Source organism: Corvus hawaiiensis, chromosome 18 (assembly GCF_020740725.1).
Source record: "Corvus hawaiiensis isolate bCorHaw1 chromosome 18, bCorHaw1.pri.cur, whole genome shotgun sequence".
Classification (NCBI taxonomy): Eukaryota; Metazoa; Chordata; class Aves; order Passeriformes; family Corvidae; genus Corvus; species Corvus hawaiiensis.
Window position 1 is genome coordinate 6,988,857 of NC_063230.1, and position 142,118 is coordinate 7,130,974.

Sequence of the window (142,118 nt, forward strand, 5' to 3'; positions counted from 1 at the left end):
ATGATGATATCAAATACAGGATGAGACCCATTGCACAGAAGCTCAGGATTTGCAGCCTTGTCCTGCAGAGCTTGTGCTCATTCTTACACATCAGTGCTCAACTCCAAATGCCCAGTTACAGGTTGGACAGAGAACTTGATTTACGGGGTTGTGGGATCCTACCTGTAAACATCTTCCTTCCTCAATTGCATTCAGTGTTCACTGCTCATTAACTTCCTGCCTCCTCTCATCCCCACACCATGTTTCCAAAAGAACTCGTTTTCATGACTGCCTTGCTAGTTGGGCGCTGGGCTGACAGAGCAGAATAAAGAAAGTTTCTCATTACAAGGCGCCAAATGCAGAGTGACAATGCAGGGATCCCGCACTGCTCCACTAATGAGCTGCAGGTCTGACAGAGAGAGCGGGCATGGAGGGGACAGGACAGGGCTGGGGTTTGTTCACAAAGAATCATAATTCTGTTGAAGTCAATGCTAGCAGGGGAGCTCTACGAGTGGCAGCCACGGAGCCTGTGTTCCACTCACCTGCTTAATCCTTGTCCAACCTGCTGACGCTGCCAGAAAGACAAGGTGCCATCTGTCCGTGGGGTTTTTTATGTGAACATGAGCTTGGTGAGTTTCCTGTCATTTCATACAGCAACTCCAAATCTGTGGAACGAAAACTTCCAGTCACTTCCAAACTGAATATTTCAATGTTTAATGTGTACGAACACCCTGTATGATGGTACCTGTGTTCTGCATTCCAGTATCTGACACCCATTTCTGCATTCCACCTCAACACCCATGGCAATGAATCTTCTTGAAACTGGAACATGATGTACTGAGGGGTGTGTTGTATTTCTTGATGTTGCTCTGGCAAATGAGCTATCACCCTAATAATATTGATATTATTCTTTTTTTTTTTTTTTTTTTTCTGGTGTCTTCTGCTTTTCTTCTTTTACTTAGATCTTAGCATGACACCGAAGACCTGGGTGTGCAAATGCCACTTAATATCAAAAGTGAGGCTATACTGTATCCATTTAGTATCCAGAAACTCAGGAACGTGGATACAGAAGCAAAATAAGGTGCTGGACAGGATGGGATTCCTACTAGACCACAGCTGAGCGTAGCAGTGAGGAGACTCAGAAAGCTATTTTTCATATATTAATAACAGTACAGGACAATTGCAGAGTTTTTTAAATGCTCTTTTCCCAACTCCTTGAAAATGTAACCCGAGGAGAAGTAGTTGTATGGCACAGGTGATGCAGTGCTGAAGAAACAATGAATCCCTTGCTGCACAGACTCCTGAGCAGAACACCAGGTTTCATAAGGATGGCCAGATGCAGCACATTCAGCTTCACAGCAGTTTCCAGGCTCTCAGTGGCCATGATTCATCCTCTCATGGCACCGCTGGTGCTGTCATGCAATGTAGGTTAGCAGAGCTCACCAAAGTCGATGGAGATAGGCTGGTGGGGAGTGGCACAACCATTTGGGAAATCAGGCATAACATATACTAGAAAGTGTTTTAAACTTGGAGTTGTCTAAAGCCATTGAGCTTTTGCAGCACTTTCTCTGTAGGGCACTACAGTTTCTAGAGTGGAAAAATAAGGGATTGACTCTTCCCTTATTATATGAGTAACTGACTCATGTTCCTGTTTACACCTTCACACAGAGAGTGATCAGAATTACCAGTTCAGGTGGCTGATACTTTACAGCCAAAGCAAGGGTATAAAAAGAATAATAAAGAACAAGGCCCTGAAATTGCCAGTTTACCTTGTCAATTGTGCAGATTTGGCCACACATATCTTCTGTGTATGGCAGCTTTGCACTTGGAAAAATTGCTTCTCCATAAAAGAGTTTCACTCTGCAAGTATAGGCAAGTAAGTGGCAGTGTGTTGGTGTGAGAGGGAGAGGGATGCAGCAGGACACCATTTTGGGGTTGATCTGACAGTGGCAACAAAATGGGAGTCACTTGTACAGTGCTCTATCAATCCATGAGATAGATATTCACTAGGAACAAGATTGGACCTGAAGGAATATTTTAAAGAAATGAAATTAGATGAAATTTCCCAGCAATTGTATACACCCCAAATACCACCTGCTGGAACTGGATCTCGTGGATTTATCATTGCTGCTTTAGAAACATACATGGCTGTGCTCCAGCTGCTTGACATGCAAAAACTGGCACAGGGGTGTACTGTAAGTGTGGGAAGAGGATTTATTTCACCAGCAGGTTCCTGCAGGATTTGTGCACAACACACAGTGTCTGCTGATCAGAGCATTCACTAGCAGAGTGCATGCAGCGAGAATGAAATGCATCTTACAGCCATCCCTTTATATTAAAGTTGTAACACACTGTGTTTGGATGCAAGCCCAGGCACAGTTCTGTGTAAGATCTTGTTTACCCTTTCATTGTGAGCATTCCTGAAAACTGCTGCTTTCTCACTTACCACTCGTTTTCAGTTTTACATGAGGATGGTGAGGCAGGTTTCTGAAAACACGGTGGTCAATCAGTGACCTCACAGTGTGCTGTAATGGCCAAGAGCCCTGTGGAGAATACAAACACAATTAACCGTATGAAGTGACATATAAAAGAGGAACCTGCATGTAGGTATACAGCAAGGGAGTTGGCAAGCTGTAAAATAGGGACTTGGGAAAAGTCATGAAAAGGGACAAATTCCTTATTTTCTTGCTCACATCTTTTTATCAAGAAGCAGAGTGGTGTGGTAAGGATGCAGGATAGCACGGGGGCCTGAAAAATGATGGCAGGAGCTTCCAGGCTGCTCCCAGGCCCCAATGCAGAATGCCTTGCCAGGGTAGCAGTGCAACAGGGCAGCTCAGCACAGCAAAGCACAGCAGTAGCACAGCACGGCACAGCTCAGCGTTAGCACGGCACAGCATTAGCACAGCACAGCCCAGCCCAGCTCAGCGTTAGCCCAGCACAGCACAGCCCAGCCCAGCTCAGCGTTAGCCCAGCCCAGCACAGCACAGCACAGCTCAGCGTTAACCCAGCACAGCCCAGCACAGCACAGCCCAGCCCGGCACAGCACAGCCCAGCCCAGCTCAGCGTTAGCCCAGCCCAGCACAGCACAGCTCAGCGTTAGCCCAGCACAGCACAGCCCAGCACAGCTCAGCGTTAACCCAGCACAGCCCAGCACAGCACAGCCCAGCCCGGCACAGCACAGCCCAGCCCGGCTCAGCGTTAGCCCAGCCCGGCTCAGCGTTAGCCCAGCCCGGCTCAGCGTTAGCCCAGCCCAGCCCAGCACAGCGTTAGCCCAGCCCAGCTCAGCGTTAGCCCAGCCCAGCTCAGCGTTAGCCCAGCCCAGCACAGCGTTAGCATTAGCACAGCCCAGCCCAGCATTAGCCCAGCACGGCCCAGCTCAGCGTTAGCCCAGCCCGGCACAGCACAGCCCAGCACAGCGTTAGCCCAGCCCAGCCCAGCACAGCGTTAGCCCAGCACAGCCCAGCATTAGCATTAGCACAGCCCAGCATAGCACAGCACAGCTCAGCGTTAGCCCAGCACGGCCCAGCTCAGCGTTAGCCCAGCACAGCACAGCAATCTTCTGACATCTTGTGGCTTGGCCGCAGAGCACAGTCATCCCTTCCCCCACATCCCCAGGCACGGGTGTCAGCTGGAGCTGACCTTGGCATTAACTGCAGCCACTGGAGATCCTTATATATCCCTGCATTCCTCTCACAAATACAGGGCCACTGCTTTTCCCTCCTGGGCAAGAATGAAGGCATTCAGGTGAGCCTGTTTTCCCCAGTGCTTGTGCACGAGGTTTACCCAGATTTACACCAAAGAGGCACCTAAATTGGCACTGAACACAGATGAAGTCTGCTTAAACTGGATCCCAGATTCTGCATCTGTCATTAACTGATGGAACAAAACCCAGATCCAAACATCCCGAATTTGGTATAATCTCCCCCAGCCCCACCAGCTCATTGATGCGATCAGGGACTGCTGATCAGAAATGCTCCATTCTTTTGGTAGCAATGACCCAGCTTCAATGCTAGTCATGCATGGTCTCTAGAGGGAAGGATAGGAATTTTAAGTATTTAATAAGGTGTGTTTATTTTTAGACACTGATTTCATTTTTTAAAAAGCGTGGATATCGAGAATGTTAAATTTATACACATGCCAAAATCCACACAATGCAGTCCTAGCCTCTATCATCTAAAAATAGAGCTGGCACTGGAAATATTAATGGTAAAGTCTTTTGTCTCCTCTAAGGAGCTGAGACTGACTCTGGTATTTGCCAAAGTTACTCAGTTTCAGAACTGGCAAAATGATGAATACACTGAATTCTGTAAGCAGAGAAATCAAGTAATTTCCCTGATGAATCTCCCCTGGGTTACTCATTGCACCAGGCTCTTGCTCCGGGCTTGATTTCCAGTGGGAGGGCAGAGGACAGCCAGAGCTGGGGCTGGAGCTTTTGAACACCATGGCTGGGACAGGTGAGAGCTCAGGCTGAAGTTGTAGACGTGCTGAGTGATGAGGAAGGAGGAGGAAATGAGCTTCTCAGCTGTTTTTTGCAAGTGTATTTCACACATTTTATTCTACAGATTGGCAAAATATGGTGCCAAGGAAAAGACACACAGCCAGTATTGACCATTCGTTCTCTGGCAGCCCTGTGTGGAGGAGTTACTTCCCCACCCTGCTCCCGTCCCTCGTCTAGGATGTATGGTTCAAAGAGGGAAGGAAATTACATGGAAAAAGGAAAGAGGGCTCACACTGATGTGGAGCCCTGGGGGGAAACCTGTGGCCAACATTAGGACTAGAGAAAAATTATCAGCACTTTCCAAGAAGCTTAGCAGGAAATGCATGGAGAAAGTCATATGGTCAGTTCACAAGAATTCATCCCCATTCCCATTCTCCTCCCATTCTTTTACAGTTTGGAAGTTAACCTCTGAAGGAGACCATAGGGCAGAGAGGCAGCAGAAGGAGACAGAGCAGTGCGGCTGGGAAGCACTTTGAGAAGCTGAAATTTCCTTTTCCTTCATGTCTGTGGGATTTCCAGCACATCTGCATCATAGGGAGGTAGGTACACTGCTTTGGATACCACTGGAACCTCCACTTCACCATTTGGATACACACATCTCCAGCAAGGGCTGTTATGGGAAGGTCAAGGAGGTAAAAAAGCTTACAGCTGGCCGGTTTGAGTTTGAAAAAGTATGGAATGAAGGAAGTGGCACTAACACATGAGAGGTTTCTCCCAATACTCACTATTTTTCAATGTACTTAAAGCTTATAATTTAAGAAAGATCTAAAGGAGTAAACTTTCACACACTTCATACAATGACTTTGAATGTGTCACAGTCTTGGCTGAAAATAGAAATGGAGCTAATGGGCAGATGCTGTGTTCTGTGATGAAACTTGCACTAAGGTTTTATAAGATAAATTGCCCCTGACTTCATGTTACCCACATGACAATTGTGGTTACTACAGCAGTGACAGCAGGACAGACAGACCATGTCCAGTTCAGCTCTATCAGGCCCTTTGTAAAAGGCTGCTGCAAGTAGACTATTGGCTATTTGTGGCTTGTGGCTCCTCTCTCAAGAGAAGTTATAAACTGGAAGCGATACTGAGTGTTATACAAGGGGGAAACAATGCACAAAAATTGAAGGAATGAAAAGAAATTTTAAAAAAACCTGCTAAAAATACGTAATTATATAAAAGTGTGTGTGTATTCACACACCCACATGCAGAGCCACACATATGTGAAAGCATGTTTCCTTGAAATTTCAAGAGAAATTACGGTTTTGAAAATATATATTCCATGTTCTGTTGTTGCAAACCAAAGTCATCTGTTTATCTTGACAGCTAAAGAGGGTGAAGGCAGCTGCAATTTGAGCTTCCCTTCACTGGCCAGCTGGTAGCTTAAAGCCAGCAAACAGGAAGGGGGAGGTGACTTATCCCCACTGGTTGGTCTTAGAAGTGGTCACTGTACAGGATAGCTTTAGAATTCCAAGGGTTATGATTCTCCTAGGAACTGCTGGGCTAATACTGTTTTGTATTTTCTTAAGGCCATATGGTGTCTGGAAGCTCAGCATCGGGTGACCTCCAGCACCATACACTGGCTCAGGGCCACCAGTACAGAAACAAATGCATCACTTAGTTTTTCCATACTTGCCATTTGTTTCTCTCAGTTGTCTTTGAATCACTATAACTGTCAAGATGCTGTAAGTGGTATTCACTTACAAACACCAGGAGTATGGGATCATTGCTAGAAACCAGAAACATCAAGCAGGTCAGGTCCAACTCCTCAGCATCTTTAGAGGATGCCCTAGTCTTGACGTGTATCTGGGAGAGAGAAATGTTACCTTGCTTTGGCAGCTGCCTGTGCAGAGCTGGCACAATGGCGTGGAGAAGGGGCTTATCTGAATGGGCAACAAGAAGAAAGAGAAGGAAGGAGGGGTGTGATTTATATCCATTTCATTATTTTCAGTGACAAAATGCTGCATATAAGCTGGTTACAGCTGGATTTCTTGGGTGAGCCCAAAGCCCAGTGTGTGTGAGGCTCGCGGATTACCCTGTGCGATACCTGGGGCTGGGAGTCCTCACATCAGTGCACTTTAACAGCAACACACAGCCTGTTTGTCACCACTCTGAATCGGCTGTAGTGATTTCTTTATTCATGCTTTTTCTGCACACAGGTTTTATGATTTCCGAACCACAATGTAAAAGCTGTTCAGCTCTTAACAAGCCATGTGGAAAAGCAATGTTGAATATATAAGCATGCAGCGTGTCTGGAAGGATTGCCGTATTTTCCTCTGAAGAATTTGTTTAGGTTACATAAAAGAAATAGACAGGAACCCTTGGGTTTTCATTTGGTGGTTCTCCCTCTGTTCTGCTTGGCTTCTCAGCATTCAATAGATCCCAAGGTCAGGCTGTTATTTGTTGCTAGGCCAAAGTGGCAACCTCCCACCCTAACAATGCTGCTATCTTCATATCATCTGAGCTATGGGGGCCACATTGTGATGCTTTGGCAGTGTTGCTAGGGAGGTTGCTAGGTTAGACTGATGTCACTATGTGGGTTATAAATTGCCTTTACCCTGCTGGCCTTAACTTGGCCCCTAACACAATGATCTAGTAGATGGCATTGAAGTGTTCAGAAGAGACATTGGGAGCAACATCTTCGGATCCTGAACTTGGCAGCAAACACATGTTGGAGCCATTCAGTAAAGGAACCCACTTGTAATCTAGAGAAGAAAATAAACAATTTATGAAATGCATTCCTTCCTGTCCAGAAATTAAGACAACTAATGAGAAACACCCAGTTTCTACCCACATGCATGTGCTAAACCCAAGGCTTTCCCTTAATGCAGGCTGTGTGCCCTCTACATGCCCCACTGTTAAGAAGAGGAAAGAAGTTTTATGATGACAAAAGTGAGAGCTGAGGAAACGAGGTAGGTGAAGTGAGAATTTCCCAGCTTTGAGTCACAATTGCAACTCTACTAAAATGTGCCACCAATGCCTTTATTACCACAAAAGTGCCATTCCACATAGTCGGGTTATTTACATGTTCCTAGTTTGTGACCTCAAGGGATGTTTTAATCTCGCTTGTTACAGAAAATAACAATAGCTGAAGAATAATTTTAATTGAGTTTTCAACATATTAGCATATCAAATTAAAAAATTCTATGTTCTGCAGAATATGGGGGAGGTGTGTGCGCACATGTGTGCTTATGTGTGCATTTCATTTGTTTTGAAAAGGAATAAATAAAATTAGATAAACATGCATGCCATTCAGAGCTGTTCTGGTTTAATAAGTAAATACATAATTAGACAGGCTTTTCTTTATGCATGATGTCTTGATATGCAGGGCTTTAGCTGCACACCTCTCATCAGCCTTAATGAAATTTATGTGGCTAAATCCCCATGCATTGTGTTGAACGTACACCTTAGTATATTTGTAATTAATTTTTAAAGACTGCAGACCAGAAGACAGCTCCTACAGTGCCGTATGAATCCATAGGGTGTATACATATTTATAAATGTTTTAAAAATGCATATTATATTTCACCCACAGAGCATAACATCTCTGCTGGCTGGAAACATGTATTAAAGAAGGTAACAAAAATCCAGAGGAAATGTCTTTGAAAAATAGTTAATACACATGGACTACAGCTGCCTTTTAAAGATTAATTTCTTGGCCATTTACAATGTGTTTTTTATTATCAAAAGCCAATGGACCATATTACAGAAAATCTTGCTTTGTAAATTCCTTTTGCGCTTCTTGGGCCTGTTCTGTTCCACAGAATTTGGTCCTTTCCTTGGCAGACTGACACTGTTGTTCACTCTGAACTGGGCCTGGGGTGTCCCAGGTTAGTGCATGTTCTGCTTGGTGTCACCAGAGGAAGCAGCACTCCTTGTGCATGTACTGGAACTGTTAAAGGGAGGGAAAAGATGCAGATCTGAGTCTTTGTTTAAAATGTGGTTTGCAAGGCTGCAAACATAACTTTGCAGAGTCATACACATGAGTGTAGATATTTGCATGCATTAAATATGTGGAAGAGTTTAGAGAGCTGGAATCATACTTTTAAAAATGTGGTCTTATTGAAGCTGCACTAGTTCTAACTGGATTATTATAATTTCTTTCAGTTGTTGATTTCCTATAGCATTTGAAAATGAACTAAAGGCTGTATTAAAAACACTTACTGCTCATTCTCTGTCTTCTTTTTCCTTCTCCTAGCCTTCCCCTTTCTTTCTCTCAAGACTTCCAGAGTTTAGCTTCGTGCCATGTACTCCTCCTTTTCAATATGAGACTGGACAGAATGTAAAAGCACACACCTCTGTGTACGCAGCAAATCCTGGCCTGTCTCTGTTTCAGCCTCTAAGCAGCAACATTTCCAATACACAAAGAATTCAGGCTCTACGCTTCCTCAGATCCAAAATCAGACCTTTTCAGGTTCCTCTTAGACCCGTAAAAAACAAGGGTGGCAGTGGGGGTTGAGAATGAAGCCAGTAACTGTTCAATCCTGCCAAGTACTGGCCCAGGGAAGAGAAAAGGAACGGCAGGCTCACAGCTGTACTAAGGACGAGGAATTGCTCTTACCCCTTAGCAAGCCATGAGAGGATGGACAATCTGCTGGGGTGGATCACAGACATGGGCAAGTGCCTTTCCCAGAGCAGAGGCTTGTCTTCTGTGACCTTGGGCAAATCATTTAACCTCTCTCCATATCACTGTTCTGTTTCTGAAATGAAAATAAACGGCAGTAATGCACTAGGAAAGCTAAATGTGCTGGTGGTTATGAGGTGCTCAGATGAGGATGAAGGTGAAGTAAATACTTTAGACAGATTTAAAAAACCCTTCCTCAACTTCTGTGAAACTTTCAAACATTAAACTCAACTTCTTGGTATGACAGACAGGATGTATCCCTTGCTAAACAGGATGGCTTGCATTTTATCATTGCAATGTAAGTAGATGAGGTTTTTCCAGGGCACTTTTGTTCTTACTCATCTGGTAGCACTTAGAGTGACATTTCCATATTTGCAGCACTGGTGTGCAGGGCACCCCAAGGTGCCTATTTCAGTAGAGGATTCCCTCCCTGACTGGACCCATTCGTTTAGGTCTTTGTCTGGTCATACAGTGTCTGCATTATCATTGAAGTATTCATTTCTTGGAAAGTGTTAAAATCTGATATGTAAATGTTGATTTTTTTTTTTTTAAATGTGCTCCTGGGGCTTCTTCATCTCTGCCAGAATTAAGTGCAAAGAGAATTTTTACAGCCGACTTGTAAATTCCTGACAAGAGGAGTTTATAATAGAAGTGTTGACATAACCTTACCTATAGTGACAACTGAAACTAGTTTGTTAGGGAAGAAGCAAATAATTTTCTTGCAGGAAGGCAGGAGATGGGCATAGAAGGTGAGGCAGCTAAATTTTTTTTCCCTGAGGATCCCCAGAGGCTATTGTGTGAGACAGCATGTGAAATGAAGCTGAAGCAAGTCGCATAGCAGGCAGAAGAAACATTCTGGAATTTGCTCATTTTCATGAAGGAGAAGGTGCAGTTATCCTCTTATAATTTTTTTTACAAGCTATGTTTCTCCCCTCAGAGATAATCATGAAGGTCTTATAGCAAGTCAGTGCTTGCTTTTAGCCTTACAGCTCTCTCTTACTTCTTTCTTTCTCCCTGAACACCTAAGGCAGTCAGGAATGAACTTTGGTGCCTCAACTCCATGCCTTCAACAGGAGCAGAAACCAGCCCTTTGTTTGCAATCTGTCTGTCTCTTACAAGTAATAATTTTTTTTAAAGCCTCTAAATCTTATTTCCTTGAATCACCTGCAAGAATTCAAAACTTGAGAACTTAACCACCCAGCAATAGATGGACAAGCCTTTGTGCAGCCAGGCTGAGCCACAATAAACATTGCTGTAACTTAAATGAGAACCAAACCTACTGATAGAAAGAAGTGATTTTAACTTAAACCTGAAGCCAAAGGAACGTATGTAGAGTTGATTCTTAGTGCCTTTGTTTCCCCAAAGTCAGCTGAGGTTTTTTTAATACCTGTCACTTCTCTCCTGTGGACGAGGGGAAGAGAAGTTTTTCAATTCTTCTTGCAGATATAAAATCTGGCTGGATTCAGAAATAAAAGTGCCTCTCATACACTTTCCCACACTCTTCTGCTGGCTCCAACTCTCCCTGAATCTTTGGGATTAACTTCTAAATGGCATCCTATTTCCCAAAAGGTTTAACAAAGCCTTTCTTACACCTTTGCTGTGATGTTTATGTGTGCCCATTGGCAAGTGGCAGCAAGATTTACTGTGAGCTAGCACACTTCAGAGCCTGCGTGCTGGGAAGAAAAGGCAAGGCCTGACTTCCTCCCGGCTCAGCCTCTGCCCTACCCTGGCATGTTTGGCAAAATCCTGAAGAAACTTTCCTGGAAAGGTGAAAGGTCAAGGGACAGAGTATTCAGCATAGAGTAAATAAAATAAGCAGTTGAAAGCAGAGAAAAGGACAGCTCCAAAATAGGAAAGCCAGAACTAAACCCTCTCAGTACTTCCTAATTATCCTGGCACAGTTGTGGCCCACGTAATGTGCCAAGTGCAGGAGCTATTGATGAGGGCAGGGGGGACTGAGCAGCACTGCTGAATGCATTCTGTGAGTGCTGATGGATTTTTAAACCTCCTTTTCACTGCAGTGTGGTTGGAAGGGCAACATGAGCTGGTCTGGCAGGATGGCAGCCACAGGAGAAGATTAACCAGTAAGAGACCAGTTTGCACAAAATGTAAAGAAAAGCAAAGACTGCAGATCCCATATTTGCCTTCTCCCTTCCCATTAAAACAAGATTTTTGCCCCTCCCTGTATTCTTTCTTTTTAATACATGTTGAAATACAACCCCTAGCTCTTAGGCACTGCCAGAAAACCTGGCGGAAATACTGCATTCGGAGCCATAGCCATGCGTTGGAGGATGTGGAAAACTATCACTTTTTCCCCTGCAAACCAAACACTCATCGGGGGAGCAAAGCGCCAGCGAATGTCTCTGCTTTTTTCCCCTAAAGTTCAGGATTTTCTGTCAGGATCTCCGCTCTGGATGCCCCTGTGTGTGTGAAAGGCGAGCTGGCCAGTCCTTGAACCACGCTGGAGCGAGATCTTTGCCCCGGGAGAGCTTCTCCTGGCGCTTGTTTAGGAGTGCCCTCTGCTGGGTTCCGCAGGGGCCGGGCCGCGCTGGGGCCGTGGCACTCGGTGGCCACAGGGCGAGCTCGGTGTGCGGCCCCGGTGCCCGTGAGCGCTCAGCACCGCTGTGCCCTGGGCAGGGCTGGAACGGAGATGGCGTTTGGCATTTCAAACTGCAGTGATGCTTCCCGGCCTGCATTCAAGGCTAAGGGCTGCGTCTGGGTGATATTCATATACATTTAGCCCCCGGTCCCTGGCTCTCACAAAAGGATATGGCGTGTAGTGTAGATTTATACCAAAAATGAAATGAACAAGGGGCAGAGGCTATTGGAGATAAGTAGGTATTAGGACTGTGTTTTCCATCTCATGTTCCTAAATGAGGGTAGTGACACAAAGCATTGTCAGCAACGAATTGGCAACATCCAGCACTGCTGTGTTTTGATCTGTGCTTATGGGACTATTGGGACTGATTTCTCCAAATAGTCTTTTAAATTTTGAAAGGATCTGCCTCTATAGACAGCTGCTGTGCTGTCTGTATCAGGATACAGAGCTGATATTGTCACTGTTACCCAGAAGTATTTTCCTTTTTCTATTTTCCTTATTTTTTTACATTTCCCTAAAACTGTGTTCCATACCAAGCTGATGTGACAGCAGGGTGTGGAGGAAAAGCTTAGGTGGCAGTTCTGTGTTGGTCAGGAGGTAATGAGGCATCCCCTTGCTAGAGGCTTTCCAGAATAGACTCAGACTCAAAAATTGTTCACTGAGGAAAATGTAGATATTTGAGCCTAACTCAGAGCAGGATGGGCAACCACGCATCCTCTTCCAGATCTTTGTTAAGAGGCATAAGAACTTTTTATGGCAAAGGCTTTCATCTTCTGTCCAGACACTCACTTTCATGAAACATGTGGGATCTTAATAGCTTTGAAACATTTTCCTAGAAACTGGCCATCCAGTTGAAATATTACTGGGACAAGGAACAGACAGACAAAAATGACTGTACCGTCCTCATTTTTCTTGGAAGCCAAATACTGAGGGCTTGTTGCAGGTTTGATTTAAATAAGGACAGGAACTCTGCAGTCTTGTGGCTGTCATATGCATTGGCATGTTGTACCTGTTGGTGACAGGGAGGAGGGAGTCTGAAACGTTCCTGGCATTTCCTGGTAATTCTGTGTTAAATTCTTTCATGGGAGTTTTCATAAGCTTCAGTTTATGGTAAGACCAGCACACTCTGAGTCTTCTTCTTCAGCCTTTTTTCCTTTCCCACAAATCAAAGCCATTGGGAAGGAAGTGATGGGAATACTGACCTGGAGAACAGAGTGGCAATGGAGGCCTGGGAAGGCATGCAGGTGATGTCATGGGTGCGTGAAGAGATGGAATTAGGAAAAAGATGGGAAGGAAGAAGGAGGATGAAGGACTGCTAAAGAAATTAATAGAAACAATTGTTTGTGGAATGGGCATTTGACTGGAAGGATCAGGCACCAAGGTCTGTAGATAAGGTAGCTCTGACAACTGAGCAGTTCTGTCAGAGGCCGTGCTCGTTGGTTATCCAGAGGAAAAGACAAAGCCTGAGTTCTGCCCTGATTTGATCACTGATCCCTTTTTGGTTCTTGGCAAGCTACTTCAGCCTCTCCACATCACTTCTTTGTGTAAAATGAAGACAGTGCAGCTACACAGATAGGAATGAGAGCAGAGACCTTTCCAGAGTGATGACAAATCATGGAACCATAAGGCTGGCAGAGACCCTAAGAGATTATCTAGTCAGACAGTCATCATTTTTTTTAATCAAAGGACTGCCTTGGAATTTTTTAAAAAAAGCTGTTCCATTGCACAGTGCCAGCAATGGTTTGAATATTAATAGTAACCAAAAATTGTATTTTACTCTCTAAATTGAAGGAAGGCTCACGTTGAGCAAAAGTTTTCAAAAAAGCAATTAAAACCAGATCCACTTATACTTTAAAATAGGCACAAGTCCCTTTGTTCTGATTAGTTTTATCCTGACATCACTCATTTTCATAGATGCTTATAAATGTTTTCTTTGCTAGTTAGTCCAGCTTTGTTGAAGTGTAGCGGAACCAGTGCACAAACTGCAAGTGTCCCACTCAGTGTTGCTCTCAGGCTGCAGGAACTCTGCTGCAGTGAGGTTACTTGGAGATCTCCCAGCAGCACTGCCAACTCCATCCTGATTCCAAGCATTGCTCCCCTTATTAATCACCAAAAATATCCTGATGTTAGCATAATTTTTTTTTCTCCATTTATTTGTAAGGTCATAAAAGTTCCTCCATCTGACCGAACTTGAAGTGCAAATATCAGTAGCAATTATCACTCTATACTTGAAATCATGCTGTTACTGGGAGGAACAGTCAGAACAAAGCCATGTTAAGTCAGGAATGTCATTACACAAGAAAATACCAATCAAAAATCACACCTTTTCATAATTAACTCCTGTGTGCCTAAGGAGAGGATTGCATCCATCTCCATCCCTTTGCTCAGTCTGTTGAAATGTGCAGAGTAACACACCAGCACAGCTGCTCTGCAGGCAGCAGAGCGTTAATCCAGCTCAGTAATGAGGATGCTATGTGGTCATCTTCTTCACATTATGTGATTCATATCCTGTACATCCAGGAAGCACTGAGCACTTTATTAGAGCTGATGAATGTACTTTAACCGCTCAAACACAGTATATTCACAAGTGTGTGTGGTACTGTGGTTTCACTGTGCTGGAGAGAACTGAGCAAGATAAAGGAGTAAATAGACACTATCATTGCAAATAAACAGTTTGTGCAATCCTAGGTGCTGGTAAAAGGTCTGTCTTTAAAACAAGAAATGACCACAACTTTCTTTTGAATAGGAAAAGACTGGATCCTCCTGTGGGAAAATAAAAAGTTCTGTGAATATCAGTTTGTCAAGTAAGCAAGTAGTTAACCAAGTTACCAAGTCGTTGGTAGTGTTCAAGGTTCTAATCTGTATTTTAGTCCTCCTGAAATTTTAACTTGGTAGTCTGGGAATGACCAAAAGAAGACTGAAAAAAGTGTCACTTTCTGAGTTCCAGAGCATAAAAAAAACCTGAACTGTTAGTTCATTTTCATCCTGAGCTTCTTCCTGACATGCTTCTGTCTTTCACAGCTGGAAGGACCATACTTCTTCTGAAACATGACTCCTAAGGATGTTCAATTTATGACGCAAAGGGAGAGTATTCCCTGTGGCAGTTTATATCACAAATGTAAGATACTCCTCCTCTGGAAACATAGAACAAGAGTCCTTGTGCTTTCAGCGTTACAGGATTGGGTCTTATTGACCAGTAGGATACTGCAGTTCCTGGAATAACTGCAGTGATTTAAGTTTGCTGTAGCAAAAGGGAACAACAAGTCTTAAGTGACAAATAAGTTCCTGTAATTCAGAAAATGTGGTTTTATCAGAGAGTAATAGAAATTGAGAGAAGTTACTGAAACTGTGGCACACGTATGTATGTATATGCTCTATCTGAACATTTCCCCCATGAGCACAGTGGAATACACATCCTCTGTGGAAACCACTCATCCTTTCACCTGGGCATGTCCCCATGTAAACTGTAAGATCCAAAACCCTGAAGAAGGAAATGAGATGCGAATTGTCTCTCATTTCTATGCTGCACATGAAAATTGGGGGTGATTTTTCCTCTTCACAAGCCAGCTGCCAGGAGGGAGGGCTGGCTGGACAGGAAAATCCTGAGTTAGTGGGAAGCTGAGTGATCCTTATGTCCTACATGCCAGAATTCTGAACCCCATCAGGTTACACAGAAAAATCACCTTCTGACTATACTTTCATGATCAGTGTGCTTTTCTCCTTGAAATGTACACTTGATCCCCCACCCTCCCCTCTAATTTTATATCACAGAGAGGAAAGCAATAATGTTTTGTCCATACAAACCAGCAACCAATTCCTTCTTGAAAGCTTCAATTAAGGATCGAGTGTCCTAAGTGCTTCTTAAATCCACTGCCCTAGCTCAAAAAAAAAATATTTACACCAAGATTCATGGATATAATTTATCTGTAAAAAAAGTATTGAAAACCTAAACGTGCCAAATGCGCATGTAAGCCAAGCCTCCCTTTGTGTGCTCCCAGAGGGTTCCCCCCCACCACACGTGCACACTCACCCCCTTGCCGTAAGAGATCCATTTTATAGATTCAAGGACAGCTCTCTCCAAGAGAAGAAGGGACGTTGCCAAGATACCAGATGCGGTTCCATTCAAGACCACTCATAGGAGCAATTCAAGATGAAATCAAATTAGATGTGTTGGTTATACATAGCGCAGCCTGCTTGGGATACTAAATGACAGAGTTTGCCAATAATTAAGTGAAATCTCAGAGATGATGAGTCCCCAGAGCTCTCTAGGTTATGTTGGTCTAATTCTAAGTGTCATCATTATAGCAGCAGAGCAAAATACTCTGCATAGTCTACGGAGCTGGAATTTTGCTGTGGATATTAGCTTTTCATAGCCAGTGCTACGGGGCAGTGCTGAGCTTCATTACATGTCTTCTGCTATTACACTTCCTTAACCTTTCCCTGATATAAAGCTCCTGAAACCTGGCTCCCACTTAATAATTGATAGTTAGCACTTACTATCCACAGCAGTATTCATATTCAAAGCACTTTACAAAGAGTTCATTAATTTCTCTGAACCCCCTCCCCCTTGAGGTGTCCACCACAATTACCCTAATTTTGCAGAAAGGGAAACTGAGGCAGGAAGGTTGTGCCTTATCCTGGGGCTGGAGGACAGTGTGACAGCCAGCACTAGGGCTCAGGATCTTCCCTATGAGAGAGCTGGCTGAACTTCTGATGGTAGGAAGGAGGTTGTTCTCAAATTTGATGTGGGAACGGAGGTGCAAGGAGGCTTCCTCCAGCCCTGGAGAACCTCCGCAGGGAACTGCTGAGCTTTCCCATTGCCTGCAGGCAGTGAGGAGCCAGAGTAGCCTGCTGCTGGGTGCTGTAGCCTTCAAGAAATCCTCTGCAGGTCTGCCTGGGTGGATCCTGCCCTGAGAGGAAGCTGGAAGTCTATGGACAGGTGAAAAAATTGCCACCTCTGAGTATTGTGGCAAGGAGGCTTGAGCTTCCTTGGCAGGCCTCACTGGAGGAACTCCATCCTTACAGCTGGGCTGAACAGGCCTGCCTAGGGACCACGGGGAACACGCTTTGTATAAAGATTCAGAACATGAGACAGGCCAGGATCAGACCCAAGTGTTTCCAAAACATGCTCCCAAGATGACCATCTTCCACAGCCCTCTCACAGCAGCACTGAGCCCTGATAGAATCAGTTTACCAGGACTTTTAGTGTCTTAATGGTGCCCATTTCATTGTTAGCCTCTGCTCTGCTTCCAGAAAACTGAACATCACAGGCATGTTCAGAAGAGGAATGACTATTTCCAGCTTTGCAAGCATTCACTTCCAATCACTGGATTTGAAATCATGTGGCACTGAATTTGTGATTTAGGAAGGTCACTGGCTGAACAGAAACCCTCCTGAAGAACAGGACCTGATTTAAAAAGAAATGACCTAAATATTAAACATAAAGAAGGTAATGGAGGGCAGATATGAAAAAGTCAGTCTGAAGCTAAGACTTTCAGGAAGGGCTTGCTTCAAATTTAACACTTGCTATGTACAAAGGAAGGCAAAAGTCCTGGGGACTGTGGCATCAATGTTGCTATAGCCACTAGCAGCACACAGGAAGACAAAATCTGCACCCTGTTAGCCCCTGGCTATAGTAATAAACGTGGCAGGGGTAGCACACTGGGTACCACCCAGTGCTGTGGTACCTCCCTTGGCCCCACTCAGCCCCAGCTGCAGGCACTTCTCTGCTGTCCCTGCTGCCTGCTGCCTGCTGCCCTGGCCACCCTCCCACTGGCAGCTCACTGCTGCCCCAGGAGCTCTGCAGAGCTCAGCCTGCCCTCGGCTCTGCACCCTGCTCCAGACAGAGGGACATTGCAAGGGGACCTGGGTTCATCCACAGTGGAAAACAGTATCCTCAAGATGATTAGGAGAAAGTTATAAAATTTATAGAAGGTTCTGATAAAGATCTTGGATAAATATGTTCATATTGCTAAAAGATTCATACCTAAGAGGTTTTTAATTAAAGACTGGGGCACTCAGAGCTATCTTACCAAAGAGGTAATAAAATTATTGACTAAATCACTAGCAAAGGCAACTGAAGCAAGGAGTTTAAATGATTTCCAGAGACTGTTGTCCAAGTGAAGGTTACAGTGAGAGAGCCAGCAGTGCAATTAAACCAAATGAGGTCAAGTATGTAGGGCCTTAAGGCCTCTGCCTGCTCCTCAGATTTCTTTTGTTCTTATAATTCAATTATAAAGACCCCCCCTCAAGAATCATTTAACTGTCTCATAAACCAGTTTGTAAACTTTTTTATTTTTCTGTAAATTGTCTCCTAAAAAGTGGCTTTCAGTATTTCAGGCAGCATGGAGTGTACACGGGTTTCACAGTGCCTTTTGTTCTCATTTGAGTATCACATGCCCCTGGTTCTTCATACAGGCCAGGGCTCTCCCAAAGCATCCTCAGCCCATGCAAAGCATCTGTCGCTGGAGGTGGTCATGGATAAAAACAATGTGATGAGGAGCTGGAACAACTGTGATCATTCTGTCTCTCATTCCCTCTTGCTCCATCCTCTTCCCCTCCACCACAAGCTTTTCTTTATCCTGTTTCTGTGTGAATCAGAAAGAAGATAAGTTGTGTGTGTGCCTAATTTCCTGCCCACTAGGTCACGTATCCCAACCCTTAACATCATAAATGAGCAGGGAATTCTTCTGGCCAGCAGATGCCTATATAGATCCATTATCATAGAATTAAACACCTTTAAGGCATAGGGACTTTTCTTTTTACACTTTATTTCAATTATTTTTTGTTAGAAATATAATTGTAGAATAGGGTTACATGGAAGTTGGGGAGCATCCAAATGCAAAACTTTTGCAGAGTGCAATTCTGCTATTGACAGTGTCAGTGTCCCCTGACCAGAAGGGAAGCTCACATAGCTTGGAGATCTCATGGGACTGTGTCTCATAGTGCAATTTTTCCTGTTTAAAGAGGCAAAACTCAGTTATTTACTCCTTTCAAGTAAGAGAGCATTTGAAGTATGAAACCATTCCTGATTCACCTATAGGAAGAGGATAGAAGTCCTAAAGTGATTACAAATTCTTCTAAGCAATTTAAGCACAAAACTTCTGTTCAGATCATGGCTTTAGAGGGTCAAGAGTCTTGGGTTTCTGTTTGCATCATGAGGGGCTTTCATGCCTTTGTAAATCAAGCCCAGGGTAGCTGTCTTTACATGAGCCACAAGTGAGAGCCTAAACTTCATACTTGCAAGTGTTTCCTTGTAAAAATTCATATCCACAAGTGGCAGCATTCTTTCTCTCCTGTGAAATTCCAAGTGGCAGATCTCTATTTGGAGATTAATTGAATGCTAGAAGTGACTGTTGTGGCAGGGAGAGAAATATTTATTCCTCCTTTCTATTTCTATTTAATTACAGCTAAAACAGTTTGGTTGAGACATTGGAAGTACTGGTCAAAGGACTGACAGGTCTGCTTTCTCAGGAGGGTCCTGCAGAGGTGGAGTGATCTGTTCCCTCACTGCACCTCAGCAGGAGTTGGGCAGCTCAGTGGTCTGAAATCCGTCAGGCTTTGCTCCATGAGTCCTCACAGATTGGCCAGCCTCTGTTCCCAAAACTGTACCAAAGTGGGGTTTAGTGGGTGACTGCTCATCTCCTGGAGAGAGGAATACTGGCCCTGTTAGCAGCAATATTCAAATGACCACTGGTGTTAGAGATGAACTCAGAACTCACTCTGTGACTGATCTCTCTTACAAGGTTAACATCTTCTTTCTCAGTTCATTAAAATCTTATGCCTCCTTCCCCAAAGGAAAGAAATGTCAATATATGAGAGAGGAAGATAAGTTAATGCTACATTCAGGTTGCAGAGCTAGAGATTTTGGAAGTGCTGAGGTAAGATGCCTGTGCCAGTGCTAACTCAGCCACATTGCACACAGAATGTACAGCAGCCTTGTTCCACTGGTCACGTGCATAGATTAATGCAATTACCTTTATCAAAATATATCCCAAAGTATTGCTTATTGCTAACCTGTCAAATTATAGGTGGGGTCAATGACTGTACCATGGTGGCATCTGTATGTGGTCAGGTAGCTCAATGCCCAGGACAACAGTTCCCTTCAGTCATGGGACATAGATTTACTGAGTAGGAGTCTGGAGTAGCTGCAAACCCAGTGGCACTTCCTGGATGGCAAAGGAGATTTTAGCTGAGAAAACGCTTTTATTACTGTAAAAAATTAATGCAAAATGTCAAATATTTCACACCCAAGCCGATACTGGCAAAATGCCAGAAATATTCAGGTTTCGCTTGGGGTGTGAATATAGTTGATCATCTGTAATTCAAAGCCTTTTATTTCAAAGGAAAGAGACAGTGTGTTGCAATAGATTTTGTAGTGATAAATATCAACTGTGCCACTTCTCTCCCAAAAGGGATTTCCCACAGTTCTATAATAATATACAGTTCAAAAGGCTATACTGAGATTTATAGAGCTATACATTCAAAAATTGGCATCCAAGGCGCTTTGCTCAGCTAAAGTAGATTTGACTTGCAGCCTTCACAGTTCTGTACAACTCAGAAAGCAGCCACAGGTCCAAGGTGCCAGCAAGCCTGCATGATTGGTGAGTGTGTGGTGGTTGGGTCACTCAAATCTGTACAGGCACTTAATCTAGAGAGTCCTCAATTGTGTGACCAGATACTCTGGAAGCTTTTAAATGTACTTGGCCAGCACATCTGGTCAGGTTGGAGTAAATGGACAGAAATTAATTCAAATCAAGAGAGTTAGAGCAACTGATGCCAGCAGTGAATTTAGCCCTCTCCATGCATGTATTATTATTATAAACTGCTCTATTTTTCTTCTTTTCTACTCTCTTCCTGTTTATTCTATTATCTATTCTATTCTATTTAAAGCCTCACCCACATTCTAATCCACTTGCATAGCAATAGTTTTTGCTTGTGAATGCCCACTGAATTCCCCAAAACACTTTCTCTAAAGACATAGGAAAAATAGAGAAAATTACAAAGAAAAACAACTTTATAGGCTTTCCTGAATTCTCAGCTTCATATAACAAATATACATTGACCCATTAGTTTTCTGCGTATCTTCCATTGTTTAAAGATTTACTCTCACAGATAAATGCAGTATCTGTCTACACCATTTTCAGACTTCCCATCTAATTTTAGCTGTGTGCCCTGAAGGACTTTGAGGTGCGGGAATGTGGGAGCCATGTGGAAATGTTAGATTTGTTAAATGGATGGGCAATAACTTTCAATAGCAAATATGTGAATTCAAGCATCTGTAAACAAAAGCACCTAGATTTTCAGCCTGTAGATTTTCAGACATTGGAAGAACACATAGAAGAGCAACTGAAATTTTGTTATTGAAGAACTTCACAAGAATTTTATACTTAAAAGACAAGATATAAAAGAGGACTGCATAACATCTGACCCAAGAGCTTGTGTTGCCTGCCAAGAACTTTCTTTGACCCATCATGATGCTTTAGCAAACAAACCTCTCTGGGCTGCCTTCTTAACATAGCCCACAGCTGGAATGGCGCCGAGCCTGCTCAGCACTGGCACACATGGAGATTTGGTAACCCTCAGCCATTTAATCAGCTGAAAATCAAGAATGATTTTTCCTCTTGGTCAGTAGCTGCATGGCATAAAGAGTTGTCATCGATCCCAGACTGAATGTGTCTGCAAAAGGCACATATGGAAATAGGGGGTGGCTGCTCTGCTCAACTGAGCACTTGTGAGACTCGGGCCAGATTGCTGGATCTCATCTGGACTCTACAGTCTGAAAAGAGCAAAAGGGGGAGGCAGAGAGAGAGAGGGAGACCTAAGTGCTAAGAAACTGAGAAAACATGACCTGCAAGGAAAGGCTGAAAGAACAGTCTTCATTAAATTTAGAAAAGTAGTGAGGGAAGCTGCAAGACTCCAAAAATGTAAATGGTGTTTCTATTTTATATTTGTATTTTAAAATCCTCACTCCTTAGGTACACTAACACAGGATAAGATATAGTGGGCTAATTTATAGCAAAGGGTACTACATTAAATAGCGGGGCTTCATTTCTGAATGTGTGAATATTTCCTGAGGATAAACACAATCTCCTGTTTCCAAATATATATCCTTATCTCCTGAAACTGGTAAGGTCTTGGTTTCTAACATTATGAATTAAGCCTTTCATGAAAACTCCAAAGCAATGAGACAATTGATGTTCAAAGTTGTGATTATAAAAAGACATTTTAGAAACACGTGTCACCCTCAAACCCACAGTAAGCAATGCTTTATCTGCAGTTGGCAGAAAAATGAGATTATCTGATTATTTAATGAGAGTGTCAGTGTTGTGCCATTCTACCTCTCACATATCTATTGGCTGATCTGTGCCCCATGAGAATCACAATGATACCTGTTTCCAAAACACAAATGGCACCACTTGAAAGATACACACTGATATTGGGAATAATGTGTAAAATGGTTATTGCCATAAAATCCAGCTTATCCCCACTACTCAGCAGCAAACTTTGTAAAAATACTTTCAAAAGTCTGTCATTCTGCTCTACTTTCACAGTGACTCTGAACATTTGAAGTTGGTAATTGAAATAAAAATGAAATTTCTTACAAAATTTACTTTACAAAAAAAGTTTGGGACTTTTATTCAATCTTTATTAAAAGCCATCCAGACAAATACCAAGAACCTAGCATTGCAGGATAAATCATATTGGGCACAGATGAGAAATGTGCAAAGATTAAAACTAATTTGCCACTGTTCCAGGCACTGAGGATGAATCCTGGTCTGACTGAACTTGCAAGTAACAGGCCCCTGGATTTCAATGAGATAATAATTTGATCCATGCGATTGCCTCTGTCTCATTCTTTGATATTGCTGTAATTGCCTCTTCTTCTTTAATCCAAAACAACTGAGATAGAAAGGAAAAGCCACATATGTTTTTATAAGAAAAGGGCAATACATAACATTAAAAAAATGTTTCATCAAAGGTGCAACCATTTTAAATGCAAAACAGAGGCTAAAGAGGTGACAAATTCAAGTTCTTAGTGTTTTTGTTTAAGATCTTTCAAGTATTCCTTTGCCAAGGATACTTGTTTAATTTTTTTAATGTATTCAGTTAGTCATATTCAGTTCTCTTTTATGTCCACTTCTCATGAATCACTTGATAGATGGACTTCTACAAGCACATCCCTTTGGGGAAAGTAAATTTTCAATGATAATAGGAACTTAAGACATGCCATCCTGGATCAGAGCAAAGGTCTATCTAGTCCATACTCCGGATCTGTCAGTAGCCAAGAGCAGTATATTTAACAGTAATAACTTTGATCTTTCAGTGAATATTAAGTTGGTGACTAAGCAGAAAAGGAAAAGAGCAGAACATTCCAAAATTCAGGAGAAAGAGCAAGTGAGCCCATTTCTGGCTGTGCCTTGAAGGCCTGTGTCTCACAGGGAGCAGGCCCCAGGCTGGCCAGGCACAGCACAGGGCAAATGTGGGGTTGTGTCCCAGTGGGATCCACTTGTTTTGTTCTCCTGCCCAGCCAGGGACAATGGCTTGGGGAGCTGGCCAGTTGTTCTGCAAAATGGAAATGTGTCATTAAACTCTAGCAACAGGAACGAAACGTGGAGGGGAAAGAAATGGCTAGAGGGGGAACAATGCAGGGTGGACACCAGGAGGCCAGGGCAGAAGCAGTTTAGTGCTGGCATGGGGAGTAGTTCTACCAAAAGGAATGGTTTGGGTTTAGGAACTTGAACTTGCACACAGTACCAATATTTGCAATGTCTAAAACCTGTTCTCTCATTTCCAGAGTCAGAGCTCCACTTGTTCCAGTGAGACTGTAGTTAAAAGTTCTCAAGATTTAGCTCATCTTTAATTGTTGCTGTCTCAATTAAACTGCATCTGTGATAATAACAGCCCCCCTGGAGTCCCAACAGAAACTTAAACACACTGTAAATTAAATAATTGTGTAAACTATGAAGTTTATACCTACTGGTTATTGCATTAAAAACTATATATAGAGCACATGCTTTTTATAAACTTTCTACTTTAGGAAATCTTATAAAAAAGGTTTTTAGCCTGCCAAAAATCTGCAAGGATCACTGATAATTTGTGGATCAGCATAAGGTTCATTAAATCTATGCACTTCATTATCTGATTAATTCAGAGGCAGGTTTGTAATCAGTGATGAAATGTTTAAGATTCTACAGCTCTGGCCTCCACAACCTCCTGCAGCTCATTAGAAAAGCTAATCAGATAGAATTTTCCACCATGCTGTTTACTGTAGCCCTAATGGAAGGCAATCACTTTAAAATTACACACTTAGCAGGTAATTTCTAAAAGCCATAAGCCATGGAAGCTCTGTTCTCCCTGGGCTCTTTGTCTTTCTTTAGTAGGGTAAGGTAAGCAATGGAGAATTCTGTTAAGAGTTTGGAGAGCTATTTTTGCAATATCGAATACAATGTAAATGCTGCTGAAAAATTATTTTGGTCTTCGCCATGTTTCTTGTCACCTGGGAGCCCTTTCAGAGATCATGTTTGATGAGCTTGATTTAAAACTTAGATGGTTTCCTACTTTGTCATTTGATTATTTGAAGCATTAAGAACTTTCTTCATATCTTCTTACTTTGAGATGGATACCATTAATAAAAAAATAACAACTTCTTGATCCTGGGGTTTCACAGATCAGTTATAGACACTGTTGTGCTGGAGCTTTCTGAAGTCGCTAGTATGATCTGAAGGAAAATGATAACAATGTATAGTGATAAAGAACTAGAAATTAAGGTGACTTAAAACATAAAGTATTCTTAAATTTTTAATAATTGAATCTCTGGGAATTATGAGAAGAGACAGCAGAAGTTGACAGTCATCTCTTGCTCTGGCAATACTTCTGCCACTGCTCTGTTTTTCTGAAGGGGCATTGGGGAATGCAGATGGAACAGTCAACACCTGAGAAACACTGCTATTCCACCTGTTATAGAAAAGATCCTTTAAATAAAGCAAGTGTGAAAAATCATGGACTGGGAGCCAGATCCAAGGTGGCAGAACAATTCCTCTGACTCACTCCACTGCTTTCTTCATCATGTGGACAGAAGTCCACTTGTGGTTTGACTGTTGTATGTGTTACTCTCTTGTTTTAACACGTGAAAGGATGGGCTCCCTGTGACTGGACAGGCACCCATGGAGACAGAGGCTGGAGGTATTTGCACATAGCCAGAATTGAACCCATTACAGAATGGGAAATGCCATTTGGACCGGGGACGTGCTTTTGGTCATGTGGGGGAAATACGTGACATAAGGATTTATTTTCTTTAGTGATTTTTTGTAAGAAGATCTAATCTAAACTTTCCCTGCCAAACGATGTTTATCACATCTCTACCTCCAGGCAATAAGGAGTAAAGGCATATCCACTGAACACCATGAAGAAGACAAATAACTAATACAAATTAATCCCTTTGCTAACCAGCATGCTCTAAATTTGCCAGCTTGAAGGGCTGGATCCTTACTTTGGGGATCTGTCTTCTTGTCACTGTCCTGACTCTATGAATAAGCAGCAAGTTGCTAATGCCAGCTCTAAGTCCCGCTTCTGCATGGATGTGACAGCTTAACAGTTGTGCCTGGGTCACAGGAATGAAATGTGCTGTGTGGGAAAGGTCAGGGGTAAAAGTCATAGCAAAGTATATCCCCTTCAGTGGATGACACTGCTGCTTTTTCTTGGTTAGAACAATATTGGAGGTTTGAAATACTGGAATTATAAAACTAGACTTGGGTTAATGTTATGTTATTCCACAGGGTCTGCTCCATCAAACTGAGCTAAGAGTAGAGGAGAGCACCCATCGTGCATCCAACCTGTGTCAGCTTTGCTGTGAAAGAGCATTTCTTGCAGTGAGGCAAGCACGAGTGTGTGGGCTCCAGTTCCTGGGATTACCTTGTGACCACCCTGTGGATTGTTGTGTGTGTGTCTGGCGGAGCCACTCAGCCTGGTCATTTTGCAGACCTGTGTTCTCAAGGGGCTAAACATATTAGTAGAAACAGGGGGAAGTATCAAAGTATTTGAAGGACTGGAAACTCTCTAGAGTTTATATGCTGTAAGAAGAGCTGCAGTGTATCACATTGATGAAGAGCATGTGTTTTGCTTTAAAAGTTTCTTTTTAAAATTCCCTGAAGGCGACGCTGGGGCCGTGGAGGAGAGAAGGGACATTCGGGGCACGGCCGGACTCGAGGGACGCGGGGGGCTCGTTCCCCGGGCTCTGCTGCCACCTAATGGTGTCCCCACAGCCCCGAGTCAGCCTCGGAAACTGCTCCCTGCGTGTGCTCTGGGAGCGACTGTTCCTTTTCCCCTTCTTGATAAACAGGGACTATCTCTGACACATCCTCAGGGAATACCAAGGAGCAGTTTTATGCCAGTAGTAAGGTGAAGTTTCCTGTATTCTGTACCTCGCTGTAAAACCACCTAAGGCTCACAAATTGAAAACATTTTAAAAGCACCTTCTAAATTACTGATAGGTCTTTGGGTACTCGTACAGGCAGGCCAGAAGCCAAACCAGTGCACGATGACACTGGCTCACAAGTGTCCCCACATCTGGGAGGGACAGACTGGCTTCTCCCCACAAATTAGTAGAACCCACACTAGATCTTATCACTTTATATCTGCAAAATCCCCTTCTCATCAAAGAGATTAATTCATGAGTTAACTGTGAAACTAAACACAGTGCAAGGGCAAGATAACTCTAGTAAGGTTTTATTAGTTTATACTTCACTAAATAGTGGGTTTAAAAGTAAATTATGAAAAAATACAAGAAGTATGTTGCTTTAAGTAAGCCTGTATCACAAGAAAGCCATCTCCAACATCCATGTTTACAAGAACCAAACACTAAACACATTTGTATCTCAAAACAAACAATGAGATAGATACAAAAACCAACAATGCTTTAAAAACCAGTAAACCTTCCACTGGTCTAAACAAATAATCATATTAAATAATGTTATTTAATTCAAATATTTGAATGTTCACTTATTTTAAAATACTCCACATATAATTTAGCTGTGAGCCACCCTTTACCCCAGTCCTTTGGAAGATCTTCTGGCATTAACTGTCCTTGTTATCAGCTGATATACAAAACGTTCACTGATGATGTAACTGATGGAGTAACAAATCCCACTGGTGCTGGGTTTCACTCCTGCTGCTCTTGGTTAATGTGTCATTTCACATCTTGAGGTCACACTTCCACTTTTGCTCATTGCTGAGGGTTGGGTTGCAAGCTTTAGAACACAGACCAGTAGACCTCTGCATGTACCTTTCCTTAGGGTACACAGCACGTAAATAATTGCTGCTTGGCATCCAAGTGACCTCTGTTCAAACAGGGTGATGCTCCTAAGTGTTAAACATTTTGGAGCTCTTTGGAAGTCTCTCCCTACTAGGATGGTGTGTTGCCTCTAACATGAATTTCCTTTTTATACTAGACTTTGAAGTAGAATTTGGTAGGTCTGACTATTTAAAATCCAAGTCTTCAATCACTGCTTGAGTCTCTGAGCTGACTCTCTGGCTATAGAAACCACATTTGGTATGTACACAGCCAGCACAAGTGGAGGCTCCCTGCCAACAACTATACTTCTTGCAAATTGTTTGACTAGAATGAGATTTCTTGGATAAGGTACTGACACATGATTAAAAGGAATCTCTGTATCTCCTGGTCTATCAGCCAACACAGTGACACAGATTCCTCTGTCAAGACCATCCCTTTTTCCTCCATTGCTCATGCTTCTGCTGCAAAATCTCACTTCATGATCTGCATTCTGCAAGAGCTCACTTGGCTATGGAGGCTAGGTTGTTACCATGTCATCCTTTGAAACTTCTATCACATTAGAGGGATGTGCCATCTGTCAGCTCTCCCTCAAATCAACCATCCTCATCCAAGTCTCAAAATCTCTAAGCCACTTCTCCAGTAGTTAGAGGAAGCTCTGCTTCAGGGTGCTCCTTAGGTCCATCAAAAGGGTCATAGCCATGTGGAGCTAAGAACACTCTAAATTTTGTAGCCTCTTGTCTTGGAGACTCTAGAATTAAGGAACACTTGTTTCTTACTGATTCCTGTGTCTCAGTGGCCTCATCTGAAAGAAGCCAAGACCTAATTGCCTTGAAAGTGGTCTGGTGTCATTACCTGGATCTTTCTTCCAGTTGCTGGGCAGTAGAAGCAGTTTAGTGTCCTTGTGCTTGTGCTGCTTTGCCTCCTGCCATGCTTCCAGAGAGCTTCCCTCCCTCCAAGCCAGTTATTTTGAAGAACACTCCATAGTCCCTCCAGGCCCTTTAGGGCATTCTGGGGGTGATAGTCCCTGACTGTCACAGCTGCTCAGGTTTTTTTTCAGAGAGAAATGGTCTTTTTCACTGTGATATTCAGAGTTTCTAGTACCATGGGACCTGTCTCTGGTTCAGGCTGATAGAAGCTAACGAAGCATGAATAGAAAGCAGCATAAAATTCACAGTATTATTGTTGTAATACTTTGTAAATTTGACACCCTCTCTGTCTCTAGACCAGTGTCCAGAATCAAAGGGGGACTTAATGCATTTAGATTTTTATAAAGTTAGGAAACACTGCGTTCAAGGGGAAAGGCATCTGTATAGGACAGAATCACTTTAATACCATTCATGACACACAAAATGCAGGAGGAAGACAATGAGTTTATAATTCTATAATGGATACTTACCAGACAGAACAAATGTCAGATGACAATCATCATACATAATTGATTGCTTTAAAATGCTTGTCATTAGAGATCTAAGACACTGAAGAGACAAGAAAACCTACATAAAAACTTAAAATTGTTGGCCAGAAATAAGGATGGAGGATTGTCAACAGAACAATAAATTATGTCTTTTTTTTTTTAACCATTTTAGATTTAACAACTCCAATGGAGAAGCATATAATTATTTAAGGCATTAATTATTTTTTCATCTTATCTTTTTACCTTTTACCTTGCTCCTAGAGATTAATTTTGCCCTTGTGGATTACAGGTCCCTTTGATGTATTTTCAAGGTATTGGAACCCATTTGAAATCTGAATTCTGTCTATATTCTGGAAACCATCATATCCAAGGAATCCTGAATGTCTGGAGTGTCCAGCTGGACCAGAACAGAGGTCTACCTATCCCACCCCTTTCTCCTTGTCCATGGCAGTAGAGGATGCTTTATTTAGGGACCACCATGCAAGCCAACAGTCTGTCACCTCACACTTCCAAGCATCCATAATTATGACCAGGCATCAACTGGAGATGTTAGATGGTTATCCCATGCCTATTCTCTTTTTTAATCCATGTATAGACCTGTTACCCAGTTTGACTAGTTTCTTTTTGAACCTGCTGACAGTTGCCTTTGCTACAGCCTGTGGTAGGGAGTTCCAAACATTAATTACCTGCTGTGAAAAAAGGCCCTGTCTTTGGGCTGTTTGTAATGCCTGATCAGCCTCTGTGTGTGTACCTTTGTTCCAGGCTGACAAATAACAGCTTCATACTCACCTTAGCCACTGCCTTTATGATTTCATAAGCCTTGATCATATTTTCTCAGCCTCCTCTCCTGCAGGTGGAAGAGCCCCAGCCACTTTAGTCTCTCTTAGTATGTCACTGTTGCACTCTCTTGATCACCACATCTGCCCTTCTCTTTACCTTCCCTAGTTCTGTTGTGCTGTTCTTGTGGTGTAGTGACCTGTTCCTCTTATAAGCACAATGGGGAGGTACCAAGTTTTCATACAGCACCCAAATTTTTCTTATTCTTTTCTCTTCCTTTCAGTTTTCATGAGGTTTTTTTGTTTTCTTTCAGATGGCCATTCCATAACAGTAAAGTAGCCAGGAGAATCTTTTCTAAAGTTTTCAATGGTTGGGCTCTTGTGGCTCACTTGTTCACAAAGTCTGTTTGCACAATTTCTTTTTTAGAAGTGGAACAGTTATGTTGCTTAAAACAGTGGAAATGTGATAGAAAGTTCTCTGTGGCAGAGGGCAGGCATAAGTATAGTGTCCAGTCTTTTGAAGATATGACAGGATAAGCACTAAAACCCACATTCTGGACACTCTTAACTGTCAAGTAAAATAATGGATACGACCTAGAAACCGCACCAAAAGGCAAGTTTAAAAATGCAGAACCATCTTCCAAGCAATGTAACGAATGGCCTGGGTTTTGCTGCTGACAGAAGAGTATGAGGTATAATTGATGAAATTCTGTCTCTGAAGAAATTCCTGCTGCTTCTCCAGGATTGTGTAACAGTGTGTCCTGACTAAGTAACTGGCATCCAGGTGAGATCTAGCACTGGGAGTACAACTGCACAGTCCTTGGTCATCCACAAGACGCACGAGTGTTGGCACCATCAGATCTGCTCTGGATCGAGCCTGACCCAGGCACTGGAAGGATCCAGGGTACTGGCAGCAGGTGTGTGAAATGTGCCCAGTTCTGTGTAAACTTCTCAAACACTCTGCTGTAATAAACCATTTCAACATTAAGTGTCAATTTGTGAGAACAGCTACACTCAACACCAATTTCTTAAGAGCTGGCTGGGCTGTTGTTAGTTATAGTGTGGGTGGTATTTTTGTCTTGTTAAAGGAAATGTGGATTATCTTATAATTATCCCAGCTAGTTCTGACACTCTCTTACAAGCTCTAAATTCATGGATTAAAACTACAGATGGTAATTTCAGAATTCCCTGTGGTGCTTCTAGTACTCTCTGGTGTTTGGTGCCTCTGTGTCTCAATGCAGTATAGATGAGGGCTCAAATAATTGTATTTTGGGGAAAAAAATCTTTAGAGAATCTGCGAAGATATGTGGTAAATATTGGAAAATTATGCAGTCAAATAAAGATGAGCTGAAGATATAAATAGAGTTTTGGCAAGTAAAGAAATCAGGATAGTATCTGAAGCAGCTTGTTTTTCATATTTGTAGACATCTGGATAATCAGTTGTAAGAATTCTTCTTCCAAGTTACCATGGTATCAGATTTAGGTATTTCTACATTTCACAATCATAGAATCTGAACTAGCTCTTTTATCAGATGTCAGCAGTTTTAAATCTTCATCACCAGCACCCCACTTCAGCAGCACATCAAGAATCCTCAGACAGTCTCTGCAGCTTCTGGTTTCACACAACCTGTGCGTGCCTGGCGCGTGTGTAACCTCTCCACCCAGTCAGCACAGGCTCGCTTCGCATCTCTCCACTGCTTCCCCAGGAGGGTCTGCCTCTTTCAGTTTCCGCTGGTTCCATTTTCCTGGAGTAAAATGAATGCAAAGATCTTTACATATCTAACAGAATAAAGTTATTGTGATCATCAAATATATTTAATACCTATTTACAAACTATTTCATAATATGCATATGAAGTAGGTGACGATAAAGGTGATTCCTGTAGGTGCTGTATAGCTTATTTCATTAACAAATGTTGATTGAGTTTTGTAGCAATAAGCACTGTATTAATGCAAATACTCATTAGCAAATAGCTTATTCAAGGACCAATTTTAAGAGTATAATCCTGTGCCTCGTAATTAAAAATTACTGTTGCATTCTTACAAGTTTTTGAAAGCCTGCTGTAATAACCACAACATTTCCTTTTCAGGTTGTCTGAGTCTGTAAAGTTTATTTTAGAGCTCAGAACTTCTTTTGGTGACTTGTTCTGTAGAACAAGTGTTAGATCAAGAGAGAACATGAACTGACACAAGTGTGGGGGAAAGGGGAATTGAGGCCACACATGCAGCAGTCCTGGAGTAATTCCTGAGTACACTGGGCCAATGGAGAATGTTTTAGGGAGCAAGTCAGGTACCTGAACACAGACGTCTGGTGGCATTTTAGATGTGATGTAGTAACTTATGTCCCATGCCATATCTGCCAGCCCTGTGTCTTGGATACCTGAGGATTCCTGATGCTGGATTCTGTGGTGAGACTATGAACAGCTCCTCAGCTGGGGAGGATCAGAGCTTGGCAGCAGCTACGCTAAGAGCTCCCATTAAAGGGCTAAAAAGCACGCGGCAAATGACAATCTTGACTAGTAGTGACAGTGGATTTTCTCCTCGTCCACAGCACTTTTCTCTCGGAGATCGCGGCAGGACGCTGGAAGCAGGGGGCGAGGCTGGACTGGGCTGGTTAAGGTGAGGTAAGGCCAAGGGTGGTTTCATCAGACACCAGCGGAGCTGAGGATGGTTCTGTGGTCAGATGCCTCTTCTGAAAACGCCCTCCCCTCTCCCTTCGGAGTATTTGAAGAAACTAAGAAACAGAGGTTATGAAGGGCTCTGAAGAGGATATGGGCCTGTTTGGAAAACCTGTAACTACAAGTGGTTGTCTCTTTCCCGGCGAAGAAGATGGTACCGAATTTGGGGGATGCACAGTAAATACAAAAAGGCACAGCAATACTTATAAATCAGTGACTGGGGATTGAAAAGGCACTCGGAGAAAAGGCACCACCGAAACCTCAGGGTGGCCGGGACCCGAGTCGGGCCGGGCCGAGCAGGGCCGGGCCGGGCCGGGCCGAGCCGAGCCGGGCCGGGCCGAGCCGGGCCGGGCCGAGCCGGGCCGGGCCGGGCCGAGCCGAGCCGAGCCGAGCCGGGCCGAGCCGAGCCGAGCCGAGCCGAGCCGAGCCGAGCCGAGCCGAGCCGAGCCGAGCGCAAGCCCCGCCCCGCCCGCGCACCGCCCCAGGAAGCGCAGGGTTTAGCGGCCGGCCCGCGCCGCGATGCATTGTGGGGCGCAGCAGCAGAGCCAAGATGGCGGCCAGCAGGAGGCTGATGAAGGTAACAGCGCCGGGCAGGGCCGCCGGGCGGGCGGGCCTGGCTCCCGCGGCTGCCCCTCCGCCCCGGCCTCCTCCGGCAGCGCGGGGCCGCCTCCGCCGCCGCGCTCCGGTGGGGCGGCCTCCTCCGTGCCCCTCGGCGGCGCCCCGCGCCCGAGCGGCCGGAGCGGGAGCAGCCGGCACTTGGGCCGCGGCCGTGAGGGGCCGCGCCGCCCCCCCGCCACCGCCGCCCCGCGCTCTGGCAGCGCCCCGCGGGCCCGGCTGCCGCCCGGGGCTGGGCGGGGGCGCTGGGCGGGCGCCGCGGGCCGCCCCGACCCCCTCGCTCGGGGGGCTCCAGGGTGACTAAGCAAAGAGGAAGGGACGGGGGGAAGGAAACGCCGCCGCCCGGGGCCGGGGCATCCCCGGGGCGGCGGGACGGCTCGGCGGCCCTGCCGGGGAGGGCTCGTAGGGAAAGCGCCCTCTCCTCCTTTCCTCCCTGCGGGGGGGTTCGCCGCTCCCCCGCGCTCGCCCCGGTGAGGAACCGTCCCCAGACGCCCAGGGATGAAATAATTTCGTTTTCGTTGTTTCGGAGAGTAACCTCTTCCTTGTATGAGTAAGAGGTTTATCACACAGAAACATGGACCTGGGTTCAGAAGTTTCTTCATTCGCTGCGGACGTGGTAATGTTTTTGTCTTCGCTCTTATTTGTTCTGAACCGTGGATGATACTTGGAAATGGAAACTCGGCCCCAGTTGGGCTTTAACCAAGAGCACGTATAGTTTAGGTTTAAATACTACTCGGGATTATGTTTCTCGTTATTTTCCTTGAGAAGGAAGGCACTTCTTAGAAGGAAAATGGTAACCATTGCCCCCAAAGCGCACAAATGTATTTTATGTGCTGTATTTAGTTGCTAATTAATGTCACAAACTGTAAGCAGTGAGCTCTGCCTAGAACATGTGTACATAGTGACATAAAATTTATTCATTTGTAAAATGCTGTGGCAGAACCCAACAGGTTTTGCATGCAAAGTGCCTGTGAGGAAATCAATGAACTTTACAGGCCAGTCCTGGGAAATGGAGGGGAAAGACCCTGTAACTGTTGAGCAATGTTTCAGCCTTATTAAAAAACCTGCCCCTGTGGGGTGCAGAGTAACACTGCACTGGGATTTGACAGATACTTGGGTGATTCTGTTAAACTTAATCCTTTAATACCAGTTTTACAGCTGGCCTCAAGGATGTGGACCCCCAGCAGGGCTGGGATTTCACCAGGACATGTTTGTGGCACATCCTGAAGTTGCATTTCCTTAATGGTGCAGATATATAAATAACCATTATAACTTAGATATTTTGGAAGAAACAAATAGCTCAGCAGTGCTTCTGTAAGGCTCATTTTGTTGGTTTAAATCTTCTATGGAGCATTTAAAAATTAAATAGTAGATACACTGTGTGCCGTGTCATTCATATCTATTAAAAATCAGTAGGCATAAACCTTTCATTGTCCTTAAGGATCCTGATGAGATGGAATTCATTTTTTATTTCATTTTTGATAGCTGCTGTATTTTGTCAGGGCTTTAGTATTGTAATCACTATGTCTGTTGCTTTATATTCAAATAGGTTTCCCTTAGTTTCAGATATAAAATTAAATGGCTGTTTACTATTTTTGTAAGGCAGCTTTTCTGCCTATTCTGGAAAAATGCAGTAATTGTTCAAAAGCACGTTACTACTACTCTGGTTGGAATAATATATATATTCAAATTTTTTTAAATTTAAAATAGAAAATAAAAATCTGAAAGGCAAGAAAAATTGTTCTTAATATTTTCAGTGCCTCTTGCTTTTCAGTCCCTCTCCTTATTTTCACTGTACTTCTGAAGCATTAGTTAGTACTTCAGTCTCCCACTAAAATACAATAAAAAGAAGTTTTGATAATGTAACCTTATTTTCTAGAAAATTGGTGTGGCAGTTGTTTCTGGGAGGGAGTGGTGTGGGAATGAAGGAGACATTGATAACTTACTGCTTATATTTTCACTTTTGTTTTTATTGCTTAATATCTGTTGGTTGTTCATGTTGTGTGTGGTTTTTATGCAGTTCAAGAGCTGTGGGATGCTCTGTCACATAGCTTGCAGAGGCTGTTAAATAAGCAGCTCCCTTCCTGCTCTGGGGAGTCAAGGCAGCCCAAATGGCTCTGGTTTTGCCATTCATCTCCGTAGGAACAAAGTAGAGCTCTCGTAGGGATGATGTCATCGGGATTGCTGCAGCATGATGTGAAGGTCCAAACTCACATGTGTATCAACCTGATATCACTGTTGAAGTCCCAAATTCACAGGTCCACTTTGATTTAAAGTCTTTCACTGTTGAAGTTTTGCAGTTGGGAAGAGTCTTTGGGGTGTCTTTGTCAGGGTCTTGGAATGATGAGTGATTATAACGAAAGAAAATAGGGTTTTTCACTGTGTCACTCAATTACCTTTAAAATAATTTAGGATAAGCACTAACTGTCTTTTCTTTGAGCTAAATAAGCAAGCTTGTCTTTGATAAATTAGACTAAACCTTCAACCTTTTATAGTTATATAAAATTAAGCAATTCCTGTTTCCTTAAGGTCTTGCCAACATTTTGAAGTACTGCATTTTTTCTGGACTCAAGTCATGCATCGTAGTTATTCATATTAATCACCATGGCTCAAAGAGACTGGATGTAGTACATCCATAATAACACAGTCTGCCTGTAGGAAACTGGGAGTCGTTTCCACTGTCCAGGTGGGAATGGATGCCCTTTTCCAGCTGGGGAAGCCATTTGCATCTTCAGTTCACAAACCTCTGTGTGAAACAAGCATTACAAATTTTGCCATTGTACTTGTACCGTTCAATTTTAAACATGAATTCACGTTATAAAGAGATCAAGATGGGTTTGTTTTCTGAGGGTGTGCTTGAACAAATCACGCTCCCTAGGCCAAAGACCTTTTTTATGGCCTCTTTCTGACGAGCTTTATCCCATCAAATAGTGCCATCTAAATGAAGTCTTCTCCACTGATTCACAGCAGCTCTGTGGAGGTGTGCCGGTCCAGGAGCACACCTAGCTTAGCAAAAATGTGAAACATGGCTAATGACTCATATTCCAGATCTGAGGTGGAGGTTTGATCTGTCAGCCACCATTACACCTCTTCAAAGAGCCCCAGTTGAATCCTGACTCCTCATGAAACGTGAGCAGTGGGAATAAAGCCCACAAGCTTTGTCAAGGATGCGGTGTTGTGGACAGTGTCTCAGGGTTAAAACAGGCAAATATGGAGTGATTAGATTTAGGAGAGGATCTAAGGCTTCTCTTTGAAGGGCAGTACTGGGCTTCATGGCCCTTTCTTGTAGAAAGGAAATTGTCTCCAGACATGTATGATGGGGAACGTGGATCTCCTGGAGTCATGCCAGAGACTTCAAGGAAAGACTTTGCACAGTTGCCACCTACTGATGTAAAAGAAGCCGTTCTCCATGCTAGATCCATAGCTAAATGCTGTAGGGAGTTGCAGAGGTTAGGCTGTTCTGGTGCTGGACACTCAGAGTACTTGCAGGGGTAGTAACGTGTGGTGCTGAGCTGCATGTCCCACAGAGTGCCTGGGTGCTGTTGGAGAAGGCTGTGCTGCTGCAGGTGTGGAGCTGTGTCCTTCCATGGTGGCTGCCTGGGATGGAGCTCAGGTGTCTGTAAGATCCATGCTTTGGGTTCCTGGTTTTTAGATGTTCAAAAGTATCTCTAGCGTTAGAAATTGAAAACAGATTTAAAGAATAAATAACACTTTACATACGAAGTGAGATACGTAGACAATTATTTTAATTTTATTGTTTTTACTCTGCTTCCGTAGTTGCATAGTCAAACATTTATGCAACTGTTTAACTCCATGATAAAACACAAACATGGGACCACACCCAGGTAGGTGGCCTGCAATCTCCAGGATGCTGCGGTCCTGTAAACACTGTAGTGCTCCCAAATAAAGGGGTTTGGAACAACTCTGATACTTGAAAAATAATTCTAAATTGATCTAAACGTCAGGGAAATATGGTTTTGAGCAACGTATGATTGTCCTTAGGCAGAAGTGAGAATATCGATGCATTTTCCCTTTTTGAAACTGAGAACTGACAAAAGGATTTTTAATCAAATGAAAATACTTTGCCAAAAAGTAGAATTGCTCAGTCAATAAGACATGTGAATATATGCGCTGTAATGTTGCAGAGGAAACTTACTGCTGATTTTTATAAGAAATTCTATTTGTCTTTTTGGTTGGATTTGTGATGGAATTTTTTTTTGTGTGGTAGAATCAGATTTTAAGGTGTTTTATTAATGCTTCTCTGTACTGTAAATCCAGAAAGTGAAACTGGCCAGTTCCTGATCAGTGTTTTGGAGCTGTTTGACTTACAGGCATATTTTAGAGACTGTATTCATGAACAGGTAAATATAAGTTGTAATAATGGTTTAGAGTTATTTCAGGAGACTTTTGTTTTTATTTGTGAATTTAATAGCATTCTGGGCTTGATGAAGAACTTACTAAAGTCAGTATGAGCTCTTACACTTATTCCTGTGTTCTGGGATTGCACTCTTACAAATATTTGCCTTCACTGCATTTTCCTGTCTGGCTTGGGTTTTTAGAGAAGTCCCAAAACTTGAATGATGCACAGACAAAACAGTTGCAGGGTTTTTAAAAGACTTAGCTACATTTTAAGCTGATGCTGCTTTTCTTTCTGCTTTCAAACATTTGATTTTTTTATTTGAGCGGCACAAATGATTACACAGTATTGAAAATGACAATTTTAAACCTTTAAAGATTGTATATGGAAGTAGTATGTACTTTTATGACTACTTTCAGCATTATATACTTGAAGATCAGGTACCACCTCTGAAACAACGTTTTCTCCATTTGATGTGCTGTGTATAACACTTTGTCTGAACATTTCCAAATTACAAATATCATCTCTCAAGAGACCCCATGAACTAAGATATTTCAGTTTTTCAACTGGGGAAACCAATGCAGCAAGGTCACATGCAAGGTTGATAAAAGAGTGGGGAATGAAGACTGATTGAAATTCTTACTGCAGTCATCTAACCTTTAGTTATGCTCCTCCTGTGCTCCTTTAATTATGTTACTTGACAAAATTAAGGGGTGGAGGACAAGAAAAGGAATTAATCTATTTACTGTCTGCCTAGACTCGTAAGTATTACTTTGAAATAAATATCTGGAGTTTATCTTTTTACCTCATAAAGTAGTTTTTGTCTCTTTGGAGGTGCTCAAGCCCATGTTAAACGTATTGTTAGCTTTTAATCTGTGCTGCTTGAAAGTATTTAGTAGCTCATTCACTTTTTTAACAGTACTTTTATACTGCAGTTGTGTCTGTCTCCCTATAGCCCTGAGGCAGTTAGATCTTTATTATGGGTTTTGGGAGTTGCCAGAAGAAAAAACCAAAACAACCTCCCCTCACACTCTTAAATTGTGAATGGTGAAGCTCTTACCGCTCCTGAAGGCACGGCTTGTGTAGTGTTACATTGCAGTTGTGGGGACAGTAGTGGCTAAAAAGCTGTTTGTAAAGAGCTCCACCATGGAGTTGATTCATTTGGAGTGACATATGAAGTCTGAAACACTCCTCCTAGTATGAGAAAAGTAATTTCTACTATAAATTGCAATCTGTCTAAGCCCGTAGTTGAGGTGGGTGCCCAGCTAAGGTGGCTTGATTGTCCCTGACCTCTGCAGTCCTGGCTGCGTGTGAGGCGCGGAACTGCCGGGTTTATCCCTGGCTGTCCCTCACTCAGCTGTCAGCTCCTCCCGCAGGAGAAGGGCAGAGTACAGGCCTGACACACTCCAGTAATTTACCACGGGTTTGATTTTGGAAGTGGTTTCCTGCAAAGGCCTCACATGTCAGTTTAAAGAGGAAGATGGCCTGAATAATTTTTGTCTAGTTTTTTAGTGCCTCTGTACTGTTTATTTCCCTCTCTCATGTGGTGGACTTGAGGAAAAGTGGGAAAAAATTTGCATATTTATTTTAAACTTTTCATTGTATAGAAAGTTTTACAATTTTATAATTGTTTCTGTATGGGATTCTTGCACTTCTTAATTCAGCATCCAGTTTTTTAACCTGAATCTAACTATTAAATGTAGGTGTTTAATTTTCCAGAAATGTGAAGCCACGCTTTTCTAATTTGTTTTATTAGCTTAATAACATACCTGAATTATGGAGTCATAGTCCTTCCTTTTTTTGCATCTGGACAATTGCTCTCTGGGCCAGCAGCAGTATAATGCTATTGTCTGAACCTGGGACAAAAGCTCCTGCATGGAAGCTGCAGTCGCACTGGGCATAATGGGGGAGATTTCTGTCATATGCATAATGTTTTTAATATAGTAACTGGCAAATAGTCTAAACCCATTTTCCTTGCCTTGTTTTAGAGTGAAGGCACTTGGGATGATGCACGTTTATTCATGCTTAAATACCCACTGCTTAATTAGCTTATTTTGTTCCCAATGTTTGATGTGTTACATCTAGTGTGGAATGGAATTTATTCCTTTACATGCTGTGGAGTAGTGGTTTGCCAGGACTTCACAGTTCTGTATGTGATGGGAGTGAGCAGCAAAACTCAGTTCAGAGGAAGTTACTCTTCTGACCCTGTCGGGGCAGAGTCAGCCCAGGGATCCGCCTGGCTCTCCCTGAGCTGCTGCTTTGTGCAGGAGCATTCAGAGTAGGGCACTGTGGGGATTTGCACTTTGAGTGATGATAAAGCACCTTTTAGAGCTGCGATCATAAAGGTTATTTTCTTTTGAATATTTTGGTTTGCTCTCTATCCCTATAAATATGCTTCATGGGATTATTTTTGGGGGGTTTATGTTTTCCTCCTTTAAGGAAATAGTATAATCCTCTTAGCTCTTTAAAAAATACGCCCAAACTGTCTGTGACATTGCATAAATTGAGCAGCAGTGGAATTTGGGGATTAATCCATGGGTCTAGACTAAGTAGTCAGTGTTAGTGTCATGAAGATAGTGTTAGGCATCAGTTCAGTATCCAAGCCTCCAAGGTTAAACTTCCGTGTTCAGAGTATGCTCTTTAGCAGGTGCAGTGGGTAGGAATAGAAACGTTCATTTTCTGATATGTGGCTCTCGTGATTTTTGTTTCATGTGCATTTGGAATTCTCATTTTCCCTTTGGGTTTGAATTTTGTCATGATGCTGAATTCATGCAAGACGTTACTGCAGGTATTAAATCTGCCAGTCAAATGCAGAAAGGTTTCATCCAAGATGAACATAGAGCTGTTGTGGAAAACAAACTGTGGACAGTACAGCACTTATAGCAGGAAAACTGATCTTTCTTGGTTTTTCAGTGTGTAGTGCCTTTGCTTGTAATCGGTGGGTTTATCTTAATTATATCTAGCCTAATTTTGCAAGATGCCTGCACCCAGTGCAGAGCTGAGTGCTGTCAGAGCACACCAGTGCTGCTGTATAAGCAACATTTTTCCTAACCTATGCAGCCACCAGGCATGTGCTGCAGTTTTGAAAGCACTGGGAAACTTTTATGTTTTGCTGTGGATGACTTTTGAATTCATATTTGGTTAAATTCTCTTTAAAGATAAAATGGCAGAGTTCAACAGCAAAGGACTGTAATCGTTGTGGGGGAAATAAAAGTGGAATCTTGAGGTGTTTCTTTTTAGGTCCTATGAAATACTTTAGGAAACAGTCCCTACAGTAGGGCTTAAACATCATTTTAAATATAAAAATGCTGAAATACTTATTTTGGTGATACTTGGTTCGCTAATTGATTAAAAATAGTTTGCTGGTGCAGAAAGGTAACCTTGCTCAAGACTGACACAGCTTTAAAGAGAGGAATCTTAATGTGTACTGTAAGCTTTGAGGTACTAAACAGGGAGAAAGCTGAATCTTTCCAAGTTACTGCTCTAAACAAGGCTTGTTTGGCTGAGATTGATATTTTTCTGGGTTTGGATCAATTTAAGCTGTTCATGCAGGAATTTATTAATTTTCAGTTGAAATAATTGGCCTGTTCAGTGGTTTTATCCCTGTTTAAAACTATTACGAAATAGTTCTTCCAAATCACTGTTCTCCTTCAGACAAGTCCTAAGAGGCATTTTATTTCCGCACCTCACAGTATTATCAATACTCTGTGACTAAAGGCACTGATTTATATTTGGGATAGAAAAACATTTTTAAATGTATTTTTTTTAATACTTCTGCTTCATTGTGTCTATAATGATGTTAATAACAAGACATTTTTGTGTTTTCCTCACATATCAGAAAGTGTTTCAGTACCTTATCTCAGGGAATTTTACCTTTTACAGGTGCAAAATTTTCTCTTCTATTTGTATGGGTTGCCACCACTAATTAAAGAAACCCACATTGACCTTTAAGCATTTTGAAAAATAAGTGTGAGCATCTTTCTTAAGACAGTTAATAACTTACACTTAACACTTTGCTTTGCTTTTCAGGAGCTTGAAGAAATCCGCAAATGTGGAATGAAAAACTTCCGTAATATCCAGGTTGATGAAGCTAATTTATTGACCTGGCAAGGGCTTATTGTTCCTGTGAGTACAGACTACTCCTTATGAGCTTTAAAATAAAATGAGGATCATTTGTATCTCATAAATCCACAGCTCAGTAGTGCTGCTGGTGACCATGAAATAATTCGTTATTGTAGGCCTGGGCTGACACATGGCTGGAGCTCAGTGATGGCACTGAGCTGCTGGGAGAGGTGTTGGAAGGGGGAAGCAAGTGAAGTTTGGTTTTACATTAAGCCTAAAGTACAAAATCTACATGATCGTAGAAAAAAGAAAGGAAATATGAAATACTTTTGCTCCTTAATATGTGTTTTCTTAATTTACTAGATTTATTACTAGGATAAAATTGAGTGTTGGGGAAAATTCGATGCAAGGAAAAGGTTAGGATTTTCAGAAGTGAGCTCTTTAAAAGAAAGTAGTATCTTTATTTAGGCATTAGTTAGTGCCAAAATAAACCTATTTCACTTAATGTTTTTAAAAGCACTACAATCTTCTAATAGAGTGTTTAATCAAAGTAGATAACCATTTTTATTAGTCAAATAGAGAGGGATTTGTTACTAAGGGTAGAGCAAGAAACGCGATGTGTTGGTTTCTTGGTTGAAAGTCATTTGGATTTTCACCTCTTGTATTTCCCACATGGCTGGCTTGGTTCTAAGAGCTATTTTTAATCTGCAGCAATAGGGGATGGGCCATGGGGGCAGCAGTTGTGGTTTTCTGTGAGTGCTACCAAAGAGCCTCCCCAACCAGTGCAAGTCTGTCTTTTTATTATATGAGTAAGACTATGAGGCATCTCTGTAGCAGTGCCCGTGCCTCGTTAGTCAGAGGCTGCTCTGGAGTTCACATGGCACAGGCTGAGGTAATGGCTGGGCTTTTGCACTTTGAATGCTGTGGAATACATTACGTTTACTGTTTACTTATGTGCCTGCAAGTGATTCCTTGGAGTGGCTGACACCACTCCTGCAAACAAAGCAAGCGGGATCTGACACTGAAATTTGACAGAGCTGAGGAACAGCTTGCTTTAATCAGCCACTTTGTGGTTCGTGTGTAACAGTTTAGTGCTTTGATAATACTTTGAAGCAGTATAAGGTTGGTAAATATGATTAATAAAGCAAAACACAAAAATACCTGTTTGTTCCTGTTAAGATTAGGAATGTGTGGTGTGCAGCACCTCTTTTTAAGTTTCTGTTCGACAGAGGATGAGTGTGGTGTTTGTTTTGCAAAGCTTTGCAGCATCACAAGTGTTTAAATGTTGGTGCAGTGAACTGTGCTCCAGACCTGCCTTTTGGTTTGTAATATGCCCTGTTACGGGGCAAATAGCCTCAAATTCACTGCTAGTAAAGTTAAGGGAGAATTTTGTTATGAAATTACACTTCCTATAGTAATTTAGAATGTGTTGTTTGTGTTCAAAGAGTAGTATAAGTTTTTATTCTGAGGATATGCAAAAGGTGTTTTAGCGTTACTGTCTCTTTAGCTTTGGTACCAGAGCTGATCGCTTAAAAATGCAATACATGAGCTCATTGAAATTTTAATTTTTTTTCTCTGTGTTTCTGCTTCACATGCTGTTTCCATTTCAGCAAATGTTCTTGCTTAGGGCTTAAAGACACACACTTCAGCAGGACTAACCAGTTACTGATTATTAAATGCTATAACTAGGCATTTCTTGGTCAGCTGCTTAATGGAGGTGTGAAAGATAATGGCTACTATTTTTAATAGTGTTCATACAGAATTACTATGAAAGATAATGTAAAGGTGAACTGTAAAGCTTTAAAAGCTCTTGTTGGTAACATATTTTGTTCTTCAGAACGAATGTTAGTTTTTAAGGGTGCTCACTCAATTGAGAAGCAAATTGAAGATATCTGGTCAACTTCTTTTCCTGTTCTAAATTGTAGAATGAAGTAGTTTGTGTCCTGTGGGTGGCCAAGGTACCCTATTTGTTTGATTTCAACATCAAAATAAATGATCTAGCCCAGGCTCCTTGTTCTCGTAAGAGGTACCATTGGTGTACTATGAATTTTGTTTCACTTAATCAAAACTGCTGTCTATGGACAAACTTTTGCAGAGCAGAAATGTTCCAGGTGAATGCAAGTTGTGTTTCAGAATTTTAAATTCTGTTTCTCTTTGTCAGTGTCAAAACAAATACAACAAATAATTGGAAATTAGTTGCTTGCATACTCTACTTACATCTTTAGCTCAATGTGTTGGTGAGGTACAGTGAAGAAAATGGATGTTTTTAAGGCAGGTGACTTCCTGTGTCAGTTCACTGAACATCCTCACAAATTACAGCACGTGATGGAGGCAAGAACAATTGAGCTGTAGGCGAAGAGGGCGGTGACTACCTAAGCTGTCACCACCACCACCACAAGTTATTAGTTCAACTTCCAAAGCTTTTAGGATTGCTTGGGTAAAAAGTGATTTTAAAACTGCTGTAGTTGCTTCTCCCCCTGGCAGAAACTGTGCTGTGTTTCTTACAAACACACAACCACATGGTTGAGCCTAAAATTCACCACATGGATGAGCCTAAAATTAAATGTTTTCTGTTGACAAATATTTTAATAGAACGCTCCCCACCCTCAAGTATTGGTAAATTCTGGAGTGGAATTGATTGCAGGGAATGGTCTGGTTGCTAATGAAGAATGTGTGTGATTATACTTTACACCAACTGGAAACTCTCATCCTTTGATTCATGTTCCCAGAGTGTTTGGAAAGGCTTCATTCCATAGTTAATGTTTTCAGTGCAGAACAGTATTTTCATAGGCTTTAAATGTAGCAATGGTTTATTTTTGTTCTGCCTCTTTTGTGCAGTATCTGAAGCATCAGTATCAATAGTCTAACAGGGTTTTCTAAGTGAAATTCTGGGCATTGTTTTTTCTGTTTTAGCATGAAGAACTGCTTTGCTCACTTCACAGTTCTCTCATCCTGCTCCTTCAAAACTGATCTGATAAGAGTGGGTGCTAAAACTGCATACAAATTCAGAATGTTCTCATCAGCAAACACAGTGAATATCTATCTTTAGTACCAATGAATGCTCAGCAGATTTTTGTGTAGTCAGCACAAAAACGTTCTTGAAACATTTAGGGAGAACTGACAAATCAAATTGCTTTGCTGTTTGTGCCACCATGTTGTGAGACACACAAAATAACTGTTCAGAAACCCATTTCCCTTGTCAGGCTTGCTGTTTGTGTCTTGGAATGGGTTTACTATGTTTTTTGAAACACGAATCTGGGAATAAAACTACTTACTAGAGAGGGCCTTGGGTTGGAAGTAAATGGAGTTGGATGCTTTCTTACCAATAGAAATGTCAGCCAGCTGTAGGATAATGGCAGCCTGCTTTTTCCAGGGTGGATGCAAATGTGCAGGTTGCATTGCCTCTCACATAGGTTTTGATGTTTCCTGACACATAAACCTGGCAGTAGTGTTGGTGGAAAGTGCCTTTCAAAGAGGTCATTCAAGAGATCAGAGAAATCCAAGTCTGTTTTTCCCTTGAGTCCATTAGCATGTGCCACACTGACATTCTGCCTTCTTGTTGCAGGACAATCCTCCATATGATAAAGGAGCCTTCAGAATTGAAATCAACTTCCCAGCAGAATATCCATTCAAACCTCCTAAGATTACATTTAAAACAAAGATCTATCACCCTAACATTGATGAAAAGGGGCAGGTTTGTCTGCCAGTAATTAGTGCTGAAAACTGGAAGCCAGCAACCAAAACTGACCAAGGTAGGACTCCGTGTGGAAAAAGAACTGGGTACTGAGAAACTTTGTAGTGTGTTTTGAATTTAAAGCTAATAATGTTTCACTTGTCAGCTTCTCAGTGCTCTGAGGGTATATTCATTGTAAGGCTTGTGTCATGAATCACATGTGGTGAGCACAGAGTACAGCTCTTGTGGGATCTCATTTTGTTACTGGACTGTGAGGTACTGGCACTGAAGTGGCATTTCCAGCTCCAGGAAACCACAAGACTCTTCATGACTGAGGAGTTCATTAAGGAAGTGTCCTCGGCATACTTTAAAATTCTGCTGATAGTTGGTGGGGGCTTACTCTGTGTTTCTTTTTAATCAGTGACTTTAGAATCCAGAGGTGTTCAATAAATCTCTGCATGTTTGAAAGAAAGGGTGTAAAACCTCAAGGCTTTGTATATTTTAAAATCTGCCACGTGGTTCAGTGATTTGAGCATAGGGGTTGAAATATCAAGGGAGTCATAAACAAAATCTGAAATAATAACACAGATTAACTTGTAGTTCTTAAAAGGTCATTGCTCTCAGGCTTGCTGTGTAGAGTGTCTTTGATAAGAATTTAAATACAGTAAGGAAAAAAGTTTCATCAGGTTCTGTGGCAGACTTGAGTGTAATATAAGTAGGGTTTTTTCCTCTTGTTGCTTGCATTAGTTGTTGGGGTGAGAATTTTGTGTTGTCTGGCAGCTACTGAGTAGTTGGGTATTAAGCTTTTATTATTTTAAATATAGAAAGCAAACTGCCTATTTTTTAAGAGTATTCATTCAAATGAGTAGCAGTTTAGGGCAGTGCTAGAGCTTCAGTGACACCAGGAGAAAATATTTCTCTCTTCCAGGCTTTTCTTTAAGGTTATTTTCACATGATCTGTGTTCCTGATGAGAAACAGTCCTGTACTTAAGATTTCTTTTTTCTGTGTACTCCTGCATGCTAATGAAAGTACTTCCAGTTGTGTGATCTTGCCCAAAGACAAAACAGGAAAATTCCTGTTGTTGTTTTAGAAGAGATGAAGCAGCCAAATGTTGGTGAAAATGGAGGTGGCAGCAAAATGAACCTCTGAAATAGGACGGCCAAGATCTTAAACTTGTTGTAGATTTATTCCTGATGATACAGGACAAAGATCCTTGGGAGAGAGGAGATGGAAAGAATGTGTGGAAGGTTTCTGTTAGCACCTGAGCAGCCATCTTGGCCCTATCAGCCTTTTCTAGTTAACTTAAAGGAATTCTGTGTCTCTACCCAGCTTGAAAAACAAGCTGTCATTAGCTGGAACTGCTGAAGCAATTGTTTGCATGCAGAAAATAGTCAGTGTCTCCCTGAGAAGTAGCAATTCCATTTTTATCCAAGAGAGTGAATAAAAGCTGTGCTAAAACCAGAATTTGGAACCAATCCTGGGTATCAGAATATTGCAAATCTCTCATGGTCTGTTCTGTTGTGGTCTTTTGTTTGTCTTAACTCTTTCTTCAATAAGTTGTTTTAGTGTCAACATCTGTTGTTACTACATGGTTCTATGAACCTGTGACAATGTTACTACAACCCTGCTTAAATGTCTATTCCTTCTTCTTCAAATTTCTTCTGCATTGAAAAATCACTCAGCTTTTCTCAATGAAATAATGTGACATTATTAGTACAGCATCAAAGTGATTGGTTTTGTTCATGCAGGTGTCAAAAAAGTGAAGAGATTAGGTTCATAATAAATCATTAACTCACCTTTCACATACTAAATGTGCATCTTACTGCTGTACTTTTTATTAATTTATGCTTAATATTAAAAACAACTGTTATGGCAGGATAGTTTCCAAATGCTGTGGATACTGAGGCAGCTCCTGTTCTGCCAGGTCTGTTTTTTCTGGCTTGTTACTGTTATGAAGGTTATCGAACACACATTTCCTCTGTAGTGTTTTGCATGCTTTGCTCAGTGAGAAGGGATTGCCACTCCGTGTTTCTGCTGGTTTCATAAGCAGTCAGCAATGGGATGGCAGTTGTCAGGCCAGGACTGGTGAGTTACTGTGAAGGAAGCTGGTATCAATTCTACATTCCTTAGATAGTTTGTTGCAGTTTAAACTTGGATCTGTGGTAAGATATGTTCCTGTTTAGCAGTTTAGAAACGAACGTCAGGTTTGAGTGTGGCTTTGAGTATTTGTTTTGAGGTTTGTTCATGGGTGGAGAAGACTGAGATCGATGCCCCAAACAAAGCCACTCTGGTGTTCCAGCATCTGCTGGAGTGATCAGCATTGTAAGAACTTGCATTCCTGCCCAGGAACACTGACACCTGTGGGTGGCTGGGCAGTGGGACCCCGATCCCTGTGAGCTTCCAATGGCTGTGAGGCATGTGTGTGAGGAAAATGTAGCAGTAAATGGCACTGTGGGGTGTGAGGTTCGCTGTGTAAATGTCAGGTGCAGTTCCATTTCCTGAAGAATGATTTTTCTTCGGAAGGTGACAGGGACATTGGTGACATTGCTGTGAGCACCTTGCCACTCTCACCCCTTTGTTTGTCCAGTGCATCTCTACTGGTGGCTGCCTTGGGCAGTTGAGAGTAAAGGGAAGACTTGCCTGCTATTCACAGGAGAAGGAAGAACCATAGGAAAATAAAGCTGGAAAAAAGGGTTTCCAGAAGAGGCTCAGTCACAGCTGCATCACTGTGACAGGTGTTGGGAAATGCTTCATGGTGCACATTCCATCTTTACCCAATCCCTTCAGTGAACTTGTCTGAGAACTTCAATTCTTCCTCAGCCATAGGAGAGGATTTTAGATGGGATGCCAGTTACATGGGAAATCATTTGTAGTGCCCTTTGGTCTCTATTCATGTTGCTTTTGTTTACAAATACGATTTTCTGGTGTTCATTCATGGTCATTGAACTAAATCTTGGCATATCACTGCAGCTTACTCACACCCTGCACTTGAAAAGGCCCGAGATTTATGGGGATGTATTTAAATGCAGTTAAAGCTCTTTTCTTACAGGGAATTTTACTTACATTTTGATTTTGAAAAATTAACCATCTTAGTCTCTGACGGTATTTGTACTTCTTTTGACAGTAATCCAGTCCCTCATAGCACTGGTGAATGATCCACAGCCCGAGCACCCCCTCCGGGCTGACCTAGCTGAAGAATACTCTAAGGACCGTAAAAAATTCTGTAAGAACGCTGAAGAGTTTACAAAGAAATATGGTGAAAAGCGACCAGTGGACTAAAATCTGACACAAGTGCTGTCAGCAACCTATGATAGAAGATCGGAGCAGTGCATTTGAGACACCCCGTAAAGCAGGACTCTATGGAAAATTGACAAGTGCCACCTTTCGGTGTGAACTTGTGGCTGTTACTAACTTTCTACAGTTTTCTTAATCAAAAGTGGGCTAGGTAACCTGTAAAGAAAGGATTAAAATTTAAGATGTTCTAGTTCTGCTTTCTTTGTTTAAAAATCACTGCTTCAATATACTTTAAAGTATGCTGTTTTCTTTTTCTTGTCAGAATTTATCAAAAATATCTTAGACTTATATTCTGCCCTTAAATTGAAAAGGTTGTGGCTGTCATTTCTTATTTTTCCTTGCAGTTCCCACTATCTTGAGTTCATTCATTGAATTTTAACTCCCTCCTCAAAGTGATGTCTTAGGAAAAATATCCCAGTTCTGGCAGAAAATGACTGAGTGTTTGGCAGTTTCGTTTACTTTTCTTTCTAAATGTTGCACTGTGCTTTGTGGGACTTGTTGCAAGTTCCCCTGAACTTCAGTTTGTAACATAATAAACAAAACCCAACCCCACAAAACCAATCAGAAATAATGTCTGGGTCTGATGTAAATCTGGCCAATGTCTATTAAATGGGGAAACCCAAGTTTTTGTGTGCGTCATTGAATTAGAATATGGCTTATGTTCTGCTTTTGGAAAACTTTGGGAAAAAAATCTGTAGCAAACAAGTAGTGGAATGTGATTGCAAACTTCCTTCACTTCTATCTTTAATACCTATGCAGAGTAGTGGGAAATGTGCACAGAACAACATTGCAACCAGTCCAGGAGAGTTCCAGAAATTGGGGACCAAGGGGTACCAAAGTGACAAACTGTCTTTTAAAATCATTATTTTGGAAATGTTAATTTTGAATTCAAGAATTAAATCTGGCAGCACTGCTGTCCTCTCTGAACGTTTTCCCTCAGAATGCATCAGGAGCATCACTGTTTGTGGGATGGCCCTTGAGCCGTTCCCAGCCCCGGCGCCGCTGCGAGGCCAGGCCTGAGCAATAAGGTGGGACAGAGTGTGCTTGGCTGCTGCTGCTGTGTTCCAACACACGGGCAGGGGATTTAGTGAATGTTCAGTGTCAGTCGAGCTTCATCGGGCAGAGCTGTTCTCCGGCTGCCCCGGGGCACTCCTGCGCATGCTGAAGGAAGGGAGCCCTTTCTGTTCAGAGCTGAGCATCCTTTGCCGTGTCTCTGCTGCCTCTGCTGCCTTTCCTCCCCAGCCCAGAGTGTGATCGTAGCTCCACAGACAAACTGCCACACAGTCAACCTGCTGTCTCCCCCTCTCCAGCTGGGGTCTGCTACTGAGTGAATGGATTATTTCCAGAGCTCCATCGGTATCTGGGAGCACATATCATTTTGATGTGCAGGAAGCTGAGTCAAAAAACTCCTGACACCTGGGTGGTTGCCTGTACTCCTAAATTCAGTTTTAATACAGCCTCTGCCTTTGCAACCTTTCAGAACTAGTGTGTCAAGCAGTAGGTCTCTCTTGGTTTTAATGTCTTGTGTATTTGCTATTTCCTCATTCATCCCTCTCCTCTGGCTTTCACTTCTGATTTAGTGTAAACAATGACAGCCCAGTACCTCACCTCTGTTGAAAGTAAATTTTTTTATAAGTTAGGGAGCTAAGAAATTTTATGTTTAAGTGTTCTTAGACAGATTCTTTGGCAGGTAAATAAAGTTAAACCACATTCACCTTATTTACAGAAACTTGCATTTCCTAAGTGTTTTCAGGCTTATGAGAGCACTATTACCAAATTTTCACATCTCTGTGTCTTCATTTGCAGAAAGTTGGTACTGATTTTGTTTAGTTCACGCTCACTCGGATTCATAATAAAATAATGCCAAATTATCTGTCAAACTGAAGTGTGTAACTTCTGCATCACCTGAGTCACTGTACCTTTGATCATGTCTGTTGGCATGGAAACTTACCATTCTCTAAATTTTATTTGAAACAAAACTGTAGCACTAGTTTGCTGCCCTCGTTGCTACTCGATAGTTACTCTGTGGTTGTAAAGCCTCTCAGGTCAAAGACTGCGTCTGTCTGCCTTGCTGTGAGCGGATGCCTGGGAAGGGACGGAAGGGCTGTGTGATTCCAGGAGCTCCGGCCGAGCCATGCAGCGCCGCACCAGCTGCTCCCATTCCAGCTGCAGAGGTCACACGGAAGACAGATCTCGCTATCAGTTCTCTTGGTGTGTTCTTCATAGTCCAATTGCTAAACTGTGAGACGTGTAAACAAAGTGCTGGCGTGTGTCTGGGGCAGCCTCTGAACAAAGGGATCCAGCACCTGTGTGGCTGAAGGCTGAGGAGAAGAAATCCAAGTGTGAAGTCCTATGATAACTCAGGAAATCAAGCTCTTGTTCTCTCTGGTTCCCTAAGCCATGCTGAATTCTAAACGTGCAGTTGAACATCCACAATAAAAGCAGCGCACTGGTGAAACCACACCCAGGAGTACTGGTATAGGCTTTCTGCAAGTCCATTCTGCTACCCTAATAAAAATTGCTCTCAAAGGCTTTGTGGCATGGTTTTATTTTCACAGAGGTCTGGGAGTTAACTGGGATTGTAGTAGTGGTTTAATTTGAACTGGGTTGTCTTTAAAGCTTTCACAGAACCACTGAGGCATTTCCTTGTCTCCCCGATATTTTACACAATTGAAAGGTTCCCTGTTGAGTAGTCTTTTAGTAGTTCTTTATTCATTTCTCTGATTAAACGGAAATTTGGGGTTTAATGCTCTTCACTTAAAAATACATAATTTACAAAATCCATTGTTTGTTCATAGCACAGCACTTGGGTATGGCTGCCCTCAGGTCTTCCATGCTCAGCTGCCAGGAAATGCATCCAGAATTCCACAGGTGTGTAACGTCCTAATGGGCGCGATCAGAGCCAATTCAGCGCTTCGAACTTGGGTAATTTAAGTGTTTATAATAAGGTTTAAAAGTATCCATAAGAATGTGGTGACGATTCCGTAAGCGATGGAGCTCTGCTTTCCGGCACCGGCTGCAGAGTGGCCCGGCGGGCACGGGGTGGCGCTGGCGGGTGCGAGCGTTCCGGGCGCGGGTCTGTCCCGGTGCCCCCCGGCAGCAGCGCCGGCAGCGGCTCTGGGGCCGAGGCATCCCCAGGGGTAACGCCTTGCCCTGCTCTGACTCGGCTCCGGCTCAGACATCTAAGTCATTTTCTATAATATAGGAAAGAATCGGGAAAAATTTTCTACATCATCCTTGATGTTTTTCCTATTTGTACAGGACAAAAACTTCCTCAGACGTTATAGGAAAGGTCAGACAGTTCCTATTAATGATAGAAAGGGAGGCCTTTCCAGCAGTGTGGGAGCAGACAGGTGAGTGGGTTCAGTTCACTCACCAGATGAAACCAAACCCAAAAGCCTCCTGAAGCTTTGCAATAGAAAAGGCCTGAGTTTATTTTTCATTTAAAAGGATGATCATACTGACATTTTAATATTAAAAATCATGGTTAACAAAACTGATTATATTAAATAGATCACTCGTGCAGAGAATGAGTATAAACAATGTAAAATAATTCTTCTCCTGTGAAAGTCCTACAGGAATTACAGGGCTGTATTTAAGAATGTATCAGCATTACTGGGGCTTGTTGGAGTTCGAATGCTCCGGTGATGGGAATAAAAGGGACGAATACAGGGACCGTCTCCCCTCGCAGCCATGCTTATGGCTGGCAGAGCTCGTGCTTGTCCTGAGGGGCAGTGGGTGGTTCAGGACCAGTTGCTGCTGCTCTCATACACAGCAGTTACTGAAATAGCAGATGGGTCAACAGTTGCTGCTCCTGCAAAGTCATCCAGAAAAGTCTCTCCAACAGGGCTGTGGCTGATGTTACTTTCCTAGGGAGGCTTAATGCCAAGAGGCAACGTAACCAGGCAGAGACACAATTCCTGCCAGCTGAGGCAGCTCCTGGGAGGTGGCTGCAGACCCCACTGGGCCCCGTGTGACCCGACTGCTCCAACCAGAGGAGGGCTCTGAGGGTGACATGTCCCTGCACCCCTCACCATCGGTGAGCAGGTATGAGTTGGGGGGCAGGGACTGGCTGCTTTCAGAAAACCAAATGCTGAGGGTGTCCAGGCCCCTGTGGGTGACCTAAAATGAGTAACTGCTCCAAAGCAGCACCCGCTCCCCAGCACGTTTCTTGCTTTGCCATTAGGTCTGAAAGGAAAAATGATCAGACCCTTCAGGGTGCTGTGCTGCAGTGTCTCACAGCCAAGTGTCTCCGTGCTGCTCCTTTGCTGGCAGGAGCTGAGCCCTGAGAGCGTGTGCTCCACTGGCGCGGTGTGATGGGGATGTCACAGAAGGAGTTTGGCACATTTAGAGCTGACAACATGGCCTTAAAACTGGCAGCTGGGGCTCTGGGCCACTACCTGGAGCTGCTCACAGGGTGGTGGTGTCCATTCCCAGGCTGTTCACAGCTCCTGTGAGCTGTACCAGGGCTGTGACACTGGTTAACAGTGATCTGGACATTAGCAACTGCCTGTTTTCAGTGGATTGGATGGATGGATGGATGGATGGATGGATGGATGGATGGATGGATGGATGGATGGATGTCTGCTCATTTATTTAAAGATCTTTGAATGAACACAGCTGAATGTTCCTGCTTTTGTAATGGCTCTGCAGCTCTGGCTTAATTAATGTCTGGAGTTCATGGAGGCGTTCCCAGGACTGTGAGAAATCATCTGGTCCTTCCCCACAGCCGCCGACGGGTGGGACACTGGGGTACCCCGGGTGCACCATCAGCTCAATTGTCACTGTCCTGCCCTGCGGTGCCTTGGCCGTGAGCTCCAGGATAGCGCTGTCGATGGCACTCCGGATGCTGCTGACAGACATGTTCCTGCCCATGGTGCTCAGGCCTATGTAAATGTCTGGCCACCTGGAGCCAGAGGGGGGAACACTGGTGTTAATGCTAAAGAGGTAGGGAGAGAATTGTGTTACATCCAGTGGATTAGGAATCAAAATTTACCTAAAATGTAAGATAGAAAAGGGGGAGGAGGTTTTTAAAACTTTTAACTATAAACAAAAGTAAAACTTTTCCTGATTGAAACCAGAATCCTGTTTCAAGCAGCAGTTCTGCAGGGACAGCAAGGCCCAGCACAGCCCCAGCACTGCTGCTGGGACAGTATGGACATGCACCATGTCACAGCACATGGGGTGTTTGGCATCTGTGAGCTTAGAGGTGCATTTCATTTTCCCAAAAGGGAAGAGCAGCACTAAACTGAGAAATGCCACACTATCAAAGCAACCGATGCCTGAATAATAACTCTCAGCTAACTAGAAACAAAAGTGACTGAAATAAAATAGCAACCACCCAGCTAAAGGAGCCTTCTGCCAGAATGTATCAAAGAGCCATAATAACTGGACAAAATGTTACTCCTAGAGCACACCACCAACACGCTGTTTCTTAGTAGCTTCACACAATTCTTTGCTCCAGTCGGGCTGCAAGTGTCAGTTCTAAGTGCCTGGATGAGTCCAGGAGAGCTGAGCCAGTGCATGTGAGGGCAGAATGAGAACATTTTTGGAAGAAATCGAGGCTGGAGCCTTTACCTGAATGATCACAGAAGAGCCCAGCTCGACTCTTCTTGAGAAGGGAGAAATGCCAGCCTGCTGCTGGTGTTCAGAAGAACTGATACAAAAAAAAAAAAAAAAAAAAAAAAAAAAAATTCCCAGAAAATAACGCTTCCAGGGGACTGAGGAAGTAATGATATCTGCTCCCAAGGAGAGGTGACTGCAGGGTCTCTAGTGAAAGGCCTTTAATCCATAAAACACTGCATAAGCTTTTAAGAGAAGGATTTTACTGGGGGAAGGGCTGAGCTTTTTGGGTTTGGCCCCTGAGATGCAGGACACTGACAAGGCTGTTTGCTTAGAGCAGGGATCACCAGCTGTGGTACTGCCAACTCTCAGAGCTCCTTGCTTCCCCTTAACACATACTTGCTTTGAGTTAATATCTTTCCTGCTACTTAAAACCCTTTCTCTACTATGACTGGAAGATGAAAATTTAGTTCTTGAAAACTTTCCCTAGAAATACTTTTAAAATTCCAGTGTTGATGCAGCATTTCTCCTGACATTCCAGATGCCAGGCTGATGCAGCTTCACTAGAAAGGCTGAGAAGCATATCCTGGAAAGAACATTCCCTTTCAAGTGGAAAATGACTCATCTCCTTCAAACAAAACTTCCTAAGCCTTTGTGCCCCCTCGGCACTTTTGTGCTCCTGCTGAACCTCTCTTTAAGTCCTAAGAGGAAAGAGAAAGGTGGTGTTCCATTTTTGAAAGATACTATCAGGAACTGATACAATCTTAATGTTTTACTACAAAAAAGGATGAGTAACACCTGTCTTACCTTATTCCATGCTTTGTAAACACATCCACTGTGTTAAAAGAATCTTCTTCTACTCCCAGGTAAAAGTCCATCAGAGATGGTGGAATCCAGTCACAGTTATGCAGGCCTGGCTCTATTGGGACACGTGTGTACTTAATCCCATATTCCTCTAACACCTCTGCAAATACTTGCCTGACCTCTGTAAGTAAAACCAGAGACAGCAGTCAGGAGTTGGATAACCAGCTTCTTGTGTCCCCTGCAAGCTGTTAGCAGAGAGGCTTCTTTCTTTCCTGTGTTTAAGAAAATAAAATTGCATTTGGTTTATCTTCTGCTGAAATTCATCTGTATGGGAGTCACCTTCTGTACAGGAAACATTTCTCCCTGAACTTCTGCTGTAGGTGCCTTGTCATTCTTCCTTTCGGCACTGAGCCTTTAGTCTAGCCCCCCTTCTAAATGAGTGACTCTGGTCTTAGAGTGCACCAGAAGTGACTGCACTGTCAGGAACAAGTTCTTCATCAAGTCCCTGTACAGCCGGAGCAGTGTTATCCAGAGGCAGTTAGTATTGGAGTGGGGAAACCTGGATTCTTTTCTCACTCCATTTCCCATCTGCATACCACAATTACTTTATTTTCAAAACAACGACAAAAGATCCTTGATCGTCTCTAAAGGTGGGAACTGCAGGCAGGGACTGGGGTCAGAACACAACAGACAGGATGGGGTTCTTATAGCATCTGAAAGAGCCACCAGCTATTGCAAGCTCCAACATTCCAGTTTAAACTGGCCAGTCTGCTGCTGGCTTTGGTCTTCCTCCTTCAGTCTGGGTGAGAACATGGAATAAGAATGCTGAGGAGAATTATTGTTCCTTGAAGGAAAAGGTGGAACCTGGGCCATTTGTGCCATTAATGCCCTGGTGTTGGCTATGGGAAGACCCAGGGCTCCAAGCAGCGAGTTTGGGTCTGGGCAGGACTGTGGGGTCAGGTGGGAACATTCAAACTGCCAGCAGGTGTCTCATGGTGGAGTTTATTGCCCATACATGGAGCTGTGGCAGGGGGAGTCCCCTCTGAGCCCACCCTCTCACCTGCTTGGTGCTGGGAGGATTTCCTTCTTACCTGGGAGAACATGGACGTGCTGGTGCCCATCCATGTGAGGAGGTAGGTGACCTGTCAGCTCATGGAACAGCTCCACCTGGGCCTTTAGCTCCTGCTTCACCTGTGCAGCAGAAAAGGGTCAAAGCAAGCCCTGGCAGAGGCTGAGAGCAGGTGAGTGATGGGGCTGCTGGGACCTCACTGGGCAGGAGTTGGGCCCTGGCTCTGCGAAGCACCAGGTGCTGTGGTTGTACAGGGATGTGCAGCATTGCTGGGCTGCCCAGAGCCTCCCCTGGGCACGAGGCTCTTTGTGGTACTGCTTATGGGGATGGTGCTGATACTGGGATGTTCTAGATACATAGGATATTTGAACACCCATTTCTGTTTAAAACTAATGCAGTTTTGACCACCTGGACATGTTCATCCTTGCTCATGGGGCAAAACCAGCCATCTCCCTAGAGAATCAAAACCTATCACAAGCCGATGAAAAGCCTGGTGCCTACTTAAGACTTTTCTGTAATTTGCTCTTTACTGATCTCTAGGTTCCTTGCAAATACCTGCTCCAATGCCCCTTTTGCCTCCTCAGATAAATAGTTAACAGTGTATGCAGGCACTGAATCAGGGAGGAATGTGTTCTCAAAGGCTGCAGAGCCTTTGGCAGAATGAGGCCCAGGACCTAAAAGCCAGCTCAAGCTGCACAGGCAGGATTCATCTCTAAGCCTACTCACAGCTGGGACCTGGGAAAGGTCCTCAGCTGTTCTGTGCTGGGATAAATGCAGGCTGATTTGTATCAGGAAGGCAAGTTGTACAGCTGTATGTGGCTTTCACCTACCTCTGACATATTCAGGAGACCTTTTGATAGAGCTGTTCTGAATCCCATTTTTCCATGGAAGAATCCATCTTGGTTGAGCAAAGAAGAGTTTGTCTTGAGCACCTCACATACAGGGGAGCCCTCGGAGAGGTTGGCATGCAGGCCTATTGGGATGTTGTGTCTGTAACAGAATTAAATATCTGCTAAGCTTTGCACCTCCTTTACTGTGATCAAAGAGGGGGAGATTTAAGTGTAAGAACTAGACGGATCTTAGAGGTGTTGCTGTACTCACTGGAGTACACCTTTGTATCTCTGCTTTGCTAGAAAGGATAGCAGAGTGACCCCAGCCAGAGCAGGACATCTCCAGGTAACCACCCTGTGCACTCTGCCAGGGCCAGCCTGTGAGTGCCCCCAAAACTTGCTCCCACTCTGGCTCACAGCACAAGGTATCTTGGGCTAATTGCTGTGACTCCAGTAACTGCAGTCACTGGTAGCTAATTGAAAAATCCAGACCTTGCAGCCTTTCCTAAAGCACTTCCTTAGCCCTTGCTAGGTTTCCCCTTGAGTTGTACACCCTGTTAAAGATGATACATTTGTGAGACATCTGAGTTTTACCTGATGACTCCTAAAGCTGCCCTTAAGTAGAATCCAGTCATTTATATATAAACAGTGCCCAAGGAAGCTGTTATGGCAACAGCACAGGCTATAGGTGTAAATACTGTCTGAGTTTAAGGGTTTCCTGGTCCAAGGGGCTGCAGCTGGAATTGCCTGCAGTGGCCAGGCTTCTGTCTACTGAAGCAATCACTCCGTGAGTGACAAGACTGAGCTGTACAGAGCAGCATCTCCCTGGCACAGCTGAAGGATTGGTGATTGATTAACCAGTTGCACTCTGTAACATTAAAAAAAAAAAAAAAAAGGAACCATGGAGCTGGTGTGGCTGCAGAGCTCCCCTCAGCCACAGGGCTTAGCAGGGTGCTGGTGTTTCCTTCTTGGTCTGTGCTGTGGATTCCCCTATGAGAACAGGACTTGTGCATGCTTGGATTTGTGCTGGGTTTCATTAGCATTTCTGGAAATCCTCAGAATCAGTAGCCAAAATGATGCTTTGAAACTTTTTCCAAGACAACCCGTGGCCTCTGGCTGACCCAGTCAGTGGATGACAGGACTGCAATATTCTGTCTGTGCTGCCCAGTCTGAGCCATGGTGCAGAGTGAATTTCAAGGCAACAAGTCTGTGATGCTTTAAATTCTTCTTGGAACTTTTGCAAGGAGCTCCTAGAACTAGGTGTGGTCTGTCCCTGGTACAGCCCTTGTACCACAAGGAGAAAACAAAAACAATCTCCATCTAGGCAAAGTGTGGAAAACTGAGATCTTCCCATTCCGTCTGACATCTGAGGCTGACTAATGAAGCACCAACTCACTGGAGACAGGACTGTGGATGGATTAGACCAAGTCAGAGTCATTTAGCTCCTTCAGGTCCTAAGGCTTTGGCCCTTGCAGGACTGAAAGTCCTTTTTTCCTGGCTCTTCCATGTCTTGATCCAGGTAGATGGTGCAGACAGTTGCTAGATACTACTTCTCAAAGATATAAACATTAGGAGCCAAGTTGTATGCACAGCTCTGTGGAACAAAATGAGTCCAGTGTGTGATTAAGCAGCTCAAATGTTTGTTTAACAGAGCAAAACAGCTTTTGGAGAAAGGTCCTCTCTGGCTTTTCTGATCTGGTGATTTCTGTACAGCAGGGCCTGGTTGTTTCACTGATGTTAAATGTTCATTGTAGCTGGGGCCTGAGCACACCAACTCCTGGCTAACACAAGAAGTGGAAGGTGTGTCACTGGGAGTGACAGGCTGCAGGGCAGGGCAGGAGGCAGCTACAGTGCAGAAAGGGTACTGTGGCAGGAGGGCTTCCCCTCCATCCTGTGACCTGCTGAGCACCCTGCATGAGCCCAAAGACAGATGGGAAGCCTGTGGTTTTCTTATGGTTTTCTTTTAGAAGTCCACCCCAGAATCTTTATCCTGTCTCTGGGAAGCTCTTGACTGCATCAGCTGAAGTATTATTTGTACCACTGCCAGTGCTGTTTGCAAGAAAAAAAGGATACATGTGTTACCATGAATCAGCAGATGGACTTTTTCTGTTGAGTACTCTCTTTCTCATGTGTTGTGGGAGGGCAAGAAATGAACAGCTGAGCCTCTCAGTGTTGTCTCGCAGAAGCATCAAATGAACTGCCTCCAATTGTGCAATGCCTCAAATGCTGTGAGGGAAGCTATTTCCAGGAGAAGGCAAGTCCTTCTGACAGGTGTGGGACACCAAGGAGCCAAGGGCTGCACTGGGGAACATGAGAGCAGCTCCTTACCAGAGCCAAACCCAGCCCCAGAGCTGGGGAATGTGCAGAATGTGGAAGTGCAGAGAGAGCTGGCCTTGTCCTCGGGTAAGAGGAGACCCTGACTGTAACATTAGAGCATGTTTCAGAGCTCTGCCTAACACCAGCTGAATATCTTACTAGTTTTCTCGTGGAGTCAGTCCTGCCTGGACAGACTGCGCATGCTGAGGCGTCTGGAGAGGAATTGCTTGTGTTTAATGGCTCTGAGATACAGCACTGAAAAAAAAAATTCAAAATGCCACACATGAGAAACTTGTTTAGAAATATTCATTTGTGGGAGGTGCACCAAGGAAGGCATGAGGGGAAGGTTGTAAGGATATGGGAAGGAGGACAGTTCAGTGGGTACAGCAGAGTTCTACTGCAAGCTAGCAGGGAGAAAAGTCAAGGTGCAGGAATATCCTGAAAGGACCCATTTTTCAGAGTGGGTATGATTGTTTCTGCTACAGAAACAACAACAAAAAGAAAGCAACAACTTTGTAGTTGCCCATATCTTTCAAAAGACTGTAAAATATCTGCTAATTTATTGGCTGAAATACTGATGCTAAGACCAGCAGCTCAAGCAGCTTATATAGCATGTGATGCTGCCCTGGGACCAGAGCTCAGCTGTTGTGGGTTTGGCCTCATCCCCGCTGCTCTACCCAAGCCATTTCCAGGCGGGACAGGGTGAGCCCTGGTGGCCACTGCTGGTCATGAACTGCTAATTGTTCACACAATATGCAAAATAAAAGGATTGGCGTTGGGCTTCAGGCAACAGTTTAGTTTCTGCATACAGCTCCCATTGTCAAAACAAAATGATGTGAAGAATCTACTTGGTGTCTCTAAATCCTTTTTGGTGACTCTTTTAAGCAGCAGTGACCCTTCCAATCTGTTTGGAGAGGCCCCTGTCTATGTTTGCAAGTCTGTCCCAGTGCCACAGGGAGTGCAGAGATGTGAAGCAGGATTTAGCACAGGGGTTCAGTTCACTCCTGTTAAAGCCACAGGACAGTAGCTACAGGTGTGTGCTCCTACAGCAGGGGCATCATTAGACTGAGCTGCCTGGGAGTTTATGGAGAAGAGGTTCAGGCCACTGAGGTTAATCCACTAGTGAGCTATCTGCACTGACAGTTGGCTGTTACCTCTGTGGTTCTCTTCTCACCATTCCCTGTAGAGGTGGGAGGAAAAAAAGGAGAGGCTTGTGCAGGAGGAAATATCCTTACAACAAGTGCTACAAGGAGCAAGAAGGAATTCACCCTGGAAAGATTTCTGAGTCAGCAGGCCCAGCCCAGTTATCAAAGAGAGAGGAAATACAAGCAGTTAAACTGCTTAGACTGCTTCCTTTTCACGTAGTTGCTTGTTCTGCCACACGAGTGCTCTGAACAAATGTCTCTGCTGAGGCAATGTGCAGCTGCCATCCCTGTTCATTCACATCCTTGGCAGCAAAGGGACCCTGGAGATGGTTACTACACCGAGTCACTCTGAGTTTGGTGGATGAGTAACAGTGTCCTGGGTCCTGCCTGGCCATGCCATGGGACTCTGTGTATTCCTGGGAGTAGGAATAGCTGTGGGAATTATGAGATTTGCCAAGCACAGTCCCAATTGCCTTGCTGAAGGTTACATGCCCTGGCATAAGCATGGCACTTTACCCTTTCCCTGGACAGGTAAACAGATCCCACCTTCAACATCCTATTTGTATCATCCAGGAAATTGCTGATCATCAGGTTTCAGCCCAAGGGTGACCCAAGTCAGAGCCTCATGTAAATATCTACATATAAACATCCAGCTTCCATGAACACCCAAGTGTCTGAAGCCAGACAAAGCAAGGCTTTGAGCAAAAACATGCACTTCTCAGTTTCCTCATGTTGGCTTCTGCATACTTCCTCACACACACTTTTACCATTCAGTAATATCTGTCTTTCATCAAATAGCATCTTTTCTTGCTCTATGACTGCTAAGAACCTATTTCTTCTGCCAGAAATGCTCTTAAGCCTCCGCAGTGTTAAGAACTGGTGCTGTAACACAGCTTAGGGACCCGAGTTTCTGTTGTAATTACATCTTTGTATCAAGTGCAGCTCCTGTGTCTGTAGCCTTACGTCAGTAAAATGGACTATTGCCAGTAAAGTCAATATGATCTGGGATTCTAGTGTTAGGCTTCAGATTGGGTCCCACCCCTAGCCAAACAGTTCAGCAGTGGAACTGTCTGCTGTGTGATTAACAGTCAAACAAAAGGATGATGAGAAAGCATGACAGATTTCTAAATTAGTCAGATGTTGACTGGGAGGGTCAGAATTAAGTCACTATCTACACACACATTTTGCAATTAGTGTTGATGGGAAAGGAAGTGAAAACATAGGGAGCAATTAAATGTGGCTTTTTAAAATTCTTCCATTAACTGTACCCAGATGTTGTGGGGGCTTCAGCTGATGTTCAGTATTTAAACTGCAAAAAAATACCCAGGAAGACTGAGATTGTGTTCTAAAATACGTCACTTTTCATAAGCTATCTGGACACAAACAAATGGAAAAGGGTCCTAAGGCTCAGTGATACCTGAGCTGTTTGATATAAAGGGAAGGGGTGGGGGATATGGCAGAAAACTGTCTTAGGTGACTCTATTTCTATCTCCATCCTTCTCAGGAAAAATTAAGGCATCTCTTCATTTAAGGTTACAAAATAACCCTTCTAGTTTCTGGGAAAGGCTCTGGAATAATCACCAGGAAGTCTGTTTGACTTCAAGGTAGGGCCTATTAAGTAGAAAATTAAGATTATATTATACGGATAAGCAGGAAATCAGAGTCAGTGGAGACCACATAAATAGAAAAGTTTTGAGTTACTGAAAAAACCCTCAACCCACAATGGCAGTCTGTTCTCCCACCTGCTGCTCTGGTTATGTTTTGCTCTGGCAGATGCTATCAATAGGTTTGTCATTTGGTGATGGATCAGGACTCTGCTGAAATCTCTCTGTTGCCAGAAATGAGTGTGCCCCTTCTTTCAGCCCAGTTGTGACAGTGAATGAGGAAAGCCCAAGATCCTGAGCCTGAATGTAAAGGAAGGTGTATCTTTTACTACCTGGTTCTGCTGTTCTGCAGTTGGCTTGTGTTAGAGCTGATACAAAGATCTGCTGACTATCATCACATGTCTGCCAAGGCTTCTAATCAAGACTCAGGGCAACAGATGGTATACTCAGAAACTACAGAATTATTGTGAAAATGAAAGGAAGAAAGACATTTCAGAGGAACTGTGCTCCTTTCTGAAGGATGCTGAGTCCTAACATTGTAGGGCAGTGTGAGGTGCTTAGGAAGGAAAAGTTGTCTGCTTATTAATTAGCTCTGCCTGTGTCCAGTTAACTGAAAACCAGGTGAGGAGTGAGAGCTAAAGACTTGCAGTGACAAGCAATCATGTCAGAGACAGTTTATCAAGCAGCCATAGAAGCAGTCCATCACTGACAATCCTGGCACCACCTGTGTGTAAGGCCAAATTCCACAGCACTGGAATGTGCCCCAGGAAAGGACAAACTACTTGCTTCAAGGCTCTTCTTTCAGCTGGGGATAGATCCACCCTTCCTGCTTATGCCAGTGGTCAAGGCTGAATAGGGGAAGAAAAACATGGGGAGGAAAAAAAAATAGGTAGACTTCCATCCCATAAAATAAAAAGCCTCAATATTTACAGTGGGATGGGAGATGACACCAAGCAGGGGAAAGAGGGAATAATAGTGGCAAGACAGTCAAGCAAGTGATACTTTCCCCTTTTTGCGCCACAAGATGAGGAGAGCTCAATGACATTTCTAGTAAGTCTGACCTATTTGTCATCTGCGTAGAAAGAGTTTGAATCAGCTTTTGTAACATGAACAAATATCTCAGGGGTGACACAGGAGTTTGTTTACACACACAGGTGCCAATTAGCAGCAGCTGAAGGGCTTGCATTGAACCTGAGTAACCCTCTTCTTCACACCTACTAATGCTCCCCCCCATGTCTGGGTAGGGCTGAACACACCTGCAGAGAGTTACACAAATGAAGAACTGTAGAACCTGGGCTGCTGATCTTCAGTGCTGACAGATGTTCCCAAAGTCGCCCTGCTTATATGCTCAGGAATAGATTTAAATGCATTTCATTCACATTGACAATTCAAAATTACATTCTGCCCCACTCCCCCCACCAAAAAAAAAAAATCAAATTGTAGCAGCAGGCTGCAGCCTCTGCTGTCCCCTGCCCTCCAACCTGTCTTTTCAAACCTGTATCAGCTGCCAGCACAAGTGTCATGACCTGGATTCAAATATGCTTTTTAAACCCCTGATTACATGGCCTACTTCCTGGCTATGGAAATGAGGCCAGGTGGATTCTATTTTAAAAGCCTGCTAAAGACCGTGGCTAAAATAGCTGACAACATTACCAGATCACTGGGGTTTAAAGGGTTTCACAGTGCCTCTGTGTCTGAGAGATGTGCTGGCTTTCTCTGTGTTTTCTGTTTCATTTACTAATAGGATTTTAGGAATCTCAGTGGTGTTGTGCCCCTCCCCTTTTCATTCCCAGGCAGTTCCTCCCTCGATGTTTGTGTGGAATCTCTAGCCTTTTTACAGACCAGATTGCCACTAACACCCTGGCTTTCTTCTGCTACCCTACACCAAAGAAGCTACAAGCAATTTTCAAGTACCCTTAAAACCATAGCAAAGTGAGGAGAGATGCTCAATGAGAACAAGGACTGCAGGACTCTCATGAAGCTCTCCCCCACAGCAGCTGCATTTGAAGCTTAAGGTCTCAGTTTATTTAGCAGCAGTACAGCTCCTTTCCTTTTCTGCTTTCCTAAATTGTTTCTCAATCCTGATGTTCTCTCTTTCAGGATATACTCCTGCTTCCAAGTGCCTGCCCACAGCATTAGCTGGGTTTTATCTCCCAAATACAAATAATGCTTCCTATTAAAGGATTTGCTGGACTAGTCCATGAGACTGCCACATAGCATTTGATCTGCTGCAGAGCTAACTGTGCCAGCAGCCTCTGAAGTTGGTGAAGAAGTAAAGGTGGTAGGTACAAGGTATTATCCCTTTCTTTACGTATGCATTTTTTACAGATGTGTTTATCAAGCGTAGAATTAATAGAAATATTAATGTGCTTTTATAAAAAGGTTTATGGGGTAGAAAAAAAAAATCAGGATTTCCACTGCCCAGATTTATAAATAAGCCTTTGCAGAATCATACCTTTCCCTGATTCTGCAAGGAGCCTGGCTGACCTTGTGTTCAGCCTGGGTAAAATGGATCAAATTAAATGAGATTTAAAGACTTGCGCTTTTATTCTCTAATAGTTTTAGGGGTAGCAGATTGGTCTGAATATATAATGTGCACTTTCATTCCGATGACGCATCCTTTAGGAGTGCGGAAGGAGAAAGTATAAAAAACCCAAATTCTACCAGTCAAATAGTGGAAGTGCCTTCCTATCCTGAGGGGGAAAAAAGACACAGTGGCTAAACTAGAGAAAGACCATTATGGGTATTGGTTGGCAGATCACTGGTTTTACTATGAAGAGTCTTACTAAGTGTGTCTGAATACAGCTTTCTTATACCAGCCTGAGCAGTGATACAGTGTTTATTCTGGGGCTACAAAATTCTAAATTTTCCAGGGTTGGTTTTTTGTGGAGGCTGTCCACAACGGAGCTAAAGAAAGTAGCTTACCTCCTTGCCAATTTGGCTGCATCTGCTGCAGCACTTCCGTTGACTAGAAGGGACACGTTAGATATCGCACCAGCCAGGAAACAGTCCACGATGCCTTGGTTTCTCCGAGGACAATAGCCAAAGTCATCTCCAGTTACTATTAGCTTCACCTGAAGCATCCTTAGATGTCATCCCTGGCAAAAAAGTAAAGGAGGTTAAATCGGAACAATCAGCAGTCTGCAGATCACAGGCAAGCAGGAAAAGACAGGCTTACCGGGGGCGAACCCAGTCGTGACTCAGCCCCTGACTAACTCCTCCTGCTCCACCTCAGCCCGCCGCTGTCTCGCAGCTCGCACAGTGGCCGGATTTGCGTGTGGCCGCCGGGCTCACACCGTCCCTCCCTGCTCCTACCTGAAAGCACCAACCTTGCCTTCCCCTGCGGGGGAAACCCTTGCGTGCAATTTGTACCTCTGGGGATGAGGAGGGTACGAAAGGTCAGGGACTTGGTGGGATGATTTAATTGACCGAGGGTGCGTCAGGGGTTCAGATTCCATTCCCGGGCACACCCTCGCCCGCGGCACGCAGTGAAATGGCACGGGTGCGGATCACCTGAGGCAACCCCGCAGCCGTGACGTCTTTGAGGTCACCGATCCCCGGCCCCATCCGGCGCGGCCGGAGCGGGTGCGGGCCGTGTCCCCGGGGAGAAGCGGGACTGGAGCGGCCTCCAGGGGCCCGGCCCTGCTCTCCCGCTGCGGCGGGGGCGCAGGGGACCCGCCAGCCTCCCTCCCGCGCCCGGGGCAGTGCGTACCTCCGCTCCGGCCCGATCCCGGTCCCAGGGCCGCCGCCAGGTGTGGGCGGCCGCGGCCGCCGCTGCCCCGGGGGGGACGCTGGCCCCGGTGGCGGAGCTGTGCCCGCGCCGCCCCGCCGCGCATCCCCCTGCCCGCGCTGCCGAGCGGCCCCAGGCGGGAGCTCCCCGCGGCGAGCCGAGCACGGAGCGGCCCCGCCGCAGCGCCGGCGCCTCCGAGCGCGACGAGCACCGGGGCGGCTCCGCCGGCGGCCCCTGGCGGCGGCGGCCCGCAGCGCCGCACGGCCCGGTACGGCCCGGCCCCGGTGTGGACCCGTGCCGCTCTCTGTGGCCGTCTCTGCTCCAGACTCCCGAGGTGAGACCCGCCTTTGGCTGAGGGTGGTACAAGCAATTCAGTTCGTGCTCTGTGCTGGCTTCAGCGCAAAACTGATGATTCCAACGATGCCATGGATATGTAATCCTGCAATCAGTGACGGTCACAGTAGCCACTTGCTTGTTTTCCCCCGCCTTGGCTTGCTGGCAGTGTGCACTCAGTCTGACTTCAGAGCCACAGGGCAGCAAACCCTGGCCAGGAGGTCCCATGGCTCTCGGTGTTGGGCTGGAGAGCACCAGGGAGAACAGACGAGAGTTTCACGAAGGGCAGCTTCTAATATGCTGTCATTCAGTGCTGGATGTCAGCCAGTTCTCCATCAGGCTGCATGTAAAATCTTGTTTGTCCTGGCATTGAACTGCTTTTTCTTATTGCAGAAAAGCTATTCTGGATCTACCAGAATGAAAGTGAAAGTGTCAAGTACTCAGCTGAGAATTGGAGAATGGAAGATACTGTCAGCCTGCGTTTTTTACCTGTGGAAGAGGATGACATTCTATCAAAGCAGAACAACCCCCTTCTTGGTCTGTAATATAATCACAAAACATTCCCCTACTTCTGACATTGGAGGAGGAAAACCAAACTCATGTTTGGGTAGGGAGAGTGGCAACTCAGAAAGTGTCATGGTAACATATCCATGGATCCAGGGTAGCTGCCTTGGTGTTTGCTGCTAATTTGTTCCAGGAAGCAGGGATCACAGTGGGACTAGGACTCCTGCATGGATGATTGCAGATGGTGATTTCCACCTCTGAACCTGTGCCAGCATGGAGGTAAGTGAAGACACAGCTGTCAAGCCAAGCACGGGCTTCTTGGAAGAGCAGCTGGAGTGAAATGGGTTGGAAAAGGCTTTAAGGGTTGTTTCTGTGAGAATTGACTGACTATCCTGCTGCTTAATTCCTGTACAAAGAATATATAAAGAAACCAAAGCCTCCAGGTGTCTCCTTTTTTCAGCAGAGTTCAATTCCTAAAAGACAGCTGGTGTGCCCATGCCCCAAAGTCAAGGACATGACTTGTAGGCACAGCCAGAGACTGACTGTCCTCAGGAAAGGAAGAACCATCACTTTGGAGACATAGAAGCACACTTCAGCAGAGGAAATGCCACTGTTCTCACACTTTGGAGCTAAAGTTTGAAACAACTGTGTGGGGGAATGAACACCTGTGGAAGCAGTGGTTTTCCAGATCTGTCTCCTAACAAGGAATTTGGAATCACTGAATTGAGGTAGGTTTAGCCCTGTTATCTTTAGGCTCTCATCAGTTGCAGTCCATGTAGCAAACTGCTACAGAACTTTGTTTCTGTTAGACTGAGGGCGATTTGAGGGGCAGCTAAGTTTTGGATGATAATTTGTAAGTTTATTTGGATAATTTGAAGGAGAAAAATAAAAGCAGAATGGGTGGCAGCAATATTATTCATGGGAGAATTTGGTTCCTAGGCTGTGGTCTCCGTAAAGGCCTTGAAATGGGCAGCATTGGAAGACTGGGAGCATGGGAGACTTCTGCTGTCCATCGATAGTGGACATCAGCTGTTTGTCACTTTCTTACTCTTTCTTGCCCTTCCCTGTTCATGTAAAATGAACACTGACTACTGGAAATGATGGTGAGAGCTGGAGACAGCCTTCTGCCTCTTCAGTGACATTTTCTCTTAGAAAAAAATTATACAAAATGAAATTCAAAACAAATCATGCTAAAATGCTGTAGACAACTTGCTAAATCTTCATTGAGGCAATTCCTGTGAGCTTTTCTGTCATTTGATAGCCGTATGGCTCTGTTACAGAAAAGTTTTTGATGTTCTGTAAAGGCTTCCAGTGCCCTTGGTATTTCAGAGGGGATATTTGTGCAACTGCTACTTGCTTCCCCTTCTGGGAAATGAACGTCACAGCCAAGAGGCTTCACTTACTGATGAGTGCTGTTACTATAACAGCTGAAGTCAGCACAACTCTGAAATAATGTAATGAATCATAAAGTAAGTACCTCCTGTCCTTGCCAATGCAAACTCTGGGGTTTTTTTCCTCTTTCTAGAACTGTCAGTGCTCCCTGCCTCTACACAGGTGAGAGGCACTACATAAGAATCTTAGACAAAGCTTGGCTTCTCAGCCTTCTTAACCTTAGTATGCATTTAATGCTATTAATGGTAACATCCTTCTTAAATATTTAATGCACTTCCTAGAGGCTTTTCTTTCCTGATTTCATACCTGTTTATCCAGCTGTCCTTCCTGTGACTGGAAGCAAACATTGCCCAGCAAGCAAATCTTGCCCCTGTGCCACATCCCCTTAGATAGCAGCAGTGCTCCCTCTGCAGCCTGCATACACAGCTGGCTGCCAAGACAGCCCTTGAGCTGACCCCCACAGAGCCCAGAGGGGAAAGGCCCTTACAAATTCAACCTCGAGCTGAAAGGCAAGGCAAGCTCCCTCTGGATAGTCTTTCCTCTGCATTGAAGACAGGAACACTGGCCAATATTTCTGGTGGAGCTGCATAAGCCAAGACATGGACTAAGCAGAGGCTGCATCTTCCAGCTTAACTAAAACAAAACACAGCCCTACCTCAGCTGCAAAAGCCAGTAGGGGCTCCCACCATCCTCAAGTGCTTCACTGCTTTTGAGCTTGAATTTCTTTCCCTGAACTTTGAGTTATTCAGTAGCAAATTTCGAGTTTCCTGTATTTCACAAAAGTGTTTTCCAACAATTACTGCTTCCAACAAGGCGTCTGTTTACACGTTGACATAAAAAATGTGTTTTCTTTTTCTTGTTCCCTTGGCTGCAGCTAGTTAGTTCATTTGGGATTACAATGGTAGCACAGTAGGACTTGGTTTGTCTTTTCCTTGCATGAAATTTTGTTGAAAGTGTGAATTGTAAAAGGCATTGAAATGAGACAAAGTAAAATCCATTTTTAAAATGAAGGATGTAAACATTTTTTTCTCTGTCCCAGCCTCAAAGATTTAGTCTAAATCTTTGAAGTTCAGTGGCTTCTGTAGAAATGTTTAAACTACAGTTTTTCATCCATAGAACAGCTTCGTCCATCTTGCATCCAAAAGGGTTGAAATCCCCAAACTCTGGGATACATCTGCTAAGAGTGAAAGGCTTCCCTGCTTACCATGTGACACAGCCAGGCAGTACCTGTCACCTTCCCTCACCAGTGTCTGAAATACCTGAATTAACACCAGCACAAAATAATGCCAGTACTTGGCAAGGTGTGTGGTCCTAGCAAGGTGGCTGAAAGGCAAAATCTGGCATTGTGACATTAACCTGACACTCAGCATTGAATTATGAAGGACTGTTAAAAGCACCAAACTCAAATCCTTCCTGCTGCACACAGCAGGTCTCTGGTCCTTGGCGGTGCTGTGCCTCATTGGCAATGAATTTTAATCCATTCTCCCTTTTTTCAGAGGATTATTTTCTCTCTGCTGTATTTCCTTCAGTGTCTAATGTATGGCAAAAATTTATATTTGAATATGAACTATATGAACTAAGCTACAGCATCTGTGCCTTCTAACTGGGGTTGACATGATGTAAAGCCTGCACATTCCTTTTCCAGATGCCTCTTTTCCTGATGTTGAGGTCTATTAAATATACAAAGGCACCTGGTCAAAAAAGAGTTGAGATGGGGGATATTTCTCCTAGACAATTAAATGATGGGTCCAAAATAGGTACTGTTTAACTGTACACGTTAATAGCTTAACCTACACTATCTGATTCCATGAACTGTTTGATTGCATCAGGAATTCAGTTTGACCTCTCTGAAAGTTATTATACTATCTGGAGTTCATTTCTTGGTATTTATGATAAAGGTTCCTTGAGGAAATTATCTCTATTGAGGTGAGAAAAGGGCAGGTTATATAAAAGATGCATAAATGTTCAGTGGAATTTTCAGAATTACATTCATATTTACCTACCACTGAAACAGATGTCTACAGGTTTTTAAAATCCCTTGAAGAACTAAGTTATTTTAAAAGCTGCCTGAACTGATGTAACATACATTGTATTTTTACATTCTTATTCTAAAATAGAAGCTAGTCATCAAAACAACAATTCCAGTCCATGCCTACAAATTCTAAATAACTTCCTCAGCTTCAATTTACACTGTCTAAAAAAAACCAGAGTTAAGTCTGAGCCTGATTTTTACAGATGTTGATAAGGAGTCATTAAAATGAATTAAAGATATCAGAGGCAGGTCCTTATGTTAAGGAAAAAAAAAAAAGGAATTAATGCAAACTTCGGGAACACCTCAGCAGTGTCACTACACATGCAAATTAATCTGGCAGATCACTTACAGTGATTGTTGTCACCTCTCAGCATCACTGAAAACACGTGAAAAATCTCAGTTGATTGAATGGAAAGGCAGATTAATTCCTTTGGCGTTCTGAGGGGAGATCCCCCGCTCTTGAAGGACAAGCATCAGTCAGGAGAGTGGCTGAGAGATGGAGACAATGATGGACACAGATTGCCAGGACTCTGCAGAACTTCCCAGGAAATCCCCTCTACCTCCAAGACTAGAAATAGAAGACAGCAATTAAAAAACGTCAACTTTTCTCCCCCAGATGAAAAGACCTTCAATTTAAATATGCATGTATGTATTCATCAATACTTTTTTTTGTAAATCTCTTCTGCTTATTTACTTACTCTGTTTATTCTTACATTGTTTATATTTACTGAATGCAAAAATCTAAGCAAATTATTTTGGTAATCTAGTCCTTAAACAACTTAGGCTGAGTGATAAGATGCTGGAATTCTATAAATTTTTGGCAAGCTATTTTTTGTCACTTCGATTTCTCCCCGGGTGGGAGCATTTTATCATTATTACTCCTGTTCACTGTTTGTATGAGGCTTAGGGGTCACAGTTGGAAGAGCTCTGTTGTAAGGCATGCCAGTGGAGATAAATGCTTCATCTGAAGTGAGGTTTATAACCAGCTATTCCTCAGTGTGGAGTGAAAGAAGGAGACAGAAAAAAGCACAGAATCTTTGCAGACCTTATTGTCTACAATTACTCTCTTGAATTCAGTACAGTTCATCTTTATTGATATCAGAGAAGGGACCAGATGCAGAGAAAAGCCAGTGGAAGAGCTCATGTGGACTTGTTTCTGTATCAGGTACTAATGGTTTCAGAAGTGTCCCTGTCTGTTTTGCCTACAGTTTGTGTTGGTCTGAGAAAGAACGCAGGGTTGCTGCAGTGCTCCCCATAAACCAAGGGCTGTCTATGCCAAAAGATGCACCAGTGCTTTTTGGGGTGCAGACTACACCCAGGAGTTGCCAGCTCTGCTACCTTAGTTGTCAGTAACTGCTCTAGCCATGAAAAGCAAACAGAAAGTTTGAAGCATCTTAAACAAAGGGCAGCATAAAAACTATATCCCTTTTCTATAATCTGTTGCTTTGGGTCAGCATACACCCTCTGAAATTTTCTTGTGCCACAGATTTTTCATTCTTGCATGCTAAAAGCAGGAATCTCAATCATTTTTTCAGGGAGGGCCAGGTTGTACCTACAGCTGCACCTGAGTGGAAATGGTAGGACTTTCCAAAATGCTTGAAAATCAATTGTGCACAAGGATTGGGGAGGGGAGAGCAGATTAAGTGATTGAAGGCTTCGTAGTTACATTCTACATTCTCCCCTTTTACAGCACTGTTGAATTATTTTGTTTGTGTGTATAAACAAGAATCATAAAGAGGTTCCTATAAAAAAACCCTGATGTTCCCATGACCAATGTGAAGCCACATAATTTCTGAGGCAATTTACCTGGCGCTTACAGCAATCTACCAGAAACAATAGAGGGCCCTGTCGCAATGAGGTGATTGTTAATTGCCATGGGTGTTTGGCATTGATGGGCTCTTTGATGGCAACCGTTCTAACCCAATTATGTTTCTAAAGTGGGACAGAAAAGCATTGTAGGGAGCACCATGTAAACGGCATTAAATGCACTGAGACTGAGCGACCTCCCAGAAAGATAGACAGGTGCCAGCTAAAGCCCCATATGATTGATTTTCCACGGCTAAAATGGCAACCACAGACATCTGGTTTTTCCCCAGTTATAACAACAGAAGCAAATGTGAGCTGTTGTCTTCGTTAGAACAGCAAGGCTGCTTAGAATGACATAAAAATATGACAATTGACTATCAGTGGGGGATTTTTTGCTTTTCTGTGAGTAGACCTTTATACTTCCAGCACTAGGAAATGAGTTTTTAGTCCTGAGAAAAGCACACTCTGTGTGTGTGTGTATGTGTATAGACACATATGTATGTGACTGAGTTAAGTACTTGAGCTTGTTTTAATGCTGACCTGGCATTTAAGTAAGAGATTTTTCTTAAATGTAGCTACAGCTATGGAAAATGGGCCAAAGCTACCACAAAAAAACTAACCATTCAATTGAGTGGTATCACATGGGCAGGAAAAAGCCTTGCAGCTTCAGGACTGGTGGAAGAGAGAGTCACCTGAGCATCTTATGATGTTTGCACTACCCAGCAACGCTAATGTGCTTTCTAAATCATCCTGTAATATCAAGTGCAGTGTTTCAGTTCTTTGCTGTTGCAAGGACAAAATACCATTATTACAAAGATTTGAGTCCCAAGACAGGAGCCCTCCTTCTACCTGTCTCCTTGCCACTAAGAAGATCAAAATCTTTTGCTCTTTTGAATTACATTGCATTCTTCACAGTGTTATGTGGGACTCACATAAGGCTGTGATGTGGTACATGTGTGAATCTTACGAGCAGTTTCAGAGGAAAAAGCTATTGAACTATGTAGGAGTTCAAGTGTCCTTTGTCCATGGCTGCCCCTTATTGAGATTTTCTTCTGGGGGGGGTGGGGAGTATTTCTTCAATAAAGGACAATATGTATGCAATAAAGGACAGTACGTATGTTAATTTATGCAGGTGTTTTTTCTACAAACTAGAACTTAATAATCTCTTTGTTATAAGAACTTTGCAAGAGACTGAAGCACAGAAGGCAAATTTTGGGATCCAAAAGCAAAGATGTTACGTTGTTGCTACAGCTTAATGTTACAGCAACCATTGTTAGTTCTTCTTTGTGAAGTGTTTATGCCCTATAATTACAAGCTCTAATATAATCCAGAAATTACTGGAGCTGTGATGTATTATCATCCAAGTCACTTCACAAACATGAATTCCCTTTGCTTTTCAACACTGTGCTACTTATCTCCGTAAATCTCCAAAATGGGTAGATATTTACTCCATTCTAAGAGTCAGAATTGCAGGGAGGAGCAGACCTAACTGTGCCGCCTGCCAGCTCTGAGCTAGAAGTGGCCTGAATGGAACAGCAGGGGCTGATTGACCTGACAGCGCCAACTGCGGCTCCCCGAGGCTGTGTCTAAACACTGCCCCTACCTGGGCTGTGACCTCAGACCCGGTTTGTCTCTGGCACGGCTCTCGCTGTGAGGACATTTGTCCTTTCCAGGCTCTGATGATAATTGAACAGTCCTACCCACAACACGTTTTCCCCCAAGGCCTTTTAACAACCCCTCAGCCTGACTTGGCTATAACTTTCCATACACCCCAGACTACGTTAGACGAGAGGGCAGCAGCGACACACCTGACCTCTCCTCCTACGTTCTCAGCAAGGGCAAACCGCAGAGTCGTGTCAGCGCTGCCCCGGGGGTGCCCGGCAGCCGCAGGTGCCTCCACTCCGGGCCCGGGGGCGAAGGCGCCCGGGGGCGGCGGCAGCGCAGCCCCGGCCCTGCCCCGTGAGGGAGCAGCGCCCGCAGTTCTCCTTCGCGTCCTCCCCTGGGGACAGCCACGCTCAGGACTCTGATTGGCCATTTCTCCCCGTGCCTGTTCGCCGTAGCCCAATGGGGGTGCGCGGCGGCGCGGGGGGCGGGCGGGGATTGGCTGAGTGCGGCGGTGGGCGGGGCGGTCGGCGGGCCCGCGCGGGGGAGCGGAAGCGCCGCGCTGAGGGCGGCAGTGGCGGCCGGGCTGAGGGGGGCGGCGGGGTCGGTCGGGTGCGGCGCGATGCGGGGTGGCCGCCGCCTCTTCCCGCTGCTGCTCCTAGCGCTGCTGCCCGGGCTGTGCCACGGCAGGGAGCCGGCGCCGGGCGCTGTGACTTGCGGCTCGGTGCTGAAACTGCTCAACACCCGCCACAGCGTGCGACTCCACTCGCACGAGGTCAAGTACGGCTCCGGTGAGCAGGGCCCGACCGAGGAGCGTGGGGCACGGGCTGTGAGAGGAGCGAGGAAGCGGGGAGGGGGACAGGCGGTGCCTGGCAGGGAAATGGCGGGGGTGGGCAGGCAGTGAGGGTGGCGGGGAAGGAGGAGGAAGTTGGAGCTTCCCGAGGTTCGTGTCCTTGGTGCAGAGGCAAGCGGCAGGCCAGGGATGGGGTGTAGGGGTGCGCTGGAGACATGGCAGGGGCAGGAGGATGCTGAGGCCTGCGGGACTGGAAGGCGTGTCAGCTGCGCTGTGGGCCCTGGAGTCGGGATGTGACAGGGATGCTTTGCCCTTGTCCCTGAGGTAAGCCCTGTTCAGTGTCAAGGGCCTCAGCTGTACCTTCCCAGTGTCTGTTCTGGCAACGAGGGTGTTGGTCTGTTTGGGGACACAAAGACCTTGGTAGTATTTTTGATAAAGGTGGGATGGTGTGAATAGTACCTGTCGTGGATCAGGTTTTTTTGTGTGTTCACCATGAACTTTGACAGTTTGCATCTGCTAACACACTGTTTCACTGCTTCCCTCTGAAAGATTATTTGGTACCTGCATTACCTTTGCAGTCGGTAAGTGGACTGTGAGAATTAAGCAACTTGTAAACATGAAGGCATGAGAACATTAAAGCAAATTTCTTTAGTTCTTTCATGTCTTTTTGAATTGGGGAGGTGGGATAAGTCTTGTGTCATTTAATTCTATTCAAACAGGAAGTGGGCAGCAGTCAGTGACAGGAGTTGAAGCTTCAGATGATGCCAACAGCTACTGGCGGATCCGTGGGAAGAGTGACAGCAGTTGCCAGCGTGGGACACCAGTGAAATGTGGGCAAGCCATACGACTTACCCATGTTAACACGGGGAAAAATCTGCACACTCATCACTTCCCATCACCACTCTCCAATAACCAAGTGAGTTGGTTTAAATCTTAAGCTTTTGTATAAATAGTGCATGCTGTTGACAATAGTCTCTCCAGTTACTCGTGTTTTTGGAGAATCAGACTTGGGTACCAGCTGCCAGAAGCAGTATGTCTGTGCATACCCAGATTCAAGTATATGCTTTTCTGCATCTTGAAATTGTGTATTTCAGTTCTTGACAGAGGTAAAAATTAGTATGTGCCAGTATTGGTATTTCACAGTAATTTTAACAAATCTGCATTTTGTTTTTCTGCACCATTGCTACTGGGAAGACTGTTCTGAAATGTTTGGTGTTTCAAGATGCAGGAGATTGAGTATCTCCCTCAACATTGTGAAGATTGCTCTAGAGCAAGACAACTAATCATGTCTTATAACTCTAGGCATTCCTATGTCCAAATTCCTTGGTGATCCAGTCTCTTAGTCCCAGTTATCTTCTTGCTATCTCTATTTCATTTCATTGTTCTTATTTATCTGTCCTCCTTCCAAAGGAAAACCGAATCTGCTCTTGCAATCATATTTATTTATAGTTTTGTACATATCTAGAAGAGTGTAGTTTCTAACTGTAATTCAGCCCCAGTCTTCTCCTTGAACAAATACTTCTCCAAGATTGAAAATCTCTCTTAAATAATGCAATTGTTGGAAGATTTTTGTTGTTATTCATGTCAGTCTTTCATCAGGCCATGTAGATAGGTTGTTACATTCAAACTTGGAAGATCTGACTCTTTGTGGAAAAGGTTTTTCTTTCACCATGAGTAAAGTGGCTGAACCAATAAGGTCCAGCTCTGTGTAGGGTGTCTAGATAACCTGATTATTTTAAAAAGTGATGAAAAAATAACATTTCAAAAGAATTATTTAAGGAAAAGATTGACTCTAAAACTTCCCCTTGGGTTTCATTTTTCAGTGTAGACACTTCATATATTGTCATTAATGTAAGAATGTTCAACTGTCATTGTTGGGTTTTGTTTTGTTTGGGGTTTTTTTGGCACTTTTTGCTCAGATTACAGGTTGGAGTTTGTTGGCACTTTGTGTTCAGATTTTAGTGGTAGAACCTTACTGCTTCTGGCTTTGGTGACTGTTGACAAAGCAAAACAACAGCATTTCTTCTTTCCCCATCCTTGTCTTTAAACTCTGTTGAGTCTGTGGTTGATATGTGTGTGTCCTGGAGGTGTTTGCTTACACTCTCACTTCAGGAAGCTTGTGTCTCTAACAGGAAGTAAGTGCCTTTGGGGATGATGGCGAAGGAGATGACCTGGATTTCTGGATTGTGCAGTGCAGTGGGACTTACTGGGAGCGGGAGGATGCCGTGCGCTTCAAGCACGTGGGGACTGAGGTGTTCCTGTCCATCACGGGGGAGCAGTACGGCCACCCCATTAGAGGTCAGCGGGAAGTTCATGGCATGCCTGCTGCCAACCACCACAACTATTGGAAAGCCATGGAGGGAGTCTTCATCAAACCCAGTCTGGACCCTGCAAAGCATGATGAGCTCTGAATTGACACGGGATCCAAAAGGCTTCGTTTGACTCCAGTGTTCGGAGATGCTAATCCTTGGTCTCTTCTAAGTCCTGCCTTGCCTGAGTGACTGATTTTCTGTATTACTGAAGGGCATTAGTTCATTCTAGGAATGCAGCACTTCTGTGAGGAATGGCTTCTGCCAGGTTCAGCCACTGACATTTATTTGGTGAAATCCTTTCTGAATTTCCAAGCTTTATTGGTGAAACTAGTTCATGTATCTGTTAGTTTTTGTTGTCATTTGTTTGGTTGTTACTTTTTCTCGAATTTGAAGGAAATGGAAAAATGAAAGTAATACTTTTCTCTAGTCTCAAGTACAATAAAACTTTGTATTTTGTAATCTTTTTCCAACTATAATTAAATATTTGGAAACCGATTTCTACTTCCTAGTGAAAGAACGTTATTGATGAGGAGATGGATTGAGTCTAGAAAGGGAAAAATTATTCTGAAACATGCTATCTTTTGAATGACTTGCAGTCAGCTGTTTAGTCTTTGAGTTTAAAAAAAAGTATCCATTTGAAAATTGCATCCAATATCTTATGAGAGTTTCATTCTGTATTGTATTGGAAGACTTGAAAATATTGTGTATGTTGGAATAAGAAGACAAAATTGTAATATTTTCCCTTCATCCGAGAAATTCAGGTGTTCTGGTTTTGGTCGTACAGCTGATTGTCCATTGGTAAGGCTGCTCTGCTCTATGAACAGGTGCAGAAAACTGCTGCTTGCTTAATTAATACTAGAATTTTATAAAGTTTCTTATGGTGCAAAGGAACAGTTGAATTTGGCTTACTTCTGTGTCACTCTGCAAGATCAGTATGACAATCCAGGTGAATAAATAGTGAGGTGTATGCCTATGTGGGGTTTTTTATGTGTGAATCTAGAAGAGCAAAAAAAATCTGAGACAATGGTTTGGTCACGGATTTCTGACAGATTGGTATGCACTGGAGTGCTAGCAAGGAATCTTCATTGAACAAGTTCAGAATTTCTGTGTTCCTCTGTGAAAAGAGAAACTAATTCTTCAGTGTGTTTTTTACATAGTGTTACTGGAAATACTGATTAAAATTCAAAATGCCATATATTTGCGATTTTGTTTCAAATGAAAAGCTTACCAAATGAGTGAGAAAAGTCAGAATATTCGCGTATTCTTGTTTCCATGTGTAAATAGTTTACTGATTATGGTGCTCATTAGTCAATCAGTTAAAGAAGCAGGAAACTGATTTATTGCTCTTACAGCTCCAGTCAGGAGCTGCAGTGTTGGTGTTGTGTTGGGAGGGTGCAGCAGGCAATTGAGTTCAGCTTTACAAATCCACTGGCTGCTGGGTGCACCTCGTGCAGGAGTGCTGTCCAGGCTGGCTCCAGGTTTTATTTAAGAGTTTCCTACTAGGGAAGATCCCCCGTACCCTGTGGAACAAAGAACCTCTGTAACAGCATTTCTGTGTACCTTGTTATTTTTCTTCAAAGAAAAAGGTAAGAATGTTTTTCTACTAATTTTAGTTGCATGTGTGTATCTAAGGATTGCAGGCATTTTAGAGATTAAGTAGACTGGCTTTTGCTGTTTCGTAGTAGAAGTAAACTTCCATGTGATTAATATTTCAGGTTCACTGATACTGCTGACTAATTGGTATTGAGGTTGTAGCTATAGAGGATAACTCTTTAAAAACAAACCAAACCTGCATAAACAATCTTTTTCTTTCTTTATTAAGAAGGAGAGCTTTTCTTTTGAAGGTGGTATATACATAAACACAAAAAATGTGATAGCATTTGACAGGAGGAAGAAATAGTCTTGGCAGCGAGTTCTCTGTCACTAAGAGCTAAAATGCTTTGTGCCTACACCATATGGGCTTAGTGTTTGTGCACCTGGGACACTAAACTGGCCGAGATGGGGCTCGTCTCAGTCTGTGCGCCAGGTACTATCCCCACCCAATGATTGTGCCTAGATGTTTCTGTCCCTAGCAAAGGTGGTTTTCAGTCTTATTTATTATGCTTAAGTGCGATCTCACTGGATCTTTGGCTTTCTGTTTTGGATTTGAGCCAAATTGATTTGGTGAGGCTGCAAAAAACTGACTTTTAGTCCTTATTGCTTACTTTCTGATATGTTCTCAGTTTTGAAAAATATTTGTAACTTTTATTTGTAAAAAACCAAGCTGCCACACACAAATGTACCCATGAATGCCTTATTTAAAGACATGTGCAACAATATTCCTGTGAACTGAGTTTCCTTCGCTTTTGATTCTGACCAGTGTAAAAAGTCACTTAGCCTTAATATTTCTCTTGGGCATGTATTGCAATAGTTGGGGGGGGCTTTGTTTGGTTGGGGTTTTTTCCCCCAATTTTTATCACTATAAATGTTGTTCTGAAGGACTCTTGAGTAAGTCCAGTTGAAGTATGTCTTACTTTGGAAAGGTGTAATACAGTACTTAAAGAACTCTTGGTGCTCCTAGCATGCTAAATTCAGGCTAATGTTAATGTAGGAAGTGCAAAAATTATAGCTGTGAAAAACAGTGGCTTGTGCTCACATGCAAGTACTGAGATTTTAGAGTCTGATTCAGGTGTCTTTATTTACTTTGGCTGCTCATAATTCACCTTTTCAGTCCTTCCCCCATGGGTGAGGACTAGAGCCTTGGAGAATCTCAGTTTTTTTATTGCTGTGTGGTGGTGTTTGTTTTCTATATGATTTTATCGTCTGCCCAAAGCTGTTGGGGCTCTAGGGTAAAACATGAAATACTGAGAGTTGTAGATATAAAAGTTGGGAATGTGGTTTTGTTTCTTTATTTGCCTTTATTTTAAGGTGATAAATTTTATACCTCCTGTCAAAATCCTCTATATGCTTCAAGGTTAAGGGAAAACTGTTTGTTTTGATTTCTGATGCTAGCAGGAAATAATTCTTTGAAATAACTGACAGATGCTTTCCCATTTCTTGCTTACTACTACAAGAACTCTCTGAAAAGGTACACCAGTGTTGCTTTGTACTCTTCCTTTAATAAACCAGAAAGGCTTTTGGGGAAAGAATTAGAGGGATCTGTATTTATAGTTGTTCTCAGCGGGAACAGTTGCTAAAGACTACTCTGTCTTGAAAGCAATCTCAGTGCATTTTGCACATATGTATATATCTAGTTCAATGTGAAATGACAAAGACTTCCTTAGATGTGTTAATTTTGGAGGCAAGTGTGTGCCTACAGATATTTTTTTCTCTATTTCTGGAAGCTCTTTAAAGCTCTGTATAACTGCTCAACATATGAACACTTGCCTCACATTTTGACTCTCAGTCAGGATGAATGAGACCCGGGTTTGGTTCTTGCAATGGGCTGGAAAGGATGTGCTGCTCATTGATCCTTCATTCTGAATGTTGAGGCTAAATATAAACCAATGTTTGTATTTAAGTGGTATAACCATAATTTAATTTATTGTGATTGGGAATATTAATTGGATGTATCTGTTCTTATTAGGTTAAATTAGCATATCTTTTTAAAGAGAAAAAAATACAGTCAAAACAAGCCTGTAACAATGACTCTTACTCAGCAGTATTTTTAAGCCTGTTAGTTTTGCTGAATCTTCTGTCTTCTGCTTGCCTTCCCCAGCACTGAAGCAGTAGCTGGCACTGTAGATGCACCATGTTTCACACCTGTCCTAGACAGAGGTTGAACTGTAGCAGTATCTTCTTCCAGCAGCAGCATCCTGCTGGTGTCTGACTCTCTGCTTGGCATCCTTGCTGCCTCTTTGTTAAATTCCCTGCTGGCAGCTGGGAACTGGCTGAGAGCCTGTCTGAGATTTGTGTATGGAGGGTGTCTGATGCTAATGCCCCTCTTTCCTAGTTTTGAGTTCTCATCTGTGCCCTTTTGGTTTTGCAATTTTCTCTTCAAAAACATCTCCTGTAATCCAGCCCTGGGCCACCAATCGATTACCTTTGATAATTAATTGCTTCATAACATGGCTGTTGCATCAGCTGCCTTTCAGGAATCCATGTTTTTGGGGTTACAAGACAGCACTTGTGATTGTGTCATTAAGCTTTTTAAGGAAGCAAAAAAAAAAGTTACCCTCAAACAGGAATGCTCAAAGCTAAGGAAGTACTCTCCTCTTCATTGTGCTTGTTTCTACCCTGTGGGGTAGGAACCGCAGGAGATGGTTTTCTTCCTCAAGGAAAACTAAAACACTCAACCTCACCAACCTGGAGTTGCATAGGAAACACAAGGCAATTCGAACTTTACCTTAGGGTTTATTATGCATGCAGGTCACAAACAGTAATGAACTTTAAACATTTTAAAAAACCTTAGGACTCTAAAGGAATAAGTATTGTATACCTCTTCCCTTTCATTCCAGGGACATTCTAAGCATCTTAGTGCTCCCATGTTTATAAATTTTTCAGTAGGGTGTGTGGTATTTACACCTAATAATTTCTTTTTACTCTCTATGCAAAAGGTGGAAACCCAGCATTTGCTCCTTCTCATCTGTTTCCTGAATCAAACTTGCTGTAATTGCAGTAATGTGTGGGAATCAATTGAGACATGGTCAACCAATTTCTCTGAGGACAGTAATGTTTTACTTTGGGTGTGCATGAGCAAGGAAGGAATATAGTGAGCGCCTTGAAAAGTAGACTTCAGCAGCTGCACCATTCAATGCTTCTTTCTCTTTAAATTGCATCAAATTGAACTGATTAAAAAAACCTTTTTACTATATTTGGTATTGTGCTAATTCTTAGCATAAAGCTCACAGTGGAATCCTGTGATAGCTCTGATACTGATTCAAGCTGCTGTTCTGAGAGGGATTCATCTGTCTTCAGTCCTTTGGGAAAATGGTGTCCTGCTTCATTAGGATAAGAAGTGTTAGAAGCTGTATGACATCTCAAGGGTACCAAACCCTTACAAAACACATTACAGATTAATCAGAATGCATGCAAGCTGCAAAGCTGCCTGATTACTTCCTGTGTGCTTTTTTTTAATTGTAAAAATAATGTGCGGATGCTGGCTTTGGCTGTCTGGAGGACTGTCAAGCTTTGGCTCGGATCTATGGCTCCTTGCTTGATCTTCGTGAGGGTTATGTGTTTATTCACCTAAGCTTCATTTTCTGAGAGTACTCATTAGTAGTACAAGTGTGTGCTTGTACTTGTGAAAATTGAAGTAGGTGGGGTCAATCTAAGTGCAACTCAAACCACGGTTGAACATAAGACACAGTAGGTGCCCGATGTTGTTGTTTTTCTTCTGCTGATGCCTTCACAGCCCTATCTCTGCCTGCCTGGCCGCCGCAGCCTGGAAGGATCGGGCTGCCTGGCTTGGCCGGTGCCCGCAGAGAGCCCCTACACGAGAGTTTCTCTTCTGTGCGCTTGAATGCTGATGGCTACTCCGTCCTGCCTGGGGAACAGCCCTGTGGATGAGCTGTATAAAAACTTGCGTGGGGTAGATGCGAGCAGGGCCATTCTGAGGAGAAAGGGGCGGGCGCGTTTCTCGCTCTCTCGGCGCTGGAGCCCGGAGCGGCGGCCGCTAGTCAGCGCTGCTCCTCCGCCTTCCGTGCCGCTCCCCAGCGCTGCCGGCTGCCTGCGAGCCGTGTGCCTTTGGCAGCCCGACAGGGTTTCAGCAGCGCGGCTTTGATCGCCGCAGATTTATACTCTTCGGGGGGAAACAAATAACATCCGCTTCCCCCGCGTTACACTGCTAAGGTGATCAGCTGCTTCAAGACCGCCCGTGCGGCCGTGTCTCCTTAGGTGCGCTCTGCCAAGTCATGTACTGCTCGGTTATTAGAAAAGGAAGTTTAAAACATTAGCATAAGCTCTGAAGCTGTGCTTCAGGCGTTTCTGTTTACTATTTTTCTTTAGGATCGTTGAAGTGCGGCCAAGGATGAAGTCTGTTTGCTTACAGTATACATTTAAGGCAGTTCTCTGTATTGTAAAATTAAATACCGATTTCTGCTCGGTGGGAGAAGAAAATACACGAAAGGATCGTTAAACAGGGAGCTCTCCTTGTCCTGTCATGTACAACAAAACATATTGCATTTCGCAAGATCTCGACAGTAAAAGCTAAAAGGAAATTATCTGTTCCTAGCTAGAATAGGTTGCACGTCAGTGGTAGTTACATGAACACCTCTTATCCCTAGCGTAGCTCACCTGGCTCTCCTTGGCTCTTGCTGGGCCGCTTCCCCTGGAGTAGATCCTGTGCCATCCGCCGAGGATTCCCTTTGGCATGAGGATGAAAGCCGAGCTGCCGTCTCTTACTAACACGGTATCGGTTTGCGAGCCGCTGGGAGGCTTCTGCCAGCCATTCTGCGGGGATGCAGCTCCCGCTGGCTTCATCGGTCACCCACGTCGCGCCCCACCAGCCGTCCTCAGTGGGGACAGCAAGCGGCGGGTCCAGCTCCCCTTCCTGCCAGCACAGTTATTGCCGAGAGTTTTGTTCATGTGCCAAAAGAACGTAGATTTTTTTTTTTTTCCCCTGCATGTCTGCCCGGCGGTGCAATTTGGGTTTCTCAGCATCCGCAGCCTGCCGGTATTCTTTCATGTGTAGCAGAAAAATGCTCTCGCACAGGAGCCTTCCGCGATACCGGGTACCAGTTATTTGCGTGCCAGCCGCTGCTAGCGGCGATCCTTGGGTGATGGTAGGAGACCCTCATTGTCGTAGAGAAACTGTTCTCACGGCTCACTCTGCCCCCACCCCTCTCCTCTCCTGTCTGCCGGGCACGACCGGCGTCTCTTTATTCAGCCTCGCCCGCCGCAGCGGGGCGTGGAGGGAGCGGGGAGGTCCCACGGCGTGCGCCGGCCCCGCCGGAGCCCCCGGCTGCGGGCAGAGCCCGGCCCCCGGCGGGAGTCCTGGGCGCGCACGTCTCCCATGGGAGAGCTTCTCGCCGGCTGGGCGCGGCGGTGCTTGGCCGCAGGGCCGACGCCCAGGGACGGGGCTGCGTTGGGCAGCGTCTGTGTCCGATGGGCCGGCGGAGAGGGCGATTCCTCCGCTGCCTTCACCCGACTTCCTCTGGCCAGGCGGCAGGTTTAAAGCCCAGTAGCTCAAGAGCCCGAAAGGCTGCAAAACAGAATCGTTGTGCCTCCTTGTGCCGAGAAAACACAGCAGCGACTCAGTCAGTACCTGCCCGGGAGAGGGAGTCGAGAGGCTCACGGACGCCCTGAGTGCTTGTCCCCCATCAAGGACGCCCGGAGGCCTTCGTGCTTAGGGTTGTTCTAACCGTGCTCTCATACAGCTTGTGGGAGGCCTTCCAGCCCTGTCCGGCTGCTGACACTGTGAGACAAACACGCCTTAATGCATCCCCAGCAGTTCCCATCCTAGTACAAACCCATCTAGCTCGGTAGCTGGTTTCGGTGAGCACACGGAAGGTGATGTGGTAAAATAATTGCATAGGCACGTGTTTAATCACCTGTCTACTCCGCTTGTATCCTCCCCACTTGTTCAAAATGGGAAGGGTCATGACTCGTGCCAGCAACATCCTACTCTGGGCTAGCGTTGGGTGTGCTTGTGACTCAGTTGCCAAAGGAAAAAAAAAAAAAACAGAGCTCTTATAGCATTAAACCTGTGCGGGTAAAACAGACCTCGAGAAGTGCAGAATGCAAGGCTTCTCCTGAAATTGCACCCAAGGGAGCACCATCTGCTCTCTCTTGCAAATACTATACTTTTGAACGCATTACCTCTGCCTTCACTGGGTGAGGATGTGCAGATGATTACTGTCGAGCTGCAGGCAATTTTCTATAAAGCTGCACAGCAAAACACGTTTATATTGTGCTGCGTTTCCTCAGCAATACAAACCTACGGTGAGATTGGCTCTCAGTCGAGCTTAGAGACTTCAGTCTCCAGGGCAAAATAGTTTAAAATGTTAAAATATTTGTCTCTCTCTACGGGCGCTGTTTTCCCTCCTGAGGTGGGCGGCTGTTTATTGTAAGCAATTAACTGAAATCTTGCTTAAGAAGTCCCAGCAGCCTCGGAGCTCCTCGGTCTCGGCTCTGGGGGAAAAAGTGCTTCGTAATGCCCCGTAGGAAAACTGCCATTCCCAGGGCTAAAGCCGGGCGCCGGAGGACAGGAGGGATGCTGCTCGGCAAGGGGCGGGGAGGGGCGATCCGACCGGCGGGAATAGATTCGCTCTTTAAGGGGTAAATTCTCAATTGGGAGGGTACAACTTCCCTCCTCCCTACTCAAAAAGGTAGGGGTACTTGTGATTTTTGGAGGCGGCAGCTGGAGTTGAAGAGACACCGTCCTCCGGGAGAGCAGGGGGTGGGTAGCAGAGAAAAGCCTGAGAACCCTCCCAGGACTGGAAATATGACATAGCTTTTTCCAGCTTCTTGCCCAGCGACACCCGAAAGCCGAGCCAAGGAGCGAGTGAGCCCCGCAGCGCTTGTTCTGCCGGGACGGGGAGGTGGGGTCCCGAATGTGGGGAGCATCAGAACAAAGTGAATATGCGTGTCAGTGACGGAGAAGGAGGGTTTCCGAGCTCGGCGGTCCTCAGCAGGGCAGGGGCGGGGGCTGCGTGGGGCAGGGCGCAGGCGTGGAGTGGATGTACAATGGGAGCTGGCCAGGGGAGGGTGGTTCAGCATCCTCAGCACTAACCTGCCGCCAGGGCAGCTGCTGCTCTGCCCATAGCACGCTCCTGGTTGGTACCCCGAGGCGGAGCTCCGGCAGCGGAAGTTGCGCCGGCTGCGTGCCAGGGCACTGGCCCCACCGAGGGGGAGATGCTGCGTGGGGCGACCCTGGGAAGGCTGGTGCTGAGTGGGATGTTACATTAAAAGGTGCTTTGAAGGGAAAATAATAATAATGCTGAATGTGGCTTTTCTTTCCAATCTGCTTTCTGTGCTCTTCTGCATAGGAAACTTGCCCAGTCTAGATCGTTCTTGTCAGAAGACCACCTTGACACTAGATCATATTTTTTTATATCTGATGCCTTAAGAAACCAAAGGAAAAATGATTGTTGTTCAGTCTGAGACACTATGGTTTATATGGAAAGAATTCCTTAATACCTAATCTAAAATAAAATTCAATCTGCATAAAGTGTTAACTAAAGTCCAGGGATCTTTTGGAATGAATAGGTAGAGCTATGCTTAAGGTACTGGGCTGGGACTGATGAGCGGCACACAGTTTGTAGCTGCAGAACTGAGTGACCCCAAAAACGTGTCGGTACTTCTTCGTCCCATCTGGAAGAGAATATTATAGGTTTTCGTTGCCTTGTCTGTGAGCAGTGCTCTGGGTACCGGGGCAGGTGTCCAAGAAGCCAGCAGGAAGACTGGGTGACGTGCCCAGGGCTGCCCAGGTGAATCCTTGCCCTCCCCAATATCCTTCTTCCGCAGCCCCGCGGAAGATCACCCGCTGCCTCTCTGCTGTGGGCCTGCTCGGAGCAGGTTAAAATGGCGGCGGCCACCCTGTCCCTCGAGGGCAGGGGCTTCTGCGTCCGGCTGTCCAGGGGCTGCGGGGTGACCGGGGGCGGGTGGGAGCCTGGGCACGGCCGCTACCGCCCGAGTGAGGGAGGCTGGGTGTCCTGCCGGGAGCCAATGCCTCTTTGGCCCGGGGTGCTGTAGCCCCTGCTCGAAACTGCGGGGTGACAGGGGTTCCTCACGCCTGGCAGCCCTTCTCTGCTCCGTGCTTTCCGCCGCAGGGACTGACCGGCTGTAGGTGGGAGACTCTCACTCGCTTCTTTGCGGGAAATGCGATGAAACGCAGTGCAGCAGCGGGGTCACCCCCCAGCCTCCCGGGGGGCCCGGGAGCAGCTTTCCCGACGGCACGGTCGGATCAGCAGCGAGCTCTCTCCAGGCTGGTCTCCGGGGTATTTATGTGCATCGGTGGGTTTAAATTGAATAGAGAACAGCCAGGGAAGGATGTTCTTGGATTTTGGGCAGAGATAATCGGAAATGTGTGACTGAATAGCCTGAGCAATACTTACTCCTGACGTGTCTCCCCTCCGCCCAAATCTATGTTACTGTGTGCCCCCAAATTAATAAAAAATTTCGAGATGTATATGTCGAGAAGTGGTTTTAGCCGGTGTCCCCTTTGACCCTCCCCCCCCAAGCCTGTCCTCCCCGTCTCTGCTGGGACTGGCGGACGTGACTTTTTGCGTCAGCCTTTCACGGAGGGGAAGGCAGTGGCTTCAAGCACACCTTCCCCGACGGAAGGGGGGCCGCCCTCTGCATCCCTGTGTCACCGAGGGGGAAGATCCTCAGTCTTTAAGCTTTCCTTTTGGTCAGAGCCTGCGAGCAAAGCGGCGGTACCGACTGTCAGCGGCGTCCTCTCAAGAGCCACGAGCCAGAGACCCTCGGAACCCCTAAACAATCCGTTTGCGGGAGCCGGTTTCACCCGGCAGCAGCTGTCGGGCTCAGCCGGCTGCGGTGCACTGGCCTTTCCTGAGCACCGAAAATGAGTCTCCGGCACCGAAACCCTTTCTTCCTGCCGGCGGTAGCGCGGCTGAGGCTGCCCGTGCCGCTCGGCGGCCGCACGGGTGCTCGCCGCGCCGTCGAGGTAGCGGGGGCGGAGCGGAGCCCGGGCGAGCCTCCCCCCGGCCCGGGGAGCCGCTCCGCCGCCGGAGAGGGGAGGAGAGGCAGGCTGGGGCTTTACTCCACCCGCTGTGGTGCCAAGAGCCATTCATTCAGCTAGTCCAGGATTTAAAGAAGACCCCTTACCCCACCGGCTCCCGTAATAAAGGGTGCAAGTGGAAAACTTTTTTTTCTTTTTTTCTTTTTTTTTTTTTTTGTGTATGTGTGAGATTTCGGGGGAGGAGATTGGTGGTTGTTAGTTTGTTATGTTGTCTTCCTGTAAAAGTTTACCTTTCAGTAAGGTTGTCTGCGCATGAACAGGGAAACAAGGGGAAGAAGGGATCTGATCAGAGAATTCAGACAGAGATTCAACCGGGGAACACCAAAACTACCCTTTCACTTGTTCCAAACACTGCTATAAATGTCCTAAGTGAATCACTTTGTGTTTGGGGATAGGCAGCGAGAAATCCTTAGCTTTGCTCGTTCTTGGTGTCTGAAACATCTTGCGCGTGAAGGTGACCTCCATACTTCTCTAGGGCTGGTGAGACAGCCCCTTTTCCTTCAGAACAGGAAGGTTTTAATTTTCTCCTCTCAGAGCATAGCCTCCCTTTTGTTTGAATTTTTCAAAATAATTTAGAGATGTGTTAAAGGTATATCTGCTGTGAATAGAAAACCAAGTAACAGAATTTTGTGCTGGAGGGCTGTGTAAACCCAGATGGCCATCACCCCAAACTTGTTCTGAGATATGATGGGAATTCACAGTGGTGGAACAAACCAGTTTGTTTCTAGCACTGTGTGATAGTGGCTTTTGTACTTTTGTAAATCGCTATAGATTTTAATTGGGCAAAATGCTCACAGAGATGTAGCAACTCCTGGCAAAGGTGTTACTTCTTAGCATATCAGTGTTTGAGGAAGGCAGGGCTCTGCTATTTGTTGAAGTAGTAGCAGGGTGATTCTTTAAAACATTTGACTTATTACATTCTTGCAAAATGATACATACATTCGAGTTTGCACCATGACAGTGGCTTATCCCTGTCATCTGATTATTCTCTGTGTCTCAAGATGTGTGAAAGGCTCACCTACCTCCCAGGTGAAGTGAGTAAGCAGGAGTTTCACAGTCGGTGTCTGATGCTGAGCCCAGGCACCGTACCTAGTTTCATGCAGTGCCACAAAGACTATTTTGGTTTGCCCTAAGGAACTTCCATTCTCAATTAGCCACCCACCCGCTGTTCTGCTAGTTCCTTATGGCAGAGATCCCTGCCCATGGAGCTTCTGGTGACAATACACTAAAGAGAAGAGCACTGTTTTAAAGCTCTGATGCTTTGAGACTTTTCTCCCCATCTGTTCACTTCTGAGCAGAGGGATGTGTCCTTTGCAAGAATGCAGGGCTGCTAGATCCAGGCTTTGCCTGGGGAAGCTTTCCATTCCCAGGAAGGGTTTAGCTGGAGTCTCAGAAGTTGTGTACAGATTTAGCCAGGCTTCAGCTGAAAAGCTGGATAGATAATGCCATTGTCAAGCCTCCAGTGGAGCAGTTTGGCCACCTGCTACACCCTTTGGATGGAAACAGGATGTTTATTGGAGGGCTTTCCAGGAAGGGAATGTACTTTCAGGTACCCCATCTGAACAGGACTCTCAAGGAGTTAACAGTGTATACCTTTTTCCTGATCAGCTGCAGCTAGGATTTAGATTTTTTTTTTTTTATGTGTTTCATCCTCTTTCTTAGCACTTAGTTTGTTGTAATGGCCAGAACATGTCCTATCCAGTCTGTGCTGAGATGAATTCTGAGGACTGGATGTGGAGCAGTGGCAGGATATAGCCCTAAAACCCAGCAGCTTGTGCTTCCTGCAGGGAAGCGGCTGTCTATGGCAGCCCTTCTAGAGGCAATGTACACCCTCTGCTGCAGTGGAGCGAGCGCAGTGATGATCAGCAGGTCTAGGGAAAAAATTCTATTGTGCCTTGGTTTTTAGTAAATATGCTATGAGCTACCAGTGGTATTAGGTCTAATCATAGCCTCAAAGCTGTGGCTGGATTTATGTTGATCACTTTAAAACAAATCTCACAGATATATTTAGTAGAAGAATGTGTAAAACCCCAACCCCCAAATGGTATTATGTAACCAATACAGTATTTAAGTGCCCCCTGTGTAAACTAAGTGAAAAGCCTGCTGTTTGCTTTCTTTGCCTCTGTTGTGTATTGGTCAGCCGAAGCCGGGTGCTCTGTTTGCTGTTCTGATTACTATTTTAAAAGGAAAGATCTGTAGGATCATGTTATCCAGAAATTGAAAAAGACTTAAACCCCTCTCACTGAGCTTAAGAGAGGGATCTGGGGCTGAGTGAGAGCCCTCTCGCAGGCTGCCCAGGGGTGTCTATTGCCAGGGGAGCTTGTGCCATTTGAAAGCACATGCACATCAAGGATACAGCCCCACACAATGTACTTTGACTCTTTATTTTGGCATGTGTAGTGTAGCCGTTCTCAGCAGCCTCTGCAATCTCAGCCACAGGGTTCAGCTGAGCTCAGCAAAGATGAAGATGTGTTAGTGTAGGGTCAAGGAGATGGTGGGAGCTATTGGGCCAACTGGGAACGTTGCTGCTGCTCTATCTAGAGCTGATATCTGGTGAAAACGAGAGGTGGATTTCCTCTTGCTTTGAACCAAAAGGAGTTTGTAGGCTTCCCCCCTAATTTAAAGGAGTTTGTAGGCTTTCCCCCTAATTTACTGTTATTGATCTGCCATCAGCTCCTTGCCCAGTTAAATCCTTTATTCAAGGTGTTGGATCTTAGGAGCACAGTGGTTTCCCATTATTGTTATAATCTTTTGCCAAAGAGAGATTCCCCCTTCTCAGTAATGCACCAAAGTGGAAGTAATCGCTCTTTTTTCTTCTTGCATTTGTCCTTTCCTGTTTCATTCACCGATTGAAAAATGGCTAAAGAGCAGCCCCCATTTCACCTCCCCTTTTCCCTGATTGACTCAGCAGCTCCTGGGACAGAGAGAGGAAAGGGGCCTCGAGGTCACAACCTTCACAATCTTCAAAGCCCCTGCCGCTTCCAGCAGCTGTCACAGCTCTCACTGACCATATCCCCAGAAGGTCAGCAAAAAAATAAACACTGGGGCCCGACAGGTCCCCTTCTCATGCAAACTGGCCATTTCCCTCCCCAGCTCCCATTCCATGCATAGATTACACATTGGAGACCCCCTTGGATTTGCACAGAGCTATGCAAGAGCAAAATGCCACAGAAAATAAAAGCAGAAGGGCTTCCTGGGCAGGCAGGGTGGGAAAAAGAAAAGCAGCTTCCTGAGCTCTCCATGCCCACCCACAGGCTGCTGCAGCCATTTTGTGTGCGCAAAGCCTGAAGGTGAAGCTGGGGAGGGGGCTGACTTTTCCCTGGGAGAAAGACTGCAGGGAAGGATTCAGCTTTTGTATCTGCTTGTGCATGTGAGGGATGGAAGATAGAGAGAACCCAAAATAGGAAATGAAGCATAGACTGTAAAAGCCTTTTCATCAGGATTAGATTGCATCCCTCTCCGACAGCCAGCCTGCTTTCTGCACTCACCTTCCTCTGCAAAAAGTCATGATGAAGCAGAAATAGTGCCAGGGAGAAGCACAGGTTCAAAAGGCCAGAGCGGAAAGGTCCTTTGCTAAAGGAAATACGCCTCCCCAGCCCTCTTTTATAGAAGTATCCATTTCACCATGGCCACTAATAATCAAAGGGCTATTTCCTGGCCTTCACAGCACAGCTCCCAGATGCAAAGCACTGTTCTCATCTCCATTATTGCAAACCCTTCCCCTCCCGCCCCACACTCACTTCTCTACCCGTGCTCCCCCATGGCTGAACCCAGCACTAGGGCACGACTCGAGTTTTTCAGGCTCGTTTCCTATTCGCATTTTCGGCTTCTCCCCACAAGACCAAACGGGTGAGCAGCACACCGGATCGCAGGGCAAAAACTCGTCGAGGGGATTTTTATCTGCGAGGGGCTGCCAGAGAGGCAGGAGGGGCTGCTGACCTGCAAGAAAACCCCCAGGAATGAAAAGCAGGGACAGGGGACTCAGGGCTCACTTTATTTATTTGATGTTGGCCGGGTACAGCAGAGGGGCTGCGCCAGGCTCCGGCCGGGGCCGGCGGGGCGGGGAGCGGCGGCGGGCCCGGGGCAAGCGGTGCGCGGAGGCGCTCACCTTGCCCTGCCCCTGCGCGCACGCTCTCCGCCGCTGCGTGTTTAAACAAAGAAAGTTGCACAACCAAAGTCCGTCCATCAGTGTCGTGTGTATCCCCTCCGCCCCGTTAAGGTGGCTCTCGGGGGGCGGCGGGACATCCCGTCCCCGCACGCTGTCACCGGCTCGTCCCCGGCTCTCGCCGCTCCCCGGCGCACTGACGCCCTTTCATTATTGCACTGCTCGCTGCGACCGTGACAGTAGTGCAACAGGGAAAGAGGGGCAGCCCGGCCGGTGGTCCCAGCGCTGGCAGAGCAGCTGCGGCGGCTGCCGGGCTGGGGGCACGGAGGGAGAGCCCGAGTGGGGTGGAAAGATCCTGGCTTTGTCCCCGAGCTGGCCGCCTCCCATTAGAATGATGCTGGGGGGCAGCTCGGGGGGGGGGGGGGGTGGAGTTAAACCGAGGGCAGCGGCAGCGGTACAACGGAGAGGCAGCGGGCACGGCCCCCGTCGTATGGCTCCGGGCCCTGCCCCGCACCCCGCCGGGCCGGCGAGGCGAGCCCGGCCGCCTCGGGGAGACGCGCGGCAGCGGCCCCGCGGCGCCCGAGGACCGGCACGGAAAACCCCGCGGCAGCGGCTGCTCCGCCGCGCCCTGATCCGGCCCTCAGTCCCCTCCCACCACCCCTTTCCCTGGGCCCCTGAGGTCCCGAAAGGGACCGCGGGGACCACCTGAAATGGAAGGCAGGGCCACCCACTCGGCCATCCCGGCTGCTGTCAGCCCCCAGCTGATCCTCACAAAGCGGAGAGGAGATTTAACACCCCCATCCCTGCTCCGTTCCCACGTACCTCAGAGAGCAGCTCTCGGGAAGGGCCGGAGGCAGCGCCCGGCCCCGCTGCGCCGCCCGACCCTGGGACAGCCGCGGGTGCGGGGCACGGTCGAGGAGCCCGGCGGGCCGCGCTCGTCGGGCAGAGGCATGAGCTTTGTTTCGCGGAGGTTATTGGGATTAGAGCCTCGGCCTCTTTGTGCTGTGCTTTGCTTCGTACCACACTGGTTTTCGGGGTAGGATCAGGCACAGAAGCAGCAAGTACTGCTATGTATCTCCTCCCATCCTTTGGTGGGTGTTTACATCAGTATGTAATATAGACACCCTTCAAACGTCTCAGAACTCATACTATTTTAAAAAAGAGCCATGATGGTGTTTCTCTGGTTTCAATCATTGCTTGTGTTTTAAACGCGAGGCCGTTTTGAATCCTGTGTGATAGCATCAAAAATATGCCCATTACTCACAACCTGAGTCACCAGAATAGCACGATTATTTGACACAAATAACATCTCTGTACAATTACTCGCCTATCTAATAACGCTCAGCATTTCACAACTTTTCCCTTAACTTGGTGGGCACATGGGATTACTTTTTCCTGCTGTGGCTTTCTTCTCTCCATGAAGAATAACCCTCAAAAGAAAAGACCCTATAAGCAATATTGCACTACTACCCTGATCACAAAAGCAGAGGCAATATTGATAGGGTCTCATCCTTAAGGTTAGGAAGCTGGATAATGTGTCTTGCAGCAGGTGACTGGAGGGAGCTTCATTCCATGCCTGCAAATGGGGAAGGGGTAAAAAGTTAGAAAGCAGTGCACTGCCCCTATGGATCACAGCACTATGTGCTCCTGGGAGAGTGGGGATGCAGGAATAGAGTAAATCTCTGACCCACAGAATCCATGCATGGGCGCTACACCTTTCTCCCAGGACACATTTAACTCCAGTATGGATTTTTTCCAAGTTTCTATACCTCCATCCCCAGTTCTCACTTTCTTCTGTGTAAAATTCTCTCCTTTATTAATAGCCTCAGTCAATCAGCTGCCTAGCTGTCAGAGGCTGGGAAGTGCTATTTATTTGATTAACTGATAGATGTATTTTGAGCCTCTTAGTAACAGGCATCAAGCCCTCAGAGAACTTCCTTTCCAGGACTGTCCTACTTGGAGAGCCCAGTGTTTTAAATATCCCTCCCTTCACTGGAAATCACGGGATTAAGTACACACCAAAAATTAGAAAGCAAAACAGGATCTCCAGGGCTGGCTCTCCAGCACTAACTTCACATTTATGCACACAGGTTAAACAGTGTTTGGAGACGCACGAGTGTTTTGCCCTAGCTTGTTTTGTTTGGCTTTTTCTTCTCTTCCCCCTCCCCAGCACCTTTTCTGTCCAAGGCTGGAAGGCACAATCTTCAGCTGGGGCTGGCTTAGTGTTGAACACACTAACAGCCACAGAAATTATTCCCAGGGAAGGGCTGAGACACCTCCAGCTTCAGGGCTGCTTTGCCAACTAGACTCTTCCTCTGCACTCTGGCTCCCAATTAACCTGCCCCAGCGCATTTGTCACGTAGGAACACTTGAGAGTCCAGAGGAAGGGGAAGGAAATTTCATTCCCAGGCCATCCCAAAGCAGGTCATGATTTTGACACATTAAGCTTCTCTTTTCTCACTCTGCTTTCCAGTGCATTAAATAGGAGTGTAATGAAGGGACAATCCCCTAATTCATGGATTCCTGGCTAATTTATCCATGCCACATTGATCTGGTCTTTGCCATTAGAGGTCCCTGGCTTTTGGCATGCTGGTGTGAGGCAGCCCTGCATCCTCTTTGATGCTGCCTGACTTGCCAAAGAAAAAGGAACTGGGCAAGCTCCATTCAGTGTTTGGTTTTTTCCTAATGCCCAATAAACAAAATCTCTAATCTGTCCCAATCCCTCCTTCTTCCCATCCTTTGTGATGCTTGTGGAAGAAAGCAGGGATCTTTTTTCTGCATTATTTATTTATATTAAATCTTTGCTCACTCAAATTAAAAGGCTATATTCACAGAGATTGCTGAAAGCAGCTCAGAATTGAGTTTTATCAAACTTCTATATTCTCGTTACCTTGGTAAAACCTCAGGTTTAATCCTGCCACTGCTTCTCAACAATCCCTGCAACCTAGACATCCAGTTGGACTGAGAACATAAAAAATGATGCAACTAGGCTCAGCCTTACCTTTCCATCTATTCTCGTCCAGTCTATTTTGTTTATTGTTTACCATGTCTTTTCCACTCTTCAGCCTCGATGTTATCTCAAACAAGACTTAGACATAATACACACAATTTAACTTCTCCAGTGGCCCAAGAGGCAAACCCACTGGCAAGTTTACAGTGGAAACACACAATCTGCACATGAAGTGATGTTACTGATGCATGGAGAGTGTGGGGGAAAGCACAATTTGACGACTTCCTTACAACTTAAATACTTCAGTAGTTGCAGAAGCTACAACTGGCAGGGGAGGGTAAGGGATGTAATTAGAAACATCAGCCACAAGTTCCAAGCAAAGGCAATTAAGTTACTTTATGTTTCTGGATCTGTGCTGAGAGCCTAGATGTGTCTCAAAAACGTCCTTATCTCTAAGTGGTGTATTGGCACAGGCCTCCCCACACATTGCCTTTTTTGGTTGGTTGGTTTTTGTTTGGTTTTTTTTAACAAAACAGGAAAAATAAAGACTGAATCAGCCTCCAGTAGTATTCCAATAGCATTCCACCTAGTTTGCAAATGATATGCAAAGCCTGGGTTGCACTATGTCCTATAGCAGGGAGACTCTGGAATGTATATGGGGGTTATTTTAAAATAAACGTTTAAACACGAGATTATGAAATGCATGCTATTTATACACTGTGAGGCTCAGCATCTCTAGATATGTTTAGAAACCTCTCTTGCCTTTAATCACAGTTATAGAAACTAAATGGAAATGTCACCCAGACTAGTATGGAAATAACACTTTATATGTTGCTCAATAATGGAAGCTCTTTTTTTGGCAGTGCGTGTGAGGGAATCCACAGTAGTGGAGCCTTTGCTATGTGTTTAAGTCCCCTTCTTCTGGTGTTAGGAGACAAATAGACTGAAGTGTCCTCACGATGAAGCCTTGGGATAAATAAAGTAGTGAGCTGAGTCTCTGGAGCTGAGAGGCCTGTGCTCTTCATGAGATCAGACCTTGCCTTCCCTGGTTTAGCTTAGGGAGCCATTTCTCCTTCCCTTTGTTGCTATTTTGCTTGTTTGTTTCTCTTGTGGTTAAAGATGCCACTCAGGGCAAGCGGTTTTTTTAAATTTTCATCTCAGTTACAATCTCACAAAACATAGAACGGCACAGTCCAGCCTTGTTTTCCCAGTCACAGCAAGTCCTCTAGCCAGATGAAAGGAGACCATTTAAAAGCCATCTTGCAATTAAATACCTTCTATAGTCTACAATATTTTCTGCAGCGATATTGACACTATTACCAAAGGTCAAAGCAAACACTTTGGAAACAGCTGTAGGCTGAAAGTTGATTTAGAGTTTTCCATCCTATTTAATAATTTTATCATTGTTTTAAAACTGGGAAGTGTTGCCTTTTTAATTTTTTTTTTTTTTTTTTTTTTTTTTTTTTTTTTAGAGAGAGAAAATTCTTAGCATTCCAGTCCTGGCTCCTTAAGTCTATCTAGCAAGTTTGTACAAATCTGTCCAGAGAAAAAGGGGATTCTTGCTTCCATGCAAGAGTCAACTTGTCCAGGTGTGAGACTCCAGAGAGTAAGGGTTGATAATCCTCTCTGAAAACATCACCTTCCCAAGTGTGTTTCACCCACCAAGCTCAGGGATTCTGTCACCCACAGACACTTACCAATATGTTCCCCTTCTCCTGAAATCAGGAGGGATTACACTCCAGAATGTCCTGCCATTTGATTCTTGCTTATAATATTTAGTTTGTGGGTTTCAATAACCCTTTTCTCAGCAGCAATATTTCCTCGGCTGGCAGAACCCAGATCTGCGTCAGTGAGCTCCATTAAAAGGAATGACAGAGCTCCTTAAACAGCCCAGACTTTGTAACCCCACAATACAGCTTTTCTGCATGGTGTTTACCAGCGCTCTGCTGTCTGATGGAAAAAAAAAAAAAAAAAAAAAAAAAAAAAAAAAAGACGACTTATGGTACTAAATGCAGGAGGAAAATAGGTCTAAATACTATCACCCTGGAAGTGCCGATCCCACCGCTGGCCCTGCATGTACAGGGCAAGTGAAAGGCCTTGGCTTGGGGAACAGAACATGTGGGGCTGATCCTGAGGTCCCCCAAATAACTCTTTCCCCCACGGCAAGGGCCAGACTCCACTCACCACACACCCGGCTGCCCCCAACCCGCCCATGCCTGCAGGGTCAGGGTGTGGTTTCTCCACGGGGCCCCAAGCCCGAGTCTCCGCAGCCGGGGCCAGTGGCACGGCACGAGGGGAAGCGGCACCTCCTGCCCCCGCCCGGCCTCCTCTCTTCCCCAAACCACCCAAGAGCGGCCAGAGCAGGAGCGACCTTAACACAGATCTAGCACTCAATGCAATGACTCAAAAAGTCCCCCTGAAAAAAAAAAAATCCCTCTGAAAACTTAAACCATCTGATTTCACTTTCCGCTCCAATTGGTTGTGTAGCCAGGGCGCAGGTCTGGCCTCCTCCACCACACTAATACCCTATGTGTGCTGCCTCCACAGAGGAGGGGTTCTTTTAACAAGTTTATGCAACAACAGGATGGAGGCTCTGCCGGAGCCCTTCCCCCCGCAGCCCGACCTGATTCCCCGCATTCCTCCCGCGCCCTCCCCCTCCGACCCAACTGGAGACAAACTCTGGCATCTCCACACACATGCAAATGGTTTCCCTTGCACAAATACAGACTCCTGAAGGGGCCTTTGCTTCCGAATCCCCCCTCTCTTTTTTTTTTTTTTTTTCTTTCCTCCAGTGCTTTTTTTTTTTTTCGCTGTTACATTCCTCAGCCAGGCAGGGTTAAAAAAAAAAAAAGAAAAAGTGGGGAAGGGAGGGTTTGGAATGTGTAACCTCCATCCCAGGCCCAAATCTGCAGGGAACCTCGTCCTCTTCCCCCACACCCCTGGGGCCTGCCTTCCAGAGAGCTGGCGCTCAGCAAAGGGCGTTTGCGGGCTCCATTGTCCCAGCCAGAGCCAGGAGCCCTCAGAAAGTTGTCCCTCTCCCTCTGCGAATGGGATATGGTCCTTGTCATCACACAGGCCTTTCCCTGTATCACAGGCCTCAAATTCCCCCCACACCCAGGGGAGGTTTTGAAGTGTAATGACCATATTATTTTTAAAGACATAAGTTCATACAGAAAAACAACCACGCATCTATTCCCCCTGTGATTTCTCCACCTCCAAACAAGGCAAGCTCGCATGTCTGAGAGGCCATCTTACAGCCCAGCATCAGCCCCACCAAGGCTTTCACTAGCACTTATTTCCACTTGCTGATGGGCTCCACGAGCACACACACACACAGAGAACAAAGCATTGCCCTCCTCCACGGTGGCTTCCAGCTCCTCGCTGGTCCACCCTTCTTCCCTTCCTCCTTGGCCAGGGGCACCAAAAGGCCCTTCGCACTCCCATCCTGGTCACTCTTGTGCTTCTATTGATGGCATGGGGGGAAGACACCCCCCTAGCAAAGCCCTTAGAGATTTCACTCTCTCCTACCTCTTCATTAACCAAGAATTAGAAGGAAGAAGAGGGGAAAGTCCCAAAGCTAAATAGGCCTCTCCATTCCTTAGCACACACAAAAATAGCAACCATGCTACAGTGCAGAGATGGATGAAAAGAAAATCTCCAGAGAAAGGGAGCCATGCCGGCTCGGGTTACCTCCACTGAGGCCTGGGTGTGCACCGCATGGGCCACCAGCACCGTGCCCCTCCGGTTCAGGCATGGAGGCTTAGCCTTCTGTTCTGGGCATGAAAGGGACACAGCCTTCAGCTCACCCCAGAAACAGAAGGGCTGAAAAGGTGTCTTTTGTCTGCTCCCTCGTTCATTGGAGAACTGGAGTGAGTTATTGAGGATTCAGCTTCTCCTCAACCCTCTAAAATGGGACACGCTCCCCCCTTAGGATGTGGTCCTCCATTTTCTGCCTCCCCATGGCTAACTCACCAGCACATCCTGGCCTGGCTTGGGATGTGCTGTGCAATCTGAAAGCACTCGTTTACCTAGATTTGATTTCCAATATGACGGCTCTCCCCACCCCCACCCTTTGCTCCCAAGGTAACAGCTCAAGGCTTCAGGAAAAAAAAAGAGAGAGAGAGAGAGGAAGGTCCCATCCCCCAGCCCTCCAAACCCCTTTCTTAGCAGCTGCAAGCGAAAATACCACATCTGCCTCCAACTACACCACGAGTGACAGTCACCAACATATTGTTATTTAAAGATCAATTCTGAATGCAGTGTTCCTGTTCCTAGGCCTACATCATCCTTGCATCTCTCAGCCTCGCTCCACGTTGCTATTGGGAAGGGCAGGGACAGATTGTCTTTCAAATCCTATTGATTATTGTTTAGGTATCTTGCACTATTTTTTTTTAAATGAAAATGAAGGTACCAATATTCCTTTAATCTTAACAGTAATTTCTCTAAAAGTGAAATACGATGGAACTTGAAAAATACATCAATAGGAAGCAAAAATTAAATTGTCTGTAAATACACGTGTATATATTCAAGTCACTGAATTCTATATACAACAGTAACACCCTTACGTTCATAAACCCCTAATTTTTAGAGCAAAGGAAGAAAATATTCAAAGCTGGTCACGATATTTTTAAAGGTGGTGATTGCTCTGAAGGAGGACAAGAGGGCTTTAAAATGTGAATAGGCCAGCTTTTTATTTTACAACTTGGACACACAAACCCAAGCTAGTGGCAGAAAGGGCAATCCATTTTGTACACTGAAGCAGTCAAAACGGGGAACAAAACCCAAGGAACTTCCATACAGACCACTCAACCCAAACACAAAATAAACAAACAAACACAAGGGTAGGGATTTTTTTTAAAGCAATTTCTACATGATCTTGGTATTTTAATGCTCATTTGAGCCTTTGTGGTGGAGGGAAGAAATCAGAGTAGGGGGCTGGTTCCCTACTAAAATGCATTAAATAACTACAGAATGCCATAATGTCAGGGGCTGGGTGTGCAACAGTAACTGATCATAAAGGATGTATTAGGACTGGAACCAAATGCTTTGACAATATTATTGCACTGCTTTATTTGTGCAGACAGTAGTGCAACATTGTCAGAGCCAGCGATACCAGCAGCCACTGTCACGTTCTGCACAGCTGTCCCTGCATCCTTTTGTAAGGGACTGTTACACTACAGTGTTAACCACAATAACGTTTTTATGTTTAGCCCCAATAAAACTCTGCATGACAAAGTTTATTTGCAATCGTAATTAGACAAAGTAAAAGAAAAAAAAAAGAAAACAACAAAAAGTTAGTTTAAAAAATGACAGAAAGAGAGGAAAAAAGGGGAGAGGGATAGAAAAAGACCACTGTTAGTATGGCTTGTTAAACAAACCATTCCAGTCTTCTGCTACATGCCCAGTATATCTAGGCACGGTACGTTATAAAGGTTTTATACAACAAAATATTTTTCTACAGTAATGGAGAATAAAACAAGAGGGGGCATAATTCAGCATCCCCAAACGTATGTGTTTCCATAAAACCCAAATTGGTCAGTCAATGAATCTGAACTAGACAATTTAAATAAATCACAGAAAGTGCCAACCCTTTCCTGTGCCTTCAGAAGTTTTCTTAATTGTGCTGTGATTTTATCATGGTTGACCAGTACAGATGAAAAAGCCTGGGGGGTGTGGTGTATATATAGAATGGTATAAATACACAGTGCTTTGATTTGCTATGGAAAATGTTACAGAAATTATGAGACCTGTGTACAAAAATACCTAGTGCCTGTGCTCCAATCTCACACGTATCTGTGTGTGTGACCACTCAAAAATTACAGCATAAACACCACAGATTCTTAAAAACAAATCAACAGCATTAAATCCCTATATAGACATTGATAGGGACCACCTTAAATACATAGGATAAAATTTCTCTAAGGGGAGAAAGTATAAAGAAATCATCAAAAATTTCAGTGTAGATATTCTATGGAAGAGTGTAGAAATTAGTAATTAATTACTCACAAGCTATTGGTAAACAAAGCAGGTAATGGGACACCTTGAAAGCTCCCAGAAATGTTTGGAGCTTACATCTGAAATAGGATGTGTTTAAATTATTCCAACCCATTTCTATAGACAGACACATAAGAATGTATAACCCAGAATCTCACTCCTTATTTAAAACCACTCCCACATGTATAAAACCTTATTTCACACACGTGCATAAATACACTGGAGGAGGCATCTATTTTAGGGTTGTTTGCCCACTCTGAAGAGGGTGGGCTGCTAAAGGGGGTCATGTTTCTGCCAGCCAATGCCCTTTTAATATTGCACTGCTCATCATAATTGCCAGTAGTACAACAGAAAAAGGGCTCTGGACAACAGCATACTTCAGAGACTTTCCAAAATAAATGATAAATCAGTTAGAAACTTCTCCAAGTGATGGCTTCTGTGCATGTTTTAGTCTAAAACAGATTTGTTACATTAAAAAAAAAGGAGTTTCTTCAACAACCACATTGAATCAATGTCATTCTTTAAAATTAGATTTTAATATTTCACAACTGCTTCTTCAATTAACTTCAGCAAGAATTTAGATAAGCTTGCTTTAGGGACTTTTTTTTCCTTATCAATAGTAAATGTACTGCATTAGAGCATGTGAAAGCAAATACCGGAACTGGGATTGTCCTGCTTGCATTTCAGCACCCTAGTATTTTACAAAAGTAAGTGTAATGAACTAAGTCTTAAAGACACAATGGAGGATGAGTTAATAGCCTTTCTCTTGCTTTCATCTGAATCAGCTGTTAAAATAATTGGTATTTATTACATACATGCTTCTAGTACCTTAAATTATTCACTTCCAATTGCTAAGGAAGTCTTGCTATTTTAGAGGCATCTAAACAAGCTTTCAAAACAACTGCCATCCACCAGTGAGAGGTCTTTAAAAATCACCTGCTTGCTTCATGAAAACATTACTATTGTAATTTTTCCCTTTTCAAAAAGAATATATGGGTAGTAAGGAGAAAACATCAGTTAATCATTACAAATCAGACATTTGAAATAATTCTAGCAATAAGTAACATTTAAAAGTCAACTTGTTAGTCTTTAGGCTCAAACTGTTTACCATTTGTTTCTCTAGACAATTTCAAACTTAAAGCTGGAAAATGTAACTATTTGTTAAATAAGAATCACTTGAGAAATTATAAAATTCTTTTATTTCAAACAATGCAAAGAAATTCTATGCAAAGAAATCCAAACTTGAAAACAACTTTCCATGAATTGTATAGACAAGTAAGAATCGTACCAAGTGCTAAAATGAATTAAAGTGATTCGGTTCTGGGGGGGGGTTTGGGCTGAGTGAGAAAATGCACTACATGAATTCTAGTTGTCACTTTATCATAGTGGTATTAACAAAAAGCCAATTGATTTGGAAACATCCCAACCCAATTAGAATCTTAAATTGTATCATTTTTGTTTTCTCACTTCATTTTAATTTTTCCTCCTTCTTTTTTATTCTTTTTTTCTTAACAATAATTTACCCCTAATCCAGAAATCTAGGCTGGTTTGGAGATGTTTAAAAAAAAAAAGGAAAAAAGAAAGAGAGAGAAAGAAGGAAAGAAAAAGAAAACTAAAAGAATGTGCGTTAAACCTTAGGAAGTTTTCTTAATTCCAGAGCCCCAGGTCTGTGTTCGAGGGTACGAGCTTTCCTTACACAACTCAAAGACCACACACTGGAGGGAAACGGAGTGGAATTGGGGCAAAGTGCAAGAATGCCAAAGAAACACTTTGGGCTGCGCACCCTGGTTTATTGCAAAAACTCTGGACTATTTAAGCAAAGCATTACTTTTACGAGATTTAAATATTAAGCCAATATAAATACTGGCTGGAGATAGCATGTGACTTATTGCCTCGCTCTTTGGGGGTTTTAGCAAAAAAAAAAAAAAAAAAAAAAAAAAAAGCGCGAGCTTCTAAACCGGGATCTTTTAGCAAAGCAATTCTACGTGGTATCTAGAGAGACAGCAGTTTTGCTACGTTTAAAAATGGGAATAGTATTTTGCAGGAGGAGCGCTGTGGCACAATGAGAGCAGGCAGCAATCGCGAACCCTCCCGTGAAACAGCCCTCGGCGCGGGCTGGGGGTGGGGAGGCAGAGCTCGGCTCCGGCGACAAGAATTTCATTCGTGGGATCCCAGTCAGTTTCTCAGGAGTGTTTGCATAGGTGAAATGTTTGAGAGAAGGAAGGGGGGAAAAAAAAGCTCGCCACTATCTAGAGATTTCCAGCCCAGCCCGCCGGCACTCGTCTCTCTCCCGGCGCTGCTCGGCGCACGGGCGATGCGCTCCGTGCCGTCCCCGCTCCGCTCCCGGCGGGAACAGGCGCCCATTCCCCACTCCTGCCGCTCGCAAGTTTTATCCCCAACCCCGCTGCCGCCCTCGGCGGCTCCGGCCGCCCGCTGCTTTCAGCACCTCATATCGATCGCACGCCAGAACGCAAACCGACCAGCCAAACTTCACTCGGGGAATCGCCACACTTACAATGCGGGAGGAAAGGGCTCCCGCACTGCTCGCTCCGCGCGGAAACCTCTCTGGGAAGCGCACGGCCCCGCCGGGGAGCCTCCGCATGGGAGGTGGGCGAGGGGCGCCGCCGTCAAGCGGCTCCCCCTCCCCCGCCTGGCCCCACGGTCCCCGCCGGGTCTCCCCGCCCCGCGCCCTCGCAGCCAAGGGCGGGGGGCGCCGCTCGGCCCCCGTCCCGCCGCCGCTCGCCCCGCGGGCCATTGTCAGCGCCGCGCCCCCCTGCACCCCGCGCCCCCCCGGGCCCGCGCTCCCGCCATTTCCGCCCGGGCGGGCGGATGCGGCCGCGGGCGGCGGCAGGGCCGGCGGGCCCCGGGCCCCGCGCGGTACCTGGCGGCGAGAGGGACGACGGACGGGTCCCCGCGCCGCGGGGGGGAAAGTTGCCAAAAGAGGCGCAAAAGAGGCGGCGAGAGCGGCGCGGCTCCGCAACCCCCTGCCCGCCTCCCGCCGCCGCCGCCCCGGGCGCGCCTCGGCGCGGGTCCCTGATCGATCCGAACGTGGGCAAATCCTCCGGTACCAACCTCATGGCCTCCCCGCTCCAGCCTCCATCTTTGACTAGTTGACATTCAGCTCCTGCCTGACCAACTCCTCATTAGCATACCTCCCCCGCCATTGGCCCGGCCCTGCGCTAGTCTTTGCCACCGCCTCCGCCATTGGCTCCCGGGGAGGATGTTTAAAAATATTACCCCGGCGCCCATTGGCGGCCCGGTGCTTACGTCACGGCACGCTCTTTATTTTAACAATGAATGCACAAACACATTCTTCCATTCACAAATTTTTTTTTTTTTCAGTAGTTTGCCCGCCTTTTCTCCAACTACATTTTCATTGATTTTTTGTTTCAACTGAGGGGGTCCCGGTTGTAAACAGATAAATCAAAGGCGAACAGAGAGGGGACCTGAGCAAATATTATTTTCTCTCTCTTTCTCTCTTTTGTTCGGCGGTGCTGGTGTTGGGGGAACAAAACTGATCCCCAGGCGTCCCGGATCGGAGAGATGTGGTCGGGGGGGGGGGGGGGGGGGGGGGGGGCGGGAAATCTGCTCTGCCCGAGAGGTTGCAACTATTTTGTGTCTATTTCGGTTTCAAAGCTGGACCTCTTTCCCGCAATTAGGAAAAGCAACCTCTGCTCGGGCCAAACAAACTGCTAAATTAGTCAAATTTAGAATAGTAATTATTGCTGTGGGTGGGGAGCGTTTGCGGGGGGGGCTCGGTGGGTGCGTGCCCGCGGGGGAGGCTGCTCCGCTCCCTCCCGGTGCGGCGGGCAGCGCCCTGGACGGCCACGCTCCCCTCCCGCTCCTCCCGCAGCCGCGGGCTGAGCCAGGCAGGGGATTTAATTGTGACCGACTGAAACACACCAGGTCACTTCAGTGCACTTTCATGACAAGAGCTTTTCCTTTTGTACGCGCGGTTGAGCTGAAATCAGGGGATATCAAAGTTTAAGGGCTAGGGAGGGAAGATCTGTAGCATTTCTCTTGCCCTGCAAATTGTAAAACATAGGAATCGTTGCAACATTAATCAAAAAAGACTGAGAGAGTCATTGACTGTGAGAGTCTCTCTCACAGGGAAAGGTCTTGGTGAGTCTCTTTTTTGGAAAGGTTTCTGCCATATTGTTAACTAACAAACTCATGACTGTGAGGTTGCTTCCCCTTCCAAATACATAGTTCCTCACCTCTTCAACAACTGTTTTCAACAGATGTTTGTAAAATGGAAATGTTGCCATACATCAGTGAGACAAACTTATCAGCAAACAAACTAAGCAGTGAGAAAGCACTAAACTTTCATACACTTTTGTGTGCATGAAGGCTTTTTTTTTCTTAAACTGTATAAATAATATAATAAACTGTATTTATTGCCATTTTAGTAAATTACCTGTATTAAAAAAGAAAAAACTAAGTATATTTCTTTCTAAATTCCTGTATTATTTTAATTTTAAAATAGCCTTTCCTTTCATTTTTTCACTACCTTCATACCAAATCCAGCCCAAAAATATAACTTCTGTCTGTGTGAACTAAAATTTTGCATTATACGAGAAGAAGGATATTAGCTATTTTTAAAAATAAACTAAACTTCCTTTGTATCTATTCTTGGGCTTGGGAGTTGGTTCTGATTTGGATATTTTCTCCATATATGTATGCATATATGTGTGTAGCCCCCCACGCACAAACATTGAACCCAAGTTGTAAATGCTGGATCTGGGTACTAATGGGTGGGGACTTGGAGCAGTGGATCTCCGGCAGTGTTTTTGGAGATGGGAGAGAAGGGCAGTGGGCTGTGAAATCACACATTCCTGTCCAATGGAGCTGAAATAATGGTATTGTTCTCTGGAAAAGAGGTTGCTTTTCTCTTCTCCATTCTTCCCCTGATCTGCAGGGACCTGATTGTGCAGTTAATCAGCAAAAAAGCGTTTGATGTAAGGCAGGGCGTGAATTCAAAAGGGCCAGGGGGGATTCAAGAGGGATTCTTCTGTCTGTTAGAAAATGTTTTTCTGATTTCAAAATGGTAGACATTTGAAAAGCTGCACTGGTCTCTCTTCAGAGATCCGAGTTTGTAGTAGGTACCAGCACTAATTATATCGCTTCCTTTGTGGGTTTGACACTTTACTGCTTGGGGAAAAAAAGAGGGGGAAAAAAAAAGTAGATATCTTACAGCAAAAAGAAAGATGTCCTTCCTGGTGCAAAGGTGAGCCCCTGTATCCCTGTAGTTAATTCCTTCAGCTCGCTATCAGTCGCCAGAGAGTCTCCTTATGCCTTGCCACACGTTTAGCATTGCACGGTTTAGAGTAAAATAAAGCCCGTGGGGAGCAGGTAAGAACTGAGTTGGTTTTGTAGCTCTTTTTGGTGACCTGTGTCCTGAGCATGACATCCACCTCCCCGAATCTTTAAACACTGAGCCTTTCCTGTCCCACACACTTCTCTGTAAATCTTTTCTTGCCAGCCTTCTCTTGAATGCCAAGAATATTTGAAGCCTGTTTCTTATTTCAGTGTGGTCATTTCCCAAACTTTTTAACAAAATGCTTTCCGCCGATTTCTGCTGTTGTATCTACACAATATCCTGCTATCTTTCCTATGCACAGCGTCTATACGTATGTAAGTATGTAAATTCATTGCTATCCCTTTACTTAATATATTATTATAGCTACACAGGAAATGACACATCCTAGAGAAAGGACTGCCTTGGATGTTTACGTGAAAAATGTGTAACTTTGCAGCAAACTCTGAAATGGTTTGTCAGTTTAACTCTGAATCGCAAATAAAGTTAATGAAAGGTCCCCATCGCCCACCCTCGGTCCCCAGCCCCAGATTTGTCACTGTGCCCCACAGCCCTTTCCACGGGCTCCTTCCTGCTCTGTGAAAGGAGGATTGCTCTGTTGTAATGCTGGATTGATTGATTTAGTTTTTGTGTTTCAGGGCTGGGGGACACTGGGGAATTCTTTGGATTTTTTTTGGTGGTGTTTTGCTGCAAATGTGCAGTTGTGCTCTCCCCTCCCTTTGGAAAGGAAGGCTGAGGAAAGACATTTGTGCTGCTGTTAGTTTGCTTTCAAGAAGGGCTCCTTGCAATTGTCCAATGCTGGAGAAGAATGGCGTTTTTATAATTTTTAAACATCAAGGAGGAAAGGGAGAAAAGCTGATTTTTTTTTCTCCAGACCTTGGGGTGTTTTTGCAGTGTAACTCAATCTGATGTCACTGGGGGTGGAGTCTCCGCTGCGTTTGCTTAAACTGGAGCTGCCTCAGTTCAAGGCCTTGTGGCTGAAAGTTCTTAAATCTGTGGCAGACAGGCATGACTATTCCTTAATGAGACCCCTGCTGCAATAACGCGTTTTTTATTTTAATCAGCTTCTTAATGCTATTAATTACGATTTCTTTCATAATACTCTCCCCATCTGCAAGGTTAATGCAGTCCCACACGAGCAGCACAGTAACACGCTCCACCGTTACCGTCTGTGTGAAAACACATGTACAAACTCATATAAACCCTTCTTAATTAGGTCTTGAACATGCATATGCTTTGTGGGTGTGGGTGACAGGCAGAAACAAAGAGAAGAGAGGAGGGCAAGAAAAATTTCACAGAAGTTTCCGAAGATATTTACAGAAGCAGTTGTAAATTAACTTTAAACTTCATCCTTGTGGAAGATTGCTACATATAGGAAGGATAGATTTGGGGTTTGTGTTTTGTGTTTTATTCCCAGCTCCCTAGCTGCAAACATTTGCTTCTGTGGATGAAACTATAAGGTTGGATTCAAAACTAATTGATAAAACTCCGTGGGAGACAGGAACAAATAGATTCATAAAATGTTCACAGGGCAGCATTGACTATTCATGTTTAAACTTAAACAGATTGGACTTTTGGTTTGCTTCAGCTTCAAAAAATCAGTACCACTCCTTCAGAGGGGCTGGAAATCAAAGTCTCCTCTGAGCTCAACTAAAATAGTAATTATCTTCTCATTTAGCACAGCTACCTTGACTTTTCTGTTTTAACACACTAACATGAAAAATTAAGTGGACCCTTTATTTAAACACTGATTTGAATGATCCTAAAACTTGCCCCTTAAATATGGGATATTTCACTATCCTCATATTTTTACCCAAGTAGTTTACCAAAAAAAAAAAAAAAAAAAAAAAAAAAAAGTTTTCTTTGAATGGACTTTCATTCAGACACATGAGAATAAAACAGTTTAAAATTGTTACATATATGCATATCTCTCTCCAGATATATGTGTTTAGATATTGCTGAAATTCAAATTGTTTCTCTATTTTCCCCCAGATTCTTATAGTTTTTCAACAAATGCAACTTGTTAAAGGATTTTTAAGGGAAAAAACAAACAAACAAAACAAAACAAGACCAAAAGCACTATTCACAACAAAAAAACATCCCCCGAAACATTTTAGTAATTTAAAAGCTGTCAGAAACGATTTCTAAAAGTTTAAAATGCACCCAAACTCACCCCCGCCAACCACATCTTTCTTTAGACCAAACAATCGTTTTAATGTGATAAAAATACAATATTTTCTTCAGGATATTTTCCTATCTGCAGAATTGAAAACAAGAAAGGCAGAGAAATCTCATACCTTTTACTAAAAATAAATAATCTTAACAATTTCCTAGCTAGCAGATGGCCAAAAATACCTTACATGTTTCCATAAACATATCCAATCTATAGCTTCAAAACTGATTGAATGTAACCGAAATGCAGCCAGCCCAAAGAGCTCAGCTCTCTCCTGATCAAACCTCTACAAAGCAGGCTCTTGTGCTCGACTTGACAGTGTCCGAGAGGGAGGGGAGCGGCAATGAGAAAACCAGTCACTAAATGCGAGTTATGAATGAGGGATTGGATGGGAGGAAAAAAAAAAAAATAGGGACGCAGCTAATGCAAAAATCAGTTTAATTCCATCGGTTTTACATTGATATGCTTTCGCTCTCGGATCCCACCGCGGCTGCGGACCCGTAGTTAAACCCATCTCCAGCCCAAACCCCGACACACATCCCCGCTACAGGAAAGAGGGGCATTGTGCTCCTCGGCTCACATTTTCTTCTCCCCCCTCTTTACTCGTCCCCCATCTCTCCCCCCTCCCTCTTTTGTAAATCAGAATGAGGAGGTTTTATAGTGAGTCTAATTCTCACTCCCTCCATTTCCTTCCTTTCTGCATTTTTTATCCCCCTTCCACCCCGCCCCTCCTCTGCCTGCAGCCCTGGTATTGATTAACCACTTCGCTGCTACCCCTGGGCGCTGCCTCTCTCCGGCCGGGCCGGGCCGGGCCGGGGGAGCCGCGCTCGGGCGCGCCGGGGCCGCGGGGAGGAGGCGGCCGGGGCTGCCCCGGGGCCGCTGCCCCAGCGCCCGGAGCCGGCCCCGCGCTCCCGCCGCTCCTGACCAGCCCTTTGAAGTCAGTGGCACTTAATGGTATTTAATGAGGCTGCTGCAGCGCCGGCAGTGCCCGGACGGCTCCGGGCGAGGGGAAAAGTGGTCAAATCATCCGCCAGCAAGCCAAAAGTGGGGGGGTTCAGCACAGGGGTGCAGCCCCCGGGACTACGGAGCCGTGGAAGGAGGAGTGTGAGGGAGTGAGGCAGAAAAGCCCCGAGTAACGAAACAGTTAATGGCCCCTGGATGCATTGATTAGTATTGATGGCTTTGGTAGTTTTAATGGATTTGTTGTTTGTGGGAGGTGGGGAGCTTTTCCCTTGCTTTGAATTCTAACCCCCTGGCTGGGAGCTTGCTCCTAATTGCATGCACAGCATTCCTTCGGAGTGGGTGGTATCACCTTTTACTACTGCTCCCTTCCACAGGGAAGGCCTGTAAAAAATCCCTTTCATGTGCCCGAAAATCAATACCCAGGGCTCTGGATGGCTGCTGTAAAAACAAAACAAAATCCTGTCCCTCCGTCGCACAAAAAATAATTATATATATATATGTGTATACATACACCTATATAGGGGGAGAGAGAGGGGAAAAAGAGCCCCGGAGGAGCCACCCCTCCCTGCAGACAAATGCAGGGGGCAGTTAGTTCCTTTTGCCAACCCAGGGCAGGGCAGTGTCAGGCTGGTGTGGAAAGAGCCCCTATTTTTACAGCTGTTGGGGACACTTTCAGAGGGGGCTGCAGTTAGGAGCTGGAGGTTTCAGTGTGGTTCTGGTCAATAAAAATGGATGTGGCTTGAAAATGCCTGCTCCAGTGGCAGGGAGGATGGAGGGTCAGAAGCAGTGCTTAAAAGGTTAAAAAGGACTGTGTGAGTGGGAAGTTGTAGGGTTATGGGTGGAGTTATCCACACTTTTTTAAAAAGCACAAGAGAGTAAACAAATTCATCTTTCAGTTAATGTCAGGATGAAGGTAAGAGTGCAAGGGTGTTGTGCCTTGCTGTGACCAGCACTGGGCTTTTTGAAACAAAAATTGAGGCTTTTTTTTAGGAAACTATTAAGCTGAGTTTATTTTTCATTCTGTCCCCAAACTGTGCAAAAATGATACCAGTCTAAGTTACAAGTGAACTTCATGTTCACTTCTCTCTCTGCTGGATCTTAATTTCTTTAGCATTGAGGGGAGAGGGAGCGATTGTTAAGCATTAAAAAATCCATGCAAAATAAATCAATGTGTTTCTGCCATCTACATTTCAATTCAATAACATCGTTTTCATAGAGCTATTTCATTAGGATGGAATAACTCACCTGTAAGTAATTACAGCTGACTTGCTTTCTAGCAGAGACCAATACAAGTCCAGAAAGGGGATAAAGGTTAGCTCAAAGAAATACTGCAGAGGTTTGGCATGGGTATAAAAGCAAATAGTTATGTTCTCTCCTTAGAAAGCGAGTAATTTTGAGTCATCATTTAAAAGAAAATTCATAGCTGTGCCTTGAAGCTTCATTTTAATCTAAAATTTAAAACCAAAACCCTACTCGAAAGTGTTTCATCAGTAAAAGGTCTGCATCAAACAGAAAAAAGCTCCAAACGAACAAACAACCCGAAGTTCCTATAATAATTGTTTGAGAAATCCACCTTTCTCAGATTTCACAGAGGCTCTAGCAGTCAAATAGTTTATTTGGTATTTGTTGTTGTAATTCTTCTTCTTGTTGAAATTGTGTGTTGGCACTGAATAACATTTGTTTGAAATTAGTTTATCAGTGTAACACTAACTTAAGAATGAGTTTAGTGGTTCAAAAGTGCACTATTTTGAATGAGATAATTTAAGTGGAGCAGTACATGGAAAAAAACCCATGAAGAGTATTTAAAATTATTTTTATATCTAATACTATCAGATTTAAAGAGCAGGTTTTAATATATAGTTTTGTGTAAAAATCCTAGTTCAAAGTTCTTATTTAAATCCTAGTTCAAATGCTTGCTTATTTTATTTAATTATTTTATTACAGCAAACTGCCCAAACATTTTATATTAATTCATACTAATGTGCAACACTTATTTCTACCTTGTCCAGAATTTGCAATAGGAAGTTTTCCAGGACGATTTCTTTATAGGAAATCCTATGTTTTTTAGTAACAAACAAGATTTTTAATAGAATGAACCTTCTTCATTATTAAATAATTTCAGGAATTTCATCCTTTCAACATTCTACAAGCTTTTGTACGTACACTCAAAACCAAAATATTGACAAAATAAAATGCCTTTCTAAAATCCCTAGGACATGGTCATCTCCAAAATTCTGTGGGTTTGTATTTTAACCTCTTTTTGGAACAAAATTAAAAAGGTCATTTTGCTTTATCAAACAATTAAAATGTGCTTTCAGACAGGCAGGGAGAGGAGGGAGCCGGGCTGCGACGGATTTGAGGCATTGTTTTAGGAGAGCACTACAGCTACAAAACCTACACTCTCTGTCTTTCAGGGGAGTACTCTTTGTTTTAGTGTCAATAAGAACATTCAGATTATTTTATTTTATTTATTTTTTAAATTAAGACAATTCACAAAACTTAATCAGAAGCAGAACATAGGATTCAGTTCTTTCCTTCTTTCCAAATCTATTTCTTAGTTGTTGCTTTTTTCCCCCCAAATAGTTAAAAAACCCTTCAACACCAACCTAAAATAACATAAAGCAAACGACTTGCAGTTCAGAGAGCATGAAAAAAAAGGATGGTTATTTCCTTCATTCACTGAATTCACCTTAACAAACTATTTTGGAATTTCATTTGTTTGAAAACTGCAGCATATTTATCTCCCAGGCATTTTAGGGCACTAATCTGTTTGACATTCAAGAGAAGTAACTGAAGAAAAACCCACCTCTTTCCCACCCCCAAGCAGAATTGCCAATTAATATGATTCTCTTAGTCCTGACCAAATGGGAGGAATCAGTGAGGTATTGTGGGAGATTTATCTAAGGGTCACATCTCACTTCTGAGTTAAGAATTTAATATGGAAAGAAATAATTATAAAGGTTTTCTCTTTCTTTTGGTATCTGTAAAATAGGTGCTAAACATGAAGATACTTCTGTGTTTGTTGAGGTGTCAGAGCAGTCTCTGGGCAGAGTTAGCAGAGCTTTTTGTTTCTCTGCTAAATTTTGAAATCAGCCTCCCCTTTTCTAACTCTAAAACCCCACCAGTAAACAGTTGTGCAGATGCACTTGGTATATTTAAAAGGAGCTGATCTATGTAAATGGAATGATGAAATTATGGTTTGCTTATCAAACAGTTTAGTTTAAAGGGCTCATGAAGCTTCAGCTTAAATTAAGGTGTTTTAGAGGGGTGAACATGTGGCTGTGATCTTAGTTTGACTATCTCATAAACTGTCCTTTCAAAACGAAGTAGCAAACTGCAGATAGAAACATTCACAGCTTTGCTTGGCTTGCGACTGAATTGCAGCCTAGAACTAAATTGAAAATTAATTTCCATTGCTTTTAGTGTTAACCAATATAACTTTGTTTTAAGCTTGCAGACTTAGTGAATGCTTCTAAAGTTAAATTTAATCTTTGTATTCCTCACTAGCACCAGCGAAGCTTAATTTTAAACAATGTTTATTAAAAACTTTGTTTCAAGATTAATTTCTCCTTCCCTTACAACTTGTGTGGTTTGCTCTTCTCACAAATCCAAAACAATAGTTATTGGCATTTTGCTAAATTATTTTTTCTCAAGTTGTGTGCCAATTATTCAAGTATATCAAGGATTAATGGTTCAATTATATTTTAAATATCATTTATAAGTTCACACCCAGTTTCCAGGCACCTCTGGTTAACCAAGGAGAGCACCTACCTTTCGTTATAATTTAGTATTCCTCATCACTTGTAATAAAAAATGCTGAATTAGTTAAGCAAGACTTTATTGGCACAAGAGAAAAAATGGAAATAAATGAATTAACAAGCCCTGAGAAATCATCTTTGCAATTACAGAATTTCTTTTCTTCATGTCTCACGCATATCGTGCATGTAACCACAGGAAAGTGGAGGGTGCTTAAGGTGTAGAAGACCCTTTAGAAATATTTCAGTCAACACTGCTAGCTCTTGAGCATGTTTATGTTTGCCTTTCATGTCAATGGGGAAAAAATAGCAATGAAATTTTGGTGTTTATACACCTAGGAGCTGGGAAGTCCTGGTTAAATACACCAATCTGGAGCTGGGAACATTTATGTGAGAATGAGAGCTTCTTCATGCTAATTGAAATCTGTACCTGGAAAATAACAATCCAGAAGAAGAACTAATTTTTCAATCAGAGCTCAAGCTGGTCAAGAGCCTGTGACCAAACCCAGGACAAATTCAGATATGTACAGTTCTCTATAAACACTCTCTTACAGAATAGGGGCTTTTTCTATCGTGGAGATGGAATTCAGATTGTAGAAGTCATCTGTTAAGATCAAACAGATAACAGTGTCTTTTCAAAACATTTTAAAATATTCCTTATCCACACTGTTATCTTTGTGACTAAATGATTTTAACAAATGCTGCAGGGAATATGACATTAGCTAACAGAGTGCAAAGGGTCCCTGTTTGTCTCAATACTCTGAGTATTCCTTGTAGTGGGCTGAGTCCACATTTAAAACATTCAAATGCTTTCCCCCAAATGACATCAAAGACTGTTTAAATCAATATTTGGATGATCAGAGAGCAAATGTTTGAATTTGGGAAGGAAGGGGCAAATGCAGCCTGTGCGTGGTTGCTGTAGCACATCACACATGATTTGAGGTGGGCAAAGGTTGTCACATGGCAGAGCTGCTTCAGGAAGGGGAGGAAAGGACAGCAGCTACTTGAATGGTCAGAGGAGGTTTGAAGGATTTCATGACTGGGCAATTCCACGAGGCAGATTAAAAGTGGGAGGAATTAGCACTATCTTCAAGGAAGCTTTGATTTTTGTGTGGACAATATTAACAGGGAACTAGAGATTCCCAGGGCACAATCAGTTCAGCAATTCTTCCAAATACTTGATTTAAAATCACCAATGAAGATGTGCCTTTGTGGCAGACACCAGAGGTAGCACATTTTTTTGATCTAAGCTTAGAAGGAAACTACTTTTTTGCTGTGAACACCACCAAAATCCTTTTAAAGGTCCAGAATTTAAGAGAAAATTTTCTCTGTTAAGACCTAACAGTGGAAACTTCAGTCATCATTATGTTCCAGCTCAGACAGTTTTTCTCTTTGCCATGTAAACTTTTAAGAGAATAAAGGTGTAGAACAGCTGTGATTTAAAACAAAACAAAATAAAAGAAGACAAAAACAAAACAAAAAAACCACCACACAGTAAGAACACCTTGATAACAGTTTAAACAAACTATTAAGGTTTGTTCCAAGTATGCACATAAACTTTGTTCTACCAGGGGAAGACTCAAATAGAGTATCAGGTTTGTTTACTACTTTTACCTGTCTCTTGGCAGACCTACCTTGGCTTCAGCACAACCTTCAGAAGTCACTGGCATCCTAACATTGCTATTCATTAGCTGCTGGAAAAAAGTAACTGGCTTTTCTCTGCTGCTCATATAGAGGATGTGCACTCTCTGCTCCACTATTTCTCATTCAAATTAAAGTTTTCATTAAAAGATATCATCAAAAGAAATCCCTAAAAATTTAGGGTCATTATGTGACAGGATATTTGTTTTTATTAAGGGTATGTTAAACTATCCTGATCCAAATAACAATCAAGATAACATCTCTTTAAGCTACATTAATTCAGACTCTTAAAGTCCAACATGTATATGGCAAAGTGTGCAAATTAATAGCTAAAGGATGTTGTGCACTTAAACCACACTTTGAAACAACAGACCATTCCAAAGAGATTGTACACTCCCATCTCATTTAACTGAAATTAATCAAAATTAAACAAATTCTCAAAATGTCAGAAGTGATTGTAAAAAAACAATGTGCATTGCAAACCCCACCACCTAAACAGCCATTATGTTTAAAGGAAATCTATGATCTGCAACTAATTAGGAGCAAAATGGTTGTAAAATATTTAATTTGTGAGTAGCATTTTAAATTCAGTAACAGCTATAACAAAATGGGTAAGTAAATGACATTAATGACTCCTGATACTAAATTATCCCTATTTTGCTTCTAGGACAGGAATCAGACTGGGCAATGTTTTCTATTAGTTAAACACATCCATAACCCAGTGAAAGTCTAGGAGGCCATTTAACTAACGGGGATTCCAGCATCCTTGTTGTTCCTTTATTTTGGGTACTTTTTAAAGATCATATAACTGGTTTAAAGAGTCACCTCTTAATTTTTCAGTAGAGGTAGTGAGCATTATTTTCCTGATAAGAGCTATTTCAGACAGGTAGAGCATTACATCCTGCAGTGGAGACTAAACACAAAGCTCATCTCAAATGACTTTAACAACTAAAGGAAAACAGTGCTCTCCAGCCCACAATACCTTTTTCTTCCTTTTTTGGTTTTGTTTCAAAGAAGAAGAATATTTGGAGGTTGTACTAAATAATGAAACAAAATCTAAAAGGTTATTTTCCACAGTGCAGCTGTTGTTTCCCTCAAAATGTGGTATCTTCTTTGGTTTTAATAAATTAATGGCAAGTGCAGCAAGTGGGTGCAAGTGCTCAGCTCCTCCATTCCAAAACACTCCTGTGTGGTGTCTCCTGCATGATCTAAATGCCAGAGACATATGGTCTCATTCTCACCTGTTTTCCCAGTTTTTAACATCCTCTGGCCGTCCATTCTCATTTCTCATTTCATGAAAAGTAAAATTTTATTTTTACATATTTTTAAAAAAGAAAATAGACCAATTTTTAGAGCCCATTTTAATTCATGAACATCCCAGATTAGATTCAGCTTCTCAAGATGAATTATTTCCTGCTTTTCTTTCTTGTAAATATCTTCCACCACCAACCACCTTCTGCAGATAAAACTTTACCAATTAGTCATTTACAGACATAAACTCACAAGGCAAAAAACAGCCTTTGCAGCTCTAGGCCTCTTTGATGATGATGATGATGTTTACAAATGCTTTCACTGCTGTGCTAGTAATGTGCACTTTGCCATTAGCTCTCTGAAACTGTTCGACACACAAAATGTGCCTTTCAGCAAGGCAGATGGTAAGAAAGATTGTTCCTTTCATTATATGCAGGACACTTATAAAATAAATAGTGGCTGGGGTGAATGTACCGATTTCTTCAGACTGAAAAAAGCTGTCTTGTTGTTCAAAATGATTTCTCTGGCTGAACAGGTCACTCACATAAATATCTGTCCTGGTGAGATTTCCACTGTTCCCTCATTGCCACCATGCCTCCCAGCAGCGGATGGGGTGGGGGGCTTCTGGTGCCAGGTGCTTTACATACTTATTGTAAGGCAACCCTTGTATATGAGATGTGAAATTCTTCTTTTCTCTACCATGGTTTTTTCAGTTCCTATGAAAATTTGCAGTTCCCTCCTTTAGATGTCAAGTGCATCAGGACAAGTTCCCAACAACACTGTCATATACAACAGAACAAAAGTTCTGCATTTAATGGGCATACAGGAGCTGAAAAGGGTTAAGTCAGACAACAGATAAATGAACGATCTGCACTGCCCGAACAGAAGCAGAAGTGGGTTCCTGAATTGTGTGTCCTGCAGGAAGGGTAAGTGAAGGAAATGTCAGAGCCCAAGCAGCTTGCACTCATTCAGGAGAGGAATAGTTGTTTCAATAAAGGGGAGAGTGGGCAAAGTTTATCCTGTACAAGAAGCACAGGGGTTAGAGCCCTTTTATTGTTGTAGGTAGCCTTGACTGAACAGCTGAGTGTCCCTTTGGAGTCAGGCAGAAGAGAACATGAAGTACATCAGCTCGGCTCCTCTGTGCCAGGGCATTCTCTCTGTGCTCTGGTTTTCCTTTCAGTGTTGGCTGGGACTGACCGTTCCCATTCCTGTGATTCTTTAAAGCTCAGGCAAGGAGCTGATCCCAACACAACCAGTTTTTGCTTTGCAGGTGACCGTGACAGCACAACTGAGAGCCGGCAGTGTATTAACTTCCCATCTGAGTACCAGACACTGACAGAAATCTGGACATTAGAAAGATGAATCAGCTGCTCTGTCCATTCCCTTCCTCACCATGCTCTGCTGTGGTCCACAGGAATACCTAAGCTCCTGCTGAGTTTTGAATTTGCTTGAATATCCACCAAAATACTTTAAAAGCTAACTTTGCTATTTCAAGAAAGTAGCCAGAATGAATGAAATTGAGTCTTTGTGATGCAAAACCCATTCTGTTAGACTTCTAACCACTAAACTAAAATGAAAGATGGAGATACAGTAATCAATTGTAAGAAAGGAACTAAAACTAAGGGAGGTAAGAGAAGAAAAAAAATTATCAGAAAGGAGGGATGGAAGCATTATCCAGACCAACCTAAAAACTTCCACACAATGACATGGAAAATAAAACTTCAGATGTCTCCGGATAGGGAAGGAACAGGTTTCCAAAATTGTTCTGCTAAGAAAGGGAAAGAACTTGGGTACTTCTTGGAGAGAAGCTCCTTTTGTCTTTTCCTGCGCTGTACAGCCATCACTAGCATGTTAGACTTGGCTCAGCTGGGTAGACAGGTTCTGAGGGGAATGTTTCCACATCTGTCCTTCTGCCCTTCCCTCCATCTTCCCGTGGGGGAACATCCCTATTGTGACATGGCAATGCATGATCATATATTTTAGATGCAAGAAGAGAAAATGCTCTGAGTAATACTGGGTTCCTGTGAGTCTGTTGCTGGGACATTTGCTTCCTTCTTTGAGGATAAAACCACAGACACATCTTACCCTGATCTGTCCTCTACCTGTACATTCCTGGAAAAAGCAAACATCTTGGTCTCGCCTCATCATATCCATGGCCTCTGGTTAGCTGTGTGAGGGGCATACAGTTCTCCACTCTGGAGAGAAAATGGGAAAGGGAGCTGAAGATTTGATCATGAATCTTATAAACTGTGTCTTGGTCAACATAAAAGTAAATAAGAGGATCTTCGGAACACGGATCTGCTTAAATATATGTTCTTAGCTCTTAACACTGAGATTGCCAATGATCACAGTACCCTGATGCTTTCATAATCTGGTGTGTCCACAGTCCAGGCTTCTTGGATTTCAGTTACATCCTTTTGTCTCATGTTTACAGCTAATGCAGGACAGGAGTCCCGTGGCTGAATTCCCAGAGAAACATGCCTCTAGAATTTGACTGAGACATCATCTCCTGTGGGGAAAGTAACTGTGGGATTCTGAGTTCAGCCCAAGGCTGGACAAAAACGTGGTCCAGCCTACTGACAGGTTTTCACTTGCCTTTCCTTCCTTGACACTGTTTCCCAAAATCTCATAGGAGTTAAACACTAAAACATCTCATTTTGGTGAAGAGTCTGCTACTGTTTCCACTGATGCAAATCTGTGCAGAGGGACCCTGGATCAGCACTGCTGCGGAGCTTTCTGAGTACTACTGATAGGAATGACAGATCTTTGCTACTCCTTGGGAGCATCCTTGGAAACTCCTGCATGATTTCTGTGACAACCTGTGATCAGAGGATCTTAGACATGACCACAGTACACCAAAAGAGTGATCTACTTAGGTTCGTCCCAAATCAAGAGACTGTTTTATTTTAATGTACTCATAGAAACTGAGGGTGGGGAAAACTCTCTGAGTCCCTGTAGTCATATTCCAGCTATTACTGGGACATCCTCTGCACTGGGAGATGGAGTTTGCTTTTCAGAAATCTCTCAGCGACAGATGGGCATTATGAACGGAAAGTGAGGACTGCAGAAGCCAAGTTTCATTTCCCATACTCTGCACCGACTGTGAGGTCAGATCTGGGAACTGACCAGATTTAGCAGTACTGTCCAATGTAGAGGAGTTTCTATTTTACTGCCTGTGTACCAGCTCAATGCTTTTCTGTACAGGTTTGTTTTATACACTGCATTTAGAAACGGTTCATTTGTCATGTTTTAAGAAGACACAGAGTATCACTGTTTCCAACTCTTTGAACATGGAAGGCTGATTAATTTCTAATTTGGACACTTCATTAAGATTAAGAGCTTGGGACGGTTTCCATCTGAAAGCAGTGAGACTTCAGCTGCTGATTTTGAATGCAGGTAGAATTACACTGTCAGGCTGTGTCAGTGCAGCACAAAAAGTACACCAGAGTGCTAAAGAAACAGACTTTCCACTAAGGTCTAGAACAGAGGTCTGGAGAGCTTCCAGCTCCTACCCAGCCAACCGTATCTCCTGTAGAAATCATTGATGTGGATCAGTGTGAGGATTGGAACTGCACTTTTGGACAAAACAGTTTTCATTGAGGAGGCTGCCTGTGTGTCTCAAAGAAGAGTGTCTATTCAATGCCACAGGACACCACCCTCAGTTCTTGCTACAAAGTGATCCTTTCTTTCTGGCAAGACAGAAGACCAAGATATCGGTACCCTACTCCAGGTGGCCAGAGAAGGGCAGCCCAGGATGAAAAAGAAAGGATAGAGAGACTTAGACCATGTCTTGCCAACACAAAGATGGCACTCACTGGCTGCAGAATCATGCCAAATTTCAGAGCAGTGTCTTGCTGTTCCCTGTGCTCTCAAGCAGAGGCACCTTCCTCTCATCCTCCCGCAGAGGAAGAGGTCCACTCTTGCTCTCTGCCACAGTTACCCCTTCAGTTATTTCATCTGAGGACAGAAAAACAACTCTCTGTGTGTCCATCACTTGCACAGCTCACAGAATTTGGTGTGGGGAGGGAGCAGCAATGGGGCAGCCAGGGCTGCACTGCTGCCCCAAGCAGGGCTGTGCTCGGGGAGGGGACGAACTGAAGGGGGCCCTTGGCCCTGCTCCTGCAGAGAGCTGCACTGATAGGCAGCAGCTTCCTGTGGCAGAGACCATTCATTCACACAAGCAAGCCCAGGAGAAAGTACATGAAGATCAAAAAATTGATTGGTCAGGAATTCCTTATATTCCCTTTTCTCTTTCCAGTAAGCTGTGTTGTGCCTTACCTTGCCTATGCTTTAGGATCACCTGGTGTTAGCGAGCCATTCATGCAAGTGCAAAGCCCCTTAGCACTTACCCAGCTGCACGGAGCCTCCCACTATAGGAACTCCTTCCCAGAAAGCCCCAGCGCACTGGGGGTCAGGTTTTAAGCTTGGCAGGTCCAGGCCACATCACTTTATTCTGACTGTTCCTTGCTGCAGATTCCTCTTTGCTTGCTGGTGAGTGAGTGCCTTTAGCCTGTGTTCTCTGTGTTTTGTTTTTTTTCTTTGTTAAACACAATGTTTACCACTTCATGAACTGTTGTTATCCAAGGTTCTCAAAACACGTGGACTCTGCCACAATAGACCCAGACACGTTGTTCAGAATAGCAGCTTGCAATTGTAAATCTCAAGGCATTTTAGGAAGGTGATTGTTGTATCTCCTTTGCTACTGTTGTTTCTGTAGCAAAGGAGTGAAGTTGCCTGCCCTAAGACACGCATCTCATCTGGGACAGAACACGGATTTTGGAGTGCGGATCTCAACTGCGCTTGCTCTGTTTGCTTCCTTGGCCGTGCTGTGCTTATGCTACAGGAGCACACAGACAGGGTCCTTGGAGTGAGGTAGAATTGCAAACCCCCCCACACCTGCAGATGGAACTTGAGTACATTCTCTTTCAGGGTAGTGATTGGCACAAAGTTCAGATATCCTTGCAAGGAAAGCCCTGTGTCTTCATTTGTGCCAAGTGGCTTTGTTGTTTTCTCTGCTTTCCTCAAGTGTTCATTCTCTCAACTCTGAACATCACTGTAGACCTTGCTGATGTAATTGCTCTGCTTCTTCTTTGCTTTGCTCTAAACTTAGTTTTTGGATACGGTGTGTATTGGATAAATGAGGAATTGTTGTACATGTCCAGGGTCTTGTTTTAAAATATCAGATGGAATAATGGTACCCAGTTGAAAACTAACAGGACTTTATTGAGGTTATTTGATCATTTTCCTTTGAAAGAAAGGTTTTCCAAGCCCATCAGCACTTGTGAGCTGCAAGAGAAAATGATCAAATGATAACGTATGCTCAGTAAAACAGCTGCTCTTGCCATAGCCATGAGTCAAAATCTGTTTTACTGTAAAATTTCATTGGCGTCAACTGGAATTTTGCCTGAGTAAGGTGCTTGAGATTTTTCTTCAAGTAACTTTACAGTTACTCAACATGGAGAATTGGGAATCACGTGACATTCCTGACACAATATTATGTTTCCGTTCTTGCTGCATGAACATACTTATCTGAAGATTAAGTAGATTTTGCACTTAAAAAAGTGCATGCTCATGCTGAAGGCAGACAAAGACCTTGGAGCTGTTGTGCTATTGGAACTTCAGCTATGTATTCAACTGTCCACCATGGCAGGAGTTTTTCTGTTAAATATGTAATTCCCCACTTTTTTTTCTTAAACAAGAGAACTAGAGGGTGAAAGGGTTGAAGATTAAAATGTAAACAGCAAAATTTATTATAATTACAAGAGTGTTTCAAATTATTTCCTTAAACTGCAACATAATTTACCTCTAGTCAAGGTCTCTATTGGTGGTGAAAGAGGAAACTGCTTGACCTTGGGGTGACCTCTGGCCCCCGGGGGTCAGCGCCCGAGGAATGTGCAGATGTCACGGTTCATAAGCAAGGACAGAAACTCTCAGGTTTCCCAGGCAGAGAGGCGCCAGTTCGGGGATGGGGCCAACATGTGCACCTCCCTTTGAACCAGCCACTCATACCTGCAACCCCGTTGAAAGCAAGGACGCACTGGCTGGAGATGGGAAAGGTCCAGGGCTGCCCTGGATGGAGGCTTGTGCTGGGAATGGGCTAAAGCAGCAGAATGTAATGGAGGGAAACATAAAATTCCTCTAAAGAGGATCAGCATCTGCACCACTTTTTAGTTGTACTCGAGGAATGCTGCAGGCACAGCAGATCCATGTGCAGTGCCTGGCAAGAAGCATTTAGAGGAGCTTTGGCTGCAACCAACGGATGCAGCTTGTTGCTGTTGCCAAAGCAAGTGTCCTAAACTCCTAGAAACGCAAAGAAAGGAGAGAGAAATAGAAGGATTTACTGCCCATATACTACGTTAACAAAAACTGCATGGGCTGAACTGGTGCAGTGCAAATTGCTGCTGGGACTTTTGCAAAGCCCGCAGAGATCCTCTCAGTAACCCTGTCTGGAGTCAGTTGAGTGCTGCTGGACACTTCCCTCTGCCCCAGAGAAAGCCATTTGTGCTGCCAACCCATGTTCTCTGAGCAACAACACAAAAAAAAAAACAAAACCAAACCCCAAAACAAAACCTTTCATGGCTAAAAAAACCCCAAACCAGCAAAACAAAAACCCCAAAACAAAACCGCAACACCTTTATAAAATTGTTCTTAATAAAACAAATGAACAAGGAAAGTAAGTTTAAGCTAAAACAAATTGTGTGGTAAATAATAAGCTCAGGGAGAGAAAATTATACCAGCAATAATATTCAAAGAATAAATGGAATGAGGGGAAAAACAAACATAAGCTTAATTTTAATATTTAAATAATACTTTATATATAAAAATAAAATTTATATTCAAGGAAATTGTGAACCCAAGAGTTCCTTTCAACTATTTGCAGCCTACAAACCACAAGTTGTGCTAAGCATGATCAAAGTACTTCACAATTAGTTAGGGTTTAAATCACTATAATTGTCAGCCTTAGTTGTAATCAGAGAAACATTGTTTTGAAGCAGCAGCAAACTTCCCCTGGTAATCTGGGGAAAATTCAAGAATAACCCTGGGATCTGGTTGGTTAAGTGTAGCCCAGTGCTTGGGGACAGTTGTGTTAAACATGTGGGACATCAGCGAGGCTGTCCCGGGATCATGAGACAGCCACCCTGCACGCAGCTGGTGCTGCAAAGCCCTCTCCGACTGCTGCTGCTCTGCTCAGCGCCCTGGGGAGGAGTGGGCAGGACATCAGAGAATCTTTGTAAAAATGCAATTTGTGAGGTGCTGTAAAAATCACGTGCTCCAGGTGATCCTGGGAGATGCTGGGTACATTCATTGTGGGTATGGTAGGAAGAGGCAGCCAGTGGAATGAGCGGTGCAGAATTCTTGGATGGAGGAGGCTGCGGGAGTGCCAAGAATGACTGCAATGCGAGTGTGAGCCTGCTCGAGCATTGCTCTTTTAATAAAGCTGGCAGCTTGTTATCTGGAAGCTGTGATGGGTTTCCTAACAGATTCCTTGGAAGTTTCAGGTTGGAGAACTCTTCCAGAGGCTTTGCCAACACAACAGAATAGAGGATGAGCTCAAATGCTTTTGTAATTAGGAAGAGAGTATTTCTTGCAATTAAAAAGATCTTCCAGGAGTACAAGAAATAAAGGCTGTCTTTGAAGAAATCATGCTTTCTAGACCTTAAAAGGGTAAAGGTAGCTTTAATCTGGACTCTGCTATGGAGAAACTGGAGGAAATTTTCCCATTGGAAGCCTTGAAAAGAGAATTTGCTCAGCAGTACAAATGAATAAAACAACAAGGCTTTGTGCTTGAGGATCTCAAAGCGTTTTCTGCTCTGCACCAGGAAATGTAATACCTCCTGGGAGCTGTGCTAAATTGGAAACAGGGACTTTCTCAAAGCTCGCTCAACTCTGCTCTGGCTGAGCACAGCCATGCTTCCACCAGCGCTGGTGGAAAAGACAAGTGATGTTTTGACAACTTGAGTCGTCAGTCGTGACTTTTCTACAGGGATGCAGGAGATTAGCAGGCAGCATAGATTTAGTGAAGAAGCAGTTAAGAGAAGAGAATTAAATTTGCCACCTTGCATGCAGCCAAGCCAGAGACTTTCTTTGGGCTCAGAATGACAGAAAAATCACCACCTTCTTAACAGTGGCTCTTGTGGCTTGCAGAAAAATGGGGGTAGCATTGGGGTGGCAGTGAGGGAATGGGCTGGTTGAGGAGGTTCTATTGGCAGTTTCCCCTGCTCTGTTTCAGAAAAAAATGCAGAACTAAACAAAGTTCAACCCCCAATTTAGTTTGTATGAATCATCTCCTCTGCTTCTGTTCTCTTCTAGTCACTAAAGAGGTATTAGGGAAGAGATGACTACAAAGGAGCAGGCAATGGGATTGCAAAAGCAAGGGGAATAATTAGTGGAAGGGATAAGGTTTGTTAGAAGCAACCTGAGGTCTTCATCTGAGGAAGGGAAACCATTTCCCAAGAACCCATTTGGGTTCAGGTGGTGCTGGACTGAGAGAGCCCTGGAGATGACTGCTGGGAAGGAGGGGATTGTAACAAAGCAGAGGAGCTCATGGAGAAAGGTGTGTTGCTCTCCCCTAGTTGAATGTAAATGGATTGTAGCTGTCTTTTTGGTCTACTTTCACAAAATAACTTACTGAATTATTTATTTGAAGAAGTCACAATCAGAGTAAGCAAAGGACAGTAACTCAGGTGTCATTGGGCACTGCCAGACTCTGGGCATGGTCACATGGTTGTGGTCCCACTGAACTGCCCAGAGCACTTAGCAGAGGCTTTCCTGGCTTCGCTGAACACCTGGCACGTCACTGAGGAAAAGGCACAGAGTGATACCACAGGGTGATACCTGATCTGGTGTAAAACATCTCAACATGAGCACTGCCCTAGCAAACTGTTATCAATTAAGAGCTCATAGATTGGATTTATATCCAAATAGTGATTTTTATCAGGTTGTGGCTTTTCTCAATCAATGATTAAAACCTGCCAGCTAGTTTCCCTCTTTATTACTGACTTATCTAAGGACTGAGTAGCCCTTTTGGCTTTGCTTTATGTGTCCAGAGGTATAGCACATAATCTCAGTTCTCTGTCACGGAGATGGTACAAGGGTGTACCAGCTACGGTGGGATATCATGACTCATTACCACAGAGCTCTTGTTTATTTTAGTATGCAGAGCCTGTTATGCTGTTGCCCAATTTTGACTATTTATGTTAACCAGTGTAATTGTGAATAGTCCCAGTAAGGCGTCAGCAATGCACGTTTGTCTTCAGCCTCTGATCATGCACCTTTTGTCACACATGATGTGCCTAATGCATCCCTGCAATTTTGTCCTCACATGAATCAGCCCACAGTGGTCATTAAAAGATAGTCCATAAAACTGGTGGGTGGGAGTAACAAAGAAAGAAGAGGTGAACCAAGACAGATTCTGTGATTATTTTTTGTTTTCCCTTTTCATGAGTGGGTGAGCGTCGATGGAAAGAAGGACAGTCTTTGGGAATTGGTGATGGAAAGATTCTCCCATTGACTGGCTCAACAAACAAAATCCGCATGGATCCATGGAAAGCAGAGGACACAGAGGAAGAGAAGTGATAGTAAAGCTGCACCCAGCCCTCTAGCAGCAGCAGCAAAAGCCAGATGTGGAAATTGTTCCCTGAGAAGACAGGACCCAGAGTTGTTTCTTTAGCTTTCCTTTGGCTCTTCTAAGATTTTCTTGCTGTCAGGAGGAACTAGGTGAAAAGAGCGGGGTGAGGGGGACTTTGTGCCATTCTTCCACTTGAGTGTAGAGAACAGAGGGCAGAAGGTGTGGTGAGAAACCTTTTAAAGTGGTTGTAGATGTGTGAGGTCTGATTCTGTTTTCAGGAACATATCTGTCAGATGTAAGTGCATGGGAGGTCATTAGAGCTCTGCTGCCTTTGAGGGGGTGAGGCAGGAGGGAGCTGGGCTGCGGAATGGGCAGGCAGGAGCATCGCTGCTGGAAGCGAGAGCCGCTGTGCGATCAGCAGGCTTTGGCAGCAGGGATGAGGGGGAAAAGGCTGGATTTCCCTCTCCTCAGCTGAAGGCATTGCTGGCCACAGCCAGGAGCTCACGTTTAAAATCACACCAGCTTGTAATTGTGCCAGGAGTTACTCTGGAAATGAGTATGGCTAGCTGGCAGGATTTTAAACAGAGCAGTGCCTGTCTTTGGTGGTCACCTAACATCTAGTTGTTTACTGGATCTAAAAATAAAATGTGTTTTCCCAGAGCAGAGAATCCAGCTTGTAGGAAAAGGTATGTATTTTCCAAATTGCTTTCCATGTGGTAGGTACCTCTGGTTCACCCAACTACCCTTGCTACTCCTCTAACCCTTCTCAAATCCCTGCTTACCTTCTATGGATGGGGACTGGGGGCTTGTCATGTAGTTTTTTATTCAATAAAGAAGAAAAATTAGTTATTGTGTGTAAAGTTATTTCTGAGGGAGAGAGAGATGTAACAGACTGTGTGATAATTTTCTGAGTTTATGGGAATAGTTACCCTCTCAGAAAAAAATGAATGGTCTGATATTCACCCTGCACAGATACAGTGTGTTTCCAATAATCGTGCTACTCGTGATATTAAGATTCTTGTTGCATCTGAACTAAGCCATGGTGTGTCTGTGATGGGCCACAAGTGAAGATGTAAAGGGACAGATATGAAAGGAGAGATGTGATAGGGTCTCAATTTAAGGTTGGCCGTGGGCTGCATGTGACATTCTCGTAAGTAAACTGACAGTGTCCAGGTTTATAATAGCTAAACTCCTCAGTTTCCTTTACGTAAACATTTCACTCTAATGGAACATTATAACCAGGACCATGCCTCAGCAGACATACATGTATATGAATTGCATAAAGATAGACCAATAGATAAATAGATATCTGGATTTAATAAACACTCACGTTCTAACACTAATAGGCTGATGAAATCTTACAGAGAGGGAGAGAGAGACTGAAGCAAAATACAAAATACTGCTGAGAGTTTACAGACTGGCACAAATGGAAGCACTCAGCATCAAAAGAATGAGGGGAGGGAAAGCCCAAGATGGATCAGGCATATTCTATGCTTATTAATGTTCTCCCATCTTGTAGCAGGGAATGGTGAACAAGCCAGTGGGGTGAGTGCCCACTATTTCTTCAGAGATGAAATCATTCTCATCCAAATCAAAGAGTTTCATTTATGAACTATGGAAGATTCAGATGCACTTTTCCAAAGCCAGAGGATCTCTAGAAGTTTTTATTCCTTGAAAGTCAGGTAAGTGCCTTTCAAAATTTTACTTTGACTTCTCTTGGAGGCAAAAATATTTTTTCCAGTAGGGACAGATTTCTTCAGATTTATCATTTTCCTGTGTATACTTCTTGACATTTTCCCTGTTGTCTTTTGCCAAAAAAGAAGAGGGGGGAAAAAGTGACAAACAAAATCCTCCATTCCCTCCCAGACAAATCTCTCTTCCAGTTCTTGGTCTGGGAACCAAAATCCTGTAACAATGGCAGCTCTCTACTGAACTTGTTGAAACTGTGCCACTTGACAGGATATGGTCCTGATGGCTAGCATGGAAACAGGAGGATTCTGCATCCGAAAGCCTTTGTGGGAGGGCGCAAATAATCCCCTTCAGTCATTTCCCATGGCTTCAGAATTCAAGGTAACTAGGTGAGAAGAAGGAAGAACTTTATGACAGTAAATGAGCAACAAATCAATCAAAAAAAAAATGTATTTAACTGGGGAAGAAGAATTTCTAAGTTCCAGCTTGCCCACTTGGGTCTGTCTTTTAAACGAGCACTGTCTATTACCCAAGCAAGGTCAATGCAGCTATTGCCCCAGCCCAGACACCCTTTTCCCCTTGTTTTCAGAGTGCCTGGGTTTATTTTACTTCCCTCTGCTTGGCTCCGTGCCATTTCGTTGGCTAACATTCACCTTGGCTGGATACACCAGGGAAGGGCTCCTCACTGCTCTCTCCATGGTGTGCCCAGTGAAGCCCACTCTTCCCAAATGGCTCGAGCCCTTGATTCCTCCTGCCACCTGCATTTTGGGGAGCCAGTGGCTCCAGAAGCAAGCCCCTTTTTTAGCTGGCTTTAATTATTGTTCTGAGCTAGACCAAAGAATATATTTGTCTCTTTTGCAAGGAGGAAGCAGTAAAACAAGGGGCTGCCCAGCACAAGGAGGTGGAGAGCAGGGCCAGCGGAGCCCCACACGTGCGCGGGCACCGCGTACTCTCCCACCAGGGATCGGGCAATCTTGCATGCATGAATTGCCTTGCAGCAGCCACTCGGCTGTCATCCTGTCAGGCCCATTTACAAATCGCGTAACAGGTTTAATTTTGAAATCTCTCTCTTCTCCCCCCTCCTCTCCTTATTTTTGCTGAAATGGATTTACAATGAAAGTATTTGAAAAGGAATAATTATCTATACGAGCAACAGCAGCACAATGCCTGCAGCCTGCAGCAGTGGGGTGGGCTACAATCAGAGGAAATGAGCCCCAAGTCTGAAATCTTCTTTTATACATGTTCACATATTTACAAAGAACTAGGTGTTTGCAAATACCTATAACATATTTGATGGATATGGATATGACATGATTTTTAAATTCTGTGGGTATAGATCAGACATTCAAAGTCTGATTTCAGCTTTTGCTTTTGTTGTGCTAAACACCACATTTTAAAATAAGTCTCCAACCATACCACTGTGTGCATTTTATATCTGAAGTGATATTCATCAAAAAATTGGTTACCAAAACCTTAGAAATGCCTTCCAAAGCATTCCAGCCCAATTTATGTTTTTAAAAGGGCAGCCAGCTCGCTCTCTAAAAGTGCGGGAGAGCCCGTTTTATGCAGTAGTGGACATGAAGCTGAAGCTTTTTCTATAGTCTCTGTCCATTTCTCTCAGTGAATTGAATCCAGTCAAAGGTCAAACTGGCCAGAGGCACTTTTATTGTCATGGTAACCATGACTTAATCAAACAATCCTGAGATTCCAGGTTTGTGGGAACAGGCAAAGATCTGAAGAGACTGGAATGAATCAATCAAAGGGGGCAGGGAAGAAAATCCTAAGATATATGACTTATCCTTCCAAATCTATTACTCTGTCCTTAAACACACAAGAATTATGCCTTGGACAAAGCCTCTTTTCAGACCAAATACCTCTGATTTTTGTTTTCTTGTCCTTTGCATAAAATTTCCTAACATACCTCTGTCCTACAGCAATCAAACCTCAGCCCAGATTTAACCAACAAGGGGAAAAGAGGGGAAAAAACAATTTAGGAAAGTTGAAGATTATTTTGTAAAAAGCTACTTAAAAAAAAAAAAGAGGAAGATGAAAACGAAGGCAAAATGCAATCAACCACCTTTGATTTGGAAACCTATTTTGGCTTGTTAGTAGTGATCTAATGCAGCTCTACAGGCAGTTAATGCATTTTAAATGTTTTTCTGCTTTCTGGGCAGCTGTTGTGTCTTCTTGGGATGCCAAGGCTGTGCAGCTTGCTCGTGTCTCAAGCACAGGAGCAGCCGGGGGTGCCGAGTTCAAGCAGCCTCTGCTCTTTGCTGAGAGCCTGGCGACTCCAGGGCTGTCTAGAGGCATCTGGAGGGTGCTGGGGGCTGGTTAACCTGGGACTTGGCTGGGGCTAAGGCTGCTCTGTCTCTGCATCTTTGTTTCTATTCCAGGAGCAATTTGCATATGTCTTAACTCCTGTATGTGCTTATGAGTCCTGGCTGCATTTCTCGGTTGGAGGAAGAGGCAGACACGTAGCCTCTGCTCCACCACCTTACTGATGGGGGAATGTCTTCTGGGTCTTTGGAACCTGACTGCAGTCTATGTCCACGTGCCATTAAACCCCTCCTAATAATTCTTGCTTTGGTTTCTAATATAGTTAAACTCTTGCTTTGGCTTCCTCTGCCCTGAGAAATCATAAATAGTAAAATCACGGGGGTATGAGAGGAGTAGGAGACCCTTTGTAAAGGGTCTCCTTTGGTGAAGTGTTGGTGGCAGTATGTTTAACTTGTTATACCTGGTTAAGTGGAAATATCACATGTTCTTTTCCAGTGCTGGAGAAGAATTAGCTAAGAACCTGAAATATATTTGCTCTTGGAGGCTTTCCTGAAATTGGGTGTGTGGGGTTGGAGTTGGTTGTGCAGCGTGTGTGCTCAGTTACACACTTCGTGATACACAGTCATGGGAACATGGGAAGGCTGTCGGCTGCTGTGCCATACTGGAAAACTGGTTTTGTAATGTCCCACAGAGCTGTTTGCCTCCCCAACCTGCTCTCACATGCAAGGCAGGCTATTTTCTCGTGACTACCCTGTCCAAGGGAGATTGCTGCTGAAATTCTGCTGTATCCATGTTATATAAGGAATGCAGGTCGTGACTTGCAGACCCCAAACCTATGTACTGTAATGGCAATCAGAGCATGAAACAAACTCATTGATTGTGTTCTTAATGTAGAGATGTCCTTATCAGAAAATGTATCCTCTCAATGGGCTCAGCAAACAGACTCTAACAGGTGAATTGTCCAGAAAACAAGCTCCTTTCTTGCTGCTGGATGAGCAGGGTATCACCTACAGAGATAGTCGTTGGTAGGTAAAATATGCAGAAAAAATTGCATAATGGATCTTAGCAGATGGACAGAATTCTGTGGATACTGCCAGGATGCTGGTAGGACAGAAGATAAATTACTGAAGCTTGAGCATCAGACAGGGAAATGAGTAGTTGAGGAGGTCTGGAAAAAAGGAACACTGACCTGTGTCCAGGGAAGATGTGATTTTCAAGTGTAAGAAGAAAAAGGTCCCCTTTTAGCTTGGCTGTGAGAAGGCCACTGCTAGCTCTGATAGCGCTTGTGGAAAGGAGACATTTCAAGCCACATGGGAGGAATGGAAAAGCAATTCAATGTAGAAAAATAGCAAAATTTAGTAAACAACAGGAAGGAAGAGGCAGAAGGCTGATTATGTCAAGAGAGCCTTTTCTGAGGTTTCTACATATAGGAGCGAACAAAAGAAATAGAAAATAATAGTGGAGATGAAATGAGAGAGAAGTACAGGGAGATCAAAAACGAGAATTAGAGGATTCGATGAGCAACTACATGAGCAAAGAGAAAGTGATACACCTGATGTGGGCTTTCTTAATAGCAGAACAAGAAAAAAATTTAAGAGGAAGAAAGGCTGTGCAGGGCCTGCTCTGAGAATGAGCAGGGTCTGTGGTTAGAGATACTGGGATCAACAAAACTGAGGAGAGTTCTGATGGCTTTTGATAGGGAAAGGCTTTTCTTCATTTCTTGTCCAGTGTCTCAAATAATCTTTAAGACCAGGGCAAAGAGCAGCACGGACAGATATGAATTGCTGCCTCCTGTAGCAGTGCTGAGCACCGTTTCTGTCGGGATGATGAGGAGCAGCAGGCACTCAGCACCACTGGGAAAGAAGACTCAAATCTTTGCTCTTAATCTGTTGATCTCCTTAGGACAAGAATGAGGAAATTGGTGAGGTGGGGGACCATGGGCAGGTTATATACGGAGCCAGCACTGCACATGATCTGTGCTGAAATGAAATGCAAGTCTGGTAGGTAAAAGCCCCTGTAAAACTCCTTCCCATTTGCAAAAATACCCTCCAAGTTAGCTTTAACACGTAAGTACCATGGTTCCTGAATGCTATCTTTAAAGGTTAAAGCATTTAAACGATAGGAACAGCCAGGGGCGAAAAGAGGCCCATTTCAATTTGATATGTTGAGGTCCCGCAAAAAGCCAGACTGGGGGGTCTCTGAGCTCTTTGTCCTTTCCTTTCCTCCTGAACCTGAGATGGCCCCGAGGCCCAGGCTGGGCTGTGTTTCACTATCCTTCTTCCTTTCTCTCCCTATGTTGTAGTAAATTAGCCATTTCCAAAGGGCTCAAGCAGGGGAGGAAGTTCTCCATCCCTGACTTGCCTGCTGCACAGGGCGGCTTTGCAGGAAGGAACTGAAAGTAGATCAGGAAGGACTGGTGCATGAAGAGAAGAGCTGCACTTCTCCCAAGGGTTCAAAGCTTTCTTGAGACAAACAACATCCCTCTGCCACCATGAGCACTGCCAGGGTTGGGTGGAACTGGCCCCAGTCACCATCACTGTCTTCTCAGGGTGAGCTCATCTGCCTTTCATGGTAGATCTCAGGACACCTGCCTTCCCTGGAGGGATCAGGATCTGTCCCAGCACACTGTGACCAACAAACAGGTTTTTTTCCCATTTCCTGACCTTTTTTTTGTCCCTGTGCCTTGAGGCAGGCACAGGCCTGGCTCTTGCTGTTTTACACCCAGGCCAGGGCAGCCTGTCGGTGTGACTGCAGCACAAACAGCAGGACGGTCTTGCCGCACCACGGCTGTTTGGCTTGCAGAGATAGGAGAACACCCTGCGGACTTTACCCCACACTGTAATCCAAAGAGTACTCCTCAGTTTACTCTAACCTAAGCCTTTCTGCTAGCTGCTGCCTTTTACTGTGTTATCTGCTGTGATAGCCATGGTATTAATAGCAGCAACCCTCCTTGCAAAGAGCCGACTGCAGCTACAGTGTGGCTCCCACTGCGCTCCTTGCCTGCACTGCTATCTCTCTGTGCAAGGAAACACTTCCAGCTTTACTCCTCTGGTTGCAATTAATAGAGATCTCCATCCATTTATCCTGCATCAGCATAAACAGACCTATCTGGAGGTGGTGCCTGCTGTCAGCTCCCACCCTTTAAAATGATGCTGGAACTTGCTTGTACTCAGAGACATGAGCGAAGGTCTCCAGCACTTTCTAGGCAAGAGCAGGGCTGAAGGTGACTACTGGGGAATAGGAGTGTGAAATCCTCTTTCTGGGAGCCCTGCCACAGAAAGGTCTTCTACTGTTGTGTTTCCCTGTTTTAAAGACATCTCTTTAAAAACCTTTACAAAAATAGGGAGGGATTTGCAAGCAATCATTTAATAGATCAGAAAAGCCCAACTACTTGATAAAGTTCTTTTACCTTTAGTAAAGCATGTTGGTACTGGAAAGCTGCCAGCTCTCCAGGGCTGTCCTTACAATGAGATGTTTTAGAATAGCTGCTGTTCAGGAAAGAATAGCTGTGTCTGACCAGGAAAGCTTTCTGAGGGTGTCTTCCAAGGCTTGCTTTTCTCATGGGAGCAGAGAAAGCTCCAAGAGTCACTTCGCTGTTATCATGACAGAGCTCATTCCTACTGTTGTAGCTGTGCACAGCTGCATGGGCAGGCATCAGTCCTGGTGAGTCTCTCAGGTGGAGAGAATAATGCTGACTGTTGAGTGCTTAAAAACAGACTCTCTGGAATACAGGTTTTTTGGGAGAAGTGCTATCTACACCAAGCAAAGCCGGTAAACTGTGTGTATACCATAAGAAATTTAGTGCCCAAGTCCTTGGCAGAGACCTTCTCTATCAGATATTCATTATCTCCATCCTGCCCTCGGTGCAGCCGGGGGCTGTAGCTTTGCCAGAGAACTCCGAATTCCACAAGTTTCTACTTCTTCTGATCTTCAATCTGACACTTCCTAATAGTATCATGCAGAACAAGATTATACTGATCTTGTTCTAATATACACTAATTTCTTTGTCAGTCTTCATTTGATTTAGAAAATAGTTCTAAATCATCCCAGATTCTGATCTATAGCATTGAGCTAGCTCTCCAGAAAGATTCTGTGAAAGTCTATATTATAGACTTTCCATCCGATGTATTAAGGCATAGAAGCAACATGCAAAGATGATTGGAAAACTTTGGCATGGAAGTGTTTTTTCCAAATGATGGATGTGCAAAATCTTTTGGTATGAATCTTGAACTCCCAGAGGAAGGACTAGGTGGATGGCCAAAATATCTTGGTAGATGATGTAAAGAGAAAGCTCTAAAAATTAGTTCTAAAAATTTGGTATGTTAAGGCTGGAGTGGGAGGAACCTGACTCAGTTCAGTCAGAGGAAAATGTCTGATGTCTAAATATAAATCAATTCCTTCTCTTCCTCCTCCTCCTCCTCCTCCTCCTCCTTAAAAAAAAAAAAAAAAAAGGGTAACATCCACGAACTTTTTATAGAAGAAACCTAATTCTGCTTCCTTGCAATTTCATTAATAAAAACCCAACAACCCCCCCAAAAAAACCCCAAACCAAACCAAAAAACTGTCTACAACCCTTCTAAGCACATGAAAATAGAATCGCACTTCTATATGAAGTGTGCAGTCCTTATTCTGACCTCACTTTACAACAGTGTGTGAATATAAAGCTCAGCAGAAGTTGATGAATTTACACCCCTTAGTGTCCACTTGCAGAGTGTGCAAGTCTTGAACCGGAGCCCCAGCAGAGTGAGCCATGCAGGCAGGAAGCTGCACCAAGCTGCTTTTGAGGAAATCACACTTTTTGGATAAATATCAGTCAGCTGCAAACATTTTTCTCTCCAGGATGTGTGTGCTTTTCTAACATTTGGAATAAAAATGCGGTGCTAGGGATTGGGAATATAGTTTTCACATTTTTGATTACTCCAGCATTAAAGCAGCATGATAATATTAGTGGTAGCCTTTAACATGAACTTTGTTCTGTAACTTCCAGGCTTCAAAAACTAATGAGGAGTAAAAATTGGGGGGAAAAATGTCTTCCGACAAGCTGGTCTTCAGCACCTTTTTAATGGATAACAGATTTGCCATCATCACACATCACTTGGAATATATTATGACAAGACACACAGGCTAATATAATGCATTGTCTACACAAGGCTACTATGTATTAGTGAATTAGTATCTTTAACTTGATACAGGATGATTCAGTTCCAGTTACAAAAGCTTTCAAACCATTTTCCTGGAAGAACATGAACACCCAGTGCAAGTACTCAATGTAACCAAACAACATCAGCTGCTTTGTTACAGAAGTTGCAAAATGGTTTCTTTCTTTGGTGAAATTCGGAAAGAAAAGCATGGAAAGTGTTTGTAACTTTCAGCACTTCGTAACAAGCTTTCAGGAAAGCCCAGGACACAGACAGGGAATCAGAAATATCCGATTTTCACTGTACTGGGTCCTGTTCCGAGAGATATGGGGAGCTGGCTGCACACTGAGCCTGGCTCATTTTCATTTCCAGTATTCAGATATGAATCTTGGATAGGTGTCTTCAAATCTTTCAGCTGTCTGAGTGCTGGGTGCTCGCTGGTCTGACAGGTTTGGCTACCAGGAGAGTGCATAGAAAGTGTAAAAGCATTAAAAGTTCTGTCCCACACAGGGAAAGCAGGGTAATGAAAGAGATGTAAACTTAAAAACAAATCTCTTGTCTTATTAAAAGACCAGTACATGCAAACCTTTGGTTATATAAAAAATTTTTGATCAACAGAGCAAGATTAGCAGATGAGAGTGCATGCTTAATCCAGCAGGCACAGCCATCTCCACCAGCTACAGCCAAGACTCCCTCTGTCTTTTCCCTGGCTGTAAATAGCAGATCTAGAAATCTATCTCTTGTCCTGGTTTTGCCTTTTCAGTCAAGAAAGTATAGGGAGACTTACATCAGTTTCAGAAGTGCTCTTCAAACTTCCCTAGGCAGGTCGACGACGGATAGTTGGAACTGGAATGACTCAGGAGCATTGAGTCATCTGCTGGCATTTCCCCTCTCCTCTCCACTTGTGCAAGCAATGATTTGTTTTCTTCCTTCTTCTTGATTAGCTCTATAATATACTCAGATTATAAAGTGAACTCGATTTTGTGTCTCTTGTATTATCTGTAGTGTCTCATTAGCCTCGGTACCATCATAACCCTTCTCTGAATCATCATTTGTATATGGATGTTTGACATATCAGCTGATTGTCCCTTTTTCCTTCCCCATCTCTTCTGAAAGCCAATGAAGCTATTTCTGTTGATACTTAAATATCACAATTTCTCCCACTATCACTAATAGCATAATGGCATTATGAAGAAACTTTCTGCAGTGCATTTTTGTGTGATGTAATGCAAACAAGATGGAACTCAATGAAGACATCATTAAATGTTACCCTCTTAAAATTCATTTAAGAATGAGCAAGAAGTTTGGGCAAAAAAAGAGTTGTTTTTCTGGGTCTAAGCATTGAATGAAGTATTTTCAGGACAGTTTCAGTCAGGGCAGATTTGACATGGAGAAGGCACTGTAATGTTTATATGCGTGTGACTATAAAAAAGCCTTGAGCGCACAGAAAATAGGTGTCTATGTGCCACTGCAGACACTTGTGTCATAGAAATAGTCCTGTTTTCTCCCTTCTTGTAGGGTGAGGTGAGACTAATTTCCCTAGGGCTTATAAACATTTCTCCAGATATATGCTAAAATGGGGTTCAATGTCTCCTGCTTTTACATATTGGACAGTCAAAGTAATGCTCCCTGTGAACATTCTGATCTCTGTGATGTAGCGTGAGATTCTCGCATGCATATTGCTTTATTTTTGTTTTCTTGGCACCCATAGTCACAACCTGGTTTTCTCTTCTTCTGGAGACCTTTGTCCAGAGAGCTGCTACTTTTTAAAAATCAAATCATTAAAGCCATTGTTACTTTTTTTTTCCTTTAACACAGGATAACAAATTCTGGCAGGTTTTTAGTACTTGATATCCACAGGAACTAGCACTGCTTTGCAAACATCCTCAGATTTTCAAGGTCTTGTTCCACCAAATACAACCTGCATTTTTCTATTGTTTTCCTTTGTTCAGCTTCCCTGTTGTCTCATTCCATGTGGTCTCACTTGAGTCTTGTTTTAACTATGATAAGTTCTTTTGTTTTCCTATTCTATCTTATCTTCACAGCCACATTTATTTTTCCTATGTAAAGCCAGGCAAAATGTCTTGGTGTTACAGTGCTGCTGTAGGGGTGCCCAGAAAGCCAGAAAATGCTTCTCAAGAAACATGGTTTGTAGATACCAGTGAGGCTGGGTGCACACACTTTGCTGGCTTGGGTCTTTTCCTTGATGCAGTTTTGCAATGCATTTGAGCAATTGTTTTGCTGAAGCAATGGGATGCTGAGCTGTCAGGCTTTCCTCATTCTGTGATCTCCTGAAAAGGCATACAATTAGGAACTGTCTTAGGAAATTATAGCTTTTTGCCCTATAGGATAGGGAACATTGGGTTCAATTGGTATCCTTGATGGATTTGACTTCTGCAGAATTTTGTTCTTGATGGCAAAAAAAAAATTATCCCTAATATTTTGGGTTCATTTAGGGGCTTAACTTGAGAGAAGTAGTGCTTGGTGATGTCATCCTGCCCAGGGGTATTGCAGAAAGACTTGCTGTTGCTACAGACCTGCTGCAAAGGTGCCCGGGCTCTGCCCAGTACTGGCAGGCAGTGACGAGGCAGGAGAGCAGTGGTTGCTGTGTCAGTGCTTGGGGAAACAACAGGCACTTCTGCAGAAAAATTTACTGCCCAACACCTGCCAGGCTCCGTTGTCCTCTGTGTGTCCTGGGGAAAGGAAAAGCATTGACAAGCAGGGCAGTGAAAGGTGGCAACGAGCTCATCTTTCCTTGCAAGCGTGTGAAAGCAGGTGCAGGTTTGAGGCTGTGCTTTTCCAAATGCAATAGTTTTGTCTGTGCATCCCCTGGCAAGTCACTCACAGGGGACACCCTTGTTCTTACTTGTTTAATTAAGCATTAACATGTGGGTGTTACCTTGCACAGAAATTAGAAGTCTCCCTTTCCATCACTTGCTTTATTTTAGCTTTTGGAATGGGTGAAGATTTGTTTTCCTTTCCAGAGTAGTCACGCTGTTATGATGGAGAAGCTGAAGGGTCCAATTACCCTCCCCTTGATGTTGTTTGTAAAGCAATTAGAACTGGCAGTGTGTGATTAAAACCAAGAAGTTATCACTCCTGTCTTGAGGCAGGAGAGGTGACTGTTTGCAGATGAATATGCACCAAGTCTACAACAGGAATAATTTCCTCAGCCAGTGTGTAACCGCCTCTCCTCTGTTACTGACTGCAGGTATAGAGCTGTGTAGTTTTTTGCGCATGAATTAACACTTGTAGCTAATAGCAGTAAACTCACAAATGGACTATTACTTTTTATAGCCTTTTAGCAGAGTCAGCCTAGTGGAGCAAAACTGTTAACAAATTAAGATACATTTGACAGGACTTCAAGCAGGAATCATAACCCAGGAGTCACTGGTTGGGACATAAATGTAAAGTTGTCTGTAGAACAAGGCTGCGTCTCAGCTGTTGTGTGGTGACAAGTGCTAAACCACAAAATAAGAATTAAGACCAAGAGTTAACCTTGGAGAGATTTTCAGAGCAAGGAACTGACTTCGTGTAATGGTTGTAAAGAGCCTGTCATATCTGTAGTGCTACAGGATATAAAATAACAACAGTCACAGTAAAAATAAGTCATATTTGTCTACTTATGACACTGTGCATATTTTAGACATTGTATGTTGATCAGGAAACCTGATCTGCTGAGGGGAGGGTCTTTAAACCATGGACAGAACATATTTGACAGCGCAGATGCAGGGATTTTGTGGTATTTGTTACTTGAGCATAAACCAAACTGGAGTAAGAATGGCTGTAGGAACTATCAAATATGTTCAAAACAAGTCACCTTTTCCAGCAGACACCCTGCTACAGCCTAACAGGGTGTGGAATTTCTGGTATGTGGCTACAGCTCCGTTGTTTTGTTTGTTCTTTTTTTTAATCGAGGAGGTGGAGGTGGCTGCACAGAGGCTGTGTTTGCAGAACATCTGGATGAGCACTGGCTCCTCTGGTGCGTCAGTGTTAACAGAGAGTAGCTGCCCACCTCAGAGCTTTCTGCCTCTCCATATCTGTGGCTTTCAACCCTGTCATTCTGCTTTTTATTCGAACTTTCATAGAGTATCTAATATCTTTTACCTCATCAAATCCCATCTCAAAGACAATCTTTTAGTCAGCTTTAACTTTTCCCTTATTTTGGAACTAGCTGGCAGGGCTCTTGCATCTGACATTGGTTCGTTTTCTGCCTCACCTTTCCAGTACTCGACACTGCATTTTATAAGGCAGAGATGCAACACATGTCTTGAAGCCCCAGCATAAGCTCTACCCTACAGGGGGCTTTTCTCAGTGCATTCTTATTTTTGGGGCTTGTTGACTCTGTGCAGCATCACATCATACACCTGCATATGCTCCTATTGAGGAGTTCAGGGCAGTTCAGTCTGTCACCAGCTCCCCAATGGCTACGCTTATTAGTAACTTAAAGCCCAAACTTAGAGACATTCAGGCTGATTTTATTCCTCTTTCTCTATCTTGAACCTTCGCTCCCCACTAGGATTGCTGAAACTTCATTCAACATAACTGAAGGCTCGTTCTCCTCTTAATACCTTGTGATATTCTGCTAAGAACATCCAATGTTACAGTTCCAGCATAATTATATTTTCCCATAGGTGTAAAATGTGTCTGCATCAATAGCTTATTAAAAGAGTGTAATAAAAATTATGACCCCACAATTCTGCTATTAATATAACAATTCTGAGCCAAGAAAGCTCCTTGATCCTTCTTATGTGTCTGTTGTAACATGGTACAAGAGCAGAACACTGTAAGCCACTTTAATCCCTTCTTTTCACCCCCTAGCAATATACATTGGCCCAAGAGAATAACATGAATTGAAAGTTTAATTTATTAATATGCATAGTCATAATGTCAAAAGAACAATATATAAAACCCACACAGAACAGGATTACACGGTACATAGGGGAAAGCCTAGAGCTAATATTTAATATAGCAAAACACAGCCAAAAATAACTTCTCGTCCAAGGAGCAAAAGAGGGAGAGCTCTGCAGGTGCTGGAGCAGAGGAGCTGTGCAAGCAGCCTCTGCCTTCAAGTGAACAGCTGGACCCAGCCATCCATCCTCTGGCTGAGCTTCCTCTCTGCTGGGAGGCACAGAGATTTTGGTGCTTTCCATGAATGCCAACTGTTGGGCAGTGACTGAAGTTCCCAGCTATCACTTTGTCAACTTTAAAGTCTCTCACTGCTGCAATTTAACAGTGCACACCAGAATCACAGCAGCAGACACAAGAAACACAGGTGGAGAGCAAGCCACAGCAAATGGGGAGCCTCAGAGCTCAGAGCACTTCCTCAAGTGAAGCATGAGACCAACTGTTCACTTCAGCTGAATTGTTCACTTAAGCTTGGGTGAGCAAAGTTTCACCAGTAAGCAAAGTATCCTGCAGCCTTAGCAGAGGTACAGCCACATTAGCATGTCACTGGATTTGCCAGAAATGAGCAATTTGCCCCAGAGTCTCAAATCAGTAACACTCGTGTGAGTGGAAAGCTATTCAGCCTCCAAGGGACCGGCAGGTTTCACACACTTTCTAAAGTTTGCTTTCCTGCCCCTCCCCTAAAATGAACAAGGAAGGAAAGGATAAATGTGAAGGAATAAAACTCAGTACTTTTTCAGTATTACTGTATGTTCAGTGTACAGCCAGGGGAGCAGAACTCACTCTTGGAGGACGAGTTGAGAGAGGGGTGAGATGGGGGGTTCCCTGGCTTCCCTGCAGGTTTCCCACTCTGCCATGCACTTCTTAAGTGGTGGGACGAGGTCCAAGATGACTGTCTATCCTGCCTGCTGCTTGGCACTGTCACCTCCCTGTACATGCCCACCAGAGAAACTGCAATAGCAAATAAGTACGTGGTCAAAATACGGGACCTACTTGTCTCTGTTGATTGAAGAGTCTAGGTCTGGCAGCCAGGGCTCTCTTAGCTGTTGTGTCTGTAGATTCATCTCCTGTCTGATTCCTCTTCCAGCCTTCCCCAGCTCTAATCTGCTTGCTGTCCTTCCCTTTGCTGGAGTTGATTACTCCCTTCATGGCGTAGTCTGATTTAGAAGAGCCAGGTCAGCTCAGCAAAGCTCTGCTGCTTTAAACTAACTCATCTCCTCTTGAATGCCACACAAGATGCTCAGCTCTTATATAGCAATAATCTCTAAAAGTCAGGAGGAGGCTGTGGAGATGAGAATTGAGGGCAAACCAGGAGAGCTACCTCTCAGCTGAAACACCGGCAGCTGGGAGAGGCTGTGTGCCCACAGCCTGGCTCTGCTGCATGCTGTAGATCAGAGTCCACAAGCGCAGCAGGAGAAGAAAAGCAGTTGGGGTTGCCCTCCCAGCCTCTTCCTGAGGAGGGATAGATAGAAGAGCATGTTTGTAGCTGCAGTTCTTGTATAAGTTTGTTGTCTCTGAAGCTTTTCTCACTGGTGTTTTTCAAGTGCCGGAGCCTGGGCAGGTTAACACAGGTCACAGCTGCCCTCTGCGGAGGTGTCACGTCACGCTGCCTGTTTTTTATACATGGGGCTTCCGTGATTTATTTGCTGCTTCTTTTAAAAGCTTTATTTCTCTCTAGTTGGCTAAATTAATGTATTTGTAGTAGTTCAAAATGGGTGACTAACAGCAGGCTGGGCCCCTGGCTGAGCGGAGGAGGAGAGTTTTCCCCCTTCTTCCAGGAGAGAGGGGTCAGGAAGAGCCATGTGTCTGTCTGGCCTCTGCAGACTTTCAGGGCCTTTGTGATATTCTCCTGCTTTCCTCCTGTGGTTGCCATTGCTCTGCAATTTCCTGTACTGTCATAATTTTTTTTGAGTTTTATTTTGATACTTGTTAAATATGTGATTATATTTTGCTTTGCTCAAAGCTTCATGTGGTGTGTGCCAGGGTTTTATCAGCAATAGTGCATTGGACTGACACCCAAGGGAAAACCAAGGCTGCAAGGAGGAGATTTGCCCAGGGGTTTACATATAATGTGTGGGCTAAGTGCCAGGGAAGCTGTGGGCCAGCACAGGCCCAAGTCACTTGGAAGGGCAGCTGTGAATACTGTGTTCATAGTAGTACAGTCCAGAGCAGGGCGAGGGGACAGGCAGCAGAGTTATGCCCAACATCAGGCTTCTGTACTGGTGAAGCTCTTGCTGGACAGAAAGTAGAGTGGTTGTACCTGCTCCATTGACCAGAGGAACATGAGGCTGAAGACAGGTAAGTGAGTCTCACTGGCAAAGTGAGTTTTACGTCAGAGGGTCCCCAGGTGGTTTCTGCTCTGTCATTGCGTAAGGAAAAAAAAATTGGTTTGCACAGTTTCTGTGGTTTTAAATATCTCATTGTATTGCATCAGTCAGATGTGGGGATATGATAGATGGGGTGAAAAAGAAACATGTGAGACAGAAAATGAAGAAAAGTGCCATCCTGGTAGTACAAATGATTCTGCCCTGGGCTGAAGAGGGCAGGAGAGAATATGACAGACAAGTGCTCAGCCAGAGTTGAAAGGCGAATCTGAACTAGAAGAAAAAGGAGGGAGTGATTCTTCAGCAAAGGAAAAAAAGATTAAGATCTGACCTAGATACAAAGATCATTCCCATCCTGGCCCCCATTTGCTAGGTCAGGGGAGGTAATGAGGAGAACAAGACACCCCTAGGACTGCTACAAAATTCCTCCAAGGTTTTGAGCCCACATAAGGAGGCTCACCAGGAAACACAAGGCAGCTGTGCTGCGCCATGTTTGAGCTGGAGTCTGCCTGGGTGATGGGGTCAGGTTCAGGGAATGTGTCCCCATTCCTCAGCTCCTCACAACATCAGGTAAAAGCCAACAGGCAGAGGATGGGGCCTGTGGAACCACGGGTGATCATTCTGTCAGCCTGCGAGTGAGAGGCTTTTACGCAATGCTGGCTTAACAGCAGCACCTCAGCTCCCACCGTGCATGGGATCTGACCTCCTCAGCTCTTTTCATGTGCTTTTCCTCTGCCCTGGGAAGGGTCAGGCTCTTGCTGTTGGCCATTTCAAAATAAGGGTGTGTAGCTCAGCTGAACAATGTGCCCTAATGACAAACTGCCAGTAGGTGACAAGTTTAAAAATATCGAGAGATATGATGAGAAGCAGCAGAAGAATAGAACTAGGAGTAATAAAATGAGGTTGGTAAAGGAAGAATCACCTGAAAAGTCTCCTGGGAGGTCTGCTATGCTGAGGCATGGCCTCTTGGATAAATGTGAGCCTTCCTATGAAACCATTCATGAATTATGTGAACTCTTTGCTTTTAAATGCCTTCTAGCAGAGACCGCCATCCGTATCAAGTCACCTGTTAACTCTTGATATTTCCAGCCTCTTTTTTTTGCCTGTTGCCACTACCATGATTACAAGGCTTTCTTATACTGAAGAGTCATTCAGTCTTATCTGGCCCAGCAAGGCTTCCTCTGTATGGATCGTACCCACAAGAAATTAAAAAAAAGATATATTTCTTGCTCAAAATGCAAACAATTTTACTTGGCCTTCACTATTACATTTGTATTCTGGATGTGAGGGAAAATTTTAAATGTGCTTGAAGTGACAACTAAATTCCAGTTTCATTTTTAAAAGTGGCTCAGATACCTCATTAATGGTGAATCCCACCCACTTGAATTTGGGTCCATTTAAATTCTGGACAAGGCTTGGATCACATATACCTCCAGGCTGAGGTCTCTGATTGTAACTGAATCCAGGCCTTTGTGCTTAAACTCTCTAATGTGAACTGTGAAGGAAAAACATGCACATGGACACTGTTGATAAAACCTGTGGGTACTTCAGGGAGATCTATTTAAGTAATGTTAGGGTTTTTTAATGGAAAAACATATTTTGCATTTGTTTTTCACAGGTCTTTAGAGTCTGACAGTGAATACAAACCCCCTCACGTGTTACAGGAAAATAAACCTTTTGTCTGCTGTTTTTTTAAAAACATGACACACAGTGCTCTTTACCACTCCAGAATTAGAGAAAACATTAATTCGAT

At 44.1% G+C, this 142,118-nt stretch overlaps 3 protein-coding genes and 5 long non-coding RNA genes across 14 annotated transcripts; 4 read left to right on the forward strand and 4 right to left on the reverse strand.

Annotated features, from left to right (window-relative positions):
* The first annotated feature begins 4,909 nt into the window (after positions 1-4,909).
* LOC125335581 lies at positions 4,910-31,802 on the forward strand. Its single transcript, XR_007207489.1, has 3 exons — positions 4,910-5,016; positions 7,305-7,385; positions 31,729-31,802. It is a non-coding gene; the product is annotated as an uncharacterized LOC125335581 (long non-coding RNA).
* On the reverse strand, positions 26,408-32,139 carry LOC125335582. The gene is made up of 2 exons (XR_007207490.1): positions 31,472-32,139; positions 26,408-30,923 (listed from the first exon to the last, which is right to left on the reverse strand). It is a non-coding gene; the product is annotated as an uncharacterized LOC125335582 (long non-coding RNA).
* Positions 32,140-32,337: 198 nt separating this feature from the next.
* Positions 32,338-50,389, forward strand: UBE2L3 (ubiquitin conjugating enzyme E2 L3). The gene is made up of 4 exons (XM_048322446.1): positions 32,338-32,432; positions 40,857-40,952; positions 44,455-44,641; positions 47,688-50,389. Exons 1-4 carry the CDS (start codon positions 32,406-32,408, stop codon positions 47,840-47,842), a joined length of 465 nt encoding a protein of 154 aa, XP_048178403.1. The 5' UTR covers positions 32,338-32,405; the 3' UTR covers positions 47,843-50,389.
* Positions 34,437-65,105, reverse strand: YDJC (YdjC chitooligosaccharide deacetylase homolog). 4 transcript variants are annotated; one of them, XM_048322444.1, is made up of 6 exons: positions 64,900-65,105; positions 64,113-64,285; positions 56,123-56,282; positions 55,315-55,414; positions 54,227-54,404; positions 34,437-36,138 (listed from the first exon to the last, which is right to left on the reverse strand). In XM_048322444.1, exons 2-6 carry the CDS (start codon positions 64,268-64,270, stop codon positions 35,895-35,897), a joined length of 840 nt encoding a protein of 279 aa, XP_048178401.1. In that variant the 5' UTR covers positions 64,271-64,285; positions 64,900-65,105; the 3' UTR covers positions 34,437-35,894. The 4 variants fall into 4 exon arrangements, with proteins under 4 accessions (XP_048178401.1, XP_048178398.1, XP_048178400.1 ...); XM_048322441.1 differs by lacking the exon at positions 34,437-36,138 and adding an exon at positions 51,261-52,796 and having other exon boundaries at positions 64,900-65,095; XM_048322443.1 differs by lacking the exon at positions 34,437-36,138 and adding an exon at positions 51,261-52,763 and having other exon boundaries at positions 64,900-65,090.
* On the forward strand, positions 62,854-69,633 carry LOC125335123. 4 transcript variants are annotated; one of them, XR_007207349.1, is made up of 3 exons: positions 62,880-63,479; positions 65,644-66,482; positions 69,550-69,633. It is a non-coding gene; the product is annotated as an uncharacterized LOC125335123 (long non-coding RNA). The 4 variants fall into 4 exon arrangements; XR_007207346.1 differs by lacking the exon at positions 69,550-69,633 and having other exon boundaries at positions 62,854-63,479; positions 65,644-69,441; XR_007207348.1 differs by lacking the exon at positions 69,550-69,633 and having other exon boundaries at positions 62,854-63,468; positions 65,644-69,441.
* LOC125335124 lies at positions 65,668-72,849 on the reverse strand. Its single transcript, XR_007207350.1, has 3 exons — positions 72,793-72,849; positions 69,528-69,746; positions 65,668-65,739 (listed from the first exon to the last, which is right to left on the reverse strand). It is a non-coding gene; the product is annotated as an uncharacterized LOC125335124 (long non-coding RNA).
* Positions 72,850-73,150: 301 nt separating this feature from the next.
* Positions 73,151-76,888, forward strand: SDF2L1 (stromal cell derived factor 2 like 1). Its single transcript, XM_048323050.1, has 3 exons — positions 73,151-73,377; positions 74,099-74,295; positions 75,512-76,888. Exons 1-3 carry the CDS (start codon positions 73,209-73,211, stop codon positions 75,788-75,790), a joined length of 645 nt encoding a protein of 214 aa, XP_048179007.1. The 5' UTR covers positions 73,151-73,208; the 3' UTR covers positions 75,791-76,888.
* Positions 76,889-91,006: 14,118 nt separating this feature from the next.
* On the reverse strand, positions 91,007-102,462 carry LOC125335549. The gene is made up of 3 exons (XR_007207480.1): positions 102,434-102,462; positions 95,065-95,317; positions 91,007-91,993 (listed from the first exon to the last, which is right to left on the reverse strand). It is a non-coding gene; the product is annotated as an uncharacterized LOC125335549 (long non-coding RNA).
* Positions 102,463-142,118: the final 39,656 nt, after the last annotated feature.

Bases quoted from the DNA above. Each gene is read 5' to 3' on its own strand.
- YDJC (XM_048322441.1), bottom strand. From the start codon at position 64,270: ATGCTTCAGGTGAAGCTAATAGTAACTGGAGATGACTTTGGCTATTGT. The intron at 55,415-56,122 runs GTAGGTGAAAGC...TCTGCTGCACAG, and splicing joins GTCTCCTGAATATGTCAGAG to GTGAAGCAGGAGCTAAAGGC. The intron at 52,797-54,226 runs GTAAGACAGGTG...CTACCTCTTTAG, and splicing joins TTTACAAAGCATGGAATAAG to CATTAACACCAGTGTTCCCC.
- SDF2L1 (XM_048323050.1), top strand. From the start codon at position 73,209: ATGCGGGGTGGCCGCCGCCTCTTCCCGCTGCTGCTCCTAGCGCTGCTG. The intron at 73,378-74,098 runs GTGAGCAGGGCC...CTATTCAAACAG, and splicing joins CGAGGTCAAGTACGGCTCCG to GAAGTGGGCAGCAGTCAGTG. The intron at 74,296-75,511 runs GTGAGTTGGTTT...TGTCTCTAACAG, and splicing joins CACCACTCTCCAATAACCAA to GAAGTAAGTGCCTTTGGGGA.
- UBE2L3 (XM_048322446.1), top strand. From the start codon at position 32,406: ATGGCGGCCAGCAGGAGGCTGATGAAG. The intron at 40,953-44,454 runs GTGAGTACAGAC...TTCTTGTTGCAG, and splicing joins GGCAAGGGCTTATTGTTCCT to GACAATCCTCCATATGATAA. The intron at 44,642-47,687 runs GTAGGACTCCGT...TTCTTTTGACAG, and splicing joins AGCAACCAAAACTGACCAAG to TAATCCAGTCCCTCATAGCA.